The 114,966-nt window shown below is 40.4% G+C and overlaps 1 protein-coding gene across 3 annotated transcripts; it reads right to left on the bottom strand.

Annotated features, from left to right (window-relative positions):
• Positions 1 to 4,505: 4,505 nt before the first annotated feature.
• Positions 4,506 to 107,129, bottom strand: znf609b (zinc finger protein 609b). 3 transcript variants are annotated; one of them, XM_074621922.1, is made up of 9 exons: positions 106,409 to 107,129; positions 75,797 to 76,680; positions 37,339 to 37,564; positions 20,246 to 20,333; positions 14,878 to 17,299; positions 13,235 to 13,601; positions 11,063 to 11,443; positions 10,770 to 10,848; positions 4,506 to 8,707 (listed from the first exon to the last, which is right to left on the bottom strand). In XM_074621922.1, the coding sequence occupies exons 2-8, from the start codon at positions 76,550 to 76,552 to the stop codon at positions 10,775 to 10,777; spliced, it is 4,314 nt and encodes a 1,437-aa protein (XP_074478023.1). In that variant the 5' UTR covers positions 76,553 to 76,680; positions 106,409 to 107,129; the 3' UTR covers positions 4,506 to 8,707; positions 10,770 to 10,774. The 3 variants fall into 3 exon arrangements, with proteins under 3 accessions (XP_074478023.1, XP_074478017.1, XP_074478033.1); XM_074621916.1 differs by having other exon boundaries at positions 13,235 to 13,604; positions 106,409 to 107,126; XM_074621932.1 differs by lacking the exon at positions 10,770 to 10,848 and having other exon boundaries at positions 13,235 to 13,604; positions 106,409 to 107,127.
• Between the last annotated feature and the right edge of the window lie 7,837 nt (positions 107,130 to 114,966).

Here is a 114,966-nt window from a genome sequence, read left to right as displayed (position 1 = left end):
TTCTACAGTGTGTACGATAACTGATGACTGTTTGACAGCTGGTCGAACACAGCTAATGCAAGTAATGATAATGTTCCATCTACTGCGGCAAATCTTCAGTCTAAAAACAGAGTCATAAATTAGTGAAAATGCTCTCCGCAGTTCTCCAGACCTGAAAGTGATCTTGAAATTGCTTAATTTGTCTCATCAACAGTCTGAAACTCAAAGATATTCAATTTAAAATGATGTATCGACCTGAAAAAAGCAGCAATGTCTCATATTTGATAAGCTAATGCCAGCAAATATTCAGCATTTTTGCACGATTATTGACTAAAAGATCCCTCCAGACATATAAATATACTGAATAATAATCTGTCTGACACAAAAAATCAATAAACTACTTACACATTCTTAAAGGTCACATATTATACTCCATTTAAACTAGTTATTATAGGTCTCAGACACCTCCAAACCATGTCTTTGAAGTTTTTTTTTCAAAAAAACAATCAGATCATGCATTCCAGCATGTCTCTATAACCTCTGTTTCAGCCCATTTCCAAAAGTGCTGATTTCTGTGTCTGTAGCTTTAAAGGTCACATATTATGCTCATTTCCAGGTTCATAGATGTATTTTAATGTTGCACTAGAACATGTTTACATGCTGCAATGTTCAAAAAAACCTTTATTCTTCTCATACTGCAGCCTGAGTCTGCCTGCCTCAGAGCCTAATTCAGCCTCTGTCTGAAAACCCCTGATTCACAGCCTGTCTCCTCCCACTCTGCTCTGATTGGTCAGCGTTTTCTGTCAATCAAACGTCCTCAACAACACAGCGTCACACTCCCCGCCCCCCTCACGGTCTGAGAGCAGGGAGAGAGAAGCAGAAGAGTAAAATAAACTACTTTAAAGTTCATAAACCAGAAACTTCACCCAGCGCACGTTACCGGAGGAATCTGATCAGAAATCGGCGACACATGATGAACATCTGCGGTCCAGATTCCAGGTTTTCCTGACGGTTTCTCTCAGGTAAATAATGCTATTTATATCTCTGTTAGTTAGCTCAGTGTTTACATTATGCATCAACTCTGTAAACCGTAAACATACACTCTGTTTTACGTCTGTCTTTACAGATCCATCTGTGAGAAATGACCGACAGAATCATCCCAGAGGAGAGCAGACAGCTGAGAGCAGATAGCTGAGAGCAGACAGCTGAGAGCAGATAGCTGAGAGCAGATAGCTGTGAGCAGATGGGAGATACAGAGCTAACCCGTTAGCATGTAGCTACATGCTAACGGGTTAGCTCTGTTTACATGGAGATACAGAGCTAACCCGTTAGCATGTAGCTACATGCTAACGGGTTAGCTACATGCTACCGCTATGAGACGGTGTGTAAACACAGCGACCATCAGGGTGGAAAATAGAAGATGTGAAACAGTAGTCAGTTCATTATTTCTGCTAAAAGATAAATGTATGGAAGATCAGAGTAATGGTATATTATTTACAGTAGTAGCTGTCTCTGTGTTACCATGACTACAGACCACCGGAGCTTAGCTTACCATAGTTTACCAGAGCTGAAAGACTTTCTCCTGTACCATGTTAACATAACTAACTAACAGGTGAGATGATTACAAATGCTGTGAATAATTAATATTGTCATCTGTCAACTCAAATAAAGTTTGACTGTGAAACAGAAATGTGTTGTGTTGCTTACAAGTCACTATTTACTACCTGTAATCTGCTACATGCATGACATCAAATATATATAATATATAAATATCATCTGTTTAAACAGTGTAATTACATAAAGCCTTTGTGAATGAACATGTTATATTTAGATGATGGGAGTACATGAAGCCTGTTCTGCTGGTTCTTGCAGACTAACAGTAGGAGCTACTTTGCTCAAGTTCGGTTGAGGAGGAGAGACAGTGACGCACTGTGGGGCGGGGTCAGCTACTGAAGGTTCTGCTCTGGTTCGACCAGGAAACCCTTACATGGCTTGCATTCTCAAACGACGTCAGAAGAGAAGGAAAAGCTGCGCAGCGTTTTTCGACACCCATTTCCGGACAAACGGAGGAGGAGAAAAAGAGAGAGGATGGTCTTTTATGATACTATGGTGGCCTGTAGACACACTGGGGACAGATATTGATGTTTAAAAGACATGGAAAAGTGCATTTTGCATAATAGGTGACCTTTAATATTACATCTACTCCTTCTCCCTGATATGAACTGGCACAAAATCCTGCTGAGACAGTACATACGTGTTCAGCGATGGGTAGTACACTGGGGTAGTAATACCAGTGTGGAAATACTCTGTTACAGTCCTGCATTTCAATTTTTACCGGAGTAAAAGTACAGAAGTATTATCAAAATATACTTAAAATACCAAAAGTAAAAGTAGTCATTATGCAGAATAATATATATTATCCCACTGGATTATAATTACTGATGCATTCATGTGTTCATCACTTTAATGTTGCAGCTGCTAAATGTGGAGCTATATATATAATCCCAGGGGAATATATACAATAATATTATAACTTATTTATTAACCTGAGTCTTGAAAGTATCTGATGTTATCAAATAAGTGAAGTTAAAAGTACAATATTTACCTCTGAAATGTAGTGGAGTAGAAGTACAAAGCAGCAGAAAATGTAAATACTCAACTAAAGTCCAAATACCTCAAAATTGTACTTCAGTAGAGTACTTGAGTAAATGTACTTAGTTACTTTCCACCACTGTTAAACTCCCTGTGGAGTCTTTGACCTCTAGTAGTGCTACGATGTGCTATTCCTCTGATCAACAGGTGGCGATACCACGCCAAGATATGCTGCAATGCACCACCAAAGGACAGGAAGAAGACTGCAAGCTGGATGTAAACAATGCTGGATTTAAAATACTTTTAAAAAACAACTTTGCAAATATCTTATGAGGAATTAAACGTACTCCAGCTCAAAGATACACACAATGAGTTTTGATGAGAAACACTGAATGTAAACATGTTTGTTTACAGGACACGGAGCACCTTTAAGGTGAGCACAGAGAAATGTTCCTCCTTCAGCAGATGAATGTGAAAACAGACTCTGCACAGTGAAGTTAACAATAATAAAACACAGTTTTGAGAAAAGGAGACTTTAAGAAATTAGTTGATTATCAAAGGTGTCAATTCTACTTTCTTCTGATTCAGGACTACACACTGCCTCAAACTGAAACATTAAAAACAGCTTACATTTCACACAGATGCACAAGTTTTTCCTTAACAGCAACAACAGCATATACTGTATATTGTATTAAACGGCATGTATATTGTGTTAAATCAAACCTGGTCAGCTACAGGAAGTTAGTCAGCAGTTTCCAGCTGAGACTGTGTGGCCTCTTTAGAGACACTGCTCTCCTGTGGCCAAACGCCACACTGCAGCTTCCATATTCTAAAGTGCATTTCCAGCATCATCATGTTCGACTACTCCAGGAAAGGAATATTAATAAAAAAAGGCAATGTTGGACACTTATTTCTGGTGACTTTAAACTAAAAACTTTAAAGGTCCCATAACGTAAAAAGATAGATCTATAAAGCAGGTTTAAGGCAGCGGTGGGGAGAATTGGAGCAAATATGATTAAAAAAGGTATTTTTATAAAACGGTCACTTTATCCTGACAGTAGTGCATGAGACATCTGAAAAAAATCAAGTGCCTCTGTGTTCTCCGTTGTCCTCCGGTGCTCCTAACTGCATCTGCAATATTTCACAGACCGGAAGAAAACAACCAATCAGAGCCGAGCTGGAGCCTTACATCTCTGAGCAGCTGTCAATCACTCACAAACTCCGATCAAACAGTCAAACTAGGCAGCGCTGATCAAATATGAATCAATATTCTGTTACTGTAATGCCTATTTCTCGCCTCAAATGTTTTCAGAAACATTTTGTAGCGTACTGTTTAGCTGTAAAATGAGAACGTTTGTGACCCGGCAGCCATGTTGAGATAAATTGAGGAATTACCAAGCACCGCCCACCAGCTGGAGAAAACTTTCTCATTTTAGAGCTAAACAGTACACTACAAGATGTTTCTGAAAACATGTGAGGCCAGAAATAGGCATTACAGTAACAGAGTATTGATTCATATTTGATCAGCGCTGCCTAGTTTGACTGTTTGATTGGAGTTCGCTAGGGATTGACAGCTGTTTCCGTTGAACGAACAGCCAATAGGAACGCTCTCTCTCTGAAATGACCTGTGATTGGTCAAAGTCTCCTGTCACGGGCTAGATTGTTTTAAAGCCTGAAAACAGAGCCATCAGGAGGTGCAGAAGTCTAGTTATCTCTCAGAACACTTGAATTACAAAATGCTGAAAGGTTATTATGGAATTTTTGCCCAATGATGCCAAAAACATTCTGCTTACTGAAGGTGAGAACAAATCGGAAGATAAAACCTGCACAAACATACTGAAGTGCTCAGCGGTAGCTGAAATTAGAATCATTTAACAGTATTATATCATCTTAATCCCACAGAGCAGAAGCCATTGAGCAGTTCCCAGGACAGATTGTCTCATAAAAAGATTTATTTTTTTCCAGCCCAAATTTACAAAGGCAAGTTACAGAGTATTGTATAAAAAAGAACCATGGTAATGTACACTTTACACAAACTCCTGAAGGGAGGGAGAAAGGAGGAGAGGGTGAAGAGTTCTGAATCGCTCACACAGAAAGAAAATGAAGACATTGTAAACATCCTTGCAAGCACCACAACTGGTACTCTGGGGGTTTGGGGGTTTGGGTGGGGTTGTGTGACAGTAGGCGAGGCGGGTCGGGTCGGGAGAAGGACAAACGAGCAAGTGTCTCCGTGTTTTTCACAGAAGAATGTTCAACTAGGCACCAATTGAGACAACTGCTGGCCAATAAATATACTCTTCACCATGAAACAAATACAGGAGCCAAGCACTTTCCAATATGTTGATAGCAAACATTACTTTTTCTGGCTTTTCATACACTTCAGTATATATGATTTTTCACTGGGCTTTGCTTACTACTGAGATAACATTACTACTCTCAGAGAGAGAACAAATGCACTTGTCACAACCATTGTCTGATAAAACTATATGTACTGTATGCAGTCTGCTGGTACTAAAACCCACTGACTTTAATGACAACATCACAGCTGCCTAGATTACCCTTACAGATTAAGTACAAGTCAAACACCACCACATTCAGCTTTTTCACGTCAGCCATTCTTCTTTAAAAATGCGCAAAAAGTCAAAAAGATAAACCATCTTGCAAACTTCCGTTGGGGACGAGAAACTGTCAACTTATTTACTGGGAATGTCCGAGAACCTCAAATTGAAATTGCTGCCGTTTCCTAATCGTGAGTCGCGTCTCCACGTCCAACTTCAGAGGGTGTTAGACGTGAGATTAACTGGTGGCTTTGATCACATACAGTATTTAATGAGAAAAAAACTACGACAATGGGAATATTAAAAGTGTAAAAATCAATGAAATTAAATTTTATGTCAACATGGTCGATATTCTAGAGGAACGTAAAGACTGTTCACAACCCACAACAGCATGTTGTGGCATAAAACCTTTTAACAAGTCCCTCTCCTGAGCCAATTTGTCATTTATGAATGAAACCACTACAGCAGCACATCCAGCTCAGAGCACAAACTCACCCATAAACAGACACCCTCTCAAATCAATGCAAATAGCATCTGGATAGAATTTCACTTCCAACCCCTGAGGTACAAGAGAACTGTAATTTAAAGCCAAGAGGGTCCTCTGGTAGAACGGGCCGCGTTGACTGTCGATTTTTCTGTAGAGTTAAAGTGAATTTACAGTTTGAGATCCAGAAGGAAGCCTCGAGCAACGTGCTTCTTCTCAGCTGAACTTTGAGCCTTCATACTTCTATCATGTGTGCGTGATCAAGGTCCCATTTCACTTGTTTTAACCATGTTAGCTTTTGCTCCGAGCTTTTCACTGGCTCACCCTTCTTTACATTTAAAAGGACCAGTGTGTAGGATTTAGGGGAATCCATTAGCAGAAATGGAATACTCATTATTATGGTTTCATTAGTGTATAATCACCTGAAACTATTCTTAGTTTCGTGTTTTCATGTCTACATAGGGAGCGGGTCCTCTTTCATGGAGTCCACCATGTTGCTCCGCCATGTTTCTACAGTAGCCCGGAACGGACAAACCAAACAGTGACTCTAGAGAGAACCGTTTGTGTTTTTACGTTAAAGTGGCAATTTGAAATTTGGTGGCACGAATACACCCGCACACCACCGGAGGTTCTTCTACACGCTTGGAATAGCCTCGTCTTCAAAACAAATTACGTTCCCATACAACAAAACTGCATTGTGAATTACGTTTTGAAGGAAATGTATTTTGTCGGGAATTATATTTGTTTTTGACGTGTCACAAAAACGTTTGTAATGTTAGTTCGCTTCTAATAGCCAGCAGGGGGCGACTCCTCTGGTTGCAAAAAGAAGTCTGACTGTAAAGAAGTCTATGAGAAAATGAGACTACTTCTAACTTGATTTATTACCTCAGTAAACATTGTAAACATGAGTTTATAGTCTCAATCGCTAGTTTCAAGTCTTCTTCTAGGGCGGCGCTACCTTGTGATTGACAGGTCGCTACCAAGGCGTTGTCCGGTCTGGGAGTTGTCTATGTTTTCGTCTTTGAACTTTCAAACCCTTTCACCGTGTGTTTTCAGTTCATGAAAGTTAATTATAACCTTTTTGCTCTCCTAAAAATGTTTTATTCAGCGTTTGGTTGTCTATCTAGTCTATGCGTTAACCTCATGTTTAAAACGGTTTAAAACTGTGATCGTAATCTGGGAGAAAAAAGTTTCACACAAAACGTAATTGAGAATGCAGTTTAGTTGTATGGGAACGTAATTTTGTAGGAGACAGGGTTGGCTTGGAAAAGGAGGGGAGAGGGGTATTCAGTTGGTTGCAATCTGCAACCTCACTACTAGATGCCACAAAATCCTACACACTGGTCCTTTAAGTTCATGGTCTGCATCAGACTGGTTCATGTAACAGTAGCAGCTGAAAGCTTTTTTGGGGGGTTCGTTTCATGCTCTCATGTTTAATGTGCCAGTATGTTGACCTAACAGCACAGACGGCAACTGAACAAAGAAAGCAGTTTGTCTGAGGCATCAGACTCATTGGCCCAGTCGATCCAAAGCTCGCCGCTGGTAAGAAACCCACGCCGACTGTCCGAGGTGAACGTGTGTTATAGTGAAGCCACAGGAGCAAGCGAAGCACCAAGAGAACATTTTGCCCTTTTTGAGAGCCTGAAAATCAAACTGATTTACCATGTTATTTTTCAGTTTGAGTTGCACATTGAATCGCTGAGAAAGATCTGAGATGTGGAGCGATTCAGAGTTCTGGATCCAGTCTAATTGCACGGTGCATGTTGGGATGAATGTGAACCAAGCTTGTGATGTGTTTTTGAAAAAAGTAGAGGCCAAGAGAATAAAAAAGAAAAAAGTGCAGCAAGACAATCAAAGCTGGGGCGAAGAAGAAGCACAGCTGGGAAACAATGATCTGAGCACATAATGTTAAACGCTGTGAAGGCTGAAAGCTATTTAACAGTGACAGCTTTTAAACAGTTGCGTGCTGGGATAAATATAAACATTTATGCACAAAAAAGTCGGCTAAAAGTCTATATTACAGCAGAAAAATACATGAGTTGAGTGAGATTTCACATTGTTTACAGAAAATCAAAACGTGGCGAGCTGAACGAAGCACAACCTTACAGTAAAAACATCAACAAGTGGCCAAACGTGGTGACGACAACGCCAAGTAAATTCATCGCTTGCTGATGTGGCTTCACCGTCTTGAGCGTAACGACAGATGTGACCCTTTCATTTGTGAGGAAAAACAGGACTCATACCAGCATCAGACACATTCAAGGATGAACACAATGATATGGAGCAGAGGTGAAGTATTACCGAGAAAAGAAAACATGAATAGTGTTTATTCTCCATTGAGGTGTGTGCGGTCCCTTCGCAAAAAACATGACGACATCATCCCTGAAACAAGAACTGAGGGTTCGAAGAGGATGGGAATTGACAATGATGATGGAAAAATGAAAAAAACTTCAGTCTCAGGCTCTCAAGTCTCTGAAGAAAGCAGCTGTTGCCATATTCCCTCTCCCCCACGAAATATAGCCAAACATTTGTCAAGTTAAGGATATACTGTTGTTTCACGGCATACAATAAGCCAAAGACGTAGAGCTGAAATCATTTCAATATGATTCACTTTTTCTTTTCAGTCTTTAATTTAGTTTGACTCCCCTTTCCCGTCAGCCACCCAACTCATCAAAATCCCCTGCCAACTTCTTTCTGCGTGACAAAAAACAATGCAGTCAAAGAAAGAAAAAAAAACAACAACAAAAAAAGCTGTTCTGGCAGTCCAATAGTCTCTTCTTGCATTGTATTTGTTGACAGTGCAAAGACTAGATAATCAGCGGGTTGGTGTTTCCTCTGCGTGGTGAGGCAGAGTGATGGCTTTGAACCTGGGTTATTATCAGTCCTGTTATAGTCCAAGGTCTGGGAAAATTTGGGGTCATTTACGAGGGGAGGACAAAAAAAACGACAATCTGCCGAGCCTCGGGGCAGAAGAACTAAAAATATAGAAACACCATTCAACTGATGTCTAAAAGGTAACACCCGGGAGATTCTCTTCTCACATGAGCCAGTCACATGAATCTTTGCAGGGTTGAGGTGTGACGGTCAGGTTTGCCTGGGAAAGAAAGAAAGACTTATTTATTACCAGATCACTTTATCATTTACATAAAATACAGAAATCACATGGTGCTGATTCATAAAAGCTTTATACACTTCTGTAACTCTTCTCTGTACGAGGCAGGCAGTGCTGTACTTAAGATCAATTCTGACGTTTTTCACTTTAGGTTACTTAAAGGTCTTATTGGTAACATTTTTATGTAGACAAATAATTTAAAAAAAATAACACATCCACAGAGGTTTTAGAAAGGTGCCAAATAAAAGTAGGACTTTTCCTGAAAAAAATTATTTGACTGTGAATTAATAATTTTTAAAATCTTGGCGGGTCCAAAAATCTATGTTTTGTTTATATTTATGGAAGATATCTGACGTTCGGTTCACACTTCTAACAAGTCTTGTGAGTCAATAGTAAAACAACGTTGGTATCACGTGGTATCTCTGCGTCGTAAGTTAGTGTGGAAAAAACAGATAAATGGCTGAGATTGACAGTAAGTGTCTGGCAACGACTTGTTGTAAAGTGAATGCAATGTAACGGGGGAGAATGAGACATCCAGTGGCTGAATGTTATCAAAGTTATCAATAGCACCTTTACTACTGAATAATTGTACTTTTCACTCTATCACATTTATTTGAGAACCATATGTACTAGTTACTTTATAGATTAATATTTTACAAACAAAAATATATGATCTTAAAAAATGTGATGCTTTTATACATAAAACATATTTTCTGACCAACTACAACATTAAAACACTGTTTTATAATAGTAATGCAATAATATAATGTATACATTAACGTCCCACTCTGGAAGGGGCCGGTCTGCATAATGAGCACTTTTACTTTTGATACTTGAAGTACATTTTACTGATAACACCACTGTACTTTAACTTGTAATGCAATATATTTGTGTGTTATTTCTAAGTAAAGGATTTGAATACCCCTTCCACTACTGGGTGTTATTAATTTGAACGTATTCAATCTTTAACCTAAACTCAGTTACCAGTTTACACCTATTAGCTAAAACTAATGTACAACAGACCTGTAATAAATTGCACTTTCATGAAGGATATAATGTTCAGTTTTTGTTCAATCTGCTCTAGAGAGGTGTTGATTCAACTTAATGATTATTTTAGAGGATGTAGTTTGTGGTGCTTTTTAGCTGAATTACATTATACTGACTTTGTATTATTTTGTCCACCCATTTATTAAACTGTATTTATTGTCTTTTAGTTATATCGTACAATACATACAAACCCCAACGCACATATGGACAGACAAGGCATAACAACAATAACGCAAAATGTCCTAATAATATAAATAAATAAGAAAAATAAATTAAAAGGGGGAGGAAGGGCATTCAAATAAAATCTAAAAATAAATAAATAAATAAAAGAATCCCTAGTATATGTCCATATACAATATAAAACTGGTAAAAAAAATAAAATGTGACACCATTATCAAGTTCCTCCACCCCATTTATATCAATGAAGGTAGGCTGAATAATTGAATCACCTCTGAACAGCAAACTGCATCCTCCAAAATGACCATAAAGTTGAATCAACACCAATCATTTATTTATCAAATGTCATGTCAAAGAGCTGCCACTAGATGTCAGTGCAGGCTGCTCTGGTTTGGCGCCTTGGCGGGCTCATTCCACGTCTCTATTATCAACACTGTGATCCACTTGTCCTCAGAGGACCTACTTAGGATGGATGAGCTAAGGGGCTAAATGCTGCACTGCATATTGTGCTAGATTGCAGCAGAGTAGCGAGGGCTTTGTTTGGCCAGGATTTGTTTTCTTTACAGGTTGCTGCCTCTGAGTCGGCAACAGAAAATGTGGTAGAGAGCAGCGTGTTCTTTTCTCTTCAAATCAAATAAACCCAGGACAAAGAAACAACCGGTTGTATCATCTGTGCCGGTGCTCATAACCTATATATTTTTGTTGCATGTGAAGCACGACGTCTGCCACCTGCATTTGTTGGGTTTTTGCAAACACTGCTGTCAGTTTGTGTTTTGTTTTCACCATCAGTCTTTTGTCTCTCCAACTAAGGGGGACTTACCGTTCTCACCTCCGCGGTGGTGGGTAGAGGGAGGGGGTTGCTGCTTGTTGGCTGGCAACAATAGCGGATGAGGAGAGACCTATGGCGAGTTGGAAAATTCCTATTTAGGTTCTGAATTTAGATGGCTGATTGCTAATTTAACAGTCTGCATCTACTTACAGTAAATATTCTGCACTGTGGAGCTTTTTTAATCTAACTGGCATTAATCTACTTTACATATATAGTACCTTATTAAGTACATAACATTCAGTGTCGTGAATCTATTGTCAAACAGCAGAGATGGGAGGACTGACCTGTGGCGTAGGACAGGTCATACTGCCCTGAGAGCAGGGGGTATCCCAGGTGGTGGTGAGAGGGCATGATGCGCTGGGAGGGCGAGGAACGTGGTCGGTCCACGTCTCGTTCTCTTTCCCTCTCGCGCTCCCTCTCCCGATCTCGCTCTCCCCCGGCTCCTCTGTCTTGCTCCCTCTCCCTCTCATGGGGCGGCTTGTCACCTACTGTGGGGGATTTGCTCTTGTACTGGCTGGCGTGCTGATGCAGGATATCCAGGGCTTTGGAGTCCGCCGCCGTTTTGGTGACAGTGGGGCTGGCGCGAGATTTGTCGCCGCCTTCATCACCTCCGGCCATTTTGCTGCCATACGGAGAAAACGGATAGCCTCCAGGAAGGTACGAACCTGAGAGTGATGAAGAATATCGATGGTTCAAAATTAGGTTTTTGTGGAAAGCAAATGGGACAATTGATGATTGACTATTCTTCTTTAATGCTCACATCAATCAAGCTGAATAGTTAACAATTGATTTCAGGTCACCAACTAGTCCATTTTGACTTCTGGACGAAATGTCACATCAACTACTTAAAATCCAGGTACTGACATTTAACAGTCTAGTAGCAGCATATTTTCTCAACATGGGATCATTTTGATCTTGAAAATTAAAAAAAAAACACACGTAAATATTGCAATGGGGTTGACCACAACTACAACATGTAGCATTTTCACTTCATTTCAAGGAACGTGGCTTAAGACCACCATTTTTCTCCTTGCAAGCTATCAATAGTACAGTTGCCATGTCTGCTGGTGAATCAGCAGCCATGTTGGTGTAATAAAAACTTGAGTATTTATTTATCTATTCCACATTTAGTATACACATATACTATTCTTTGGGCTACATATATAAGGAATTTGATCCAGGAATTTGTGGATTTTGCCAACCCCTTCAATATTTCTGCAACAAAACTTAAAGGTACAGTTTGTAGGATTTGGTAGCATCTAGTGGTGTGGTTGCAGATTGCAACCAACTGAGCACCCCTCCTCTCACTCCTCCCTTTCCAAGACTGTGGTAAAGTGAGCCGCCGAGTGCAAAACCGTGGTAACGCTGTTCGCCTTGCTCAGAGGTCATCCTTACCATAATAACACTACTTTAGGAGCAACGGAAGTCAGACGGCGGCTGCCGGTACCACGGTTTTGCACTCTGCGGCTCACCTTACCGCAGTTTCACAAACATGTCGGAGAACTACGGTGGCCTTCAGGTAATGTAGAAACACTAAATGCTCTCTCTAGAGCCAGTGTTTGGTTTGTCCGTTCTGTGCTGCTGTAGAAATGGTGGACTCCGTGAAGAGGACCCTCTCCCTATATAGATATGAAGGGCTCAATCTAAGCTAAAGAAAACACAATTCTTAGTTTCAGGTGATTAAACACTAATGAAAACATAGTTTTGAATATTATATTCCATTTCTGCAAATAGATCCTCTGACATGCTACACACTGGCCATTTAAGAATGGAAGGATGACTTCAGTTTTACAAGTATATGTAAATTTTCCACATATAATAATACCAATTCAGAACCACAAAATCAATCCCTGATTGACTTGACCTATCAAACTACCATGCAGATTACTCCCATGCTGCGTTTTGCCCCCATCAAGCTCCACCAAATCATCGCAATTATTTCATGCTGTTTTACCATTTTCAAACATAACTGCAATTTCTAGTAAAACCACACCAAAATTGCTGCAAATTACATCTGAGTCAGTTCTGAATGAAATAATCACAAAAACACTCCGAGATCCTGCTGAGACCGGCACATACAGTTTTGATACACAATCTAAAGCTGCAATAACAAATCCGTAGAGCCATTGTGTTTTCAAAAAGCAGTACGAGACATTAAATTCTTCAAGCCATGTTGACTCTGTTTGCCTTTCTATCTTAGTACAGACCTTAAAATGTAGGTATTGCCAACAGCTTTATCATCATTCTAAAGCAGTGCTCATGCTAGTCTGGCATGTATTTGACCAAAAGAAACCATTGATGACGTGCACTAAATGATTAAACTCACGAGCCATAAGTTCAAACTAATTAACAAAAAGGATATAATAGAATTATTTTTCATATTGCATATTATTTTTCGCTAGGAGTGTATTAAAACCCCCTACTATTTACATATATTTGTTAAGTTAATGTCATACCTGGGTAATTCTGCATCATGACTGAGGGCATGCCCCTGTATCCAGGGTGGTTGGGGTCATAGCCTTGTCCATAGGGGTAACCATGCATGTAGGGCATGTAGCCTTGGTGCTGTGCTAGTGGTGATGAGAACTGCATGTGGGGATTAGAACGAGAGTCTTTGCTCATGACCCGGTGGTCCTCGGAAGTGATTCTGGGATCACTGCCCTCTTTGCCGTCCTCCTTGGGCCCACTTTGACTGTCCTTGGGCCGGGGCCTGTCATCCTTTAATTTACGATCCCGTTCCCGCTCTCTGTCCCTTTCATCTTTCCATCGAGGTTGTTGCTGCTGGTGTTCGTCTTCCGCTTGGGGCTTCTGGCTCTCGGGGTACTGCTGAAGGCGGGAAAGAAGGTCCAAGTCAGTACAAATCAGCATATGCATATTGAAATACCGTTAACACTGCAATTAATAGCCCGGGCTTTTATTTGCTTCAATCACTGAACTCAACCGGCGTATATTTGGGACAGGCGTCTATATGGGACAGGCCTTTAATTCCTTTCACACAAAACTCATGCTCAGCAAAGATGGGAAATACTATCAAACTGATTAATTAAACCAGTATGAATATCACTTGTATAAAAATTAAGCTATCGAATAACATATAAGTTATAAATCATTCATTTGATTTAGCAGCTCCGAGACAGTTAACGACGCTCGTTTTACGGCAACGGTATAACGACACAACACCTCTCTTTATCCTGTTGAAACCCACCTGCAAATTAGGGACGAGCCGAAAAGGGGTGAAAATAGAAAAAGGTGGGGACACCTTTATTTTGTAGTGGACTTCCCATGACAAAATTCACAACTTGGATTAATTTTGAATGAAAAACAGTTTTGATTCTTTTGATTGGTGGACCCTTACAAACAAAAGGAATAGAAATAATCGAGGAATGGACACACTCGTCAAACTTTATGACCGCTTCAAAGGTAAGGAGTCGCCACTTTTTATATGTCTCTATTGTTTACCGCTGTACTGAAGCTTAGAAGCTTAATAACGTTGACATTCTAATTATTATTATGAACAACTTACAGAAACATTGTGTGCCTTCTCTTTCTTTCTATCTCTCTCTTTTACACACGAGCTATGCGGTGCTCAGCGTCTCTGACTGTAATAGTCTCCGTCTTCAGTCCAAAAGTCAACATTTATTGAAAAAGGATCGATGTTAGCATTTCGAAAATTCACAACATGCTTCCATCCAACGAAACACTCTGCTTCTATCCATATTTGTTGGTGTTTATCCTTTCAAAAACTACATTTTCACTGGTCGAAAAACACTAAGGGAGGCACGCACCAAACGGGCGATCTAGCAACAATCAACAGCAACATAAATCTGAATAATACTTTGGTGCTCATGGTTTCCGTAAAATGAACTGGACGATTGAATTGTGGAGAATCTAACCGATCTAACAATGTGTAACATGTCCATATTGACAACATTTACCGGGCGTTTAATTGAGATCTGCGTTTATTTGTCAAAACGTGTAGCTACAACTGGCGAGTAAAAGGGACTCTGCGTCTAATTTTCTATCTTAACGGTTCTAAAACATTCTCACAACAGATTCACAAGCATATATTCAAACACTGTTATGCTAGATTGGTGTTTACCTGTCTGTACCACATGGCCTGCTCCATCCCTGCCTGACCTCTGGACTCCAGTGCTTGCTTGGAGTCTTCCTTTCCATGGTGGCCCCCTTCGGTCAGCTTCATCTTTAGCCCTTCAGCTTGCTGGGACTTTGGGTCGTCCTTTATGCTCCCCATGGATTTGGAGGAGGGCTCAGAGGGTGAGTCCCTGGATTTGCTCGTGGGCTGCGGCGTCTTTCCAAGGTCTGACTGACTGGAGGCTTTGGAGAGGCTTGGCGGCATTGGGCTCTTTTGTTTCCACTCCTCCTTCATGGAGGCTTCTCGTTCTTTTATGGCTATGTCTGACTTCTTCTCAGCGCGATGCTGTTCAGCCATCTGCCGCTGCCGCTCCTCGTACTGTTGCCGGTAGGCTGGGTTGGTGTTTATCAAGTGGTTATGGTAGGCTTGATCGGGGTGGTAGGCATATGGGGGGACATAAGCATACTGGTTGTAGTAAAGAGGTTGCATGTACATGTTGGATCGCTGTTGGATGACTGAGGGTTGCTGCTGCGGTTGTTGCTGTTGTTGTTGTTGTTGTTGTTGTTGTTGCTGCTGCTGCTGCTGCTGCTGCTGCTGCTGCTGCTGCTGTTGTTGCTGCTGCTGCTGCTGTTGTTGCTGTTGTTGTTGCTGCTGTTGCTGCTGGCCAGGAGCACTGATGTCAGGTTTGCGGTCTTCATGAACCTCAACCTTGACTTTTTCCTCAGCTTGGTCCAGGTCCTCTTCCCTTTTGATCTTAACCTGACCTTCAACCACCGGCGTGCCTGGATTGGGCCCACCAGGACTGGGATTTACGTAATTGGGTGAGTAATAGGTCTCATAGCCGGGATAGTACGGGGATTCTTTGCTGGGTGTCTGGTTTGGAAAGAGTGCCTTTTTGACACTTTCCCTGACGGCTTGGTCCTCTGACCTGACTTTGACGCCTTCTAGTTTCCCTTCACCATCCTCACCAGCATCTGAAATGTCTGAATATGCTGGGCTATTGGTTTTGACTGAAGAGTTGTCGGCACCATTCTGGTTCGCTGCGTGAAGTGGCGTGAGAGGCTGTGGCATCCCACTGCCATCTATCCGACTGGCTACACCAATGGATGGGCTAGGGGCATTGTCAGAAAAGCTGTAAATTTTGTCAGCCTCAGCCTTGATACTGGCCAAGCGACTCTGATGAGGATCTGAGGAACCATTGAGGAGTCCTTCCCCCTTATTTCCTTGATCAGGAGGTTCAGCGTATGGAAGCTTTGCTTCCTCCAGTTTCCCTCCCTTTCCCGGAGGCTTGGGGCTGTCAGCCTCCTTCCCACCATCTTTCTTCTTCTTGTCTTTCTTCTTCTTGTCTTTGGAGCTACCTGAGGCAGGATCTCCAATGGCAGGGGGTTTAGGCTGTGTGCCCTTCATTTGGGGACTTTTGGGAATCCCTTGTATCATTGGGGTAAGCCCCGGGGAAGAATTTGGGTTTCCAGGAGGAAAAGGGTACACCTGCTGGGATGCGGTCGAGCCAGGGCCAACGGGCCGTGGTGACTTCATGTTTTTCTGGGCCATTTTATCAGCCTTTGTGCCAGCCTTTTTAGACTTGTCTGATCCTCTCTTATCATCTATACCATCGTTACTGGCCTCATCAGTGAGGCATGGCCCATCTTCACACCCGTCCATCGGGGTAGCTCCCATCTCTGCATCTGTCTCAGCAATTTTCTTTTTACTCTGCTTTGAACCAAACTTGCCAGGAGATGGGGAAGGACTCTGAGCATCAAAGTTCCTGCCTTTTGGAGTAACTGAACGAGCTGGAGACAAGCATCCTTTCTGAGAGATAGACGCTCCATTACAGTTCCCTGGTTCAGGGTGGAGAGTCGAGTCCTCTCCATATTCACTGTCTCCGTCTATTTCCAACTTTATGTCATCATCATTGTGGGCACGGGCTTGGTGGTACTTGAGACCATTGATGTGCTTGTACTTCTTGTTGCAGTTCGGGTGTGGGCAGTCAATAAGAACTGGAGAGGGGCAGGTGCGATCAAGGGGAGGTGGAAGTGGCTCAGTCTTAATAGAAGGAATGGGGAGACCCGTTGGTCCCACCCCTCCACTGTTGGAGTTTGTCCGCATACGTTTGTTGCCTTTGGTGTCCTCTGAGCTGGAATTGGGTTCCATGTCCGAGGCTGGTTTGGTCTTACGTTTTCCAGCTGAGGAGGGACTGGCCTTGATGTCCTCTGTGTTGCTGTTAGGCGGCGTGCGGCGCTCTGATGGCGTCTGGCTGCCCCTCCGGCCCTTGCTGTTAGAGGCGGCACGCGTCTTGTTGTTGGCGGTGCCTTTGTTGTCTGATGAGTTGCTGTTCTCGTTGATCGGGGTGTTGCTATTCGGTCTCATTCGCTTACCTCGACCACGGCCATTCCTCATCTCCAGATCGCTTGTAGGGGATTCACAAAACCTGCAGTAGTGGCAAAAATCACGTGTAAGAATTACTGATGGTTGATTTCAATACAACTCAGCTCTTTAGTTTAGATTCTGAAATGATACAATTCAGCTACTCATTCATTCTTAAATTAATATTGCTGTGGGGACTGAATAATATAATGCCAATAAGTATTTAACTCCTTTAATATCACACCTACATTGTCATTGGTGCTGCAATTGTTTTAAGTGTAATAGAGAGTACACTTGTGTGTAATGTGATCTTCTGTTAAATACACTTGTATCTGGAAGGTCCAGATGTGTTTCACAGCTACTGTGTGAACTTCTGTTACCCTCATTATCTGCTGGGTAACCACACAGAATCAAAACATTTGATTCTCAAGGTAAAAGGAAAAAATTTCTGTTTTTTGGCAACTGTAACGCTCTCTAAAGGCCTTTATAGCTACACTTTTGAAGACATTATTGTTCATCTCTATTCAAGACGTATGTACGAGGCTACTTCTGTGCTCGGCCTTTCTAAAGTCTGTCTGTTCTTCACTGTTATTTACTGTATAGGCATGTCAAATTACATGTCCCAATTACACATCGTCTCATAGGAAATTCTGAAATTAAGTCATAACAGTAATATCAATGATGACAATACTCTGGAGTTTAAGTCCTTTTGAGTCCAGAAGCCATAATAAACAGTGGCAATGATATCAAAATATGTACCCCATTGTTCTGTCCCTGTCCTCTCATAACAAACCAATCTGATATCTTGTGCACTGTATGTGAGTAAGCACTTCAAACAGAACCACATGACAACTCAAAGGCATGTAAACATCATTTGAAAAGACAGCAGTGAACATTCTTGCTGCTTTGTAATCAAAACATAGAGTCATTCAAATACTTAAAATAGCAGTTTGGCCTTATCTCTCCATAACAGTAATGTAATTATCTTTCAGCACAGCAGTGAAGGTTAGCAATCTGTGACAAAGAGAGACACTGGGCTGGTATGACTCACAGCTTCCTCTATGAGTCTCTCCAAACAATTTCAACCCCAGCAGGGGATGTGAATGCATCCATAGTCTGGCAGTGGTAGAGGAATTTAGACTCATTACAAGCCCAAGTTTATATTCAGCCCGTTGAAAGCTTTCTGAATTATTCATGGTGTGTCCCTAATGTAGTCGTGCTGCAAACTGTAAGACTATCTTGGTCCAAATACAGCCCAGCAAACCTCACTTACTGTGCAAACCTCACTTACTGAACATTACTGTGATATACTGTGATACATTAGTGTGATACAGCCTCTCCTTGTTTTCCATTAGCAATGCTTTAATCTTGATTTTTTTTTCTATTGCACTTAACCATGCATTTCAAATATAGATTTATATTTACATTTAGATTCGGTGCAGGTGCCCTAAATCAAAGCAAGTGCTTGGCAATGTATTTTACACAACCTGTGTATTTTGCATAACAAAGGCAAATATCCAGGAATTGCAAACACCTTAAGCTACCGCCCACATAACACCGATCTAAGAAATTGCAGCCTTTGTGATAGCGAATGTTATACAGTGTTGAGGAAAAGCTATTAGTCCAATAATTGGATTCTGCAATCTGGCTTGTTAGAGTAGCTTTCTATTTCCACTACTTCCTCCTGGGACATCAGCCGTTTGCCAATGAATCCTGCTTCCCCAGACTCCAGATAAAGGCTAACATGTACTTGGAGGGTCCAGCTGCACACAAGCGTGCGTGTTTGTGCATTAGGCCGTATATCCTTGAGCTGATGCTACTACAGCAGATTCATATCACACAGAATATGAAAAGGTTAAGAGACCAAGTGCAGTTTGGATAGAGAGAGTGCATCAATGATTCATGGACTTTTTTTTCCTACCTTGACATTTACAACTACCGTGTGTGACAGTAAATTCTTTGTAGTGCAGATACTAGGCAAAAGGTTTGTGTAGCTTTAGTTTATAAAACAGAAAACAACAACGAGTGCAGATTCTATCCATCTTAGCTTAATTGTGCAAACAACAATAAACCATAAAATTACAATTCAGCATATTAAAACGAAACCAACATCAACGAACAGCAATAATCCTTTACAGGGCGGCTGTGGCTCAGAGGGTAGAGCAGGTTGTCCACCAATCGGAAGGTCGGTGGTTCGATCCCTGGCTGCTCTGGGTCACATGTCGATGTGTCCTTGAGCAAGACACTTAACCCCAAATTGCTCCTGAAGGCATAGCCATCGGTTCGCGAATGAGTATTTAGATTAGATCCTGATGGGCAAAGTTGCCACCTTAGCAACCTCTGTCATCAATGTGTGTGTCGATGGGTGAATGTTGACATGTAGTGTAAAGCGCTTTGAGTGTTCGGAAGACTAGAAAAGCGCTATATAAATGCAAGTCCACTTAGCATTTACCATTCCTTACAACCTTAACTTATGCGTTGTCACTGGTTAGATTTTCAAAATGAGAAAAATAACAGCTTCAATCCCTGAAAAGCTACGTTAGCATCTTAGCATTAGTGATGGTTGCGTCCAATTACTTAACGTTATAGTTCCCTCAGAGGGGATTTAGAAGTTGGTGGCCGATTGAAAAAGACTAACCGAGATGGTTTTGGTGAGTTTTCTTTTGTTTCTGTCGAGTTTGAATTAAGTGTGTTTTACGATACTCCGCTGCTAGAACAGCGGGGGAGGAGCCTAATGTAGGCCTCGAGCTACAAGTTGCAAAATGACTTTTACTTTACCACTAAAGATTCATCACTTGACATGACTGTCTGAGTCTCACTCCACTCGACCATAAAATATGCAGGTTGTGCAAAGAACTGGCAACGGCTTGTTGTGAAGTGAATGCAATGGAACGGGGGAGGGAGAGTGCGACATCTAGTGGCTGAATGTTATCATTAGCACCTTTGAATATCACTGTCTCCCTTGCTTTCTCCAGTTAAAATAAAAACCAAACAGGGAAATGCTCCTTACCTGGGGGGAGCCCAGTCATGCCGTGTACAGTCCAACAGAGTGCCCACATATGTCTTGTTTCTCCAAGTAACATTGACCACCAGCATGCCTGTGAGACAAGGAAACAAAGAGGTCATTTATTTTGTGTCAACTAGGCAAATAATGCACATCAGTGAATGTTTTACAGTGAGATTCATATATAATTGTCTATGTGTGCAAAAAGTGCATCGTGGCTGCTGCATCAGTGCGTTAATCTTTGCTAAAGGGTGTCACATGCAAGACAGTTATACAAGTCAAAGATCCTTTTTTAATCTTCTTCACACAGTAAAGCCGTAGGGGCAAGACAGTGATATCTCCTAAATGACTTGGAACAGACTCGACTGCAGTCAGCATTGTAGAACCTGTATAAGATACTGGCAGAAGGTCTCACTAAGAATGATCACACTGAGGTTACCGGGGAATATTCGCTGAACACCCTCTCCATTTAAATAAGCCATCTCACAGTGCAGGCGATTTCCCCGAAGGAGAATTATTTGGAGGCAAATATTTTTTTGCACTCCTCTATCTCACTTTGCAAGCGCAGAAATGTACCACCTTGGGGAGAGTATGGATCTACTCCTACAGCTTCTTAAAAACAAACAAACAAGCTCTTGGGTTAAACCAATTCAACGTGAGCGGTTCGGTTTGACAGACTGTAACTGAGTGCGCGAGAGAAGCTCCTTGACTTCACTGGTATTGCTGCAATCTGTCACACTTAGAAGCTCCTGTGTTGCCATTTGGCTAGTGTGAATTTGGTAGCACTCGGTGTGAGCTACACAATCCGACCTGACACCTGACCTCGCATTTAAAATCTAAAATTAGTTCCAGAAGATCACACGACTCTCTAAGTATGTTTCTCCTCAAGACACCAAAATACTTTTCATCAGCTTGCCATTAAAATGTCACAAGTATGCACATTCGTATCGCTAAACTGAAACCCTGCACTTTTTTTTGTACACATCCGACTGCAGTAAAATACTATTCATGTTAATGCAAATAATCACAGCGCAGAGTGGACAGCAGGGTAGAGGCAGATGATAATTTGCAGCTTTTGCACGTAAATTGCACAAGTAAATCATCAAGCAAACAGCTTCAGAGGATTAGGAGCAACGACCGTGCACAAAAACATTGTGAATTTATTGCCCCCACCATCCCCCCCTTCGCTCCCCGGTGGTGACCTCAGCTTGCCACTTCAGCACTGCAGAGAAACTGGAGGCTGCAGTGAGCTAACTTATCTAATGGCACAGGAATGCTGGCTGGCAGCTTCCGTCCCTCGGAGCATTTTATTAGCTTAGGAAACCTCTCTCGCTCACCCCATTTTCCCTCTCTCCTTCACCCTCACCCTCATTTCCTCTTTTCAATGGTATAACCATCCCCGGCGTACAATCTTTTTCCCTCCTACACACGAGTCACAGTTCAGACCTCATTTTTCTCTCGCTGCCTCCGGCATAAAGCGGCGAGTGTATAAGGCATTTATATATGTTTACAGGAACCTGCTGACACTTGGCCACAAGTCTCTTCCTTCACTCTGTGGCCTGAAAACAGGAGCGCTTGGTCAAAGCTAGGATGTCGTTGAGGGGAGGTTTTTCGAGTTCAGATTTCCGTCACATTAAAAGAACATAGACCTTTTCTAAAACGCCTTCAACAGTCCTCCAGCCCCCCGCCCCCCGCCCCCCCCCCTAAGCTCTCCAAACACTCCAACACAAAATGGCCCTGGCAGCTGGTTGTGGCAGGATGTAAATCAAGGCAGGGCAGATGAATGAGTAGTCTTTCATGATGTGCAGGATCTAGTGTTCCCTGCTTTCTCTAGCGAGGGGTTTAGAAATTTTACCATGAGTTGTTAAAAGTCTTTAATGACTTTAAATTAGCATTAGACTGTCTCCCCACTTCAGTAACTGTGACAATGGATGAGCATGGATGGAATTTAAGTGTTTCTGTTGCCAGTAATTAAAATATTCTGAAAGAAATAGTTCAACACTTAATCCTTTGCTTTTTTTGCCAACAGTTGAGAATGAGAACCTTGTTTCAGGTCTTTATTCTAAGCTAAGATAATCAGCTGCTGGGAGTAGCTTTGTATTTAACCATTGGATGCATATAAGAAGTGGACGTAGTCACTGTGACGGCACCCATTGGTTTGTGGACTACCGTTTTGAAGCCTCGAGTGCAGCATTTTAGCTGCCGCCATTTTGTTTTTTTGCCGTCACCATCTTGTTTTTCTTGCAGCCAGAAGTGACATGAGAGGGTGGCGCTAAGTACAACCTAACGCTGAATAAGACAATTTTAGGCGGCCAAAAAAAAAAATTAAAAAAAAATCACACTGTGAAAGGGTCAAAACTTTGAGACAAAAACACGGACAACTCCCAGACCAGACAACGTCGTGGTAGCGACCTGTCAATCACAAGGTAGCCACGCCCTAAAGCATCCCCTGCTTTATGGTCTATTTGACTCTAAACGGGACCATAATTTACTAAATGAACATCATGCTGTATTGAAGAAGACTTGAAACTAGTGATTGAGACCATAAACTCACAATGTTTACAGTTGTAATAAATCAGTCTGATGCAGTCAATGAACTTAAAGGACCAGTGTGTAGGATTTAGTAGCATCTAATGGTGTGGTTGCAGATTGCAACCAAATCAATACCCCTCACCTCTCCCTTTCCAAGCCAACCCTGTCTACTCCAAAATTACATTCCCATTCAACTAAACTGCATTCTCAATTACGTTTTGTGGAAAACTTTTTTTCTCCCAGATTACAGTCACAGTCTTAAATATGTGGTTAACGCATAGACTGTATATAAGAAGTGGACGTAGTAACGGGGTCATTGTTTTGAAGCTTTGAGTTCGGCCTAAAACATTTTTAGGCGAGCAAAAAGGTTATAATTAACTTTCATGAACGGAAAACACGCTGTGAAAGGGTTTGAAAGTTCAAAGACGAAAACATAGACAACTCCCAGACCGGTCAACGCAGAGGTAGCGACCTGTCAATCACAAGGTAGCCTCGCCCTAAAGTATCCCCTGCTTTATGGTCTATTTGACTCAAAATGGGACCATAATTTACTAAATGAACATCAGGCTGTATTGAAGAAGACTTGAAACTAGCGATTGAGACCATAAACTCATGTTTACAATGTTTACTGAGGTAATAAATCAAATGAAAAGTAGGGTCATTTTCTCATAGACTTCTATACAATCAGACTTCTTTTGCTACCAGAGGAGTCGCCCCCTGCTGGCTGTTAGAAAGAATGCAAGTTTAAGCTACTTAAGCATTGGCTTCACTTCTCAGACCCGCAGGTTGCCCACTGTATTTAACAGACAGAAAGCAATAAACTTATTTCCCAAAATGTCAAACAATTCCTTCAAGGATCCTAATTTTCATACTACAGTACAGTACATGTACTTCAAAACGCACACTGAAGCACATTAAAAATGCTTATATTCCAAAATTAAATTAATTCCAATGAATGTGCATTTCATTCCAAGAGTTTTTTGACAATACAATAACCCATAATGATTGAGTGTAACATAAAAAACCAACATGGATACTAGCCTTGAGTCATCTTGAATTTTTAGCTTAGCACAGCAAGATTTTTAGATTTCTTGTTATTCCACCCACAGATTTACTCAAGCTCAGTGAAGTCCGACCTTTGGCTCAGATATCAAGGACTTTAACAATCTTGTTCTGCAGAAATCCCATGGCGTATCTGGCTGTTTGATACGGATCACTGTCCTGTCGGAACATAAATCTTTGTATCGGGTTCTCCTTTGGAAGTTCCCTGTATTTCCCTCAACTACAACAACTCTCAGGTGTCTGCCGGTGAAAAGCAGCCCACAGCGTAGGGTTGCAAACACTTTGTTTCATGAATGTGAAAGTGATGAGAAGAGGTGCAGTGATCAGTGTGCAAAAGGTGAGTAAACATCTCAATCATTAAGGACCCTATAAAACTATTATATTTGGATAAAACATATTGGAAATGTATCCAAACATGGATAGGGTAGCCATGGACATACACATCCACCACCACTAACAAATATGCTACAGAAAACCCTGTAATACTCAACATTATAGGCCAATAGCTACATTTTCACTTCATCAATTTCTTTGCTTCAAACTGAATCTTTGACATGCCTATTTGCAGACTCTATGTGGCTGCATGTGTTTTTTTCCTGAGAGTGGCGTCCTCCTGGCCACCCTCCCATGTTGAAGCCAAGGAGCTCTGTAATCCTGTCAGAGTGGTCCTTGGCTTCTGGGTCACCTCAGATCTCTGCCTCTGCAATACTTTCTGTGAATGCTAATAAAGGAGTTCCTTGAGCGTTATGTGGGACATCTCAAGGACATTCAAAGAAATGTGGATGCATTTTAACTCAAAAGGGAATGGTGCTAAAAACAAACAAGAAATGGTTACTGACTCAGAATGTTGCAGCACTTCATGTTTAATTAATTTGTTTTAAGAAAGCAAGCTAAATGTATGCTGTTACAGGCCTTCAGAGTGTGTATACTGTGTAGCTTACTGAAACGAAAAACGACAGACCAATTTATCGTATCATATTCCTTGTCTCGGGTAAAAGTGAAAAGTTTTCACTGCTGGCATTCAATTTCCAAGGCACTGAAAAATCTGAGGTAAACGCAGCCTGGATTATTCTAAATTAGAAGAAATAATGTCTGAATGGAATATCTTTTACATCATTATCGCAATACTGTGATTTCTGCTTGACTCTTTCTTTAAATGGTACTGATTAGGGATGTCACAATACCAGAAATTTAGTAGTCAATACCAATACCAGTGAAATTCCACAATTCTCGATACCAATTCGATACCAGGGTAAAAACAAACGTAAAACACTAAATCCCATGTACTTCAATATACACTCCTTTATTACCGTTTGCATACTAGTTTTTGTTTGGAAGTTAAATTGGTCATAATTCCCTCTCTATTATCTATTCTATATTGCTGTGAAAACATCTCCTTCAAACAACTGGAATTAGTCAAGTTTCTCGCCAAAAACTACATTTTACAAGATTAGATTAGAAAGAAGGGACGCGTCGATAATGAGTTTACTGTGTCCCAAAGACATTTTCTATCGTCCCGGGGATGACATTAGTCTCGCGCCCTGACGGTACCTACAGTACATGCGGTACTGTCAAAAAATTTTAAATTTCGTGACATCCCTAGTACTGATTATTTTCTGGAGATGATTATTTCTGAGCGAAGTGACGTACAACAGCCAATTCTACCCTCCTGAATACAAAAATAGTAGTTTTTCTGATCAAAAATGTAGCTTGTTCTTCATAAAGAAACGTATTAATCATTATTGTGTTGATTCTGACTTATTAAACACTGAATTGATATGTTGATTGCACATCCATTGGGCTGATTGTAAAAAGAAACATGGGGGTAGTGGTTCAAAATGTTATTCATTATTAATAACAGTTCTATTTTCCTGAAAACTTGCAAATGTTTCTATGCAGAATCTACTTCTGACTCACACTGTGGCATTTCACATAATTTACCACATTGTTTTCACTGGACTACTTAATAAAGTCTCTTGACAGGGGGGATGTGAATTCATAGAATTTCTTGGCAATATCATAAAAATATGCTCAAGGGTATGCAAAGAGATTAAGATTAAGTTTCAATGCTGAAAGCTGAAAGCCATTTGAATTTATCTGCATACTTTCATCCCAGGAATAATTTTCAAGCTGTCGGGACAAAGACGTCAACGCCAAGTCTGTCTAAACATGGAAAGCCCTTGACAAAACAACCCAAACAAATTTCCCTGTGGCGGAAAGCAAATTACACAAGGAACTGAAACGACTTTTCCATGCATGATCATTTGTTTACACACGGGGGGAGTTACATATCAGTGTTTGTGTGAGCCGTGAGCTCCCTCTTTACTCACTGTATTCGTTTCTGGGGAAGAAACCGGCTGATTTGGAGCAAACCCAGTTCACCCCCCTCACCCAACCCCCTTTGTGTCGGCCTTATTAGGGTCACTCATGACAGCTGAGTGAAGCCCACATTACTGAGAGGAATTGGCCTGTAATTTTACCACTCATTTCCTTTCAGTGCCGTCGAACAACAAATGGCAGCCCTCCTTATGCACCAAACTCCACCGCGTACTTGTATAGGATTACTTGAACAAGAGGGCAATGTTAGGGGACAAATTAAGTCAGGAGTAGGTTTGTCTGCTGCATGGGTGACTGCCCCCTCCGACCCTTAAACTCCCCCCTCCTCCCGACTTAACACATTTCATTAGGTTGCAGTGGGGCCAGAATATCAAGTCCTCTGCTGCTGGTGAGGGCCACGGGTTCACTGGCTGACCTCTGCTCTGCTTCAACTCAACAGGAATTCAGTGGGGTTAATGGCATTTTCACTGACTGACCCTTGTCAAAATGCCTTTGTTATCTCTGAAAATGGGGGATCACTTATGTGAAATGATTGGCTGTGACATTATATGACTCTTCTCGCAAATATCAAATCAAAGGTTTCTATTTGTCTTTAAATGTGATTAAAACAAGGCAAGTCTTGATTTAAAAAAAACACTTATGTGAATTACCTGCACTTGCAATTATCACCTCTTGTACAAAGTCACTAATTATTGACAGATTTGACCTTGCATCCTGCTAGAAAACAGCTCTTTTCTCTTCCCCATTTTCTCTGCACTAAAAGCACCACAAAGTTGCATTTAGACACGAAAGTGAGAACAATGAGAAAAATGGTGTCAGTATTCATTACCGAGAGAAGATAAAAGATAGCCGGGTGCTGCCACGAGCAATAACTATAACATTGATAAATGAAGCGTTTGAGCATTCAACTGTCTGAGCATGTTTCCAACAGTCCATTTTAAGAGTGTTACTGCACTCGTGGTGCATAAAATGAAGCCGAGCTTGTCCAGATATGTCAGTGTCAGGATACAAAGTCCTAAAACTGACCTTATCTTAAATCATGGGCTGACAGGAATTTAGGACAAATTGTATGAGTCACTTTCAGCACTGGAGATGCTGGTGATATAGTGGAATGTGGTACTTTAGGTAATGTGTCAATAAGAGCTTAAATTATTGTTCGATTAACTTATTAGTTGATTAACATAAGATTATTTGGCAATGATTGATGATCAATGAGATTTTTCAAGTACAAATGCCAAAAAGTTTTGCCAGTTCCAGCTTCTCAAATGCAAGGATTGCCCTTTTGTCTCATATGAAACTGAATATCTTTGGGTTTTCGACTGTTGGTGGGACGAAACAATCAGTTTCACACCAGCAGTTAGTTTCAGTTGAACATTCTGTTGCTACAGCAACCACTACTCGTAGAGTCCGTGCCACTTTGTCGACTGTGTGACCAAACAAATAGCCTACTTTATCTACTTCCAAAATGCTCTTGTTGTTATCTGTAGGTAATCTACTGCTAATAGCTGTTTTGTGGTTGTTGATATGTATTTGTTAGTTTAGTTTTTCTAGGCATCAGTTTACTGCAAACTAAGCTAGCCTTTATACTAGCTGTCTGTGGCTAATACAGTATGTAGTTAATTCAAGTGATTGTTAATTACTGTTATCCACAATCTAATTTGTCCCGCCACAGTTTAATAATTTTCCAACCAGATTGATATTAAGCCAAACATCGGACCGGAACGCTATACCGAAATTTACCACTAGGCATCGCACATGACTAAGGAGCGGCTTGTCACTAAAATGAGAATAGCTGGTCCACCTTAAAGGCTCTGACACACCAAGCTGACGGTCGGCCGTCTGCTGGCTTCATTTTTGCGGTGTGTCCCGCATCGTCGGCTTTAGTTGGCCCGTGTCGTAGTTTTTTCGGGCGATTCAGCATGTTGAATTAGTGGCGGAGCCAGTCGGTGAGAGAAATCACTCTGATTGGCTGTTCGGCTTAAGCGAATCAGTGCACAAGAGGAGAAACGAACTTGAGGAAAGCAAGCAAACGAGTTAAGTCAAGAGGAAAAACACAGAAGGCTCCTCATTTTTCATCTTCATCTGATCATTCCAATACACAGATATTTTCACAACGACACGGCCATCTGGAATGAAGCTAAATTTAGCTGTAGTCTTTGCGGTGTGTTCAAGTGCAACTTGTCAGCCAAGACAAAGGCAACGTGAGGCGACGCAACACTCGGCCTTCATTGCTTCATTCTCCTAGCTTCTTCAAACTTCACTTTAATGAGCAGGTGACAAGCAAGACACTGGCTTGAGTCTTGATGAGTTGTAGCATTTATTCACCAACAAAAAGCCTAAACTGTACACACATTGCACTGTTTCGTAATCCCTATCATGAATTTATTGTTTTTATAGTTTCACATACGCATTACTCTTTCAATAAAGACTTCAAAGGCCAACTGTTGTCTTGAGCCTTTATTGGGAGAGTGTTTAACTTGCTGCACCTACACGCATAGTGAGGACAGAAAACGGAAACTGCGATTGTCGTTTTTCTTTATTTTCTGACAAATGATGATCAATTAACCTAGAAAATAATTGGCAGATGAACGGGTAGTAAAAATATGTTTTGTTAGTTGCAGCCTTACTACAACGTATAGCACTTTTCAAAACAAAAGTAATATAAAGAAAAATAAATAAAACACCGATACACATACCATAAAAAGTTTGCATCTTAGCAATAAAGTAAAGGTTTACCAGTGACCAGGAAATAAACAACGGTATGGTTGATGGTTTTATTTTGAATTTTAGAGCATTCAAGGGAGCCCTATCTGAAACGTTCAGGCTGCATTCCGGTTCATGAGAGGTAAAAGTGCGAAGTCACTCTCGCTGACAAGAATAACAGCCTGTGAGAAGGTCAATTCTCTCAAACCACTGAGAGGCAAAGGAAGGGAGCATTAGTATGCTGTCCACACCGTCGCAGCATTATCAGCCGCATGCAGCAATTCTCCCTCTACAAAAAAGAAATCGGTACATGTTTACTCTCAGTGGGAGTAGACCGCAAAACAGCAGCCACGCATGTTAACATCTCAACCAACTTTACATGTTTGTTTTTTTTACTGTAAAATTTAAATAATTTGTAGTGAGGCAAAGAGCAGTTTCCTTAAATGTCATCTGGGTAGATCTATAATCCCTCTGTCAAAACAAACCCTCTGGTGTTTTTCCTTAAAGGAGATGGGGCTCAGATTAAGAGACAGGTCTGCCAAAGGCGCATTACTCAAACTCTCGTTGACGTGTATATAGCAAACATGATATCTTATGACAACCGCTGGCAAAGCCTACAATTCCTCAAGGCATATGATTTACGTTTCAGGACCATTTAAGTGCTTGAAAAAATGCGGTTGTCGGCCAATATGAATAGGAACCGAGTCTCTCTTAAGAGATTTGGGTTCGCTGAGGCGCCATCTTGGTAACACCACCCGGGGACTACATTTGTGACTAACAAGACAAGTCTCCTCTCTCAAAGAATGTGAGTTATCTATATCTTAACCCCGTACCATTCCACACTCTTTTTTTAGAGGGGTAGAGATGGGGGACTGGGGATGTTCAGAGGTACATAAAAAGTCAACAGTAGATGTCACATAGAAGTGGTGCACATCATCTGAAAACTGGGAACCTGAAGATTGAGATGCAGCTCAGCACTGTGTGTTGTTCTAGTCATTAATAAGAAATACAAATTAATTAATAAATGAATTAATCAATTAAACTAAATTGTGAAAGTTTATAAGAGCCTAGAACATGATGATGGAAGTATATAATGGCCATTTCCCATGCTCTATTATGTTTCATAAATTGTTGCAGCAATTTTTGGGTTGATACCATGTGTTACAAAGATTTGGTGCTAAATTTAACCATTTTTTACCACTTGAGAATTGATAAAAATGATCAATAATCCCTACAAAATACAACATTAAGACACCAAGACCTTGAAGAACACCATAGGAAAAGCCATGCTGTGATTTGGTATCAAAAACTTTTGACATTTGGAGATTTCTGCAAGAATTGCATATTTTTTTCAAGTTGCAAGCACTTCGGTTCTGGAAACTGCGCAGAAACCCCATTATTGTCAATCTACCTCAGAAAGCCATCCATCCTCTGAATGCTCTAGGTCTCTAGTTTGTGGTTATAACGTTTCATGAGGCTGTGATTATCCTAGAGGTCACCACATTCATTGTCACTGTCATTTTATACAGTGAGGTCAAGTTTCAAAAAATGGTCTCACTACAATGAAACGGCTACTATGGGGACTAACATCATCACACATGAACACAGCTGGATTCATTGGATCCACAAAAGTCTCAGTTTTACAGTGACACCCAATTTATGTAATTCCAAGACTGTTTAGGGACCCCAGTATGCTGAAATATTCAAACATATGATCTTAGCATAGGCGAAAAGAACATTACAAAAATGGCATGTCTGTAAAGAGGATAATCGTGGGTACCCATAGAACCCATTTTCATTCACATATCTTGAGGTCAGAGGTCAAGGGACCCCTTTGAAAATCGCCATGCCAGTCTTTTCCTCGCCGAAAAGCTAGTATGACATGGTTGGTACCAATGGATTCCTTAGGTTTTCTAGTTTCACATGATACCAGTATCTTCACTCTGGCTTGAAAACTGAGCCCGCAACAACCTCTGAAAGACAGAATAGTGGCCAGGAGTTTTAAGGGGTTAAGTTGCTTGCCGTGTATTATCTCAACTACATATTTAGGTCAATTCTTTACAAAATAGGAGTGTTCATTTATCCCCCCTGGAAATTGGCCACTTCCACTCTTGCATAGTGATGAGGGTGAAGACTGGCTCGGTAGGTTGGAAAGCAAACACGGCTAAACAACTGGCAAATGAAAATCTACAGAGTGTGGGCTGGACAAAGAAAGAGGCGTATCACTTTTGTTCCTTTCTTTTCAGCATGTCCTCTACTGTTAACAGAAGTTTCTGATTGATTTCTCACTCCGTCTTCTTCTTCTTCTTCTTGCTCGTTGGCCTGGCAGAGGGGCTACAGGCTTCCTGAGAATGCTCACTCTCATTTCAAGGACAGTTTCTATAGCGAGTTCACAGAGAGCAGCCACCGCTCGCCTTTGTGAAAACATTTCAATGAGGCCACTGACAGGTGGTCTTCAAAAGAGCAAGGAGGCATAGCTGGCAAGTGAGCTACAGAGCCAAGTGCTCTTTTCATACAATATTCCCCTTCTCAACTCCCTGACAGGGTCGGAGCGAAAAGAAAACCCCACATCTCGCAAATGTTTATACAGGAATATCCGTTTCACACTGACCTCTGTTCCATTCAGACGCCAAACCGCTTTTAACTCCTGTGCTAAAGCCAATGTTACAATGATGTAATGTGTGTTGCATAAATAATCCATGAGACAAACATTTAGCACAAACAGCCTGTATTATTTTTCTATTAGGGAGCTTAAGAAGCTGTGGGACCTGCTTGGGGAATAGCCTGCTGTGTACTGGAGGGTCGGGGTGTGTGAGGCAGTGGGGTGGGGGTGGGAGGGTAGGGGGGGCGTACTGGCATGGAGCTGCAGTGTTTGGCCAAAGGGGCCCCCTCTGTGTTCCCTCTGCCCCGGAGCAGGAGCCAAGGCGTTCTGGGCTGCGTTTCAAGAGCAATAAACTTCTCCAGCATTTTAGAGATGACATTTGGAGGTATCAGCATGCTAAGCCTGGGAGGGGTTGGCCCATCGCTCTGCCGACGCGACCCTGGGAGCTGCCACTGCCTCGTCTGCGCTGAGGGGATTTGTGTCAGTGCCGGGCCTTAAAATACCACGGCTCTGCCACCCCCCCTTCCTTCCTCCTGTCTACGCTTCACTCGCCCCCAGACTGACTGAATGACACAGGCTCACTTTCCCTCACCTCATATTATCCATTTATTATCCTACACAGGACTAAACACATCAAATTTTATGTGTTTTTGAAGTGTTATTTTGTTCATTCAGTTCATTCAGTCTAGCCATTATCCAGATTCAGATGAAAGGGCTGCTACATCTGTGCTCAGATTACTAGGGGATACGTTTTTTTCATGCCAGAATCAATATATTTGCTTCATTTGAGTCTATGCGGAGGTAGAAGGAAGTTTCTGCTTTAATTGTTGTAGTCTGAGTTACGCGACGTCGTATCCGTTCTGCATCTGTCACCAAAACAAACCAGAGCCGGCCGCTGTGAGCCAAAAATGAGAAAGTAGAAAACAGCGGCGGGTCCGTGTGGACATGACCTGCACCCTCACATTTGAAATCCAAAGTGGTAAACACTACACATCCAGTAAAGTATGGAAACACTTTGGGTTTCACACATTGCCAGGAAAAGCAGAGCTAGACATCATGGCTAAAGCTGCATGCTAACTCTGTTATGGACAGGAAACGTTATCGTATTGCGGTAACGTGCGTTCAAGCCGGCCGTCACTCTCATCTCCGTGGTCAAATCGGCCGAAGCTACAACTGTAGAGCACCCATATACTGACATTTATGTTAAATACAGTCAAATGGCCTCGATGGAGCTGACCGTGGATGTATGACGGTGGAGCTGACGGGAGAGCTAGCGACAGACTTGGCCAAGTTAGTGGAAGTATACACGTGTGACTACGTCTGGTTTTCAAAATAAGGTGTTAACAAAAGGAACGTATGTATGTATGTATGTAAATAAGATTAATTGGATTATATTCACTAGAAGTATAAAACAATACCCCTAATTTGTGAGGAAAATGTCTATTATTTGATTTCTGGAATTTGTTTTTATAAATAATGCCTGACCATGACTGATATATTTGACTTCAGGACCTCTCTGACTACATACATGCTGAAAATCAAACATTTATACTGTATTAATTTAAGATATTTTCCAAAGTAAAAGTCCCTGGAAGTGTATGATTCAACTTTTTCCCATGGTCTAGTGTTAAAAAAGTTAACAAAAATTGCAATAAATCGCAATACTTGTAGCAATACTTAAAAAATCGCAATACATGTTGAATCGGCACCAGAGTATTGTGACGGTATCGAATTGGGAGATGGGTGTATCATCCCAGCTCTACAAATTACACAGGATGAAAAATTTGTTCGGCCTCATCAGACAACATTCTTGTCAGCTCTGACCGAGGGTGCGGCTCCTGTGATCGCATTTTTGTTAGGTGTCGCCTGCTTCCTCTTCATCTGTTTCTTTCTCTGGCACTCGGTGAGCCGGGTGAGGCTCAGACAATTACTGGGAGCCTGTTGTTCATTTACTCCAACAAGGCCGAAAGGCGGAGGTGATGAAGCAGCTGTTGGTTGGCATGCTAAATGAAACGAGCGCACACACGGTGCATGCCTAAACAGCTCTGTATGAGACTTGTCATGCAGAGAAGTGGGGGGACTGCTCAACTTCACTGCTAATCAGGATGCCTCCGCTATGTCTTTGGGGCCTCTGTTTGTTGCTCTTCCCTGGTACTCTGCCTGGATTTGCTTGATTTCCTCATTTGGTTCTCATTTGCTCAGTTGCACCACAATGAGAGAAGTCTGCTTTCATAGGTCTCTTAGGGAGAAACGGCAGAATGGCAGTGCAGTTTGAAGCAAGCAGCATCTGGGTCTCTTTCATTTTAAAACTAGCCGGTGGGTTGTTAGAGGCTCGTACCATTAAAATGATGTAGAATGAACACACATCTTTGTGTTGTTTAATGTAGTGTGCAAAATGTAATACAATGGAGGCTATTGAGAAATGCCTCCTTAGAAACTCCGTACAGATTCAGTCTTATATTTTAAGAGCACCGACTACACTGACGGCTGTTTATGATATGATAGAAACTGACTATTACATATCTGGTAAAGATTCGGGAACAGCACGCATTTCAGCTACGACAGATTTATGGAGACACAAAAAACTGCAGCTGATTTTGTCAGCAATGAACAAGCCGTTGTGTCTTCAAACAAGAAGCCACTTGGGAACATGGTGTTCATCTTCAGGGGTTTTCCAGGCTCAGAATGGGCCTTTGGGGGGTGACTACGCACGACAGCATGATCGGCCCGCGTGCAGTAAAGGCAATGAGTCTGTGTCATTGGTGGAAGGATATTTTACAGTTTAACAACACACTTGTCCAAAATAACATCAGTGCACTTAAACAGTAAAGTTCACTGGGGATTAAGTAATTATAAATAACTATAACTGGCCAGCCATCAAAAGTCTGGTGCTAAAGGAAAGAAGAGAAGAACGAAAAAGAGAACATGAGCGACCATTTCCTGACCTCATGTCACTAGGGGCATTCGTCGTAGCTTCTTTACATAGTTTGACCTCAGCAAGACGGCCGCATGGACACTCCTCCCGAACACAGGCAGCGATTCTGCTCTGTAGCCGTTTTTGAATGGTGTGGAGCGGTGATCCAGAGTGTTAATTCCCCTTGTGGCAAAACAGTATGTTGATGGAAGTCAGGCATAAGTTATCAGAGTGCAGTCGGCACGAGCAAGACACACGGCGGGCCTGAATGACCGCACTGACAAACTAGCTCACTAACACAGGAAAAAAATGTGATAAGCACGAGTGACATGCCGGCTAACAGCGACAGGATTATATTAAAGTTATATTGAAAAAGGGAAAATGATGGAGTCATTGTTTATTAACTTTCCAGCAATTTATTTCACAACACGAACTAGTTGGTAATTTACCGCAAAGACACCACTGACTCTGCAACACCGTCTGCTCAGTTGAGATGATTGTATTGTAGCGATAGGGACGGCCCACATTTCCCATCATGCCTGCTAGGGGTTGGAATTACCAAAGGCCCCCACGATACAATATTTATCACGATACTTGAGTCACGATATGATCTGCAATATGCTGAGTATTGCGATAAGATATAATGCGATTTATTACCTTTTTTCAACTGCAAATTATGCAGTTTGTCAACATCTGTTTTATCAATAAGATACAGTTTTTTACTCTGTTCATCTCAGAGTCATGCCATGTTTTCCTCGGCAAAATCCAGCGTAACGTTGGAGCGTTATTGCCGACAAGCTAACATGACATGGTTGGTACAAATTAATTCCTTAGGTTTTCTAGTTTCACATACCATCTTCCCTCTAGCTTTAAGACCCGTTACAATCTACAACAGTTAATACTTTATATAATAAAAGATCGATACTTGACGTCCGTGTATCTACACACCACACAAAATATTGCGATACTACGCTGTGTTGATTTTTTCACCCACCCCTAAATGCCTGCCTAGCCCTAAGTATTGGACTGAGTAGTTTGTTCCAAAAAGCAAATGTTTGTTTGTTTGTTTAACTTTGTATTAGTGTTTGTAATGCAATGTGTCTGTTCAGAACATGGTGGTTTATGTTGGTAATTGTCATTTTTGTTCTGGTAACCATTAGTGAGGTGGCTGTTGCATTTCTTAAAACACATTCGGAGAGGATTTAAATTGCTATTTTTATTCTCAGTTCTTTTCATTTTTCATGCTGGTGAATTTTCTTTGGCGCTGGCTAAAACCTCTTTGGAGGGCGCCAAAAATGTCTCTGTGCAGGAAAAACCCTGATCTCAACACGGAAAAAAACACATACCAGACAACTGAGAGCCACTTCATAGTTGCAATCTTCAAATATATCTCTTCATCCTTTATCACATGATTTTCTACCCTGACTGCGTCTACCTGATAGAGGTTTTGTCTGAGATATAAAAAAACAGGCTTCAAAGAGAGGGAAGTGGGTTAGCTTCTGGAAACCCTACTCATCTCAACAGCTCTGATGGCTGTAACAACCTGTGCGCTACACCTGCACAGTGCCCCCCCCCCTCTCTCCCTTCAACATATAACCCCCCCCTACCTCCCCTCTCCACCACACCACTTTAAAACCACTCAAAAGCTCCCACCAGCCTCCACCCCACTGAGCCAGATAGAGTAGAATCAGAAGAAAACACAGCCCCATCAGGCCAAACCACTACCTCTTTCAGCCAAAATAGCAGCTTTGAGAGAGCGAGTGCAGGCAAAGGACAGACTTGGACGGGGAAAAGGGAAGGGGGCAGGGCGAGGGGGAGGGTCAATCACTCCGTGGGAGGCAGAGAATGAGGGAGCACAAACATAGTACTGGTGTTGGCTCTGAGCCATGTTTGTGTCACTAACAGAAGTAGCCTTGTCTATCTCCCCCCACCCCCTGCCCCAACCCCCTGCCTTGCACTCGCTCTCTCCCAGTTTGCTTGGAAACAGAGTCAAGGGGTGACTGGCTGGATGCTTGGTAACAGAAAAAAGGGTTGCAATAGAGAGGAGAACAGGGGTGAATCTGACACAGCCCAGGGCTGGAGCAAAAATCAAAAAAGAGGGAGAGAGAGAGAGAGAGGGGGGGAAAAAGCCACTCAATAGCGGGGACTGTGCTTTGGGAATGTTGATGAGGCAGGGACCTTTTTCTGTTCGGTTCCTCCGAGTGAACCAACAAGCAGCACTGTGGATGTGTGGGCGATTTGTACTCAGCATGCCCGCAGAGCGACTGAGCTCGAGCTGCTTTGAAGATTAGGTGTTTGCATTATTTCACATGCACGACAGAAGAAGAAAAAGCGGGCAGTTTTTCAGACCCAGCAGAACCCGATAGCGCTAGCGATACATCTTAAAATTAAATGAGCTGAATGTGGTTTCGATCAAAGGGAGGAAAACTGTCTAAGATTTCACTCGGACTGCACTGCAGGAGAGGAGCCAACTGTATTCCCAAATGGCAGCCTTGCAGAAAAAAAAAAAAAAGTGCTTTGTGTTATGAGGTATGTTGTTGCTGAGAGCAGATATCTCTGTGCAACAAACTCCCGTCTGCGTACTCCCGAGCAAAAAACAAATCAAGGCCACCTAAGAACTGCCTGCCAACTACTATTCTTGTTGGCAATACTATGCAGCATGTGGGCTGTTAAAGCACGCATTAGTAGCACCACCAGCTCCTGAGGCAGTCAGGGCATATCCAATTACATTTAAGCAGGCAAAATATGCAGGATAATGACAGCAAGATGATTATTTCTTAAACGACAGAGGCTTCACTACAGTCTTGAAAAACCAATACTTCTTTGATGTCCTCATGCAACCACACTGGCTACGTAAATAAAAGCATAAAACAAACTATCCCATATATGTGAAGCTTATTCTCATTTGTTTCACAGGGACGAGACAGCACATTAAACCTCTCCACTTACCGTCTTCAGTTTCCTGCCACACAATGCCTTCGAGATTGACACTTGTACCGGGCTCGCAGGGCCCCAGGCACTCGGGCTCGGTAGCCAGGGCCACATCGGATGTGTTCACGGCCACCGAGCGTGTGCGCACCATTATCTGCTCACACGGCGAGGAAATCTCACTGTTGCCTACTGTGGCCAGGAGGTGGAGGGGGGGAGGAGCTGGCGTGGAGACAGGAGATTCCATCTGTGAAGAAAGAAGTGGGGGGTTGAGACACTTCAGAACCACTGTACAAACACATAAAGAGCAGATGTGACGATACAGCCAGTGGATGCCACAATGAGGGGATGTTAAAGATCTGAGTGAATGGAAGTCAGCCTGGGATGCCAGTCGCCTATTGAAAGCAATCTTAAAGAGGAACTATTATGCTTTTGTGTTTTTTTCCCTTTCCTTTAGTGTTGTATAGTGTTTTGTGCATGTAAAAGGCCCACTGCTCCCACCGTCGTTTTGCTTTTTTAAATAGAAATAAATCCCATTTATTTCATTTTGGTGTATCAGCGGCGTGTTATCAATACATAGTCGGATGACGGACGCTACAATGTGAAAGTGAAAGTGTCTGCTCCGTACGGAGTCTCAGCTCAGAGTAGCAGGAGTCAGATTTCGCACACACGAGATGAGAGAGAGTTGACAGACAAGACGATGGTGGAGGATTTGGTGTCAAAGCGAAAAGCAAAATCGTCTATTTGGCAATACTTCGGATTTAAACCCAATGCTATACGGAAACCATTACGTTCATGAGGCAATCGCTGTGCAGAGGACGGAGCGGTCACAGCCGGTGTGTGTGGCGCAGTGGCGCCGGGTGGAAACCTGCAGCCCTGCAGGTCATCCGATGTTAAAGAAGTAAGCGCTCTACAGATATTGACCATCATCTTTTCTTGTAAAATGTCCGGTGTAATCGGTAACACCGGTGTTGTCACAAGATTATAAACCGGTGGGAAAATTCCCTCAACGCCACATCCCTACTCCTGATCTGCCTGAAACGCCTTGATTGAAGTCCCGCCTTTTCTTCCGTAACATGGTGATGTCACCGAGTAACACATTTTGTCTTGCAGTTAGTTTGGCACGCCCTCAAGCAAAGGTAGTTCGAACGGAGCTGGAGTAGAGTCTGAAGAGTTTGGAAACACAGAGCATTTCAGACAGAGGGTGGAAAGAGGTGCTGCAGCACAGCCGGTATGAGAAAAGTAAAGTGTTTTTAAAGCATGTAAACGTGCTCTAGTAGAAACCCCAAGTACAAGTATGCAGTTGAAAATAGACATAATAGGTCCCCTTTAATCAGCGAAAGAGTGCAGTAGCACTTAGTGTTGTAATATACTTCTGTGTCTTTCCTCAACCTTAGAGGTGATTAGCAGGCAGGGAAGGCAGGGAGGGACATGTGAACTGCTTTGACTGCCTTTGTGGAAGGACAGAATTAGTTATGCAGGATTGCTCAAACAATCCCTCCCCCAGCTTTCCTCCCTCGCACACCGCCGAGCGAGATCCGTGACACCAAATCATCTCACAGGCTGATCACTCATTAATTCCCCCAACTAAAGAGCCAGTTGTGGCAAGGGAGCAGGCTGGCGAGGGTCAGTAATTGATTCCACCTGTTCTGACACACTGTGACAGCCAGGAAGAGACAGTGGGCCGACGTGGAAAGGACAGGACGGGAGGGAGAGGATGAGAGCAACTGAGGGGAAGCACACAAGAGACGACTGGAGGTAGAAAAGTGTGTAGGCGGAAAAGAGACAGCAAGAGGAAGACTAATGGTGATTTAAGGGCCACGGTGACACCAGGCTTAGTGCTCTTCATTCAAGGCAGTCGACATTAAAGCGCTCCAAATCATTAGCACTGAACTGCAGGAGGAATGCCATGCTGCAGCCAACACCACATTTATTAATTGGGCAGAAACCACTCAGTACTCAGGAATACGCCGCCAATGCAGGATCCAATTAGACTTAGAAGACAAAATAACAATTGACACATTGGATTATAAGCCTGTACGCCCTTTAAATAATTGTTTTAATTTACTTAATCTACCAAACTGAGTGTGATGTGGAGAACTAAAACTACTTATCACAGCATATATCAAAGAGACCGTTTAATTCCGATCCACATAAAGTGCTGCAGGGATGACGTATTTTTGTAGGCCAACCAGGAAGTTAGCATCGCACTGGGTTCCCTTAACAAAAAGCCAATGGGATTTTTTCCATTGGGTTTTGGATTATAGCAGAAAATTAACTCTGTCGCAAACAAACGTTTATGATACGGACACATTTTGTTCTGTAAAATAATCTTCACAAATTTTTGAAGCGTGAATACAATCGCCAGAAGTAAAAAGCTAACGTTAGGCTATAAACGAACTACACCACGGTCGCATGAACTCGAGTATACACGACGAGGCTGTAAAGGCGGATGAGTCGGCGTGATGACATCTTCTAGTCTCATTTTGTGACTTTTTAGTAACCGCATTTTTTGGGAAGTGGGATATTTACTGACGTATTTTTGTTGTAGAACAAAACGTTAAAATATCTTCAGCTTGTCAACAGACCTTATTTCAGGCATCTAACTAAAAACCCATTCAAAAAAACATTGACTTCCAGACGACGGAACCGGAAGTGCTAAAATGCTAACTCATTTCTAGGTATTGGACTCATTCCTGTAGCACTCTATAGGGATGAAAATGTTGGTACAACTTGATAATCCCTTGAGGATGTATCCCAGTGACTTTGATGATCCCCCGACTTTTCCTCTAGCGCCACCAGCAGGTCAAATTTTTAAGTTATCTTGAGAAATATCTCAGCATTTACTAGGTGGACTAGCATAACATTTTTCCCAGAAGATGAATCATAATTTTGATTTGTCCAGTTATTGACCAAATACCTGCAAAACGAATGACATTTAGCTTCATTTGTACTTGGTATAAAGCTGCATTTACTTGTCACTCCCGGGACAAATGACTGCAGTATTCACGGGTATTTATCGGCTCCAGCTCTGATCACCAACTCTGGTTTAACAGTTTGAAAGAGAGACTGAATAAGTAACAGATATTACAACCACAAAATTTTTACTGTTTATTAACCCTGCTTACGGTGTCGGCAGGCACATCCATGACATTGAATGTGACACAGCAGGAATAAAAAAACAGGAAGGCCAGGGCAACGGCATACTCGCAATGGGAAAGGAGTCTATCTCCTATTTTTAGCATGTTTTCCCAGGTTTAAAAAAACTGCATATACGTGCTAATCCTGGTGGGAAAAGGGTATTAGAAGTATATTTTTTCTGCTTTTCGCAAGGCATAAAAATAAAATAAATAAAATTGACATTCATCCAGTGTTTTGGAGTTTCATAATGATTGCAATCTTGCAAAGACTGAGTCACACTTTGGAAGTCTAGCAAAGGCTTGCTATAATAACCTACCAAATAAAAGCATAAACTGTGCAAGGAAGATGGATAAGAAAGATTAGCATTTAAATCTGACTTTTTTAATACTGTTGTGTCTCCATTTGAGATGCACTTTTAGAATATTATATGATTCTGAATCCATGGTGGATTTGTGCTGGTGGTGATTTCTCATGGTGAACAACACTTTTTGATGCATTTTTAATTAATTTGATTAATTGAGATTAATAATGGATCATGATTTATAAAACTAGTTATTTGAAAGCAATACCGCCATGAATTATGCTGTGTGAGACATTTCAGATCAATCTCTGCATGAGGAATCTGAATCAGTGATGAACCGAGTGCTTTGAAAACCAAACATTAGTCCCTGATGAAATTTAATATTAGCTCAAGACTTGTCATCAGAGAAGCTTCATATTTCATGGTTTACAGAAATGAGCGTGGATAGCCCATTTCTCCCGGTGCTCAGAGGAAGAACAAATTAATGTGTGCAGAGAGCGACAGAGAGTGAGGCCTAACGACATCGTAATCACCGCGTGTCAGTTTCTGATGCATGATGTGGCCAAGCTGCAGGCCGGCTGACTGAATGAGACAGGACAGGTAATCAGCCGAGCTGTCACCACATACTGTTCCTGGGCCTCATGGAGACACAGAGAGCCGCAGACATGACCACACAATGAACCGCCCTTCAGAGTGACAGCCAACGGTGAAAGGTGCAAACACGTCCATGCACAGCCTCCTCTAAATTGACTCAACTTAAGCGACTTAATAATGGCCTGGAAATAGCTGTTCCTAAATGAAATTAGGTTAAGTAGTAAACTCATATTATTAGATTCACCTTATCAATTTCCTTCTTTCTTTTGGCTGGTAGTGGGCCGTGCTTATCAATAAACTCAGAGGCCCAGGTGTATAAAGTGCTCATGTCGAGGGTTGTTGACTTTGTTGATCTACTGTTGGGAGAGAGCCTACATCTGTTTGTCCACTTATCTTTAGCCGAACATTGTGAAAGCCGACGACCTCCAGATTTCCACCACAAATAAAGCTTGCACAAGAATGTCTTTGCCACTTAGCCACTGACTGTGTATCGGCGAGAATCTGGCGATACAATACATATCGTGATACAGGGGTTATGAGTCAATATATTGTGATACTGTAAGCAAATCAATATATTTTTTTTTTTATCTAATTTTAGGAAAACTGCCATAGTATAAAAAACACACCACCATATGCATAAAATCTGAGTTAAACAAATTCAATAGTATTTTTGAGAATTAACAAAATATCACAAAACATAATATCGCGATACTCAAGCGTATCAATATTTTCTTACACCCCTAATGCCGACTCAAGTTTAGGCCCAAACAAGCCCTTGCCAGCCAGCCTTCAGTTTCTTTCCTTTAGCCATTATTATTTTCTTTCACTGACATGTGCACATTCTTTATATTAGCGTAGCCCAGACTAGGGCTGCAACTAACTAATATTTTCATTGCCGATTAATCTGCATGACATTTTCTTGATTAATCGTTTGGTCTATAAATTGTAAGAAAATAGTGAAAAATGTAGGGCTGTCCTTGACCAAAGAACATTCATACGATTTTGTTGGCCAATCAATTAGTTGATTTAATGGACAGATCTGTAAAACTGAGTTTCTCCACACAAAAAAAAAATCACACAAAGGCACCACTTTAAATCTTGTGTGTACCAGAGATGTGCTCTTAAGTGTCTTAGAAATAAGTCATTCAGCATGAAAAAAGCATAAAAGAGCATAAAAAAATGACTAATCAACTAAAGTAATCTTAGTCTAAGACTAGAATGACAGATTAGTCGACTAATTGACTAAGAGGGGGAAGCCCTAGAAAAATGGCTAATGTCTTGTTTTGTACAACCAACGGTCCAATACTCCAATATATTCGGTTTACAATGACAAAATACATTGGAGAAGCTGAATACAATGTTTGGCATTTTTGCTTAAAAATAGTCAAAATTTAAATGATCAAAATAGCTGCAGATTATTTTTGTCCATCGACTACTCGATTCATCGACTAATTGTTTCAGCTCCAGCCTAGACACTATAAAAAACCTGATTGACAGTCATTCTTATAACAAAATGCATTTCTGATGACCAGGCAATGAGTTATAAAAACCCCAATTTAAAATGACGGGAGGCTAATACTTGGATGAATAAAAGAAAAGAAGAGGACAAGAGTGAACTTCAAGGATTCACCTGATTTCCAAGTAAAGCCTTCGTATAAGAAGCCTTTTAACTCTCCACTTATTTGTTTTAAAAACACTGAATGCTGGTGATTCTCAGAGGAATTACATCCTGTATTCCAGAGGTTAATAATGTCTACGAATCAAATCATCTTGCTGAATTTCACAGCCCTATTTTACAATTTCAAATTGAGCATAACCTTTACTGGATGAGCTTAGTTTTTTCCACTTAAATCCTGCTACCAAGCCAAAAAGACAGGAGAATTATCATTAAGTGACAAGCCAGTCTAATACCACTACACAATAAAAGAACCATTCACTCTGTAATGGTACAAATTAATTAGAATAGGATCACAACGACCACGGGACCAGTTTACAATGTGCATGAACAGTGGTGCTTTATTTCCAAGTTCCATCAATGGACGAGTGAACAAAAGGACTTTCACTCTGGGGCTGCAGAATGTAAACCCACACAGTGAAATGTCTGACGTCTTGTCCGGGGTTTTTCGAAAAACCACATGCAACTGAACTACACAACTTGTCAGATTACACAAGGCTCTGCTCGATGCTCAGCCGATGCCAAATTCCATGATTTCTTCCCTCCTTGCAAGACTTTACAAACGGATTTTGAAATCTCCCCCAAAACCACACAATGCCTGAGTGTCACGCAAACCTTTTCTTAACTGAAACCCCATGCCGACTCCTCTGGAAAGCCACACTGGCAAGAATAATGTTCAACTGACAGACAAAAATCCTATGAATCTGCGAGCATACCTCACAGTGCTGACAGAGGGGGAACTCTGCCTGGGTTTCCAGCAATCACACAATAACTCACCCGTGACAGACAAGACGCTTGCTGCACTTTTTTACTGGACACATTAACTTCAGCTTTAACTTGTTTATTAGAGTTGGGATTAAGAAACTGAGCGCTGAGCTTGGGCGAGGATTACGAAAGGATTACACTGCAGTGTCATACGGAGACACCTGTCTTGGCTGTACTCTGTTGAGGGTGGTGTGGAGCCACAATATAGTTGACCAAAGCATGCATTGTAGGGCTGCACACTATATTGTTTTTTTCATTGCGATGTCAACTTGCATGATTAACACATTGCGAAAGACTATGATACCCTGAAATAGGGATGTAAGGAGAACAGATACTTCAGTATCAAGTCGATGCCAAAATTCTGAAAACATGGCGGCACAACTTTTCAACAGTGTCGTCAAGGCTTGAGACTAACGTCCTGGGGATGATAGAAAATGTGTTTGGAACGCAGTAAACTCAGTCCAGATAATGCTACATTGTACAACAACAAATACAACAACTCTGTGCTGAAAGCGGCAAGACGAGAGCTAGTTAGCATTAGCTCTTAGCAGCCGGTAAGCAGCACAGTCCTGCACGGAGCTAACAGCTAACGTTTAACAGGAAGAGCCATTATGATGTGTTCAGGCTCTATTCAGTAAAAACTAGTATCGGGCAAAGGTAAATTCTAACGTTATTATGGTGTGTTTGAATGTTATCTTATAAAATGTAGTTTTTGGTCGAAAAACTATGACTGTTTTACCTTCCTAACAAGAACCAGTACGCAACCAGTAATAAAGGAGTGCATGTTGAAATACATGGAATTTATTGTTTTGCTTTTGTTTTTTAACCACGATATTGAATCTGTATCGAGAATCGTGGGATTTCACTGGTATTGGTATCGACTACTAAATTTCTGGTGTCGTGGCATCCCTACACTTTAATATCTGTTAATTTATCACAATTAATATTGTCATTGCGATATTCAACGTTAGCGCGCATTGCATATTTTCCTCATATCGTGCAGCCCTAATGCATTGTGCACCATACTTAAGTCAGCAATACCAGTACTTTAACTTGACTCTGAGAACCATTGAAATGTTTCAACAGCTATTATTCTACTACTCTACTGACTATTAAACTTGCTAGAATGGAGGCACGTGGAGAAACAAAGAAATGACCATTAGTGTCACAAAGAAGGACATGGATGATTTGTTTTGTAATTTCATTTTGTAGAGTTTCATGACATCGGAAAACAAGCTTGTTAATCATGCATCACAAATACTGGGTAGTGAAAAACAACAAAAACAAAAGGAAATCTAAGGGAGCCAAAATGCCTGATGCCTATGAACTCATTGTAAAACATTAGACTGGTTATGTGTAACCACTTAAAAGTATCTGGATTCAAAATCATGTGACTTTGTGATGTGTAAAACAGATATTATTGTTTCCAACAATCATTCTTAACAACAGGCCTTTCATACACTAACCTCATGTTCGACACTGGATAATAAATGCCTGTTCATGGTCATGGTTTACTCTTTCATGTGAGACTGCTGTTACAGGTCACAGAGAATCATGTCTGCAACAGTAGTTCAATACACATCACTGCTAAACCAGAAAATCACATTTCTTTCTGGTGCTTTTTCTGCGTTAGTAGCTATAAAATAAGCACCATAAGCAATTTCTCTTTCTCACATGCTGATTTTGTGTGCCCACTCATGCTTTCTGTCTCTTAAGAGAAACACCCATGCATGATAGAAGTCTGTGTTTACCCTTTTAAACCAAAGTCGAGACCTGCGTTTAACCCGAGTTGGATGTGGGGTCTGTGAGGTCAGGTCAGATAATGCACGCTAGGTCATTTGGATTAACCGCAGATGTGGATTTATCATCTCTTATCTTAAAATAGCGCTTTATGGGTCAATTTTTTTCCATTGAAGAGCATTTACTGTACAAAAGAGTGGCTACAGTATTCAATATTACAGAAAAATAACTGTCGTGGGTTTATTAAGCCAACGAGACGAGTGAAATGTAAGTAAATCACAACAATAACAACGTAAAGTTAAGCTACATTGAGGGCAATGGAGCATGTGGTTCATTCAACCTGCCTGTTAATATAGGGACATAGGGGAATTCATCTGTAACACTTTTAGTCCCCCTATTTAGTATTTGTAAGCAGTACATAAACATTTGATAAATGGTTTATAACATGCCCTAATGTTGTTGTACGTAGCTATCAAGACATTTTTAAGTGTTTATAAATGTACAGTATTTATCGACAATTGCGAAGACATATTTTATGTCGTTACGACAATGTTTCACTATACTGTCATTAATTATCTGTTTATACACCAGCCTCCACATATGGGTGTCCAAAGGAGGAGTTAAACTTGTTGATAAATACATTAATAAACACTTATATCAGCTTAAAAGTACATTATGGTGTGTTATAAACCATTTATTCAATGTTTATATACTGCTTAAACGCTAAATAGGGGACTCAAATTAAAGTGTTGCCCATTCATCTGACTTTTTCATGATTGATATGAATTACTGTGCTTTTCTGAATGTCAAACAGAAAGAAAAAATCTTGAAACGAGTTTCAATCGAATTGTAGCGGCCTGAATTAAAATCGAATCAATAATAATAATCTGAAGTATTTAGAGCTTCACAACGGCAGTCTGAGAAGACCATTATTGATCTAAATTGGCTCCTGTTGATTGTTTAACCATTGAACAGTATAGATTCTCCGGCCTGATAAAGCCGGGGGAATTCAACACTGTTTCCAACATCAAAAGGGAGAAAACATCTGTCTCGAAAAGAGAAAACGTAATTCTTCCTGACACAGGGGGCCATTATTAAGTAAAAAGGAGTCCTTGCTGAAGTGCCATTAGTTGGCTGAGTTCAGTGTTCCCGCTTCAATTATGTAATTCTTTTTGACACCGGGGGCAAACCCTGTGAACATCTTTGGTGAGTTAGTGAGGTCAAAGGCCGGTGGAGATTTCACTTCTTGCTGGCTCTGGTCGGTGCCTCTTTCAGCACCACATGACACCCAGTTAAGAGAAAAAGGGACCCGAGCTCCTTTATTTGGCTGTCTTAGAAACAACGTGGGAACTTGTAATCTGAATGTTGTTGAATCCACATAATGAATTTAAGGCTACATCCACACTAATACGTTTTCATTTTAAAACGCAGAACTTTTGCTACGTTTCTCCCTAGTGTCCAGACTATTCCGACCATTAGGGCTGTCAAAGTTAACGCAACAATAACGCGTTAATGCAAATTTGTTTTAACGCCACTAATTTCTTTAACACATTAACGCAATCAATCTTTGAGAGGTTGTAGCGAGCACAGTTTTAAAGGTAGAGTGAAGAACATATGAAACTAGAAAACCTAAGGAATCCATTGGTACCAACCATGTCAAGCTAGCTTGTTGCGATCTCCCTTTAAGGTACATTTTGAACAGATAAAAATAATTTTATTAATTTGCGATTAATCACGATTAATCATGGACAATCATGTGTTTAATTGCAATTAAACTGGCCTGCGCATGCCCAGTGTACGTGAATGGTTGTGTGATATGCGTTTTCAGGCGTGGTAGTATGGATGAAGATTAATTCTGAAACACTTGTCTGGGTTGAGATCGTATTATTAGTGTGGATGTCGCCTAAGGACAGCAGCGTTTAAATCCTAACCAGTCCAGACAACTGCAATGTAGAGTCTGATTATCAGCTTACAATCAGCTTTTCAAGTGAGCCGTATTATTGAAGTAGCATGGTCATTAGCATTAAGCCACAATTGAAAACAAATGCATGAGCCTCATTTTATTTGACTACTACAATCAGCCAAAAGACAGAATAAAAAGAGACATAAAGTGGTTGGATTCAAGTCGTGAACGCCTCCCGATTGTTTTCAAACACGGCACACTGGCCTAATTCCTTTACTAAAACCACACTGGTGCTCTTTGAAGCTCCGAGTAATCACAGAAACCGAAAAAAGAAAACAGGAACACCTGACATCTATTGTAGACCAGCAGCTGGCAAAAGGCACTCTAGTTTCTAGGCAACTCTTCTCAGTCTTCTTCACAGCTAATTGTGCTTTCAGGAAAGCATAACCACACATAAATAATACAGAGAGGAAACTAAGCTGTGATGAAGCTGGTCACCCATGACCTACAATCTTCTTTGGAGCCATAATGAGTGAGCCGGCATTTCACTGTAAACAGTTATTGTCTGGCAAAGACGCCATTCGCCATATGACTCTTTAACATTACAGGCATATAAATGACACATATTTCATGTAACAGACTTGGAGTTTGAATTAATGTAAAACACATTTGCATTTCAACTTAAAAGCCGACTAAAACTAAACCCTTACACAACATGTAATTTTCTAAATGCCTCCAGGAAATTCTGACACATTTTGGCACTCAACGTTACAGCTCATTTTTATGACGCAACGCAACCTCCGCGTTCGTAAAATAGAGCAGTGAAAGTCGAGACATAAACATGAAAAACGTCTGCGAAAGCAACAGCTTCACATGCCGCACTGAGTAAACTTTCATCTCGCAGCCTTTAGCAACAGCTGTGAATCACAGCTTAACTGTTAGAAAGACGAGTAATGCTTCCACATTTGCTGTAAATTTCAGTGGTAATCAAATTTAATATCTTTTTTAGTGTGACACATTCATCAGAGCTACTATTGAACCACGGCCTTTTGATTATACTGACGGCAAAAAGTACACAAAGCTTCGTCAAAGAGAGAGAAACCTCTTCAGACAGCATGAGAGGCTTTACCTGTGGAGACACATGCACTCCCTGATGAAAGGACAACATACATTAGTCAAGAGACTGCTCCTGCAGCTACCAGCAGCATGATGGGAAGTAAAAGTGATATAAAAAGACAGAAGGCACAGGGGACCGCGGCGGGGTAGAGGACTGAGCCAAGATAAGTGGAGCTTACCAATTTGCTCACTTATGAAGCAGTGGCCTAATTTGCCCGGTAAAGCAAAGTCACAATGAGGAAAAACTCCTCTCCTTTTACTACCACGATGAAACTGCAAAAGTGGAACTGGACCAAATATTTGGTAAAACTAGGGGTTTGTTTACAACCTTTCTGGCTGTTTAGTCGCTGTAGTGCTGCTGGCAAAGTTGCTGCGTCCCCAGATTTCAGCAATTAAAACAAAAGCCAAGTTGTAAAAAAAAAAAAAAACTGAAACTGCTTTAAATGCCTTTTCAGTGTATTATAAAAAATATTGGGTACTAAAGGGGAACTTAACACCCCGTTTTAGCTTTCCCCTTCACATATTCAAACAGGACTACAGCCATGCTAGCAACGCTGTGAAGTAGGGCTGCAACTAACAATTATTTTCATTGTCGATTAATCCGTTGATTATTTTCTTGATTAAATCGATTAGTTGTTTGGTCTATATAATGCCAGAAAATGGTGAAAAAGGTGTTTCCCAAAGCAAGGATGACGTCCTCAAATGTCTTATTTTGTCCACAACTCAAAGATATTCGGAACGATGTTTACCATGTTCATCATCCTACTTCAGCGTGTTGGCATGCTAATATTTGCTAATTAGCACTACACACAAAGAACAACTGACGGGAATGTCAATCATTTTGCAGGTATTTGGTTATAAACCAAAGCATTAGACAAATTAAGATTGAAACCTGATTATGGCGCTGAGGAAAAGTTAAGGAATCAAAAATGTTACAATAGAGTGCTGCAGGAATGAGTCCTAAAACCTGAAAATGAGTTAGCATTTTAGCACTTCCTCGTCTGAAAGTCAATGGGTTTTCGGTTAGACGTATGAAATAAGGTCTGTGGTTAACACAAGCTTGAGAGATCTTAAATATGTCAGTAAATACCCCACTCGTGAATTTTGAAGTTTTTTCATGTCCTAAAAAAGGCGGTTGCTAACAAGTGGCTAAACGAGACTACTAAACGTCATCACGCCAAACTACTACCACTTAGTAGTGGTGAAGTGCAAGCATCATCAATGTTTGTTGGCCACAGAGTTTATTTTCTGCAATAATCCCAAATCCAATGGCAAAATCGCATTGGCTTTTTGTCGAGGGAACCAGTGCGATGCTAACTTCCTGGATGGCCTACAAAAATACGCCATCCCTACACCACTCTATTCATCCTAAGAAAGACATGAATGTGTGTATAAAATTCCACTGTAATTCATTCAATAGTTGTTGAGACATTTTACTCAAAACCACAAATATCAACGTCATGATGGCACTAAATGAAAAGTCGGTGGATCCTCTGGGGACCATGAATAATAGTACATTTAATGGCAATCCATCCAATACCTGCTGAGATGTTTCAGTCTGGACCAAGTTGTTCTTAAATGTTGCAGATTATTGTTATTGCGGTCACAAGTTCATTAAACTAACTAACGTATTAAATACTTAACTTGTCTAATGACGCATGTGAAGAGCTAAATACAAGTACGTTAACCCCTCATTAACTAAACCTTTCCTCTCGTCATTATGACAATGGAGATCCTCAAAACAAATGAGAATCGGAAAGATTAGCTAAATTTCTTACCAAGAAAAGTTGACATCACTTGCACCTGTTTATCTCAGAGAATCTGGCAGTCAATCTGAGTGCCTGGCTGGTTGACACATAGCAGGCGGTTTGGTACACTATTCTCTTGTCTTGGTTCAGCTTGACCTTGTCAACCTAATTCCTTCCTTTCCTCTCTCCCTGGCTCAGCTGGCTGCCTTGAGCCTACGCCTGGTATTGTTTGTTGGATGACAGGGTGGGGGTTGGGTTAGGAGTGCACTGGGGGTGGGGGTATCATGAGGACTAAAAGATCTCCAAATAGAAGCAGTGCAACATGAACAATCTTTATCTTTACTGCTGATAAAATATGCTGAAAGCCTTACTCAGGAACTGGATCTGTACTTTATTAACAGGAACAAAACTATTCTTTGGTTGGTTTAGAAGATCGTCTGTGGTTTGACAGTTAGTGGTTAGTGGCTGGATATTCTTAGCAATACAATCTACACTACTTTGGTAATGCAACTAAAGTTAATAGTAACATTGAATACTGGCAAGAAATGCTGCAACTAAAGATTATTTTCGTTATCGATTGATCTGCCTGTTCTATCTTCGTAAAGCTGCAACGTTTAATCAATTAAAAGATTAGTTGTCAACTATTTAATGAATCGCCAGATATTTTGATAATCGTTTAATCGGTCGGAGTAATTTTTTAAGAAAAAAAAAGTACAAATTCTCTGAATCCAGCTTCTTAAATGTGAATATTTTCTGGGTTCTTTACTCCTATGACAGTAAACTGAATATCTTTGAGTTGAGGACAAAACAAGACATTTAAGGATGTCATCTTGGCTTTGGGAAACACTGATGGACATTTTTCACCATTTTCTGACGTTTTATAAACCAAACAGCTGATCAACTAGAATTGACAATGAAAATAACCATTAGTTACAGCCCTATTTCTTAGATTACCCTATTAATCACTTTGTCTGTAAAATGTCAGAAAATTGAATAAAATGCTTGTTATAATTTCCCACAGCCCAAAGCGGCGTCTTCAGCTGACTTGTTTTGTCCGACCAACAGTCCAAAACTCAAAAGATATTCAGTTTACAATCATGTATCACAAAGAAAAGCATCAAAGCCTCACATTTGAGAAGCTGGAAATGGGACACTTTTGTAATTTTTGCTTAAAAAGAGAGACAAAAACAATTCTTTGATTATTTTTCTGTTGATCAACCAATTGATTAATCTGTGGGTTCACCGTTAGCGGGTAGTGAACTTAATCCCATCTGTTCCGCTAGACTCTATTGGTGAGTATCTCCCCTTTTCCCTTTCTCCCATTTCTCATCCTCCCACTCTGACCATAGGTCAATTGGCAACAACAGTATCTATTACAACAATAAGCCACATTCTTGTCAAGGTCACCCACTTGCGTCCAACTGGGAGAGAGAGAGAGGCTGTGCCGGGAGCAAGAAATCCAGATAAACTAAGCTGAGCCTACGAGGATTTCTCTCTCGCCAGCCTTCTCCATAGTCACAAACCTTATCTCACAGCAAAGGGAAACCTGACAACACACTGTCATCAACAGCTCAGCCACCTTAGATTCCCACCCAAATACCAATGATTCACTCTTTGACGTCTTACATGTCTGAGGCTTTGACCACGGCTGGAAAGAAATCTCGCTCCGTGTGTGGCATACTTGATGCTTACAGTTCACCATAATGTTGACAGCTGTGACCAAAATTCCAGTTTCAGGCACCTAGTACTTTCCTGCCTGAATTCAAAAGCCTAAAGCAGTCGAGCAAAAATACATGCTCATAGACACACTATATCCAGAAACCTTATCAGCTAAGAAACAAAAGACATTTTACTAGTCCCACATATTATTCAAGGAAAACAAGTTGTTATTCAGGCTGTGAGATTTCCCCAGAGCCCCTAACCTCAAACTATTAATAGATGTTCTCCGTTAGTCTGTTTCCCTTGTGCTGACGCTCTTTCTGTGGGTGGTGCCTTCTCCAAACATTAGAAAGACAATCCAAAAGCAACACATCAATGAACACGCTTTTTAAAAAAATCTGAATTATGCCAAATTACTCTCTATTGTTTTGAGCTACTTAGGCTGACACAAACAAACAGAAAACAATGAATACTATACTTCGCACAACGCAGACTTGTCACTTCAATGTGGGTGCCAGACTGTGGGAGCCATGAAAATTAGTGAGTATTGGTTGATATTAAGTGGAATTTGGCAACAAGGCAACATGTAAATAATTAAACACTAATAAAATGTTTAATATATCTACATTACAGTCAGTAGGAATCCCCTGAATAGCTTCCAAAATCCATTCAAGGTTCAGGCTGTTCTCATACACTGTTTGTAGCTATACCTACGAAAAGTAATGCACTGTAATGTGTATGTATATATCCCACAAAATGAATTTGTATGTAATCCATGTATCATTAACCAGGAAGTATAAAGAGCGACAAATGCTGGGTAGGGATTAGGTCGGGGTGGGTGGGAGGGTCAAAAAACACCGGAATTTCGCCCAGGAGACCGCTGTTCGTAACCCGTGTGAAACCAGAAGTCAACATTGATTCATTTGTCACGTAACTTCCTTACTTAAGTTACACCACTTTCATAGTTATTACAACCCAAACCACGGTCTTTTCCTAAACCTAACTAAATAGTTTTTGTCACATGATTTCCCTATTTAACTAACGCCACATCCGGCATCATTTTAACACAAACCATGATCTTTTCCTAAACCTAACCAAGTAGTTTTTGTCATGTAACTTCTGTACATAACTATCGCCACTTTCGGTATTATTTCAACCCAAACCACCTTTTCCTAAACCTAACTACGTAGTTTTGCTGCCTAAACTTAACCAAGTTGATATTTTCATAAACCTAACTAAGTAGTTTTGTTGCCTAAACCTAACCAAGTAGTTTCCTGTGAAGACCGAAGCTTATTTTCAAAAGTTTGGAGTGGAAATTGATAAGTGCTGGACAAAAATGCACAAAGATATCATACAAACTGTTGTATGAGGATACGTTGCAAGGCTTGTCAACTTAAAAGAAATGCAGAGGTTTCAGCTGCTCAGATGGATAAGCAGGTGATAAAAGGTGCAGAGGTTAAGGCCGCGGCTGTGGGAGTACAAATATGTGTCTGTACATGTGGAGGAGTGCACTGAGCTCTGTTCTGCAGATACTGCTCGAGCTGCACTCGCCGCGCTGTCCCTCATGCTGCTGCTTTAACTAGGGCTTGCTACTCTGATCGACCTCCACTGCTGGCTGTCTCACAGAGCTCCTATTGAACCATGTCTATCTTAATGGACGCTGATGTGCACTATTACTGGGTGCCAGTAGCTCCTGCACTACATCCTCAAAGCCCTATAGACTTTTACACCTTAATACACCTTGGGGCAATGAACGCTGGTGAGAGGGGAAAATAGTTGAAAAGGCAGGTCACTAGAAGAGCGCAAGATAAGATTATCCTTTATTAGTCCCACAGCAGGGTAGTTTATTTTCTGATCCAAACAGCACATCTATAACTCGTTTTGATAATTATAGTCTGGAGCTGACTTGAGTATAATAATCCAGGGAGTTAAGTGAGAGGCCCAAAATATGCCCAAACAGGCTGACCTGGAAATAAATCTACTTAAGCAAGTATCAAATCAATCTAAAAGCAGCTTGGAACTACTCAGTAGATGAACTCTGGCATAACAACAAAAGCAGATTGAAATGTTCTTAAGGGCGCTTTCACGAGCCAACATTTAGTCTGTTTGGTTTGTCCGAATCAGAGTGAAATTGATACTTTTGGTTCGTTTTCTATTTAGTCTGGTTCAGTTTCACAGTGCACAAATTTAAGTGGACCAAATTTAAAAAATACGTTGCTGAGGGGCGTGTACGAAGGAGCGATATTTATCTCTTGCGTCTCGAGAGCTGCCACTTCTGTGCAGGGAATCACGGACTATGATCGTTTTTTCACTTTGACTCGGCACTGATCTTCTGTGAGCATTAATCCCTTCTCTTCGAGTTTATCTCAAATTACTTTATAAACGTCACTATTTTTGTGGACTTTATTTAATGCCCGATTCGGACTACACAATATTTCTGTCGCTTATGATGGTCACTTTGTCAGATTAGGCGATTGAGAGTCATAAATTCTTGCCGTGACTCGACTACACGTCGATACCAGACCAATCATCGCTGGCCGTCTTTCACGACGTGCCTGATGTCATCAGGAAGGAAGCTTGATGCTAATGACAGTAGCCTACTCATCAGGTTGCTGAAGTTCCTCCGCTTCACGCCAGCTTTTTTTCTTTTTTCACACTGTTGTGTTAGTCCCTCGAGGAAACATCAAAAAGGCTGGAGTGTTGGTGACATAGCTCCACAAATCTTTCCTCGTTTTCACAATTCCATCTCACAGCACCAACATCGTTCCTCTTTCAAAATCAAACATGTTAGACTTTCAGCCGGGAAGCCGTGAGGCATCCCAGACTCGGCGTCGGTTGTCATCTACTATGACACACTACATAAGATAAAACGATCGATTGACACGCACAACACTCATTGTCGTTGCCGATCCGAGCCGACACCCTACGACGGCTGTGTCGGGCTATAATCAGGCAGATATTGTGTAGTCTGAACCAGCCACAACAACATTTGCTTGCGAGACCACCTCTTGCAAGAGGTCTCGGACCGTCTTTTTCGGTCCGCATCAGAGTGTGATTACTGCGTTAACAACTGCCTAACCAAACCACACCAGAGTTTGATTAAAACGGACTAAATGTTGGCTTGTGAAAGCACCCTAAAAACTTAATCAAAGGAGATCCGGCAACGTGTCTGCACAACGCAGTAAGCCATCACACTGCAGCTGCTCGTAGGGAACCTCTAAAGAAATGATATCTCTGTACTTTCAGATCATTAAAAGCACTAATAAGGCAGGCTGAGGTGATGTCGAGGGAGTGAAGTGAAACCCACTATAACGCACAAAATCTCCCCTCTTCTCTCTCTCCCTCTGCCAGCCGCTTAGCAGAGGTCCGCTGCTCTCAGCCATCACAGTTTGATGACCTTGTTAGTTTGAGTGCCTAATCTGCTAATGCCCTGATAAAAATAAACAGTCAGTGCAGTCATTGTAGTCCCCCCCACCCCCACCCTCCGCCCTGCTGCTATCCATAAACACAGATGATACCTCCATCTTTATTTATCCTGGGGACTTACTGTCAGACTGACAGTCTTAAGAGCCAGGGGGTCAGAATTAAGTATTGTTAAGTAAGAGATAAGTGGCTTTGACTTATGTGGTTTCAAATATCTATTATGTAGTTGTAATTTTCAAGATGTAATATGTAAGAATGAGTTTGTCTAGTCCAGAGCTGCAACAATTAATCGATTAGATGTCAGCTATTAAATTAATCGGCAACTATTTTGATAATCGATTTAAGTCATTATTTAAGGAAAAAACAGTCAAAATCCTGATTCCAGCTTCTTAAATGTGAATATTTTCTGGTTTCTTTACTCCTCTTTGACAGTAAACTGAATATCTTTGAGTTGTGGACAAAACAAGACATTTGAGGACGTCATCTTGGGCTTTGGGTAAACACTGATCGACATTTTTCACCATTTTATAGACCAAACAACTAATCAATTAATCAAGAAAATAATCAAAAGATTAATTGACAATGAAAATAATTGTTAGTTGCAGCCCTAGTCTAGTCTATGTCTTATTTTCAACATTAGTTAGCCACAGAACACCAGTCAAAAAGATATTTTTCATGCTATATTTGGCTTTTATTTGAAGGGTTTTCCAAGTACATTTACTCCCAACACTTTGCCTCTTTGGATCTTAATAATTCATACCCAATACTAGATTTGAGATGAGAGCTGAATTAATAATTAAACTCACAGTATGCATTAGAAAATCTACAAAAACCCCAGTTGTCAAGTCATGATGTATTTGTTCTTGACTTCGACTTGGAACAATGAAGCCCTGCAGCAGTTAACAACTGCACATCTAATACAATGTACCAGTGTCTGAATATGGTCTGGAGAAATAAAGTGGATACATTGAGGTTTGACATTCATCTTAACTAGATCAGGACAAAACCCCAGATCATAATATAGGGGAAGTATAGTCTGAAGGTCACACGGCACAGAGACAAAGCGTCATATTTTTTAAGGTATATTAAATGTCACATCATTCAACAGTAACCAAATTGCCGGGACCTCGAGAGTAATGTGCTCGGCTATATTATTAACAATAAAAATATCATAATAATTGTGACATATGACTTAAGAGAATGGATTTAACAGCAAAATGTCTCACTCTTCAAGGGATACATAAACCTAATGGATATGATTAAATATAATTTAGTTTTCCAGATGGACAGCGAAGCCCCACTTACGAAACATAATTGAATGTGCGAGCTCAGCTCATCGCCAAGGACTAAACAACTCCCCAGCCTCCTCTACAAAGAGGAGCTCATTTCCATATTAACTTCACCTTTATTGATCCTCCTCCTCTCCTCGCCCCTACACAAACACCCTAAAGTCCTTTTGGGATATTTGGAAATAGAAAGGTGTAGGGAAAGAAATGCACGCAGCACTATTTAACTATCACAGAAGAAACAGTGCATACTTTGGTAATCGGCCACTATTTGGTCACCTCAGCAAAAAAAACAACAACTGCATGGTATACTAATTCAGGAAGCTTGCCCTCCATATCAAGTTAGAGGGAAATAATTCTTAACATGCCAAGCCATCGACCCCTCAGCCCATCTGTGCACCAGTGAAGTACTTTGAGACAAGCACAGTGACCCTTATACGTGATTTATTTACATTTCAAAATGATTTCACAGTCGCAACAAGGACATCCAAATGTGCAGACACTGTCCAAAAACGGTCCGTGCCTGCGTCAGCGGGTGTTTGCACACACAGATGTGTTGCGTACCATCAGCTGGACACAGTCATAGATGACAAAATTCACGTCACATGGACCTTCATGGCCACGCAGATACAGAAAGTATAAATTGGCGTTAAAAGGGAAGAAATTATTAAAGAGGACCTATTATGCGTTTGTGCTTTTTCCCTTTCCTTTAGTGTGCTAAATAGTTTTTGTGCATGTAAAAGGTCTGGAAAGTCACAAAGCCCAAAGTCTACGCCAAAGGGAGTTACTCTCCCCCACAGAAACTCTGCTCCTGAACGGCCTGAAACACCTTGATTGAAGTCCTGCCTTTTCTTTCGTAACATGGTGATGTAAACAAGTATCACATTTGCATAATACCTGCTTAGCGGCTAGTTTGGTACACCCTCAAACAAAGCTAGTTAAGAGTGGAGCTTTTCGGGAGGGGGGGCAGAAGCTCAAACATTGTTTCAGACAGAGGGTGAAAAGAAGCATGTAAACATGTTCTGCTAGAAACCCAAAATAAAACCTGAAAATAAGCAAAATAGGTCCTCTTTAAGTAATCAGGTATTGTCTATCTGGTACAGTAAGCTGCTTAGCTACATGGTTAAAAACGTAATCTGAACCAGTAAAATCTTTAAATTGATCTTCGTCGTGGGTTTTTATTGAACACTGTAGAAACTGTAGATGAACAGTGATCACTTAGTCTGCACTTGCAACATGTTGTTGCAGTAGCTCATTGGTTAAGTGGGTGCATTTCATCAAGCCATACCAACAAAATGCAATCTGGAAAGCCCGTTTGACTTTGAAGGCTTATCAGATGCCAATACTGCACAAAGGTTAATACTACTACGAAGCAGGATTTCACAACTCTTGAAAGTTAACACACAACAATCACTTCATCCTCCAACTCACCCACTGAGAGGTGAACAGAATGCCCATGTCAGTGTTCCACCCTATATTCATTATGAGCACCGCTGCTTAAATTTAACACGATCATTAATATCCTCTGCTCTCGTGTTTCACTGAGTGCGGGGCTTAGTCTCTCGGAGCAGAGGAGAGACCGATGAAGTGAAAATAATGTCTGTTAGCAATTGGTTGTATGGTAACTTGGGAGGAAATTTGGCCTTGTGTGCTCTGATTAATTTGCCATGCAGTTAACACACCAGTCATAATTTTTTTATTAATGAAAACTCAACTCCTGGCATTTGCTCCTGGTGTTCTTCACCACTGTTTTGTAAGAAGGAAATAACGGGAGTAACAGACCAGCTTTAAAAGTGACGTATCTTCTTTTGAAATAAGTGGTAACTGAAAAGTAGTAACTGAAAAAAAAACTTTACAGAAACTTTAAAGTGTTGAATTTGAGAACGGAATTTGGTGTGGTGGTAGAAAGAGTATTTAATTAGGGGCCGATCCGCTGCCCCAAAGCAGTAAACCTAGGGGAAACACTGCATGTTATGAAGTAATGAAATGAATAAGGGCTCAAAGCATCCTGGATAGTCGCTTTGCATGCTCTGTCTGTGTTTGTTCCAGGTGGTTCTGGTTTTCTCCCAGTCCACAGGCAGTAATTTTGGGTGTACTGGGGAAAATAAAATGCCTTTCGGTATGAATGTTGACCCCAGGAAGAATAATAGTTGCTAAGGTGTTGGCCAATAGGGATTCTGATAAAGAGTAATATCCACCTGGTCTTAACTGTTTTTCTTTTCTTAATTATTTCCAGCAGTACTACTACCACATTACATTCTTTCCCGTGTCTGTAGTAAATAAAAACCAACTGACAGGACTGCTGACCGAAAGGGTCTGGAAGAGCGATGGGAGAAAAACAGCATTATATAGGATGAACACTGTTTTGACAGCGGGAGTCTTTCTCTGCCTACTACAGATAATGCAATGCTCCTGTATTCAAGGACACTGATGCAGTCTCCATTGAGCATATCAGCATTCATAAGAGGACTCTGCTGTGGCAGGGGTGACTTTGATGCATGTGGTACTCCTGTTTAAGGAAAGGAAACAGCATGAGAAAATCAAACCTCCACACACTGGAGACTGTAAAAGTCGTTCCAGTTTTTGAGGAGAGGTATTTGCAGAGGACAACCTACATTTATCATTTATGACATTTAAGGCTTTTAATGTAGTAAATCATGTAGGTACAGATAATCTATAAGACACAGGGATCAGAAGTCTGCAGTATTAAGAAGACTTAATTTGCCGGACAAAGAGGAGGAATAAAAGGATAGAGTTGCAGGTCAAGTACAAGGCATCAATTCCAATATTTCTAACATTTAGTCCATAAATAGCTTCACACACAGTGTGCACTGGATGGGGGACAAGCTAGGTTACAGTGTCCAAAAGTATCTTTTTGACTCACCGGCCAAGGGGACTGGTAAATGAAAAAAATCCACCAGCCAAGAATATTTTTTACTGGCCAAAAATAATAAATTGCCTTTTTGTTTCAGTACATTTCATTGGGTTAATAAGGTATTATGTGGAATACAAAACTAAGAGAACTAAATCAGTAATACATTTGCATGTTTCTTTTGATTTTGATGTTAAAAATGCAGCTAAGTTAAATTCAAACATATATTTTTAGGTGTAAAAAGTTGAATTTGGTCAAAAAACAAGATTTTGAATATGGGCCCCCAAAAAGCTAGAACCGGCCCTGCTAGCTGGTGCATCCTAAATTTGGAGGAGCTGCTGGACAAGATGCACTTGCCATGGTGAGAGGAGCAGCATGTTGCCACGGACAAAATGCGATGGAGATGTCACTACAGCCTTATTACCCATAGGGGACGAAGAGGAGTACGTAAGTAAATACGTGGTTAACATTATAGTAACATGATATGAGCTGTTGCAGAGTTTTGATTCCGTACGTAAACGTAACATTATCGTCAGCTCACTCACTGTGAATGCAAACGTCGGCTGCTGACTGGTTAGCTAGCGTTAAATGTAACGTTACCGTTAACATCAAACAGTCTAACATTAATACTAGCCAGTTTACCTCATTAACTTGGGAATAATTCCCCATTGCTGCTGCGGCTGTCGTGAGGCTGGCGGTATGTGCTGTGTGTGTGTTTATGTTGTGAAGGAGGTTTACTAAGAACTGTGTACTACACAAAACGTCATTTCATCGTGGTTCATTGTAACGTTAGCAAGGTACTTTTCTTTCAACTCTTGTCCCTTATTCGTCCAAAAATTAACTCTCATCCTCCCCGATCCTATTTTTTTCGGCCCTGGGACGCCGGGGCGTCCTTAAGTTCGAGTCCTTTGAGGAGTTGTAGCATTTATTCACAGACAAATAGCCTAAACTGTACACACACTGCACTGCTATGTTAACAGCTGTAATGTTCCTTCATCCTCTCTCTCACTCAATGTGTCAAACTCCAACACAGAGCAGAGTAAATGACACCAAAACACAATGGAGACTCTCAGTGTAACCAAGCTTATAGTTTGTTTTGGTACAAATGTTTACCTGCCAGTGTGGCGGATAGCCTTCCGAGATTTACTCGCCAAATGGAAAATCTACCCGCATTTGGCGCTTTGCAGGGGTACATTTTGGACCCTGTTAGGCTGTGTCTATTATGACTGGCATTAAACATTTCCCAAACTCAACATGGACTTTGAAGTTAATGTTTGGCTGAGTCATCCGCAGTGCAGACCTGGTTTATATGGTCGCTCTGCTCACAATAACTTCATCATAACTCTTTATATATTGTTATTTTAATACTCTCATCCCTCCATAGGCCAAGTCTGGTCGAAGAGCGTCTGCCAGCTGCATAAATTTAAAATGGTCATGTAAACAGTGACCGACTCCTTGATGCCAAAGTCAAATAGTTCCATGTCATCGGGTTTGAAAGGACTTGGCAGCAAAGCGGAACTTCAGTTAGGGCAGCGGAACGCTACAATCCAACAGTGTCTGTACACTTAATGTATATATCATTTATTTATTTATCTTTTTCTCTTTAAGAGCATTAGATTGGGGGGTAAGGATTTAAGGGATTCAGTGGTGATGAAGCGTTAAGTTGTTGGACTGAGGCCCAGGTCAGTGAGCCACAAGATGCTTTACCTCATTCTCAAACACTCTCCAACAACATGAAGGGCTTCAGTGTAAAACTGTCATGAGAACCGTGCTTTGCCGAACATGTAAATCTATGACAACTACTGCTGAACAAAAGGAATAAAGCACTTTGAAGATATTCTTTCCCTCACATTAACAAAGTATTGGTAATGTCTTGCTGATGTACGCTAATGACATCCTGATTTATGGTAATTTAAAATCATTTTCAAATTGACTGGAACATAATTTCTCCCCATAACTGTCAACTTTAATGATACTCTTAGAAGACGTCAATAAAGAACATCCACTTTTAGTGTTATAACAATGATGACATTTCTTTGTTAAAAGATTCAATTTGCATAATTTGATTCTATTAGTTGACAAAAATTGTTATATAGGAAGACTATTTCTCGATGTAACGGGGAACGTTGTAGAACAACAAATTGCATGTAGGCGTATGCTGTGATGCTGCTGTCTGCATGTTGTGGATCAACAAATCTTTGGGAATTTTTTCAACAACAACTAGTAAACAGTAGCGGTGGGAATCACCAGAGGCTCCACGATACTATATTATCATGATACTTAGGTCACAATACAATCTTAATGTGATTTTAAACATTCTGTGATATGCAATACGAGTATTACGATAAGATATATTGCGATTTATTACCTTTTTTTCAACTGCAAATTCTGCAGTTTGTCAACATCTGTTTTATCTAATAAGATACAGTTTTCACTTTGTTCATCTCAGAGTTTTCATTCACATATTTTGAAGAGGTCAAGGGCTCCCTTTGAAAATGACCATGCCAGTTCTTCCTCACCAAGGTTTAGCAAAATTTTTGAGCGTAATTTAGCGTTCTTCCCAACAAGCTAACATGACATGGTACAATAGATTCCTTAAGTTTTTCTAGTTTCATATGATACCAGTATCTTCACTCTAACTTTAGGACTGAGCCAGCTTCAAGAATATATACAGATATATATAGAGAATAGCGTCCGTCCATTATTAAGAGGTTAATAGTTTATATAATAAAAGGTTGATACTTGACGTCCGCATCGATGCAATATTGCTAAGGATGCACCAATACCGAATCAGATATCGAGCCGATACTGACTCAAATATGACAAAGGGCTCGATCTATGCAATTCAATTTTATGTTTATATACTGGAATTTTAATTCCTGTTTGACCAATTTGTTGCTGCATTAAAAAGGGTTACAGTTGAATTGTAATTGCTGTTAATTTTGAAGATTTTTTACCAAGATGCTGGTGCATGATTTATTATTTTAATAATATAATAATTCAGCAGATTTATATCTACATAATTACTGGTTACATTTTGTTTCATAAGGTTCCGAAAGCAATGTTTAAATCAAGCCTGATGTTGCCTTACACAAAAGAATGATCCGAGTCACATCCACACAGTGAGGCATACAGCTTATTAATTAAACACTGGTATCGGATCGGTGCATCCCTGAATATTGTCACGAAAAATATCGCGATACAATGCTGTATTTATTTTTTTCCCCACGCATAGTAAACATTTACATTAATAACCTTTTCTAAAATATCATTAATACACCATTATATGAGCAATTTGGTGTTGAAAAAAAAGGAACCCTGCGAAATGCAAACTGCTCCGAATTCAGTCCCATATTGTGCACGATGCAAACATCCATCGACTCATGAATGTTTGACATTGGTCCCAAAGGACGGACGTGTTCTCCCTTTAATTTCTATCAGCGGTATAATCCCCTTTTGAAACCCTTTTTAGGGTGAATTAGAAAGGCCCGGCATTCAAAGAGATGAGTGGAGAGAAGGGGGCGGGAATAATCACAAGGGCCTAGCTGTCTGTGCGGATTAGAATAGGAAAGAAAATCCTTTCATCTCAGATCTGTACTTCCAAGCTTGGAAGCATGCAAGCACAGACACAACGCACCAGACCCTCAAATTCAGACTTCTCACAAAATAAGACCTCTGTGTTGTTAAATTTTATTAATACACAAGAAGCAGCTATTTATGTTTAAACAGATGTTATTCAATTATGCTCGAAATGGGCACGGTAGTCGGTGGATTAGAGAAAAGCTCGTATAAAAGCTTTGCTCTCGAGGCTGACCTCTCAGACGGAGCGCAAGGGGAGGGCACGCACATGATCTAACTTGCTTCTCCAATTTCTCATGCTGAAATGTGGACCGCTGCTCTATTTTTGGCAGACGAGCCTTTCGACATCCAGCAGAATGTAACGAGAGGGATAAGACCGGAGAAGACAGAAAACGACAAACAAACGGCCCCGAACAACAACGCCATCTGACAGATAAGAAAATGGATTAGCCACTATGTCTGTTTGCTCAGTTGTCTACCTCTGTGGGGGATTAACGGAGTGTAAAATGACAAGAAGCCTAGCTGTGTGGAACAGGAGTCGACACTAAAAACACTGTGTCCGTAATAACATAAACATCTCATATACCTAGGGGATAAACACTCTTATAGCATATGGTTTTATTACACCAAAGTCTTAAGAAACTTTATTCTAATTAAGTTTAACAATAACAGGGTTTGTAAAACTACAGACAACCGTTGCGTCATTCGTGCTTTGTAGTCAAAATCTTTCAGGTTTCCCAAGGTATTTTCCTTTCCTAACTTTATTCAAAAAACACAGAGAACACTGAGGAGACTCCAATGAAACTACATCCCAAAACAGGCAAACAAGCCACACACATATGTGTATACTTGTTTTCCCAAAAGGCTATACAACCAGCCATGTGGTATTTTTAGGCCAATTATAGATAATCACAGTGGGAGCTGGTACGCAGAACTGAGTTAAGAATCTGATAGTCTATACAGAAAACCTTGGTCTACTTATGTCTTTTGGTATACGCAAAAAAAAAAACGTCTTCCTGGGCGGAGTATATCATCCCGTCTAGATTAGTTGTTAGCTTAAGGCAGTGCGTGCAAACATGCGTGCAAAAGTTGTTTGCAGAAAACAAATAAACTATAAAATGTATGTTTAGGTTGAGACATGATCTCATTCTGTATTTCCCACCCCACCCAAACACAAGTAGAGTCAGCATTTGACCACTTGCTACCCAACTTAAACTACTGTAGAGTTGGTGATTTTAGTTCTTTAATTGTTTAGTTAAATAAAGAAAAAAATCTGCAACTATTTCGATGATCGGTTAATCATTTAAGCCCCATTTTTCAAGTAAACATTTGATGGTTCTTAAATTTCTCACATTGGACTTACATCACAGTAAATAAATTGAATATTTTTGGGGTTTCGGACTGTTGGTCGGACAAAACAAGACATTTAATAATGTCCCCATGGGCTCTAGGAAAATGTGATGTTTTAACGATGAATCTAGAGCTGCAACAATTAATTGATTAGTCAACTATTAAATTAATTGCCAACTATTTTGATAATCAATTAATCACTGAGTATCTATTTTTTATTTTTAAAGTCAAAACATTCTGATTCTAGCTTCTTAAATGTGAATATTTTCTGGTTTCTTTACTCCTCTATGAGTTCACACACTACAAGATCTTTCAAAAATCCCCGATGAGGTCTCCAAACTACGTTTTTTCACGTGTTCACATAACAGCCTGTTTCCACACGTCTTTATATGTGATCAGTCACTGTGTTATGGGTCAAGTTTATTCATGCAAACATCCAACACCCTAGGTGCAACAACAACTTTAATCCGTGTTGCAAATGCAAATGCAAAGCATACAGTAAAGTTACTATTGTTACAGGTGACCTCTCCGTCAGGTTTCGGTTTCCCCTCAACCACGTGTCTCGCGCTCTCATCGGCTGTAGCTCCCTGACAGATCTGGATATTCAGCCTGCTAGATATCTGGAATGCATCTGCGATGTCTTTGGACAGCTTGCACATTTCGCACGAGCTCCAAGCCACCGCCGATTTTCTCTGATCTGGGGCTTTTATCGGTGAGTGGAAAATCAGGGCTAAAGTCGTGTAGTGTGAACTATAGGCATAAAACATCAAGCTACGAAATCTCAGGACTGGTTCCAGAGGGTGTCAAGTTTGGGAAACTGCAGCATGTTGACCTTCTGACGGCAGGTTGGCGGTAAGACTAGAGGTTTCAAAAACGCAAATTCCATATAGCCTTAAATCTCTTAACTTGATGCAGGACAAACCAAAGTACATAAGGAAGTGGTGAACTCCAAGTGTTTTAGGAACGTTACACTTCAGAGGAAATAGATATTCTTTGATAACAAGCAGTTAAGTAAGGAATTTCACAGTTGAAGCTTTTTCCGAACTTGTTCCATTTAACAACAAACTGGCTGCAAACAATCCCTTTAGAAAAGTATTAGGGGGGGAGGGCAAGAAACGTAATCCTCTCTTTAATCACTCTTGCTCAAACACTGCCTTGCTGTTAACTTCCTCTTTGTTAAACGAAAAACCTTTCGCAAGCTGTTAAGCTCTTGGACTGCAAATGTTTTCTCATCCAGTGTTTCATGGTCAAACCTGTCTCCATATTGATAATTACTTTGACATGTGCACCAGAAAAACGTGTAAATTTAAGGGGAAGGGTAAAAGAATTAAGAGGAGGAAGGTCTTTTCATGCGGCCAAAACAATAGACAAGCTACAGAGAAATCCCCCGAACATAGTCTGCAAACACTTTTTACAACCGTAGCAAGTCGGTACAAACTTCTCAGCCACCTCTCCCCTCGCTGGTAGAAAATTCCAGTTGAAGGGGGGAAAAAGCCACGTCTGCTCCTCCCCACTGTGTGGGTTTTGTTCTGCTAATCAGACCACATGCCTCAAGGATTCAGGAATCCAAGAGCTCTCAGCCAGCTCCTCTCATTCCACATACAGCCGCAGCAGCCTGTGACAAACTATTCAGTGTGTTGGGGGGTTAAAGACTCTATCCATTCATAACACTGTTCAACCCTCCCTCCCTCCTCTCCTAATCTCACGCAGTTCTTTACCCTCACCACCTCCTCCTCCTCCTCCTCCTCCTCTTACCCCTCACATGCCCTCTCACCACAGTAGAGCCCTTTTTTTTTTATCTATCTGCATACTGCACACTGGGTCTGAATAGGCTCATGGTTTATTATTAGACTATGGTCCAACCGCACACCCACTACGGTTTTAAATAGAAAAAACAGAGCTAGGCCTACATCGAAAGTCTTGATATTTGGCTTTCCCTTTCCCCTCGCTTGTTTTTCCCTTCTCATTCTGGTTTGTTTCCTCCCTGGCTCTCTTGCTACTCACGCATTGAGAGGCGAAATGAGGCACACTGGAAATCTGCAGCCTGACAATGGAAGACAGCTGCTCTTGCTGCATAAGTCTTTCATGAGCTGAATTAGTGGTACAAGCCTTTGCTCTCCCTTCCCCCCACACATGCCTCCCCTTCATAGTGAGCCGATTCCAGACACAGCAACACACCTCGTGGAAAGCTTAGGAGAGAGAGAAAGACGGGGAGGGAAAGACAAAGCATGACAGGGGCTTTGTTTGACAGCTCTGTGATTGCTTTTTGCAAAAGTAGCTCAACATTGTTTTGTGTCCCTGCAGAAAACCAGCACATCAATTCTTAATCTGTGTTTGAAGCGGAAGGTAAAAATGAAGTTCCTTCTTCATGATACTGATGTTAAAATAAAACTATTACCAAGTTGCCAGACGCTTTTACAGACTGCAGATATGACCACACTGTTATATACTGAGGCTACATCCACACTAATATGCTTTTGTTTTGATAAGCATTACTTTTGCAACGTTTACGCCTAGCGTCCACACTACTACGGCGTTTAAAACGGAGATGTTTGAAAACGCTGCTGATCCATTTCAGTTTAAAACTTCAGGGTTGCGTTTTAGTCTGGACGGACAGAAACAGAGACCTTTGAAAACGATGATGCAGGCACCCACGTTCACTTCTTGATCGGGTCTTATCAGTCATGTTTTGTCCTTCTCCGATTCGTCACGCCTCCTTCACATGAACATTTTTCCGGAAGAAAACAAATGACCTCAGCCTCGACCACCAGTGGTTAACATGGATAATGTGTTACAAGCTTTGTTTTACATCAATTCCTGTTTACATCGGCACCCGCATGCCCAGTGTTTGTGAATGGTCATATGCGTTTTCAGGCTTAGTATGGACGGAGATTAATTCTGAAACAGCCCTAAAACGCTTGTCTGGACTTTTTAAAGCAGCTGTGGACACAAGAATTGATGTAAAGCGCTCAAATAATTGCTTGCCTTATGCACATTTAGGCAGCAGTAGCATTGTAAAATGCTGATAGCATAGACAACAACGTCAGCAACGCTCGTAACTTGTTATCCATGTTGAAATTAACCACTGGTGGTCGAGGCTGATGTCTTTTGGTTTTCTCTGGAAAAGTCATTCACAAAAAGGATATCAAATTTGTGTTACAGTATGTTTCAAGACAAAGGCAGCTGATCTCTGATACACTTCACAAACTAGATGATAAAACAGAACAATCAAAAATGACTTCTCAGAGATCAAAATCTATTAAAACACATTAAAACAATTATAATGATGAAAGAAATCTAACACTTTTTAGGTTACGAAATACCAAAAGAGCTTCAGATTATAGGTATGAACACTTAATAAAAGCAGAATACTAGAGCCAAGCTATCCTAATAAAAAAAGGAGCAACAATATGGCATTCACACTCCCAGCATGCAGTCCGGAGGTTTATATGCACCTTGATTAGCTGTGGGGAAAATAGTCAGGCACGATTTAAAAACAGTACTCTGTTGATTAAGACTGTCTGTCTAAAGACTGGAAAACATTTCTTTTATAAGATAGATCATTTTTAGAGGATCTATGAACCAACTATGCAATTGTAAGTTAGGGGGGAAAACATGTTGATGAAAACCTGCCAACAAGGCTCTCATTGCAGAATTGGATCCTTTCACTAGTAAGATGAGTCACACTCAATACAACAAGGTCTTTTTTTCTCCAAAGTTTTCATTGTTCCAGATAGCACTTGTGGTAAAAGCAAGCTTACTTTACACTCAATATCAAAAGTGACAACAAATCCCAAAAGCCTCCAGGAAGCGGTGAGATCATGGGACACAAATCAAGCTAAACATCCACTGGGGTCAAGGTGACTACAGGCAGTAGTGTTTACGACTGGAAAGACCTGGTTCCAGTATTAAATATTTCCAAACAAAAAGCCTGTGGTTCCTCTCGACAGGGATTTCCTGAGCAACAAGACTATAAACTTTGTGGGCCGCGGCATTCTTCTTCTAATTCAATATCTGAACCTGTGGTCTGCTGTGTGGGCTGGGAGGAATCTGCTATAATGGAGGCTTAGGCTACAACGGTTCTCTAATATAGATTTCTCGGGTGAAGGTTGATGGCCGGTCTATACAGCGATGTGAATCTGAAAATGTTTGTAAATGTAATTGGTTTTTCACTGCAGCAGAGTGAAGCGTAGGTGCAGAAATACTGGACTGTGCCCTACGTAGAGCTACAGAATGATTTTTGTATATGTTTGATGCACATATCTCTTATATTCCGTATTTTTAAGGCTGACCCGAATGCTTCGAAGCTTTGACTGTTGCCATGGTAATCAACCTCTAAATCAGTATTCAATGCTTGTTGTGTTTTTTTTTATATATACAGTAAGTATGTAATAATAATGTATAAATCCCCAAATAGCCCATGAAATAAGAAATAATCCCACATTATTCATTATATACATTCAAAATTAATTATGAGTTATTCTCAGATGGATTTCGCTGTTTGTTATGTGTAGAGGTACGTATATGTACAGTAGTTCGCCATGCCGCAAAGCTTCGAAAATTTCTCACCGAAACCCCAAAAAAGTCTTTGGAACAGCCCTAGTTTGATGCACATATTTGTCATTTTTATTATTTATTCATATTACTCTACATATATTGTGTTATATATTGCAGCATTATGTACATAATTTACATTATATACTGTATACTCCTTTATTGGTATTTTTCTTATATTTCTCATTTCTTATTTTTCTTTTTTTTTTTATATAACTCTACATATATTGTGTTATATATTGTAGCATTATGTGTATAATTTACATTTTCCATACTCTTTTATTTGTATTTTTCATATATTTCTTTATGCTTCTATAAAAGGGCAACTGTAACATCCCAATTTCCCCCTGGGTATCAAAAAGTATGTTGGATAGTGATTAGTGATGGAAATAAGCTAATGAAATCCCTACAAGGAGGAGGTTTGGGAGATAAAATTTGTGTAATAAAATAAACCGACTTAAATTATGTCTACATTTGCGGCGCCTGTCTTTCAAGGTCCAATAATGTACAAACTAAGACTGGGGCGTTATCTGGAATGATAATATATTGAAAATGTGTTTCAAAAGTTTCATTATTGTCACTTACAGGCTGACTGACTTCCTCCGATAAAAGGAAGAGACAGCAAGCGTAAACAAGTTGGACGTAAAAACACTGAAATTGCGGTTATTTGGCAGCATTTGGGGTTTGTACCAAATGACGAGAGAAAGCCAACTAATCTTGGAAGCTGTGTGTATGGTTTGTGGCAGCTTGAGATGGAAATATTAAAAATGTATTCCCATCTCAGAATCAACTGTGAGGTTGTGTTCGTCTGATAAGCCCTCACCTAACAACATAATTATCAATAAGCATGTTTGAGAAAAAAGTAAAATACAAAAGATGGGGTGGAAAACATGAACTGATGCAATTATGTTTGATGTTAAAGCCCATATTATTTCAATCCTTGTTTTGTTTTTTTAACCGCTGTACATTTATGGAAGGTTTGAAGATTAACATATTGTATGCCCTATGAAACTGACATCTGAAAATATCAGCGTTTTGCTGCGGTTTATTTTTTCCATCATGTGAATACACAAGCCATTTTGATTTACACTGATTCTACTGGCTGTTTTGATTTGCAAAGGCATGTCAGTGAGGGATAAGACGCTGTAAACCTTGAAAATGTGCAGTATGCATGGTATGCATCTTAGTCTGCGGAAAAAAAGGAGTATCCCTGGGACATGCACGATCACATTAAATGAAAATATAAAAGGCTTAACCAATGTTAACATTACTACATTTATTTTTATGCCCATTCTAGCAGCTGTTCAGTGATTAAAAAAGAACAAAATGTTCAACATGTCTGTTATTAACGTCCTTGATTTTATTTTCATACTTTATGGAGTCTAGTGTTTTGTTTTGCCTACAAGCTCAAACCGCTTCGCATTATTGTGAAGGCAGCTGCTAATGGCAGACGTGGAAAACAATTAGAGTCAAATGTTTTCTTCCTGTAGTAGTGAGGGACTCCCCGAGGGTGAATGCTTCAAACAGGCAGAGGAAACAACACAGAAATCACAACAGCAATGAAACTGGGGCTGGCAGATAATTCCATACTATCATTTATCAACGTTCTGTGGAATCAAATAATTGATTATATGAATATGTTTTGTTATTTGTTCAAAACTCTGTTGTCCAATGTTAGGGGTGGGAAAAATAATGTATTCAACTATGTATCACAGGTTTTAGTTTTTTTTACGATTTTGAAATAGATTTTTTTAATGTGAGAATCAATATATTTGCATCATTTGAGTGTATGCTGAGGTAGAGGGAAGTTACCGCTTTTAATGTTGTAGTCTGAGCAACGTGACGTCATATCCGTTCCGTATCCGTCATACCAAAACAAACCGCAGCGACGCGAAACGAAAGTGTCTGCATGGATACAACCTGCACTCTCACATTTTAAATCCAAAGTGGTAAACTTATATACAAAATACATATATGGAAATAAGATTGATTAGATTATATTCACCAGAAGTATAAAACATTACATGTCCCTTATAAAATAAAAAATAAAAAAACACTAATCTGAGGATTAGTTAGTTAGTTAGTTAATTGTTGGGTTGCTGGAAAAAAAATAATAGATAATGTCTGACAATCACTGATATATTTGACTTCAGGACATCTCTGACTACATACATGCTGAAAATCAAACATTTTTACTGTATCAATGTAGATATTTTCCCAAGTAAAAGTCCCTAGAAGTGTATGACCCAACTTTTCCCAGTGTTAAAAAGTCAACCAAAATTGCAATAAGTCGTAATATCGAATCGCAATACTTAAAAATCACTATACATATCGAATCGGCACCCAAGTATCGTGATAGTATTGAATCGGGAGATGGGTGTATCCCAGCCCTACCAAATATATGATTTGAAGAAAGCTGCAATTAAAAACTAACAAATTGAGTTATTCAGAAGGATAGAGAGAGAAGTTTAAACCCCGACTTCACAGAAATGGTCGGACACAGCCCTAATCATCGGAAAGGTGTGTATAGAGGGGATTTCCAAAGCTATTCAACCGTCTGACAAGCAGTTCTGGCAGTAAACTGGCAGCTTAATACATCACTAATGTCTGCAAAGAGTGTAGATTTACAGATGACAATGCTAAAGATACACATTTGTGCGAGATGCAAAGGAGATCTAACATATTTGAACAAGCACTTCAATACTGTCAGGCAGTTAATAAAGCAACAGCTCTGCTTATCTGCTTTACTAGAACACGGACAGGTAAGCTAACAGCCTCACTTTGTAGTGAGCTTCTTGATGTAATTTACTCCCCTTCTTAAAATAAGTCACAGTCTCTCTTCTCTCCCAGAGCCTTTAAAAGCCCTGGCGCTACTTAAAAGGAATGAGCTGTAACACAATAGCAACAGTCAGCCGGACACAGAGAGGCGAAGAGAAAAAAAAAAACTCGAGCTAGCTCTCATGAGATCCCTCCACCACCCGAGCTGGACATCAGCAGCAATGCAGAGCGCTGCTCTTTCATTCAAGTGCTGCCTTTCCTTTCTCTCTCCCCACTTCTCAAAGTAACGCTGCCAATGTAATTTTCCATGAGAGCCGCTCCATTTATCAAGGCCAGTGGCACATTGAGGCAGCCTTACTCCTCTAGATTTGTATAATGAGAGGTGGGAGAGTGAGACACACTCAGAGGTGGTTAGCACTTGTACGAAGGAAGTAGAGATGATTTATTCAGCATCCGAGAGCCAAAGCTTTGGGGAGCTTTAACTTAGGACACAGACAATGTAGCCTCGCTATTACACCTCTACCATGGAGAACAAGACTGCTAGTGAGACACATACTGATTAGTGCTTGGATTACACCGGACGAGGGACAGCTACTTCTTTTAAAGCAGCAGTCAAGATGTAACAAGGCTAACAAACTTACTTCCCAACAGTAATTGTTTTCTTTAAAGTGCTCTATTCGATATCCAGAGCACTAATATAGCAGCAAACCAATATTTGCTATATAAGAATTAGGTCTGTCAAAGTTAACGTCATAATAACGCAAATTTGTTTTAACCCCACTAATTTCTTTAACGCATTAACGCAACTTGCGATTGCAAGGTTGTAGCGGGCTCAGTTTTAAAGGTAGAGTGAAGATACTGGTATCATTTGAACCTAGAAAAACCTAAAGAATCCATTGGCACCAACCATGTCATACTAGCTTGTTGGTAAGGAGGCTAAATAACGCTCCAAACTTTGGCAAAGAAAAACTGGCCATTTTCAAAGGGGTCCGTTGACCTCTGACATCAAGATATGTGAATGAAAATGGGTTCTTGTGTTGTTAATTGATTTTCAATAATAAATATACACATACATTTGCATAAAGAAAGCATATTTGTCCACTTCTGTGTTGATAAGAGTATTAAATACTTATGGGAAGGCATATAATAGCACGACATTACAAGAACATTCTGTGTGTCATGAGGACGCATTTTAGGCTTTTTTGCGTGTCATTTGTACACCCTGAAACAAAACTACGGTAATGTACACAGTTAGGTTTAGGCAACAAAACCACTTTGTTAGGTTAAGGAAAAAACATCATGGTTGGGCTTAAATTAAGTATATAAACTAAGTAATACATGTATGAAAACAATGTAACATAAGTATGGCAAACAAACAAACATCACTCAAAAAGACCTGACAAACATCATTAACGTAACTTATAAAACAAATCACCGGTCTCCTGGTTAATAGTCGTGTGTTTGTTGGACCCATCCACATTCCCAACCGCCTGCCATAAGCAGTCTTTCTCGCTTTTTATTCTACATCACTAGCTCCGAGTGTAGCATATTTATGTAGATGTATTTACATTGCAGTCAGTACAGACTACATGGCGTACAAATGACACGCCAAAAGTAAGAAAGTCTATTGGACGCTATGACTTGCTCCATTCATACGCCTTTTCGTACGAATGGGCTGGGTGTCAGCACTAGGTTTGGATCCTTCCTTACTACATCCTCCCTCTTCCTTAAGTGATGAAACATTTCAGTTTCTCCATGTTGAGGTTAACATGGCAAACTGACTTACAAAAAATGCACTTTTTAAAAAAATGCATTTTTTTAGCCATTACCTAGGGTTGCCAAACTAAAAACGGCTCTTAAAGCCAAAATGGCTGTTAGCAGCAATATAATCACATCCTTTTTATCACGTTCTCAAGGATACCTTTCACCAGCTAGATTTGAAAACCGTTGTGACCTCTCTCTCCTTTATTCAGCGTAGAAAACCAATTCATGTAGCTCTCCCTCTAAAGCCTTTTCATTCTAAATACATTATGATTACAAAGACTTTCCTGAAATTGCCTTTCATAGCAGTCAGCCCAAGGAGACTCTACAGCCTGCGTTCACGACTGGGTGTCCTGGATTTAAGGAATCAAACAGGCTTCCTCGCAGCCCATCCCCCACGCCACTTTCAGAGCAGCAGGAAAAACGACGAAGGCGTGCTTTGCACCAGCTCCCTCCCCCACACACACTGCTCCACCAGGCATTGCTGGGGCTTGTGGGATTAAGAATGGAACACGATGACAGACAAAAACAGTCCTCAGCACCTCCCTGCTCTGCTGTCTTTTATACTGCCAGAGCATGAAAAGGCCGCTACAATAGACACAGCGATAGATCAACTCTATGAGTGAACAAGATAAGTGTGGGTGAATAGCTACACAGATCTTTATATTGTTCTTGTAAGATTATGTCGGTGGAGAAATTGTGTGAAGAAAATAAAAGTGGAACGAGAAGTGACATTTACTTCACTTCCCAGGCGTAATGTGGCTGACAACGTCTATTATATTCTTGTCTGACATTGGTACTTGGTTTTACTGGCTCGTGCACAGTATATAACACGGTCATGGTTAAATGCAACTGATGTTGGCTGGTATACATATTTAACATGGCATATGACATTTTTAAATCATGATCCTTTTAAAATGAATGAATCCTCTGCTGTCAAGAAGAGGGGGAAAAAAAAAACATTTCCTGTAGCTGGTCTCAGAATCATATTGGTTAAGGGTGCCCTTATTCACCATGTGGTGATAAAAGAGAAAACAGCTGTAGGTCTTTTTTAATGCATCACATGTCAGACAGCTTCAGGTAATGGAGTGCACCTCCAAGCCGGCTGTAAACGACGGGCTATCACAAAGCACAACTTCAAGAACCCTACAGTGCTGCTCGGTCCTATTGTGCTAATTCACACCATGAAGATTAAACTGATGAAAGACAGTATTGTTTTAAAGCCCCCCTTCAGTGTATTTAGGCATTTCTATGATATTTCCTATTAATTTCCTGACTAAGTTGATTAACCACTCTGTTTGCCAACATTTTTTGTACAAATAACTTAATTTTGTGTTCAAAGTTTAAAAAAAGAAGGTTGTTGCTAGGCTTGCCACGGTAGTCTGTGTTACCGGTGTTACACGGTGGTCAGGCAGACACCGATTACATTACGTACCACTGCCCCCGCCGTTATTTGGTTTGTTTTATAGAAATAAAACCCATTTAGTTAATTTTCTCGTACCAGCGCCGTGTTATCAGTGCAGCAGCCAGACGGCTGCCTCGCCAGGAGGAGACGGTAATAAGGAGGGCGAGTGAGAGAGAGTCGGTGTGTTGCGTTAATTAATTTGTGGTCTGATAAACAGTAAATCTAAGCTGGTTTGATCTAAACTGGGTTGAAAAATGATGCAATCTGGTTGCCGTGGTAATGAATTACGTCCAAGTATTAACCACACCCCCATTCTCTGCTTAAGAAAGAACGTTAACCAAAAAACAGGAAGTAACACTGGCTGTAGGGGGGGCTTTAAAGATACTTTTCAAAGACAAATGCAACTCCACAGTTGTATAATTGTTGCTGGCTTCTGGAAAATAAAAGATAACTTGAGTAGTTGTCCACTCATTTCAACAACTGAGTTCAGGGCACAATTGAACTTTTACATCAAACTCCAAAATATGCTGACAGGCTAGCATAGCTTCATTTAGAGTTAAACTGTCAAAACAGAACAATGTTTGTATGTGTATGCCTTTGTTATACCAAAATACTTAACGTTTTTTTATACAAATGTATTTAAAGTTGCGTATTGCTTTCATCAACTTTATATAAACTATTCATGTCAACTTTGCAATTGACCGAATAAAACCTTGATTTAATAACTGCCTTTGACAAGGTGAATACATCTCAACACCAGTCAGTGAAATAATGTAACACAGCACCAAACAAATCCATCCAGCATAAAAAGGTAAAAAGAAAAACTTACCTTTTCATTTTTCACCTTCTTTAACGTCTTGCATTCACCGTTACCATTTTCCACCTCCTCTGGTTCAGTTTTTGCAGTCAATGCTGGTACTATCCCTACAGGTTCAAGTGCAATATTCCCCATTTGATTGGCTTCTGCCAAGTCTGTTGATTGTGTGTTCTCAAAGGTTGCGTTACGACTATTCCCCAAAGCAACTTGGGCTTGAGACACAACATCCTTCTCCGCAGCGGCTATTGCCACGATTGGGGCTCCTTCTGTTTTGTCCTTCTTACTTTTCCCACCAGCCCCTTCTTTCTCCTTTTTACCACTCAGCACACCTCTGGAGGCTTTGCCCCCTTTTTCCATGTTCTTCCCAGAGGTGGAATTGTTGCCAGCAGCTGCTGCACCCGCTGCCGTGCCCGTTGGCTCAACTTGAGTCCGTCCTGTTTCTTTTTTACCCCCATCACCAGCTGAAGCTTTGCTACTATTGTCTTTAGAGTTCTTACTGCGCTTGTATTTGGATTTGCTTTCCTTGCCTTGAGAGCCAGACACTGGACTAACAAACCGGATGTTGTCGGGCAACGCTGCCACTGCACTGGGAGGTGCCGCCATGCCGTCCTTGGTGCCAGACATCTCAAGTTTGTCCTTCTCTAAGTCAGCGTCAAGGTCAATAATCAGATTTCCAACACCGATATCCCACTCATCCCCGCTATCGTAAGTGTCCACCGCATTAGAGTCCACACCTTTCCCGCCTGCAGTGCCACCACTTAGGGACATTTTAGTGCCAACGGCCCAGGATTGCCTCAGTGAGGTCCGACACCCTCTCAGACGGTTGGGACTCGGGGGCAAGGGTTAGAGAATCCTCACGGTCTACTCGTCCCGGTCCCATTTAACCACATTTTGTCCTAGAAAGAAAAGAGAAGAGTTATATTAGTCTTCTGACATAGAAATAGCAGAACTACGACTCTGCCATCACAGAACAGAGCATTTCATTGGGTACAAAAAAAAACGTTTGATCACGAGCCAGTAATTCTCATGATCACTGCGCAAACCACTATGGTAATACCCACTGGTGTGACAGCACTGCCCCGAAACCCTCTCCTCATAATCACTTCCCACAGTCGTCATGGCAACCATGGGAAATGTAGCTTAAATCCTGCTTTGACAGCCAAGGTGGCCCCACTGTTCTGAATGACTGGCTCTCTTTTCACAAGGCGCTGCTGATAGTGTCACTGCTGATAAATAAGGAGTAGCTGGCCTCACACACCCCCGCATGGTTTATGGAGCCGTGCCTTTTCAACTCCAGCACACAATGGTAATCTTGCATTAGCAGAGGAGCTTAAAAACATGAATGAACCAGTGTATGGCTCGGGAGAACATCGGTTTGTTGTATTTGCTTACACAATATAGCCAAAAGGTCACCATGTTTCATATCTTTCAGCACATTAATTCGAGGACGGATCACAATTTTGGACAAAGAGCAGATCCACATGGATATAACAAATCACGTCTTCAAAATGGAACCTCAAGAAATTAACCCTCTGGGATCTGGGCCATTTTTTCCCATTACTAGGGCCTGGACTCTTTTAATATACTTAATGTGTATGAATTCCGTACTGTAAGGCACAAGCACGTAATTGATTGCCAGTTTTTTCAGCACAACATGGGCTATTTGTATAATATATATATATTATATGCTGCAGTGACAGTGCATCCGGTGCATCCCTTGTGATATCACATGATATTATAAAAAGTTATAATACCAAGAAATCCCAAGAAAAAGTCAAACGGAAATTGAATGTTTCAACAATTCATTCACTTTCTACAACAACTATGTGTAAAGTTTACTATCCTCACATTTGTAGCCCAAGGCCTCAGGTGAAACCCCCCCATAAATAAAGACTATTACACAGACAAACAAAACATTTATCCCAATAGAACTGGCATTATTATGCAGCTCTCTGCCCTTTTGCCGACCGCGTCACTTCCGCGAGTGTCTTTAAGTAGCTCAATACACTTCAGATAACTATCTTCATGTATCTATTTATTCTCTGAAGGCTGCTTCCGTGTTGCAGTAGATTTCTAAATGCTCAACACATGAAATAGAGCTCTTTAATCACGTCTGTAAATCAGCGATGCGCCATTTTGCAACCGTCATTGGTGCAGTAATTTGCACACGGTTCACCGTCTAATGTCACAGCTTGTGATTGGAGAAGACAGAGTCAACATGTCTGCCAGAAATATCATTCACCTAAACAGTAACGTTGAAGAGTTGTTTCTGTTGTCGGCATTGGATAAATAAATACATAAAACATCGGATTATCACTTTTATAATTTTCCGAAGATACCACAATGTTTCTTTGATGGATTACCAAACCTCTGGATGGATTATAAAAGCCAGTGACGGTTACTTGAAACGGTGGAACGGTGCACTAAAGGATAGTTTTTAAATTAATTTGCTATATGCATCCGTTACAGAGATATTAAAAAAAAAAAGAGGGTTAAGGTTTCCTACTCAATGTTTACAATTCAGAATAAATATGTTCTCAGATTAGGGTTTATGGTTTAAATGTCCTTCTTAATATTTGCAAATCTTTCTTTGTGAAATATGACAGCGATTGATTGCAAAGAGAAACAGTGAAACATTTTAGCATCAATGTGAAAATCTACTTGTTTGGGGTTTGTGTGTTTGGCTGTGAAAAGAAATCTCTTTAACACCTTTAATATGTGTTTATAGTTATACATTGAAATTATGCAGAGGAATTATTAATGTAAAACACATTGAGTTTCCCTTGTGAATAACACATGCTATATAAATACAGTTGGCCTTGGCAGCTACATCAGTACCATTACTGCTCTTTAGTACTCGCCTTCAGCATCAGCCAATTAGTTTGTCTATTTTAAATACTACAACCATGGCTATTTGGAATAGTAAAAAATCTTCAGTGAGTAAATTTTTTATTTTTTTTTAATGGCTTCCTGTACAAATAACCATTACTGACACTGATTCATATTCATGTAACTGTTTCTTTTCATTGTATACCATTGCTACTCATGGTAGATGTTACAAGGCATCGACCAGAAGAAATACTTAATACTCCTATCTGTACTGAGAAAAAAGGTATCATTGCGTCTCATGGTTTAACCCCTCAGAAGCTGGAAATACACTGGTGCTGATATCAGTACGAGAAAAAGTCAATTTTCTGAGAATCTTGTGCTTACAGTCCCCTGAGAACTCACTGCATGTTGGTAAATAATTAACACTCACATCTGTAGTTGTCATCTCCCCGTGCGATAAAGAACATGAAGGATGAGGAAGCCCGAGCACAAAAGACTCTGGAGTGGTGGTAAGGGTGATGAGATCAATACCGCCTCAAACAGGCATGAATTCTGATGATTCTCTTTGTGCTTTGTACAAAATACAGCCAAACAGCTCGCAGAGGAGCCCTGGAAAGATCCTCACAAAATGATATACATGGGTTCGTATGTCTGATTAGTAGCCATGGTGTGTTTGCTTTGTGTTTTGCAATTTAAGTAATGAATCTTACATTTTCTAGTAGATATCTGAAATATTTTCTGCCTAGACTGGCAGACTTTTGCTGATAAATGTATCAATATTCATGCTATGGCATTTTAACATCATAACATGTTATTTCAACAATGCATTTACTTTACTTTACGACCTCTGGTAAAATGGTTTAATTCAAACTGCACCCTTGATTAGAAGCAACTTAACATTGAATTGTTTCCGCAAAGGCAAAACTAAAATAAAGTGGGAAATCAATGTGGGAATTTTAGAGTTGCTCCGATACCGATACAGTATCGGAAATGCCTCCGATACAGCCTAAAATGCTGGATCGGGTATCAGCGAGTACACGAGTCTATGCACCGATCCGATAGCATATTATCATATCATTTATTAGCTCATTTAAGCTACACAAGAGCAACAACAACACGTGTCACTTGCTACCCGATCGGTACTGTGCATGAGCAACTCTCAACAGAAATGAGAAGAAGCGAGATGGTTTACTTGTTAGCTACACCCATCATCAGCTCTGGAAAAAAAACAATCATCTAGCGGTGAGGTGGAACTACAGTGGCCGACGTGAAAATGTGAATGTCCCTATCTAGAGCCAGTGTTTGGTTTGTCCGTTCTGGGCTACTGTAGAAACATGTCGGCCGGCTCTGTGAAGAGGACCCACTCCCTATATAAACGGCTCATTCTAATTTAACGAGAATTCGTTTTTTCAGGTGATTATACTAAAGAAAACATACTTATTACTAATATACTCTGCCATTAGATCCCCCTAAATGTTACACACTGTTCCTTTAAGTGTGTTCTCTTAATTATATAAGTGAACTGAAGAATTGATAAAAACACTGTAAACAAGCATGATTTTCTAGTTATTGAGAGCTCCACTTGCTTAAAAAGTGTTGAATATCTAACCTCAACTTTATTTATTAGACTTGTCAATTTACAAAAGTCAGCAGACCTGCACAGCATTTAAACCACAAATTGAAACTGAAATTATTACAAATTCACTCTACATCCCCAGATCTATTAGCCCTTACTAAATACGGCTCATCCTGATGGGCTTATCAAGTCAAATCCTGAAGCTTCTCCGATAACTATGACAGCATCCAAAGAGATTGTATGGGGATATCAGCACATTTTCTGCTTCATTACTGTTGGGAGTACAATTAAATTAATCTCTCTATTATGGAAGAGCTCCAAGAAATACTCTAAATACCCATTTGTCCAGTTATGACACTGAAAACCCGACCAGCCCTGTTGTATCTTCCTCAGGAAATAAAGAGATGTGAAATACAACAACTGCTTTATACTGCTAAAGTGCAGATGCTACTGCTCCAGTCTTTAAAGCTGGGTTGTTCCCAACAAAGCAGTCATTTTGCACCATCTACCATTAGTCAGCTCTCATTAGAACAACAGTCCAAAATGGCAGCTGCATCACATAATGCACAGAGCTCATGTTGATTCAGTTAAGGGGCCATTCATATCACCCCCAGCAGAGACAGAGGTAAAACTGTTGAACAATCATTTGATCACCGTGCCTGCTTGTGCCTCACAGATGGCTCCCCAAAGGAACAACAGTCAGCGGCAGGTTTTGGAGGGCGGAGAGATGCAGCTGTCCCTGTTTGACTGGGTAAACAGTTGTGAGGTCTAATTTGTCCAACACCTCCACAAAAGAGAGGTTGTAACTCTATCGGCGGTTGACCTACTGTACTGCCCTTAGCTGGAACTGCAGCGCAAGCCCTTTTGAAAAAGCCCCGTCGAGGAAATGTCCCAGTGAGTGCCCTGTTGAGCGAAAGGCATGCAGGCTGTGCAACTCCCAGAGTGCTTGTCCTTTTTTCACAGATCCAGTTTCATTCAGCAATCTATCACAGGGGCCACATGAGCTGCAATGGAAGTGCAGAAAAAGGGCAGAGGGAAAGCGATTTCTGGTCGATTTGCTGTGCAACACATCTGAATCAGACCTGGCGTAATGTGGTTTTCTGCATGTGACTGTTGGGAACACTATCTGTGCATAAAACAGAAAGTAGAGGTTTGTCTATATTCGGGCACTGAATCTGTTCAGGCACAACATAGGACTTATTATCTGGCCATTTTGCTGACTGTTTTAACAACCCGATCTCATGAGAAAGCGTAAAAAATAGCACATTACATGGACATTTCTATCTGTCATGAGAACACATTTTAGCCTTTTCGCATGTCATTTTTACGTCATGCAACAAAACCACTTAGTTAAACATCATAGTTGGGCTTAAAATAAGTACATAAACTAAGTCAAATAGTAAGTACCGAAAACATGTCATACATTTAAAAATAACTGAACAACACTTTGGGAAACCTAACCCTCCTGGTTGAAAGTCCTGTGTTTGTTGGACCCATCCCACCCTAACACAATAAGCAGTCTTTCTTGCTTTTTATTCTATGTCACTAGCTCTGAGTGTAGCATATTTCGCACAAGTGTTTGTATTGCTGTCATTATAGACTACATGGTGTACAAATGACACGCCATAAGCAAGAACGGCCTTCTTACTGCATGCGAAATCACTTGCGAATTACCGTGTCATTTATAAGACGGGGCTGGTTTAAATGTGACAGACAGAGGTGTGGATCCAGACGGGTTGCAAAGCGCACAGGGAAACATGACAAGTGACTCCAACTGTGACTTTCGTTTCCCTTTAAAAAATGCTAAAACATCACTGTTTGTGTGCAGCCAGTTCGACATGGAATTCACCAAATATACATTTGCTTTCTTCCTACAGCAAAAATAACAGCATGTGATGGTTAACATATGTTTCAAGTCCCATATGTCAGAATGCAGAACAGGTAATTATAGTTTGAATTGCACAGATGAAAAAAAACGGCTTCTCAGCTCAGGCATAAATGAGATATGCTCCCAAATTAGGCATGTGTCGACAAGAAGATTTCACAGTAGGATTATCTGCGCCAGAACAACTTCAGTGCATGATATTATCACAATAATTACTGAAGTAAGATGAAAATCAGCTTTGACACGTAGTTACTTTAATGTTAAAAATCACAGTTTTATCCCATTTTTTATGGAAATACAGATCTGAGAAATGCTTTCGCCACAATGAACGTGTATTACTGGAGCCACTGTTCGTTGTTGTTCCTGCTATAATTACAATCATAATACACTTTGCTATGATGTTTTTATTTTTTATTGAGGTACATATGCGGTCATGATTATTGTCTCATCTCTGCTTCCAGTACTCCAAATCTCATTAAGGGCTGAAAGATGCTTCTCCAGAGTTGCTTTAAATTGTCTTGCAGAGAAGCCGGGGAGAGTCTGGGTTTGTCGTAGCTCACTGAGAAGATTTTAACACCTGCAAACTCTCAACTACATACCCTGCATAGCTGTGGCTCTGTGTATCAAACAAGCGCTGACTGGTTGAACAGCGAGGCATATGCAGAAGCACTGGGGTTGGGCCAACACCCGACGCATAACTAAAACAATAAACCAAACGTAAACGCAAAGACATGGTTTGTTTATTTTATGTCAGTTTTGTAAATTGAGAATGTTTGGTTTTGCTGACTTTGGTCAGACAAAATAAGCTCTTTGAGACATATTGTTGTATGTTGTAACCTGTGTATATATTTTTTTTCTATAGACTAACTAATTGATTAATAAAAGAAAACCAATAGATTACTCTTTAATTAAAATTATTAGTTGCAGTCCTTTCCACACCCAAACAAGGAAGTACTCTATGTAAACGTTCTGAGAAATTCCCAATCAAGATGGACTTTTTTGTGAGAACATGACAGGATGTTTTGTTCTTCTTGGCTGTACAAAGCCTTCCATAAAATTCAACCACCACTTCCTATTAAAGGGAAAGTACACCCTTGTAAATCCCCCGTTTAGCACCACATAACTCCGTAGGGATGTCACGATACCAGAAATGTAGTGGTCGATAACAATGCCAGTGATCGATACTCAATACCACGATAAAACACTAAAACAAAACAATAAACACTTTAGGTCATAATTCTCTCTCTAATATCTATTTTATATTGCTGTGGAAAAAAATCTCCTTCAAACAACTGGATTTATTCATTTATCTCGGCAAAAACTAAATTTTACAATTACATTTGAACATATCTCCATAACGTTATAATTTACCTTCGCCCAATACTCATTTTACTAAATAGAGCCTGAATGCATATGAAACGCAATGCATCCTCCGTTAACGTTAGCTGTTAGCTCTGCAGGACTGTGCTGCCCACCGGCTGCTAAGAGCTAACGTTAACTAGCTCTCGTCCTGCGGATCTCAAGACGGATTTGTTGTTCACAGTGTAGCACTATCAAAGAAAAAAATAGGGTGCATCCCAAGGATGCGTCAATAGTGAATTTACTGCGTCCTTACGGATTTTAAACGCCGTTAGTCTCGAATTGTAGATAAACGAGTACCGTCACATTTTCAGAATTTTGCAGACAACGTGGTTCTCGTGACTATAACTGCCCATAATCAGTTGGTTGACAATGTGCACAATAACAAGATCTGTACGTACTCTTTTAGATTTGTGGTTACAAAGTCCTTCTGATACGCATTCTGTTTGCAAGTCACTCGGACAGAATGCAACGAGCTGTTTGCAGATTACAAACCCACTGCTGCACTAACATAAGCAGGAAAAAACTAACTTGAGTTGTACAGTCTTGCAATGTGCACGCTTCGCTCTGCAGGTCATTTACAGGCAGGTCCCCGTCCAGAGAGCCCCACGGTAACCTCCGTGTAATTGGATTGTGTGCTTGAGCTGATTACCAAAATAGAAACGTACCAAGCCAATCCAGGTGATGGGAATCAGGAGTCTGTGGGTCAGCCGGTATCTTTATCAGTAAACATGTTAGCAACAGGAACGCCAAGAAGAAGTGCGACCTCACTGAAGCTCATATGAATGCAATTTTGTTGGAGGTCCCTATATTTAAACGTGTATTTTCATTTAATTACAGATTAAATGAGGTCACTTCGGGTGGTATTTGTAACATTCCCGGTATTATTGCCAAAGGGTTCATATTTTTTTTATCTGTGACTGCAGCAGCTTTCTGCTTCTCTTGGACTGGCAGTTGTATGACTCAAATCGACAGCAGCCAAATAAGTGTGAAATATGCAGATTGCTCTCTGGCTGATTAGGCTTTAATGTCCACGCTCTTGTGTGATGCACAAAATACAAGGCTCTCACACCACACTGCCTCAAACTGTATCAATCTCCATGGTAGTTTTCCAGTAAAGCGGGTTAAGTGCAGAAAACAGAAATACAGCGATTTATCTCTTTGTCTTTTGATAAAACCGGTGACTGATGATCCCCAGCAAGTATCAGTATCCTGCATGCTTTGTTCACTCTCACATCAAGACTACATCCACAGTAAGGAGGATAAATCAGTAAACAGAGTTTAAAATGACTTTTCAGGTCATTTGATTTAATCATAGTTCATAAATTCTACCCGTTAACCAGGCAGAGACTATTTCCTGTGCTGCTTCACACACTGTCGAATGAATCGCTATTTTATGTTTGCTGTGTCATCTGACATTAAATGCACATGATCAGCTATACTGACATTCAAAATGAGCGATCGCATAAAGACAGAGGCATCAGAAAGCTGGCTTCTTGACATTACTGCCGCAGAGCTCCTCGCCATGTCTGAGCAGGCATATTACATAGTTTACAAAATCCAAGACCAGCATTTTCTTATTACTTATGAAAACTATAGTGCGTGTTTGAAAAGCTTGTTGGTGTGAAAAACAACTGCTCACTGTGGACTAAAGGGCAAAACAGAGAAAAACAGAGGAAAAAACAAGATATGGTTAAAATTCCTGCTGACCATAAGTCCTACCCATTCATCCTGTTTTGTGCATGAACACATCACGCTAAGGAAGAAAACCACAATCTCAAACCAATTTCATAGGACCTCTCTCTGGAGCCTCCATTACAGCACCTAAAAAGCTAAAGCTAATCAACCTTCAAGTACATCCAGCCTGACTAACGTTTGGTTGTTTTGACTGAAAATTACTTCATGAACAAAGACCTCTGTTGCTAGGCAGCTGAGTGTTTCATGTTGAGTAGAAACATGTTCTTATCTAATTTAACCAATGCTATCTGAGGTCAGTGAGGCAAAGCAGGACAAGTTTATTTGTATAGCACCTGTCAACAACAAGCTAATACAAAGTACTTTGCATAACACATGAAAGGCATTAAGGTATTACATACTGGTATCATATGAAACGAGAACACCTAAGGAATCCATTGGTACCAAACACGTCATAACAGCTTGTCGAGAAGGAGGTTAAATAACAGTCAAACACATAACACTAGCTAATGTTTCCGTTAGCAACCGTTAGCTTACCAATTTAGCTAATGTTAAATAGCAACTCGCTGGACATTGTGGGTGTAACCTTTAATCCAGTTGCTGTATCCCTTTTTTGGGGATTCTTTTGGGGATCTTTACAGACTTCTCTGTCCACATTTGATTGTTTCAACACTTAGTTGGAGTACACATGTCAAATGTTTGGACCTCTTTACCTATCTTTAGCTATATAGCTGTCTGACTAGTTTAGTTTCCAGAGATCCTTGCCAGCCTGAGCTTGACTTAAGAGTAAAATGGCTGCCGTGCCAATATGGTCCATGTCTAATCATTATAAAAATCTAACTACACAGTTGTGCCAGAACAAAAGCTAGCCAAACACCAGTTTGCTACGACCAAATTTAAATAAACCAGTTACACATTACAATCCTAAAACATTACAGACTGTCACATTATTTAATAGTTCTGTCCTTCGGCTCAATCCTCAACTATCCAGTCAGATTACAAGCATGTCAAATAATTCATGGACACTGATCAATGTGTCGGTTCTAAAGAGAAACTTTTAAATTTCAAATCCTCAAGTAAGTGAGCACCAAAAAAAACATTGATGTTAAGTGGGCCAAAAGCACTGGAAGCATTTCGTCAAGCACAGAGTTTGAAGAGACAAATTAAAAACGAATCTTATTAGGGGAATTTTTTTTTTTTTTTAATGCAGACAGATAAGTGCATTAATGAGGAAAATGCGTGGGCTGGAAGTAGCTGACATCTTGAAGTGAAATGTCCAATAGTGGGGAAATGGAGATAACTGCCAACTAATTCAACTGAAGGCTATACACATAAATGAAGAGCTACTTGCACTGTAATTATGTTGTATACTTAACCGAATATGGTTTTCAGATGATCACTCAGCACTAGAAAAGCAGCCAGTTTAAAATATGAGAATGTTTTGGGGCAATTACAGATTAGTTGGCTAACTAATGATTAACTACATCTTTTATTTGGGAGGTAAACGTCCTTCAAATCAACATGAATCTCATCAATGTTTCTAGCTCAACAGCTTATGCTCACTTTGTTCTGTCATTTAATCTATTGATATCTCTATCAAAGACTTGCTCTCAAGGTTTAAAAGTAGCTGACAGATGAAGTCAGTTCTGTGTGAACTGAAATCAAATTGAGCTAAATATCAGACTTTTAGAAGTAAACAAACATTTGGCTTAGATGAATCAAAGCTTAATTAAGTGCATTTACTGTCATTTGATAACTTGCCTCAGTAAATGACCTTATCCTCATTCATGCAAGCTATGCAGTGCAGGCACACAAGTGCTCATTCTCTGTAAAATATTATCAGAAATAACTTCATTTCCAGCATGGTCTAAACATTATTTCCCAATCTTTGTAGGAAGAAAAACATTAGGTCTGGGACGATATATCTCCCGATTCGATACAATAATCGGCTGTAATATATTGCGATCTTTAAGTATTGCAATTCTATAAGTATTGTGATTCAATATTACGATTTATTGCAATTTTTGTTAACTTTTTTAACACTAGACCATGGGGAAAATTTTAATCATACACTTCTAGGAACTTTTACTTTGGAAAAATATCTAAATTGATGCAGTAAAAATGTTTGATTTTCAGCATGTATGTAGTCAGAGATGTCCTGAAGTTAAATATATCAGTCATCATCAGGCATTATTTATTAACAATCTTATTTCCATTTAGTATGTATTTTGTATACCCTTTGTTAAAACCTTATTTTCAAAACCAGATGTAGTCACACGTGTATACTTCCGCTTATTTCGCCTAGTCCGTCGCTAGCTCTCGCATCAGCTCCAGTCTCTTTATACATCCATGGTCAGCTCCATCGGGGCCGTTTGAATGCATTTAACATAAATTTCAGTATATGGGTGCTCTACAGTTGTAGCGTTGGCCAATTTGACCACGGAGATGCGGGTGACGGCTGGCTTGACCGCACGTTACCACAATACGATTATGTTTCTTGTCCATGACAGAGTTAGCATGCAGCTTTAGCCATGATGTCTAGCTCTGCTTTTCCTGGCAATGTGTGAAACCCAAAGTGTTTCAGTGTGTTTCAAGTGCTTTGTCGTTTCGGCTCGTTCCGGTTTGTTTTGGTTTGACGGATATGGAACGGATATAACGTCACATTACTCAAACTACAACAATAAAACTACCTCCAGTGAATTGATTTTTTTCCCAACCCTAGAAAACATTATCAAATATATGACATGTCCAAGGCCATCAGAATTTTGTCAAACCTAAATAGTGGTGACCAGTCTAAACTGGGAATTGGACCCACAGATGAGTACAAATAAATAATCAAATTGTGGCTTGTCTGTGGCAACAGCTGATGAATGTGAGACCCAGATCTTAAAACCTTGACAAGGTGCCACATTGATTTTTCCTGAGCTCAAAGAGGACTCAGGCAGAAACAAGAGAAGCTCCATTAACATGCTCAGCCATTGCACTCTGCCATGATTTCTGAATTACAAAAGCCTGTCACTAAGATTATCAAAACACTTCTCATTATCTCTGCTCACTTCATTCTATAATTGAGACACTCTGTCTCCATGCAAGTCGATATAGTAACAGCAGCAGCATCTACTGTGGCACTCTTGTTCGTGTTTGTGTAAAGTACGCTCACTGAGTGCATATTTAATGTCTCAGAGGAGAGACTTAAGGTTGAAATCTGTACTGAATTTTAATTAATATATCATTAGTATATCCATCTATATGGCGGAGTGTGGTTAAACACTAATATGGCAAATTTAGCATTTAAATTCTTGTGGAATTGCCCTATAAAGTATTATCTGAGCAGCACAATTAATCAGACATTATTAAGTATTACAGTTTTGTATTTCCACAAGTGAGAACTATAAAACAAGGTTTGTGTTATATCTTCAAATGACCAACATTAAATTTAAGATGGAGAAGTAGTTGTTGTAGTAGCTACAGCAGATCATTAAGCCAGAAACATTAATACTATGTTATTGGTTTCTGCAGTGTGAAGCAAAGGGTTGTATAATGATCTTAATATTACAGGAAAGACTGCCTTAGTTAAGAGTAAGAATAAGACAATCTTTCACTTGCTTTCATTTAGCTGCAGAAGGTTTCAGGAAGCTCTTCAAGTAGAAGCGGGTGTCATCTGCATAAAAATGCAACATTTTTAACATCTGAATTGTATAGATACTAAGAACCGGTGGGACCAAGTAACGAATTCTGTGATAATATTATATTGTAATATTATATTGTAATATATATTATATAATAGATAATATTAATTATAAAGAGGTATCTATAGTGACAGAGAACGATCTCCTTGATGTGAGCACCGCCGTTTTAATGCATGGGCTTACCACAAAAAAATATAAAAATCGTGCTTGACTTTGCTTGGTACTCCTGACTGAACGGGAATGGGACAAAGGGCTCTGCACTCCCAGGCGTGCAACAGGATGCTCCGCACATAAACATGCAACGGCATCGGGTTTTTTTTACCCCGACACAACCTGCCACAGGAGAAATAAAACCTTTTCTAGCAGCATTACATCAGACTGAGATCTGTTTCTCTTAGGCTATCAACTTCCCGACGTCACGTTGAGGTGGCCAATCACGTAACCGGCGATCAAGAGCTGTACAACCCTGCCATGAGGGGACAAAAGACGTTAATCGTTGTGCAGTCAATGGGCTATTAAAGCGACACTCCCACACTGCTGCACAACCCTGTGGAGAATCACCACAACGCCTGATCTGGTGTGAATGCAGCCTGACTGACTGACTGAGTGAGTGAAGGGTGAAAGGCGACTGACGCTCGTAAAAAGGAGGAGGTTCTCCTTTGTCATTCTCCCTCTTCCTCTCTGTGTGTGTGTGTATAAAAGTGCATATTCATGTATTAGCCTATGTGTGAGACATAACCTACAGTGAGCCGGCTTGTAACTTTTAGTGACGCAATGTCTGTATCATATATGTACGCTTCACTATGGGCTAATAATGATTATATGACTTGTATTTGGTGCCACAACAGTCATAAAATTAAACTGCAGTGCTAACTGTTGATGCATTATTGTATGCAAATTAAACAAGTAAGTAAAATGTATTGATATACTGTGGCACTTTTCACAGAGTCAAAAAGTGCTTCACAAAAAATCATAGAAGATGAAGTGACCAATTAAATGAAGCATAGCTGATGTTTGTGCAGGTTGGACGGGGCAACAGTTGAGCCGTGATGGTGCTTGGGGGAGGGCTCCGGGGCCCATGGTACTTTAATGTGGCCTTGGATGTGAGGGCTGTACCGGCAGTAGAGCTGGACTTTGAGACAGAGAGACACACTGTTCTATCCAATATAACTGTTTTATAATCTGACATCTAACATGATTAAGAAAAGACCATGAGAAAACACTAAATCACAAGACAAAAATCAGATATGCTGAAATGACCAACTAATAAATGTCTTTATCAATATGGACATAACATCCTAACTTGGATGAAAAGGGTTTTCAGTTTTTTTTTTAACAATTAAAAGTCTACTGTTGTACAAGAAGAAAAGCAAGGGAACTTCGGCATTAACCAAGACACTGAATTATTGAGAAGCATGAAAAGTACCAGTGGAGACGAGGGAACACTTGAAGTGCTTTGTTTTTACTTTAGTGTTGAGAAAGACACCCCATCCACAGAGTTGGTATAAATAAAACCTCAAGGTGTCTTCCCATTAGACATCGCTGCAAATGTGTTTCAGACTCAACGACTTTACTCTTTACTCATCGATTTTACTTTGCCGACAAAATGGTGTTCACACAGGGCGCCTGGGTTAGCTCAGTTGGTAGAGCGGGCGTCCATGTATTAAGGCTTGGTCCTGACCGCGGCGGCCCGGGTTCGAATCCGGCCTGTGGCCCTTTCCGCATCCACTCTCTCTCTCCCCCCTTTCAAGACTCTATCCACTGTCCTGTCATAAAAATGGAAAATGCCCCCAAAAAAATAACTTAAAAAAAAAAAAAATAGTGTTCACACATGACGACCAGAGGTCCACAAAATAAGAAAAGAATCTGACATCTTGTCACAAAAGACCTCAAAAGATGTGGCAGCAACATGATATGAAGGTTCAAAAGTTTAAGTAGACGAATCCAAAACAAAAGCAGTAGTAAACAAACATGAATTAGCGGGAACTTCCTGAGTGATTGCCGCTGTTTATTGTCTGCTGTGACTGTATTGTAAATACCGTAAATAAAGGTTTCTGTTATTTAAATCTGTTTCATTAGTCATTCATCTTGATTTCGTTTGCTCTTTTTATGCCAGCTCACAAGAACAACCCATTGTATTATATGCAAATAAACAGGAAGTTAAGCACAACATGTTCACATGCAAAAGGAATCACATTCATTAAATAGTGACTTTAGCAACTAAACATTGTAAATTAGCTAATTTGCAGCTGCAGGAGAGATGTGAGTCTCTTTTAAAAGATGATATTTTCTTGAGGTGATGTTTATGTGTGCTGATCAGTGTGGATGCGGTTGCATCTTATGTTTATCTGTGATAAAAAAAAAGGTTTAGTATAGCAGTGAATATAAAAAGGAAGATTAACTTCATACCCAACCACTCCGGGAACGCAATATCGGAAACACTACTGCAGAAATATTAAGTGAATATAAGTGATTTCTCAACAGGGCTGTTGGGCCAAATGATAAAAATCACCAACAGCTCTACCTGAATATTATAATTTTTAGCAATATGTCTAGTCCATTTAACTTAAGAAAATTTCCTAGTAAGCACACGGACACTCAGCCCTCTCTCTCATTTTCACTTGTACTCTAATGTGATAGGATATGATCATTTCTGTTTAATGGGTGTTTCCTCTTGAGTACCTCGTTGTTTATTTCCTGCGATGGTCTCAAACTTCAGTCACTGAACTGTTTACAGTAAACAACCCAGAGTTTGGGTCAGCTTACGGTGTTAAGGACACTTGATTTAATCAGACTCAGGTATCAGCGGTGATGTTGGGGGTTGGGGTCTTTAGTCAGCTCAGAGGGCTCAGGCTCTTCCTCATTAGAGGATAATCAGCACGACGGTCACGCCTGACCGCCTCCAGTTAGCTCTACTGAAGTCAGGCTTTAAAATCAAAATTATTAATGTGATGACACCGCTAAGCTTAACCAACGATGCACGTTTCCCTTTTCACTCTTCTGATTCACTGTGTGCCAGAATTTGTCACATCGAACACCTTGTTAAAGGGTCCATTTTTGACCGAAAGGCACTTAACATGCTAATTTTCACTTAAGCTAGCTTGTAAAGACAAAGAAAGACACTACTACACAAGAAACATAAGAAGCAGCACATTTGGAAAACAAAGACAACACTCAATTTTAAAGATGGACAGATGGACGATGGATGTTGTATCACATTTTCTTGCTGAGACGCTAAAATCAGGTCTACATGAACAAGGAGAAAATCAACAGGCCAGCTTCAAGACGTGTTATGCTCTGCAGCCATATGCCACACGCCTGCTATAAAGATTTTGGTCTAAAACTATGTCGCATTTACTTCACATAATTTACACCTTGACGCTATAACAGCTACCCCATTTAAAGACGTAATGTAATTTGTTTGTGAGTGCATGTTTGTTCAGAAATCATGCATGTTTTGGTCCAGGTGTGATATTCCTCTCTCTATCTTAGTCAACTAATCGGTCGTTTGGTCTTAGTCAACTATTTCTTAAGCCGATCAGTCGTTTTTTAATGTTTTTTTTCATACTGGTTGACTTATTTCTAAGAAACTTATGAGAATATCTCTGGTAAACACAAGATTTAAAGTGGTGCTTTTGTGTAGGGCTGTCCCGAATACCATTTTTGGGGCTTCAAAGCTTCAGTGAGAAATATTCAAAGGTATTTGAAGCTTCGGGACAGTGCCGCGCCGCACTACTGTACCCACACACTCCTTTAAACATAACAAACAGCGATATCCGTCTGAGAAATGACCAATAATAATTAATGTTAAATATGATAAATGAATAATGTTTTGGGATTATTCCTTTTTTCATGGGATATTTAGGGATTTATACATTATTATTTCTGGTCGAGGACAGCCCTAGTATTTCTACCCTCATCCAACACATGAATCAAGCATTTGCCCATTCATTTCCTGGTTGAAACTAGGGTTGGAAACTTTGTTTAAAGAGAGCGAAAGACGGTGCACAAGAAAGAAAATGTACTTGCAAGAAAGCAAATCTCTAAAGAAACCAAAACTTAATTTTATTGGTCCTCATTTCATTGTAGATACAACTACATTTCAAAAAGCAGCAGATAAATTCAGGTAGGGAAAGCACAAACTTACTGCTACAAACTGTACCAACTTTGAACTATTCTAATCTTGAGTGTCCATGTGGAATATTTCCCCCATCAATCAATCAACGTTATATTGAGGTTTTTCCTCCTCAATCCAGAAAGCAAACACAGAAGGAGTTAAACAAATGTGTTGGGTAAAGTCAGTTTGTTTTTCTACTTAAATACTGACTGACAAATGAGAGAGTAGGAAGCGTTGTGAAAGGACAAGGCCTGAGGCCAAAGAGCAGACAGTCCCTTGTCTAACACTGCTGGGTGTGTGTGTGTGTGTGTGTGTGTGTGTGTGTGTGTGTGTGTGTGTCTTTATGGGTCTTTGTGTGTGTGTGTGTAATAGAATAAGATAAAGACACTATTTCTTCGCTTCAGTCTTTTGTGTATTGTTTATTACATGCATTCCTGCACAGGCAGCCTGCCGGGCCGGATTCCAGCAGATTCTTGCTGAAATAACCATCTGCACACAAGGCATCCAGCCTTCTGGTATCTACATATAACTTCTCTGGACGTTACAAACTGTCGATCTAGTTTAATACATACTGATTCTTCTATTAACCAGCTGAATGATCTGCAGAAATCTGTAATACAGAAATACAGAGAGCACAGGATTAACTATGAGAAGACAAGAGGCCACTGCTGAGTGACTAATACACTGCACTACTGTTTGCACCATGGACAGTTGAGGTGTTGCCATGTGAATGACTAACTAGAGAGAGGGCACGGACAACCATTAACCTCACATAACTGCCTGCCTCTCTTCCAGCAGCTGCTCAACAGAGGCAAAGTCAACAAGCGGGGCTTCAAACAGCGTCGTCACTCTCACATGGTCGCTTTCCAGAATCAATGCAGCAGTGATCTGTTCCTGAGAGGCACGAGTGTCACAATCAAACATTGACGGGTATCAGGAGGAAGCACCAATTTGGGCCCAATTCATGATTGATCAGAACTGCTGCAAGTTTTTGACAGTGCAAAATCAATTACTGACCAATTATTTCTACTGTAGCTTATTTTTTTTTGCATATCACATTAAATATGCCTGCTTCCTTCCACCTCATGGAGCTTCATGGAGCTCATGAAAACTGCAAAAGTAGGCAGTAACATCTGACAGTGAGTGCTGACACTTCTGTACACACTCAATCACTCTCGGCATTTTAGATGCTGGAAAATGTATGTACGGCAGGGGAGTAGTGGCATGTTACCTTTCACTGATAGTTATACCCAGTATGGAGATAAAAAAAGGACTTGTATATAGAGTGGTGCAGAGAAGACATATTTTTGTAGGCCAACCAGGAAGTTAGCATCTCCCTGGTTCCAACGACAAAAAGCCAATGGGATTTTTTCATTGGATTTTGGATTATTGTAGAAAATAAGCTCTGTGGTAAACAAACGTTTATGATACTTACAAGTTTTGTTCCCTAAAATGATCATCACAAATAAACACCACTTTTATGATTGTTAGCGTAAATGCAATAGAGTACTACAGGAATGAAATGAGTTAGCATTTTAGCACTTCTGGTTCCCTCGTCTGGAAGAGTGTTTTTTTTTTAATGGGTCTGAAATAAGGTCTGTGGTTAACACAAGCTTAAGATATTTTAACATGTTGTCCTACGATATAAAAAATACGTCAGTTAATATCCCGTTTGTGAATTTTGAAGCTCGTTAGTGTCTTAAAAAAGGCGATTGCTAACAAGTGGCTAAATGAGACTACTAAACGTCATCACACCTTTACAGCCTTGTTGTGTATACTCGCACTCATGCGACTGGGGTGTAGTTCGTTTACAGCCTAACGTTAGCTTTTTATTTCGGGCGATTGCATTCACACTTCAAAAATAATAAAAGTGTTGTTCATTTGTGGAGATTATATGGCTGAATAAAATGTGTAAGTATCATAAACCTGTGTTTGCCACACAGCTTATTTTCTGCAATAATCCAAAAGCCAATGGAAAAATCCTATTGGCTTTTTGTCGAGGGAACCAGGGTGATGCTAACTTCCTGGTTGGTCTACAAAAATACGTCATCCCTGCAGCACTCTATTGCCAGAAGTAAAAAGCTAACTTTAGGCTAAAAACAAACTACACCACAGTCGCATGAGCGCCAAGTTTGCATGATGAAGTTTCTTAGTCTCATTTAGCCACTTGTTAGCAACCGTCTTTTTTTAAGACCCGTAAAATCTTCAAAATTTGCGAGTGGGATATTTATTGACGTATTTTATGTCGTAGAACAAAACGTTAAAATCTTTTAAGCTTGTGTCAACCACGGATCTCTTTTCAGGCATCTAACTAAAACCCACTAAAAAAAAAACATTGACTTTGAGACAAGTAAACCGGAAGTGCTAAAATGCTAACTAATTTCTGGGTTTGTAGGAATCATTCCTATACCACTCTTATGATGCTTTCATATTGTTGTCTTACTCCATTACTGGATAATTGCTTGTTGGTGCAAGTTGTTTGCTTAACCTTTCACCAATGTTCACTCCCACTTTTTCTCTCGGGAAGAGCTGGACTGGTTTTCCTGGTGTTATATTTTACAAAGTAATCATGCTGAAACACTAAAAACACCACGTAATGTTAGTTTAAATATGTTTTAGATATCTGACAGCCTTGGGTACATATTTGCTGCCACCATGGTCCATTCATTCATTCATTCATTCATGAGTCATCCATTTAAGGAAACCACAATGTCACATGTGCATCCACCTCCAAAAAATGCAAGTCAGCTAGGTCAGAGCTCAAACGCTCAGTCAACCTGAAAACTAAAAGAGCACGGGTTTGCTGGCTTTGTGCTCAGATTGTAAATAAACTCCTTCAGTTATCCATCTACCTCTCCTATTCTACGTGCCTGTCTGCTTTCCTTCTCTCTCCAATCGTCAATCTTCTTTTATAGTGCCTGCCAAATTAAAATGCAAAGCAAACAGGTAGACTGTCAGACATCATATTCTCCCTTTTATGTCAGCATGTAATCTATTTTCTTTGGCTGTATGGCACAAGTAAAACCCAAGACAACCATTCACACTGGCACAAGTGCTCTTTTGCAGTAGTGCCATACTACATATTCATATTTAGTCTGATATATTCACAGCTTGGAGGATCGCAATATTTCACTTTACAACTAATAACACTAAAGCTGAATTTATGCTTCTCTGTCGAGTTGTTTCACTGCTCCTGCAGTAGATGCCTACGGCGTGGGAACTGATTTATAGTTCAGCGTAGGATTTAACCCGTAGATTGTCGTGGCACCGCTGCCTCGCTAGATGGATGTGTCGTACATTATCAGGCCGTGTCGTGCCTTTATTATCCACCCAAAGTAATTGGGGTTTACCTTCATTTATTCCTTTTGTTACAGACAGAGCTGATCGTGGTTAGAAGAAGCTTTCAATGGAAATGGCTTTGCAAGATCACAAAATACACATTTGTCTACTGAAAAGGAGGATTATTAAGCATGTTTTTCAACCTCCTCCATGTTGTCTTCCCTATCAACAAATACTACCAGCAATGGAAAAATGTAGGAGGGCAGACAAAGCTGTCCAATTATAATTCTTGTGGTTTCCGTGTAGCCTCTGTTGCCCCGCACGAAGATACCACAACATCAACACAGAGGCATAAATCTGACTTAAGCTGTTGAGTGAAACGTTACCCACCCATATTTTCCAAACCAGTCAGGACAGTCCAATCCACTTACGTTAAAACCACAAGATTGCTTCTCTGACTGTTTAGACAAATGTCCACACTGCAAACAGATTTTTTATCATGTGCAGTAACCATCATGGCACTGAAGCCAGAGGAAAACGAGAGACCATCTTGTGATGGGATCACACCACCAGCCGTGAAGCCAAAGTGGAACAGGGGCGTAAAGTGTAGGGGGGCCGGTGGGCCTTGCTCGGACCACGCCCTTCCTCAAACTCGACCATCATTTTGCTCTCAACTACACCTGTTTTGTGACTGTATCTTACAGGGTTGCGACGCTATCGCAGTGACAAAATCTGTCCACAGACAGAAATATAAACACCTGGCAAAGTACTCAAAACCGCTTCTGTCAGAACCACATTTTGCTATGATGACACACACACAGACTCACATGGTGAAAACAATACCAGCATCGCTGGTAATAATGTTGACTGTCTGCGAATACACAGTGCGATCTGTCCAGTGTCATTACTTGGGCTGCACGATACATCGTTTCAGCATCAACATTGCAATGTGTGCATGCGCTGCAGGCACATTGCAGGATGTGCGATGACGCCAAATTAACTCAAACACGTCATGCTAACTTGCTGCTTGTAGCATAACTTTTGCTACAAAAGGAAAACTCGCACAGTTCTCCATGAGCAGCAATCTTGTTTGCCTAGGTGCAAGGTTTCATGCCAAGGACAGTGTGTTGGTTACCAAAAACAGCAACCACCCTACACAAAATGGTTGACACTATTCCAAATGTGGTTGCCGAGGGCAACAGGCCAACCATGACTGTCAAACCGTGAGGGCCCTAATACGATTGCCTGTAACTGAATGCTAAAACTGACTTTTTGCTCATAATTGGTAGATTTAATGTTTCTCGTAACTAATAATGCAGATGTGAACCAGTTTTGAAGTCAAGCTATAAAAATGTAGAGCAGACAAAACATCTAGTACTAGTTTCTTTCTTTAGTAATGTTTTCACTATTGAACAACTGAAAACACATATTGCCTAATAAACTACGCCATGATATTTATATGTTCTGGAGAATCAAACAACTAAAGCCTGTAATCCCAGTTAATTTCTTATCCATGCTCAGTAAAAAGAACTGGACATGATCACTGGGAGCCTGAAATTACAACACGCCAGTGGTCTATAAACTGAAGCTGCTTTGATGGGAAAATGCTTTAAACTAAAATGGATATAACATTGCTGTTACCATGTGTGCTCAGGCGGGGAGATGAAACAGGATAGTAGAACGCTGATAGTATTAACCCTTTGAACTCTGCAATAGTAACAGTCCACCAGTGCCTATATTGGTATTTTTGCTTATTGTAATGCAATTTCTTAGAGTATCTTAAAATGCTTCATATACCTAAAATCTGCACAACCTATGCTAAAAGGTTAGACAAGTCAATAAACTATAATAATTGATAAAAGCATTGAAATTGTGTCATACATTAAAAAAAAAAAACTACATACAAAACAGATAACATTTTTTTTACAAAATATACACAAAAAACATATTGATCCAAAGGATTTCTAAATGTAGAAAGAAAGAAAATATTTCTTGACACTCCATAAGTTATTTGAATTATGCAAATTTTTTTGTTTTTGAGATAAGCTCATTTTTACAAGCAGATCGAGTACAAAGGCGTTGTAAAAGTTTAATTACGTTTCGCACGTAACAACGTAATGACGTCGTCATGAGCGTACAACATGATGACGCAAAAGACAGAAGCCATAGCTTTTTGCTGCAAAAAGAATGAATTCTCCAGCTATTATGATTTCTATTTTACATTGATTTAAACAGGATCATACAAACAACGTTATCCCACGGCCATTACGGGACAATACTCTGGCGCCACCGCGTGTTGTCACCATGTTTTGTACGGCACGTAACGTGACGTAATGAAGTCATCATGAGAGTACAACATGATGACGTTAGCTTTCTGCTGCGTAAAGAATGAATGATCTAGCTATTATGTTTTTTTATTATACACAGATTTAAACAGGATCATGCACACAACGATCTCCAACGGCCATTACGGAGCTATACTCTGGCACCACCGCATGTTGTCACAATGTTTTGTACAGCACGTAACGTGACGTAATGATGTCACCATGAGTGTACAACATAATGACGCGATAGACAGAAGCCTTAGCTTTCTGCTGTAAAAAGAATGAATGCTCCAGCTATTATGGTTTTTATTTTAGATCGATTTAAACAGGAACTGGCACACAACGATCCGTTGTTAAAGGGCTGTGGAAAGACAACAATTACTACTTTTTTCATACAGTATTGACATTTGTATTGAAGTTCCACTTGATCATCTGTTTCCACTTTGGACTGCAGCAACGTTGTCCTTTGTGGATGTTCTCTCATTTACTCGTCAATATCAAAAGTGATGCATGTGTCATCCGAGAGAGGCGACGGCTTCTCTTTGATTCTACAGATGATAGCGGGTTCTGCAGTATGATTAGGCCAACAGGGACGGTGTCTCAGAACCACCCACCGCCACCACCACGCATCAAGCATTGATGTAGCTCTGAGGAATTCCCACACATCACGTCTTCGCAGACCTTTCTTGCTCTACGATAAGATCAACTCAAAAACATATCTCTATAAAAGACAGCTAAAATCAAGCTTACAGCATGTTTTCAAGTTTAGAACAGCTTGAACATATCACAATTTCATATCACTGTCTGTACGCTGGCATATTAATCAGCCATTTGTACATGGAAATTGCAGTGTGTAAGTTGCAGTGAAAAGATCACCAGTGTCAGGAACAAGTGAAGCGAGAGTGATTAACGAGGTCATGTTGCTTATGAGTGGATGAGTGAAGACAGCACTGAAAGCAATTGTGTGTTAAACATACTAATGCAATTTGACAGGGCTTCGTTATTACAACAGCAACAACACGAAAATAAAATCAAACCTATCAAAATCAGCTTGAATTGACTCGTAGTTTTCCGTGGCTTTTCTTTCTAAGAACACAGAGGACGATACTTCAAACCGAAGGCAAATGAGACAGCATTTTTGCAGCACTCAAGACTGTGCTGCACCACAAAAGCTGACAATATCTTTATAGCTTGTGTGGGGGAGAGCTGAGTGTAACCTGGGCTCGCATCCCAGGAAAAGATGGATCACCAGTCTCTGGCAGAGCAGCAACTGTGCAACAAGCATTCAATGTGTGCTCTTTTCTGCTGTAATTGGCAATTCGCTAGTGAGAAATCCACTCAGTGCTATAAAAACTAAAGCAGAGTTGCACATTCTTTTGACCCACGATACGACTTCACAGCTGAAATGACAAACGTCGCATTTAGTCGGCTTTACAAATAATAGCTGCAGGAAATAAAGGAGGTGATGTTCTCAGGATGGGTGGATCAATATTGACTATAGAAAAGCAGGTCAATTTCAGATGCTTTGTTTGCTCATTCTAACCCGTTGTATCTCAAGTAAACCGCAAGCTGTCAGAAAAACCACCTCGCTGCGCTTTGACGTTTGAAAAAGAGCAAATAAAACAGCAGCAAGCGGTTTTAATTAATGATGTTTACAGAGACGGTGCAGGTCGGTGAGCGAAGTGAGCTGTTGTTTCCATTGCTACCAACATATTTCTCAGGTGCCTCTTAAGCACTGCCGTTGGCTGACAGCTGCATTTGAACCGCAGCATTTTGTTCCTGTTGGAGATGAAGAGACGATCCAAACGCTGTTCAAACCTTCCACCCACAAGCAGCTCCAGATGACACTTCTCTCACTACGGATTTTACAAAAAAAAACTATAGAACACAATACAAAACACTTAACCCATTACAGCAAGGCTTTTTCTAATGCAGACCTGTTAAAACCTGCATCTACACCACTTAACAGATTTTAATGTAAGCCTACTTCAGGCTAAGTGTGCAATAGGCAGCTGTCGGAAAATTTAAATTACTGCATTGAACTTGAGGCTGCACACTAATGACTATTGTCATAAACAATTAGTCTGCCGGTTATTTTCTCGATTAATCATTTGGCCTACATAACATGGTTTAAAGGCGATGCCATCAAGTGACCAACAGTCCAAAACCCAAAGATATTTCATTTACTATAATGTTAAGACATGTAAAAGCAGCACATTTTCACATGGGATTTTTTACTCCAAAAACGTTATCAACAATTAATAGATTATCAAAATAGTTGCCGATTAATCTTATTTTAATCGACTAATTGACGAATTGTTGCAGCTCTACTGTGTACAGACCTAGCAGTCTAAGATCAGAATAAAGGCCTTTACACACCGGGGGCATGACGAATAAACGAAATGAAAATTCAAAATACTCACATGCGAATATTTCGACCCAAAACTATTCATACCGGCAGCGATGCAAGTTTGTGAGATTTGCGGAGGCCGAGGACTAACTACCGGGATCCTATTGACCCAGAGCAGCATCTGGCAGTCTGTCTGCGGCAAATTGTTCTATAGCCTAAACTACTGTGAGCTATTCTATTGAATGTCCTTTTAGCCAAATGCTCTGAGTGAATTTGCCTCTGGTAAACAGTTACACTCTGATGTCTAGTGCTTTTATTGTGAAAGGTAAGAACAAAATGAGTGAATCTGGTCTGTGCTGCCTTTGTCAAGGTTGAAAGGAGTAATAAAGTTTGCCGTCCTGGTTCGGACTACGTAGCCTCCATGTTGTTGTACACTACAGTGAACGTTTTGAATATGTCCGTTCCGCGCAATAAGCTCAGAAAAATAATAATGTTGCATTTTTGCACCGTAATATTTGCATTCTGTGTGAAAGAACTCATGACAAAAACAGTTCCAAAAAATATTCACGTACAAATTAACCACACAAAAAAACGCCCTGTGTTTAAAGGCCTTAAGGGACAACAAACTTGACTACCCCAATTTTTTTTTACATGTTTTATGCATTAATTCTTCCTTTTAAATGTCTTCCTGTTAAATGCAGTAAAAAAAAAAGTCCGCTGTGTGCAATCGCATTGATCTGAATTTACAAGTACTGACTAGCATCTGGAAGTCAGGTCATGTATGTAATGATGCTTTTCTGCAGACTCTCAAATGTCGGATGTTGGAGCTTCCAACCGGCGCTTAAACAAGCCCAACCCCCATCACTTAGGGAGAACCACTTCAAATAGATCTCAACCTTGGGGAAACGACGCTGTATGATGTTTTTAACTACAAAGGTGCCCCATCTCATCTCATCTCAACCTACCTAATGACACTAACTACATTATGAGGCTTAATATGGACTCTCCACTGCACTAAGGGAATTAAGGAATGCATACACTTCTCATTTAGCATAAGTAAAAACCAAGGATAGGAGTGCATATGGGGGTGTATTATTCACCCAAAGTAAATGGCTTCATTCGGGTGCTTTTAAGGTGCCTGAAAGCCTTCAAAGTACCAGCTACCTTTAAGGATGTGGGCTAAATCCCTTCTTACTTTGCCATCAGCTGGTGTGAGGCCATGAGATGACGGGAGCCTTACAAAGCCAACATAATCCCCTTGTCCTGGACTAATCTGATGCCCTGGACCTCTAAACAAACATTGTTAGATTCTCTTCCTCCACACAGTTTCTTTGATATCCAGCCTGATGTGGAACAGATTTTTAAAAGGTGAACGGCTGGTCAAAACTAACTCAAAACTTCCACTGTTTTTGCAGATCCCTGAGACTCAATGTTTCCTTAACAGTGTCCTCACTTGTACCATAAATTGTTTCCATTCTCCCCGTTAAAAAAAAGGACACACCCCAGCAGCTCAGTTATCACAAAAACCAAACTGGTGAATGAGGAAATAGTTGTTTCCTCAAGTGGCATTGCTCTCATGTTCACCTCGGGCTCTCATCCAAGGGTTGGGCAAATTTACACATCTCCAACAACTATGAAATGTCATGTTATTGTGTGGAGCTTAGAGTGTTAAATTTCTCTTCCACTTTACAAATGATGGCTCTGTCAGATTGTATAAAGTGTGTCTGGTGTGCTACAACAAGGCTGCTAACACCCTTTACAATGGTTAGAACAAATTACTACTAAAAAAAAGGTAATCAGATGGAGAGGAACTGCCTTTGAAAAGGTAGTCAGCTGGAAAGGAAGCAGTACAAGCTTACTGCAAGGCAAGTTTCTTCTTAAGAAGAGATAGAAAAGAACAAATGAACATGTTTGCACTGAAGAAGCACTACAATTATTAACAGGAACACCAGGGCGCCAATAATTATTTTGCCAGCTACATCATTTCAATTTTGGGAAAGAAAAAACCTGGCAACGTGAAATCCTCTGGGATCGACAGAGTTATATTACTACTGCTTGTATTGATTTCATTATGACGAGTACACAAGAAGAATAAGTAATAATGGGTCTCAACGTAAAACACCCTTAAAATGTATAAAATCAATACAAAAAGAGTCAGCAATGAATCAATACTACCAAACACTCTTACAGGCTAAGTGAAAGGCTTGAATCATTTATAGGCACAGCTGACAAATTGCAGTAGCTCTAGTAAAGTTGATCTTCTCGCTACTCCCTGGACCAAAACAGTATTTTGTGGCTGTCGGAGTAAAAAGGTGAAAGACTGAAGCAGTTTATTGGTGAGAGACCCTCACAATTAATTTTTGAGGTGCTGTGTGTGCGATCCTTTTGTCTACTGGGTTGCCATTACTTCCTGTATGACACCTGAAATCATTATCAACTACCAGGTCTGGCAACAATGGTTGTTACATACCAAGGCTACACTTCAACTCCTCTGCGATAAAACGTTAAGAACTTCTAAAAACACAAGTCTGCTTTTACCTAACTGGATGGTAAACTAAGAAAAAAGCTGAACTAAGAACATCCAAAATACTGAATGATTGCATGGTGCAAATCAGCCATGACACACTGGAACTAAGTGGATTAATGGTACAGTGATTACCACAATTGTGCGTAGGAGGATTACTATCTTGCATTTACAGTATGTTAAGGTTTTCCTTTATCAGTGTCACCAGCTCAGAGCTATTGCCACACCCGGAAAAGGGAGCTGCCAAACTGATATTTAAAATTAACTGCAGGATTAGCTGGAAACCTTTAAGGCTCTTTGGTAACAAGTTAAATGTTTCACTGCCAAATATTCAAAGTTTCCTCTCTCTCTATCAGGTGATTGGTGCATTTATCTGAACAAATAGCATCAATAGTAGGTGATTAAGCTGGTCAGCATCAACTTAAGTGAAAAAAAAGTCCATTCTATCTGAACTGTGTGCTGGCAAGAATTTGACAATACGATGCATATCATGATACTGGGGTTACGATTCAATACATTACAACATATAGCTATATATTGTAATTTTTTTTATCTAATTTTAGGAAAACTGTCATAGTATAAAGACAAGGCTCCATTGTATTCACCATATTTCAGAAGCCTTCATTCTCTGGCTGAAGATAGATTACAACACTATCTAGCGGTCGAGGGTTTAAACAACACAAAATGAACAAATGCCTGCCACGAATCTTTGCATGTAAACTATTAATTAAAAATCAATAGCGTTTTTGAGAATCTTTAAAGCATCACAAAACACAATATCACGATACTCAACTTTATCATTATTTTCTTACACCCCTACTGAACTCGCTAACATTGAAACACATATGGCAGCTCTCACCTTCATTTGTGAGCAAAATTTGGTGGGTAGTACACCCAACTAATACTGGATTTTTGAGGCTGATACCGATATTTGGGGTTTGAAAAAATCCAATAACGATATATCAATAGTATTTCTTTTACATATAAGAGACACGGGTAGATTTTTTTTCTTTAAAAATTGTTACAAGACGTATTCCTTTTAAATATTAAGTTTTCAGGTCTCTGTCTGTGGTGAACAAACTATGTAAAGGTGACACTGTTTCTACATTACATTAAAACTAATTTGGCATTTATATACTGAAATGTCTTGTTACTTATCGGCCGACATATTCACCTAGCCTATACCTCCAATAACCTCTTGGCAGATTTATTTAGTTAACACTTTAGGCCAAATTGTATTTGGCGTTTTCACAGACTGACGAGGGGTGTAAATCACAAGTTTCATCACGATACGATATTATATTGATTCTTTGGACAACGATACGATATTTGCTGATATCACAAAGTCTGCCGCGATACGATTTGATTCAAATCAGGGGCCTGCAATCAACACGAGACAATATAATTTTGCACATTTAAGAAAATTAGTTACCTTTATCAACTCACAAAAAGCTACTTAACTATGATTTGACAATTGTATTACTGAGCTCTTCCAGAAAAACAATCTATTTTTAATAAAAATAATAAATATAAAGTTGGAATTTCAAAATAAAGGCGTACCTTAAAGTATCGATATTCTTACTTTGCATCGATATTGGATCGTTGATAACCGAATCGATATATCGATCCAGATCGATGTATCATAACACCCCAACAACTGACCCTCTCTCAAATATGTCCCTGTGAGGTAATGCTAAACACTCACTTAGACTAGATGTCCATTCATTTAGTCACACCAGATGGAGGACCTTAACAGTTGCACTGTAAGCACTAAGCAGTTGAACTAGTAAAAACAGAAACACAAATAACATACATGAACAACCTGTCATATTGGCAGTGGTGCATTGGAAACAATGACAACTTTAACTTGTAATCAAACCCAAATCTCACACTTTTATCCCACACAACCTGTCATTTTGCCTATAATAATATAAGTAGTGCTACATGTAGGGGTTGAATAGTTAACAACCGTTTTGAAGAAACTTTTCTTTCATGTTTTGTAGTTAACCATAGAGAGAAATTATGAAATCCAGCAAGTTTGGGCTATTTTATCAAGAGTACTGGACTGCAGACTACTTGGCCAGTCTTTAATGTGGCGCTGTCATACTCCATGGAGCAGCACAGACCACAGGGTTAGCCCTTAGTGGTCTTGTAAAAAAAAAAAAAAAAATAGTGCTTTAATTGAATGACTCACTTGAGGGAGATGGGACAGCCCCAACAACATGAGCCAACAAAAAGAATAATCTGGAGAGAAGAAGGGTCCCACATTGATTAATCCACCATTTTAATGAGTTTTCTAGATGTAACACCAGTTTAGTGTAAAACAAACTGTTTGATACAGTGCGGAAGTGGTTCAAATAGTCACTCTCACACATATATTCTCACATTGTGTTGAAACCTCAAGAGTGTTTCATTTTCTGTTTATCTTGAGATCAAAAACCCCCTCTCACTGGGGGTGCCCAGCCTGGGAAACACTGGAGACACACTGCTGGAATCTAAAGCTTGTCCAACTAATGTCTCCTCATCACATTATGTTGTCTAACACTTAACTATAAAAGCACAATTATAAATACAAGCATGGAACTGTGTTTTTTAACGGTTGATAGCCGTTACTCTCCTCAAGCTGACCGTTACTACCCGTGTGAGTTTAAACTGTATCAGTTAGCTAGCTCGTGCTCTAACGTTACTTAGCTACCAGTTACTTAGCTACCAGTTACTTAGCTACCACTTAGAACTTGAAGAAGCTAGCATGGCTAACTCAGCTCGGTGTAATGAGCTAATGTGTGACTCTAGTGCTGCTAGCTGCTGGCAGAGTGAAACAATGAGCTCAGAGTGCAGTCAGTCAGGCTTGGCTAGCTCTCCTGCTGCTGCATGCTGTGTTGGCTATCTGGTGTGAAGCTAGCCAGCTCCGCTTTGCACGCAAAGGAAGGAAGGCTAAATGGCTAACGAGTCGTAGCCACTATCAACAATGAGAGAGAGACAGATGTAGTAACTTACCGACTTAGCTAGCCACTCCTATTCCAAACCCTGCTCTGTCCATGGTGGTGTGCACCCCGTGAAGAGAACAAATCAAGAGTGTGGGTTATTATAATAAAACCTCTGTGGAGCAGCAGAAAGCAGCGCTCTCTCCCCAAGACATCCAGCACCAGAGAGAGGAGGAGGCCACTATTCACTGGACTTCTGCCATCACACTTCCAGAGACCGTCCTCAGCGACAACAACCCGAGTCCGGAGGGCATTGTGTTTTTATCGGTGCCGTCTCAGAGCCTCGATACAAGTCCACAGTCCTCTCCTCCAGCGACCTTCAGGTGATTAATCCCCCAGCGAGCAGCGTACCATCCCGGTTAGTATTCCTCCTCCGTGTTCACCGTGTCTGGATGATGAGTGCCGCCGTGGTGCTGCTGCTTCTTCTTCGTGTGGGAACTGATACAATGTAGCCAACCAGCAGCAGCAGCAGCAGCAGCAGCGCGGGAGCAGCGGGGAGGAAACCCAGGAGGAGGCGCTCCGGGTCGGACTGAACTGTCACCACACTCCCACAGAGCACCGGGGGTAAAGACATGGAGCTGGATCCACCACCACACGGAATGGACTGGGGGTTCATTTGTTTGTTCAGAGGGGGAATAATCCACCAGCTAGCGCAGGGGTCAGCAACCTTTACTATCAAAAGAGCCATTTTAGGCAAAAAAATCTGTCTGGAGCCGCAAAACATTTGAGCATTTCGATGAAGGTAACACAGTTTATAGTCTAAGAATATAGTATATAAGTCTAATGCAGTGAGGGCCAAAGTGCAAATGTACGACGGAGTATTAGGGTCACATTGAGGGAAAAAACATCTGAGATTTACAGAATAAAGTCATAAGTTTACGAGAAAAAAGTCATAACTTTACGAGAAAAAAAAGTCGTAATATTACGAGAATGAAGTCATAACTTTACGAGATAAAAAGTCGTAATATTACGAGAATTAAGTTATGACTTTACGAGAAAAAAGTAAGTCGTAATATTTCGAGAATAAAGTCTTTAAGAGAAAAAAAGCCGTAATATTACGAGAATAAAGTCATAACTTTACGAGAAAAAAAGTCGGAATATTACGAGAATAAAGTCACAACTTTACGAGAAAAAAAGAAAATAACACGTAAAATTACTACTTTGTAATATTACAACTTTATTCTCATAATACTACGACTTTTTTTCTCTTAAACTTATGACTTTATTCTCATAATATTATGACGGAGCCGCAGGTTGCAGACCCCTGAGCTAGCGCAACTACAGTGGTGGAAGAAGTACTCAGATACTTCACTTAAAGGTCCCATAATGAGCACAGTATGGGGACTTTGCTTAAAGCAACCCAAACATTCATTATAGTAGCCATTAGACCTGCAGTATATTTTTTGCATCTTTGGGTAAAAATTCGCTAATAACCTTTCAGCATATAGTAATTCAAGTGTTCTGAGAGAAAACTAGACTTCTGCTCCTCCTCATGGATCTGTTTTCAGGCTTTAGAAAAATCTAAAGCCTGTAATATTTGCTCCATTTCTACCCAGTGCTGTTTTAATGTAATTGATCAAAAAAGCCCTATAGTAGATGATTTATTAAACATGAATAAAGGTGTTATTTACAGCTTAGAAACCCTATATAGACTGCATTATTAGAAAGAAGTACCGTTAAAGCACTCTATTATGAACACTTAATGACACATAATCTGTTAAATGCGTTTGGTTTAGAGAGTGAATGTAATCATGACACACTAATTGTAAAGTAGTCCTTGTCATCTGTAAATACCTGCTGGTTCACTGTCGTCCAACAGTATCAAATGCTCGTCTTGTTGAGTGTCAACACTCTTAATACTCTGATTACACAAACAGAAAACAATGGTGAGGTTAAAACTTGATCTTCACGCTTCAGGGCAAATTGGACACGTTACCTTTTACGGCTATCTAAGCCATGTTCTAATTTCACTGAAGTGAATCCGTTAACAAACAACGAGGAGGCAAAAATCTCTGAGAACAGTGAGCCGGAAAATAAAAAGCTTCCAACAACAATGACCCTTTCATATATGTTAGGATTCCAACTCTCGCAGCTCCGCGGATAACCTTTCATGTTTACCAGCTTCAAACACCATGAAGGCTTTAAGTCGTCTCTCTCAGTGCCGGTTTCCCAGGCAACAAGAATATGATAATGTTGCCTTTGACATGACAGAAGGAATCATCTCGCTAGCAAACAGAGACAACAGGCACAGGGAGGGCTGCAGGGGGAGGCAGGGGGAGGTAGGGGGAGGGGGGATGAATTAATGGACTCATTTTCACACAGAGGGGAAAAGCAGCAGCAGCTACTCACCATCCTCCATCCATCCTCCATCTTCCTCTATTGCCTCCAATGCATTCCTGCTGGCAGGCACACTCATGCCTTCCCAAGGGAACAGCCAGCCTCCATTGGAAAGCTAAATAACAGTCAGTGGCAAGTGGGGGACTGGAGGGGACAGATTTCTGATGATGACTGCCCTTCAAGGCTCAAGCTCCCAAACCAAAGTGCTCTCGCTGCTGCTGAGCGTCACACCAACTAAAAACCTGAAATGAACAAGCTGTGTGTGGACACCATGTGTTTTCCATCAGTGAAAAAAGGGCTAATCAGCCAGCCATGTGGAATCACAGAGGAGCTGGCTTGATTCGTGTGATCATCTTTCCATTACTCTATAAAAGAAACTGTAAAGCCTTGAAACCCATCTGAAAGAGACTCGCTCTTTAGCACATTTAAATAACAGATCTGTGTCGATTTACAGCACAGCAGCACACTCATAAATGACAGTAACATAGATACAGTAAAGTGATATAACATAATTACAAATACAAGGACAAATAATATAATTATTCAGCATTGATTTTACCATGACCCAATTAATTTCCGTTCTCCACACTGATATGGCACAAAGCCTTAGATTTTCCAGTCTGTCGATTGGTCCATACTGAAATGTCTCCTTATTGGATGGATTACAATGACATTTTGTACAGACAGTCATGTTCCCCAGAGGATGAATCATAGTGACTTGTGATCCACTGACTTGTCCTCTAGCGCCACCACAAGGTTGACATTTTTGGTTTTGAGTGAAATATCTCAACAACTATTGAATGGATTGCCATGAAATTTGGTTCATTGTCCCCAGTGGATGGATCTTAATGACTTGGATGATCCCCTGATCCCCAGACTGTCAGTCCGTTGGTCAGTCTGTTGACTGGTCCACCACTTTGGTCTACACTGGAATGTCTCATTATTGGATGGATTACAATGAAATTTTGTACAGACATTTATGGTCCCCAGCGGATGAATCTTAATGACTTTGGTGATCTCCTGACCCCCAGACTGTCAGTCCATTGGTCAGTCTGTCGATTGTCCTACCGCTTTTTTCCACATTGAAATGTCTCATTAGTCGATGGATGACAATGCAATTTTGTACAGACATTCATGGTCCCCAGAGGATGAATCCTAGTGACTTGTGATCCACTGACTTGTCCTTTAGCGCCACCACAAAGTTGACATTTTTGGTTATGAGTGAAACATCTCAACAATCATTGCTATGAAATTTGGCGCAGATATTCATGGTCCCCAGTGGATGAATCTTAATGACTTTTGATTTAGCGCAGGGTTTGGCAAACTTTTTGATATTAAGTACCATTTTGGAATTTTCTTGTTAATCAGCATTCCATATCAACAGTACAGTTAACATTAAGTTTAATTGTCACACCACATCAACATTTAAAACTCCAACAGATCAGTAATTTTATTCCATCCATATAGGTCATGTGCATAGCAATATTAAAAAAAAATTTTTTTTTCCTGATAATCAGGACATTGTAATTATATATGAGAGCACTATACAAGACGGCTGCCATCCTTATGAAAACATGAAAAACCACCTTCCACCAATCTTGTTAATCAGCAATAAACTTAACACATTCTGTGAAGAAGGCATTGAGTACTGGCCAATCAGAGGCAGAGTAGGGCGGGTCTTTGCGGATGGGAAAATATCAATCAAACTACTGTAAATAACAGGCTGCGCAATAGCCAATGGCTGTGAAAGAGGTCATTTTGCATGCAGATGAGAGGGCACTTTCCTAAAAACTCTCATGCACACTTATTGCTAGTGTACCATTGGTTAAGGTACCACGTGCCAATGGTGGCACGTGTGCCAAATGTTGCCTACCCCTGCTCTAGCGCCACCATGAGGTTGACTTGTTTATTTGATTTGTTGTTTTGACTAAAATGTTTTTCACCATGAAATTTGGTGCTAACATTCATGCCCCCCTCAGGAAGAATTGTAATAACTTTGGTGATCCCTTAACTCGTATAGCGCCATAATCAGGTCAAAATTTTTAATTTGTCCAATACTTTATTTATGATAAAATACGTGCAAAACTAATGACATTACCGTCAGCCTCAGCTATACTTAGTGTTTAGTGCTAACTAGCAAATATCAGGATGCTAAAGCACTAAAGATAGAATCAACATGTTAGCATTGTCACTGTGAGCATGCTGATGTTAGCATTTAGCTCAAAGTACAGCCTCACAGAGGCGCTAGCTTGGCTGTAGACTCTTATACACTATTTAATATGCAGTGCACTTTATGTACCCTCCAACACATTTGAGTGTCTGAATTCTGAGTGCATACAGTTCCACAATGGCACGAAAAGAGTAATCCATGGCGTGCACTCTCACTATTGAGTGTCTATTATATAGGGAGTGAATGAGTGACCGAGGGAGTGACAGCTCTAGTCTCGTTATAGGATATTCAGGATGGAGCGGGAGAGGAGTCGTATGTTTGTTTCTCTCCCCTGTGGTTTGATTGTCTGGTTATAGCCACGCATACAGCAGCGAAGGTCGTCTACCATTAGTGCTTAATGGATGGGAGTCATGCAGACAACAACATGCATTAAGTGAACATGAGATCGGCCGAGAGCCAAGAATTAATCAACGATGAACAGTAAAGTCAATAAAGTAATACTGGATACATTTTGCTGAGGAGATTATTTTAATGCCAAGTTGTGGTTCCTAGACGACTGTCGAGACAAATATGTGACTTGAATATGAAAAGGCAAACTGGGGATTCACAGATTATTAAAAAAATTCTTTTCAACACATGTGTTCCTCCTCTGACAAAAATGGGATCAAGTATGAAAGTAATGACATTTTTTACACCATCTTATTTGGGACAAACTGAGGATTTGACCCAATTAATCAAACAGAAATCATGCCACAGCCACGCAGCACTGCATGTTTGAATGTAACGGATCTAGAAAGAAATGTTTATTGTCAGTATGGAGACTATATGATATTTCTTTCTGACAATTTTCTTTTGTTGTCTCTCCAGTCTTCAATTTTGTCAAATATCTATATCTGTCATATCATAACATTTGAGCAGTCTTGAGAATAAGAACACATTTTGTAAGCTGGTGGCAAAACCGGGTTTGTATTTATTGTCTATCATATAGCAATATGCTAATAGTTAATCCAGAGTAATCATGTTATGTATCTGTTACAGTGCCTGCTCCTAAGAAAACAGAAGCCTGGAAGGGACTATTTTACATATTCAAGAGACTAAAGCTTGACAAATCACTATGTTCAGAGATTTAGCCCTCGTGACAGGAGACGCCTTGAAGACAGACTGATCATCTGAAGTGTCTTCTGTGTGGCGTCATGTGTGTTAAAAAGCTGTGGGAAGCTGTGAAGACGCCCAGTTGGGTGGGGGGGCTTTTCTGTGGACAGGCATCATATGAGCACACAGGAGTCTCTTTAGTTTGGAGATTCTGTTATCTCACTGGGTGTTCCTGTGGTATCCGCTTCCATAATTTTAAATATCAACTACTACATTTGTGTTGTACCATCTCATTCAGCAAGGTCAAAGGGTCATGGACTAAATTGATCACTTATCAGTGGATCTTTAGAAATGGCAGCGAGTGAAAGCCATTTGTGATGGGAAATCCATTTTTAATTGAATTTATGCATCTGCTCTCCTTTTGAGGACTCACAGTCATTTCCCCGTCAAGCCAGAGGCCTTTTGTGATGTCGGTTTGGTCTTGGTCGCTGTGCAGCTTTACGGATATATTTGCACAACAAAGATTCCTTTAGATCGTAGCCATTTGTGGAAAAAGGTAATTCATAGAACAGATATTAACATTAACTGTTGCCCACCCCTTCAAGGGCAAACAGGTCGTAGCTCACCATGAAGAACACATAGAGACATTCCCCGTCTTAGATCTCTCGTTGCGTTTCACTCACTCGCCTTGAGGGATGGAAGCTTTCAAAGGTTCATGTGCTTCCCCTCCTCGGATGGGGCCCACCTTGTACCTCTGGACTAACCAAAGGCAATGAGCCATGACACTGGAGACGGTACAAAGGCATTCTGCTCTACTTAGCTACTCTATGAAGCCTAGTTCCTACATAAAGGTATCCTATTAGGCAACTGTGAACAGACTGTATGAGCTATAGTTCGACATTTTGGGAAATCCACTTATTCACTTTCTTGACGTAGTCACTGTGACTTCACCCATTGGTTTGTGGACTACAGTTTTGAAGCCTTGAGTTTGGCATTTTGGCTGTCGCCATCTTGTTTTTTTGCAACAAGAAGGGACACGAGAAGCAGGAGCTAAGTGCAACCAAATGCTAAATAAGACATTTTTAGGCGACCAAAAAGGTTCTAATTAATTTTCATGAACTGAAAACACACTGTGAAAGGGTTAAAGCACCAAGATGAAAACACGGACAACTCCCAGACCGGACAACGCCGTGGTAGCGACCTGTCAATCACAAGGTAGCCCCGCCCTAAAGCATCCCCTGCTTTATGGTCTATTTGACTCTAAATGGGACCATAATTTACTAAATGAACATCATGCTGTATTGAAGAAGACTTGAAACTATTGATTGAGACCATAAACTCATGTGTACAATGTTTACTGAGGTAATAAATCAAGTGAAAAGTAGGGTCCTTTTCTCATAGACTTCCATACAATCAGACTTCTTTTTGCAACGAGAGGAGTCGCCCCCTGCTGGCTGTTAGAAAGAATGCAAGTTTAAGGCACTTCAGCATTGGCTTCACTTCTCAGACCCGGAGGTTGCCGCCTGAATCACTCTCATGTCTGACTGCTAAATACAAAGCTCTTCAACAGCCGGATAGCTTAGCTTAGCTGGAAACAGCTAGCCTGGCTCTGTCCAAACGTAACAAAATCTGCCTACAACCAAATCCATACCAACCAAAGTGTAAAAACGACTGTTTCCTTGTTTCCAGTCTTTGCGCTTAACTAAGCTATAGCTAAGCTAACTGGCTCCAGCTACATAATTACCTTACAAACATGAGTGGTATGAATCCTCTCATCTAACTCTCTGCAGTGTTTCCCAAAACTATTATTTTAACTGATCTACAAATCCACAGAGCACTGATGTTTGTTCCTGTTGGCTCGGTGAAAACGGTGAGGAACTGTATGTGTGAAGTCCTGAGATGTTGTTGAGCTGTTGAGGTGATGAGTGACTATTGTGTGATTATTTCAATGCATCAAATCCTGCTGTCAAATTGTCTTCAATGAGCAACTACTGCCAATATCCTTTTCTAAATATTTCCTTTGTACATCCACCCTGGCTCGACAGGCAGCGCTCTGTGACACATTATGAGATGGATGAGCCACAAGCTGTTCCCAGGTTGTATTGTTCCCCAGCCTGCCGCCACCTCTTCTAAAGTGCTCCAAAGCCTAATTCCTCTTCCAGGCTTGTGGGGATAGGGGGATGGGACCCAGCGCCCTCAGTCCAATCAGTCTCTCAGCAAGCACACAAAGGTCCTGCTGCTTCTACAACTGGAAACTTGGCTTGATGGCGAGGAGGGCATACTGCTGGACTGGAGTCAATTGCATTTAATTTCAATCAGGAGATTCAGCTGGGCATCTTTTTCAGCCCAAATGATGAATAAATACATTACCATTTTTTTTATGTCTAATTTAATTTAAAACCTTGGCTAACTGGATGAAAGTTGGATGGATTTTAGATGGAGTTCTTACTGGTGCTCAAAATTAGAGGACGCCCTGCTTGTTACATTCCTTCATCCAGTCTGATTAGTGTCTCTCCCCTATGCACCAGCGTCATTAACAGCATGGTGGATGGGTTGGGATGGAGCAGAGGAAGCCTCAGGCACACTGATCAGGCATAGAAACTGAAGTTGGCGTGATTTAAAGAAAAAGTTTGACATTTTGGTATATTAGGTTTCTGGTGAAGAGCATGAGAAGATTGATACCACTCACATGTCCATCACACATGAAGCTACAGACAGTGGCCTGTTAGCTTAGCTTAGCACAAAGACTGGAAACAAAGGTAAACAGCTAGCCTGGCTCTGTCCAAAGGTAACAAATTCCTCCTACTAGCACCTCTAAAGCTCACAGACAAACACGCTATTTCTTGTTTGTTTAATCTGTAAACATTTACGGTTTTATGGGAGGTTGGGAGGTTACGAGGCTCCAACAATTTCAGGAAGTTACTGTGCTTGAACAAGGAATAGTCTGGCACATTATGTCCCCTGTAAAACGG

The sequence above is a fragment of the Sebastes fasciatus genome, chromosome 2, assembly GCF_043250625.1.
Source record: "Sebastes fasciatus isolate fSebFas1 chromosome 2, fSebFas1.pri, whole genome shotgun sequence".
Classification (NCBI taxonomy): Eukaryota; Metazoa; Chordata; class Actinopteri; order Perciformes; family Sebastidae; genus Sebastes; species Sebastes fasciatus.
The sequence above is the reverse complement of the archived record's forward strand: the minus strand, read 5'-3'. Positions and strand labels throughout refer to the sequence as shown.

Excerpts from the sequence above, each read along its gene's own strand:
- znf609b (XM_074621916.1), bottom strand. The coding sequence starts at position 76,552 with ATGTCCCTAAGTGGTGGCACTGCAGGCGGGAAAGGTGTGGACTCTAAT. Across the intron at positions 17,300-20,245 it reads CATGACTGGGCTCCCCCCAG|GTTTTGTGAATCCCCTACAA; the intron begins GTAAGGAGCATT and ends CCACTACTGCAG. Across the intron at positions 10,849-11,062 it reads TGACCTGTCCTACGCCACAG|GTCTCTCCTCATCCGCTATT; the intron begins GTCAGTCCTCCC and ends AACTCGCCATAG.